Genomic DNA, 144,179 nt, shown 5'->3' on the forward strand with positions numbered 1-144,179 from the left:
ATTAATTTCTGCCAAATCCCTCTTAGCCAATCAGTGCCCAGCTGACCTTCATCTCCTTGAGTCTTCGGATCTCCTGATTCTCGTCAAACTCCCTCTTGATTTGAGCCCTCTGCTCTGCCAGCCTCCTCTCCTCCTTCACCTCCTCCAGGCGTAGCTTCTCCCTCTCCTCTGCCTGCTTAAGGTGCTTCTCCTCAATCTGGGCAGGGCCCGAGAGGTAAACAGTTTGTTATACAACATCATGTACCTGTGTGTGTGTGTGTTTGTGTACAGTACACAACATCCTTCAAATCAATGGCTTGTTGAAGCTACAAGACCCTACAGCCACAAGAGGCCAGGGTCTTGAAATGTAAACATAACACATCCCAAACCATATCACACTGTACCTGTTGTTTTAGGCAAAGCTTATACTTATCCAGTTCAGTGAGTTGATGAAGCGTTGGCTGGTTAGGAAACACATTTCCTCTGGCATACATGGAGGTCTGGACAGGGGCAAAACCTGCAAAGATAAAATAGAACAGCCATATGCATTGTGTGTACGTGTGTATGACATTCACGTGAAATTATTGGTTGTCTGCAATGTGCCAGCTGGTGCAGTGACTGGCTACCTGAGACTGTGTTGATGGGAGGCAGTCTGTCCTCTCTCTGGGTGGGCCTGGTGACTGTGGCTTTATTTTGAGAGGTCTCGGGGTTGAGCCAAGCTTCCTCATTCTGCCTGTGCATCTGCTTCAGGTCAGCTAGTGAGAAAAAACATTTTTATTTACAAGACCCTTGAAGTAAAACTTTTAACCACAGTAAAACCAGACCAGCAACCTTTTTACCCCACATGGTAGACATGTTAAAAATGTGGCCTTTTGCAGTGTGAAAATATCAAATCTTATTTGTATATCCCTCTTTACAAACAATGTCACAGAGGGCTTCACAGATCAGATGAGCACCTATATATAGTGGGCATAAGCCTGTAGCGTGAGCTACTTCATGGCAGTTAAAGCTACTCTAGTCCACCTTGTCCCAGAAACACTTCAGACAGAACTGTCTGATATCAATCTAACACAATCCACGTATAATATCCTGTAAGGTGAGCTAAAAGGGGATGCAAATGAAACATGCTACAACGTACTAATGAGGTCCCCTCGAGTGTCTCTAAGGGGTGCGCCGCACCCTCCCCGGCCCCATGGGTTATAGGTTCTTATTTCGGCCTCCAGCTTGGCCTCAGCCCGGTCCCTCTCCACCTTCTCCAGCCTCCGACACTCATGCTTCTCCTGGATCTGCAGGGATTCAAGGTTATGAAGGAATATGGTGAGGAATACTGACACCCCTGGAATCACATGTACCAGAGGTTTGAGGATAGACTCAGCGTACACATTGACATCATCATGAACATGAGACTGACTTTCAACTTGTGGCGCAAATTGAATAATTCATCTTATCTGAATAAAGATTGTCAGAATTAATACACTCATTGCATTTGGTGTATTTTGGTGCTGTATCCCAACAGATAGAGGTGGTGGTGGTGGGGGGGGTCACCTGCTGTTCCAGTTCCTCCTGGTAAGTTGGTCCCCTCCTCTCCACAGGCTCCAGCCTGCTCTCTCTAAAGGGAGGTCCACCCTCCTCAGCCCAAGGACCCCTATCCTCGACCAGGTGGTGCCCCCAGTGCGCCCCTGTCTGCTGGTTAGCAAACATACTCCTGGATTTCTCAGTGGTCTGGACATGATCAAAACCTGCAAAGATCAAATATATTATAACCATGTGTATTCCATGCACGTTAATGTATGTTGTCTGCAATGTGCCAGCTGGTGCAGTGACTGTCTACCTGAGACTGTGTTAATGGGCGGCAGTCTGTCCTCTCTGAGGATGGGCCTGGTGACTGTGGCTTTTTTCTGAGACGTCTCAGGGTTCAGCCAAGCTTCCTCATTCTGCTTGTGCATCTGCTTCAGGTCAGCTAGTCAGACAAAGTACAGTCAGACACTTCACACAGAAATATCTGCCATCAATTGAAATCCAATCAACTTATGCAATCCTGTAGGGTGAGCCAACATGGAATGTAAGTGTAACATGCTACAACGTACTAATGAGGTCCCCTCGAGTGTCTCTAAGGGGTGCGCCGCACCCTCCCCGGCCCCATGGGTTATAGGTTCTTATTTCGGCCTCCAGCTTGGCCTCAGCCCGGTCCCTCTCCACCTTCTCCAGCCTCCGGCACTCCTGCTTCTCCTGGATCTGCAGGGATTCAAGGTTATGAAGGAATATGGTGAGGAATACTGACTCCTCTGGAACCACATGTACCAGAGGTTTGAGGATAGACTCAGTCAGCGTACACATTGACATCATCATGAACGTGAGACTTTCAACTTGCGCAACTAGAATAATTCATCCTTTGGGAATAAAGATAGTCTTGTATTTACCTTTATCAGGTTATAAAAGCATAATGATTATTTCATAATGAAACAGAGACGCTAAAGTGTCGAAATGGGAAGGATCCACTTTGTGAATTAAAGTAACGTATAAAAAACACAAATCTACTTTGATGTACAACTGCTCTATTTCATCTGACCAAAAGGTCACCTCCTTCCTTTTCTCTACCCTTCCTGTCAAAACCTTACATATCCACCATCCTAAGGTCCACCTTGGAATCTCAGTCACCACATCTCAATTTCAACCACAACATCTCAAAGTTGATAAAGAACATTCCATGTTCGTGACTTAAATTTGTTCAAGAACAACAATGTTTAATATGCATATTTAATAGGAAACCTAACTCATTTTCCAGAGGGAATCAAAAAACCAGTTAACCCATTTTAGCCAATATGGGATACTGGAAAATTATTCCCCGACCCCTAGCAAAAAGGCGATCGAGCAAGCTCCTGGAAAATGTGTAGCTAATTGAAGGCACGTTCATCTGAAAAAGAGAGAGAAAAAAGTGCACATTTGTAACAAATACTTATTGACAATAAGTTACTTATAAACATATTTATGAAAACTTCATTTTACTATACAACCTCACTGCAAACGGAATGTGCTGCTGCTGTTTCATTTTCTCTTCATACCTGAAATTAGAAATACATAAATTATTAAATATCAATATCAAACCTGATCAACAGCCTTACTAGAGTAAAACTGCCAATATTTAGCTATATAAACATCCTATATGAGATAAGAATATATGCAGAGGGAACTATTTACATCAGAAATCTTACATGAAAGAAAAAGATTATATTAGATACACAATAGTTACAAATAATTATACAGCTATCTTCAACCTAAAAGAAAAGATTAATATTAGAAGATACACAATAACTACAAATTATAGCCAATGCCCTACTCTATACTGTTGGCTTTTAAAGCCCGCTCAACAGTCTAACTGCCAATGCCCTACTCTATACTGTTGGCTTTTACATTTACATTTACATTTAGTCATGTAGGGAATGACATTTAGTCATTCAGGGACGCTTTTAAATCCCGCTCAACAGTCTGCCAATGCCGTACTCTATATTGTTGGCTTTTAAATCCCGCTCAACAGTCTGCCAATGCCCTGCTCTATACTGTTGGCTTTTAAATCCCGCTCAACAGCCTTGCTTTACAACCTATGTAAATCTGACTTCATGATTTAAATAATCATCAGAGGACATTCGTAAACCCCCTCCTCTTCGTCCTCACCCTCGTACTCTACAACAAGTAAACTACCTGTGCTACAGCCCACTACTCTACCTGGATACCAGCACTCCAACCCATCATCACTATCTATGTACATGTGCTTTATTGTCCTGCCTATCATGTCTGCAGCACTGACAGACAACAACTCCACATACCCCTCCTGAAAATCGGACCATAAATCAAACCACCACAGTCTCTTTTCCCCATCGTATCTTACATGGGAAATGGTCTTACCATTGACCTCCTTTTCCCCTATAACTGTGGCTCTGTACCAGACTTTAGTCCCATCTTCATCAAACCCATGTCTGATGATTTTACCAAGGAGCTGGTCTGCCGACTGCACATCAGGTACTATGACCTTTGAGAGCCCCCCCCTCTTCCTACCTGAATCCCAAACAAGTGCCTGCTGCTTCTCAGCAAGGCGTATAAATTCAGCCTTTGCCTCTGCAAAAACATGTGCTGATGCACACCCATACTGCCTATCCTCAGTGTCCTCCAACTCTAGAGGTGCCTGAACTACACTCCTAAGATTCCTAGTGAGAGTCTCTAAAGGCAATCTTCTCCTGTCCTTACTTAGATTGAAGACACCATTCTCATTTTTCATCCCTAGTACCACCCGTCTAAACCTCAACTGTGCTGATACAGCTAACAGTTTGGATCTCTCACCTAAACTCTCTAGTTGCTCATCTATTTCATCTAAAGTTGTCCACAAGCCCCCATACTTACCGATCTCCAATGTCAGCTTTTGCTTTGTGGCAACATCCCTAACTTCCCTCTCTCTCTCTTTGACCCTAGACGCCTGCAAAATTCTAAGTCTCTCATCCCTAATGGCTTGAGCACGCTCACAGAAAACGTCTCTCTGTTCTTGCACTGATGCTCTAGCTACAGACAACACCTGTGCTTTCCTGTCTCTATCTAACCCTGACAGCCATTCCCAAGACCGATTCTGCTTGAAAAGCATCATGCCCTCTAGTGTGTTGACCTTTGCCCTAGCTTTCTCTCGAAGAAGCCTATCAAAAACCCCAAAGTCGCGCTCACAACTGACATTGGTTTTAGGTGCTGAGGCAAGTTGGGCCACCAATTCCTCAGACACATCTGCATAGCGTCCATGCACTAAGTGGTCCGCTAGCATGCTGCTACACACCTTAACCAGGCTGGCTAAAACTCGACAGCCTGCACTGTCAAACCATCAAAATCTATGTCAGTCTTTCTAGTCAAACACTTTAAAACAGGACTATCATGAACAGCTATGTCCTCAAAGAGAGTCACTTCCCCTGTAAGAAGTGAAGCTCCATCCACCTGCCACTCTCTAAGCTTTCTGACAAGCTCCTGATACCTGCCATTCATTACCAGCACATTTTCCTTCCTAGAAAGTGCCTCCCACACAGGATCAACAACTAACTTCCCTACAAGCCCCAAGGCCCGACAACCTGCAAGGAAATGAGGAACATTAAGATCCTCATACACAGCCTCTACTAACCTATTGTCACTTCTATTGGCACAAGAGAAATCCAAAATATCCCTACTCAAAAAATACAAACCTGCTGAGTTGTAAAAGGTGACATTTGCCCTGTTTCCCTTAAAAGGAGCTCCGCTTTCACCACAACTCTTCTGGAAACCGGGGTGCCTAGAGCTTCCAATCTCTGCACTGCCAAGAACCATGTCTTCCCAGGTAGACAAGGCAGTGTTTGCTTGATGGGCCAGACCATCAATGAGATGCAAACCACAGAACAGCTCATTCACCACACAGAGTCTTGCTTTCTCTACCTCACTGCACTGATCAAAGTCCTCAACTATGTCAGGCAGGATACTGGCTCTGTACTGAGCTAGTATTTCATTGAACCTCTTCTCTGTGCTAGCCCTGTCACTCATCAGGTTCTTAATTTTGGAGAAAATGTCTTTCTCACAAAAATCACTAACTTCTTCACCACCACTGCTAACAACATCATGAATCATCTCCCGCACAGTATCAAACGTGCACTGGGCCGAACCGGATGCCTGTTCTCTCACACCTAAATGGAGTCTGGTACCATCCTTTAAAAAGATGCCTGCAGTGCCATATTTGTGTCCAAACTTACTTGTTGCATCTGTGCAAAGGGTCAAGTTATTCTCTGACAACAGAGTACTTTGCAGATGCTGTAACGACACCTGTCTTGCTTCCAACACCATATATTTACAAAAAGACTGGCTAGGAAGCCTTCCTATCTTGGACCTGCCAAGCTTCTGCAACACAACTTTCACAACTTCAGATGCTTTGGTGGAACTCACCCCCATAGTTGTGATCAAATCCATGTACACCTCCCTAACAACATCTGAATACCTACCATGCTCAAAAGTGGGGACCTGCCCTTGTATAAACCTGTCTAGTTCCTCCTGTGCGGCAGCATGTTCCCCTTTCCAAAACTGCACTTGCTCATTTAAACACTGAACCTGCTCTACTAAACTAGACGCTCTACCACTTACCTGATCGGTCTTTCTTTTTAAATAATTAGAACGCAGAGTCTCCCTCCTTTTCTCAATTTTCATTTGTGATAGTCCCTGACTCAGACCTACTAACCTTTCTTCTAACTCTTCCTTGGCCACTTCCAACACACTGTTCTGAAGCCTAAGGCTCTCAGCCTCCTGCTCTTTCAGTGCTAGCCTATCTTCCCTCCTCTTCAACTTCTTCTTAACCAGGGATCTGGAGCTATGGTTATCTGAGAACCTCTGACTACACTTGTCTAGCTTACACTGCAAGCTGCTGATCTTAACCTCAGCCTCATACAGCTTCAAACCTCTCTCTTTCCTATCATTGTCTATCCTATCTTTCTCTTTAAGCAGAACCTCAAAGTCCTGCACTAATTGATCCCTTTCCTTCAGTTCCCTTTCTAAATCCACAACAACCTTGTCTACGTCCCTGACACATTCCAGTTCGATACTAGCTACTAGCTCCCAGCCTGTGTACTAAAGAATATATTGTGCTTATTAAAGTTATGCATTGTGCTTATTAAAGTTATGAAACTTAGAAGTGTGCTCAGGCTTAAACATAGGGTCTCACACTGAGTGTGGGAAGCAGGCTGTTCTTTGTGTCTCTATCTTTTCATTTTCAGAAACAACCTTGAATCTGGGTGGAGATGGCACCCGAGCAGGTGGGACGCGGAGGCAAGAACAACTCCCTGATGCACGAGAGAACAAGCTCAACCCTCTTTTCATCTTTCTGTTTTAATTGCACTGTATATTATATGCTGGGGCAGGGAAAGATAGCCAGTTGGACTTCGTGAACCAGCCCAAACTCTGTTGCGGGTAGGGAAACGTAGACAACCCCAGAGCTCTGTACTTGTTGATTTCCAACTGCTGCATTAAAGCTGATATTATCGGACCTCTGCGACTCCAGACCACTCTTTCTAGAACACAGATTTGTGTCATAGAATACCATCATTACATATTGGAATAGACACATAGATTTTGAATCCTTCAGTACATTGACCAAAATTAACGGATTTCTCTTCAAAAGCGACCCTTTCTCTATGTACAAATCTACGATTCCTTGACAACGCTCTCTTGATATATGTACTTACCCACCTCTCAAGGGCCCTGCGATCATCTACATTTAAAACAAAGTTGTAACACAAAATGTCAACTACACTTTGAATCACTGTACCTACATCCATCAAAGATACAAACCTGTGAATCTCAAACAAGACCCTATTGGTCAACAACTTGATATCGATCTTATCTTTCTCTCCTGATAAATTATGCAACTCTACACCTAATCTCTCACATTCCCTGAACACCATACTACCTTCACTCTTTGTCTCTTTGCTGCAGCTCATGTTGTCTTGCTTGTCGTCTGTCAGTAATGAATTATTAGATTTGAACTAGTAACTCCTCACTGACAGGGGGGGAGGGGTGGACAGTAACAATTGATTGGCTTAATCTTTGTATGAGTTACAATGTGTTGCTGGGGTGTTTGTGTGTGTTGCTGGGGGGGAGGGTGCTTAGCTGGAAATAATTGGTTTGTTTACTCTGATTAATACCCAATAAGATCATATCCCCTGTCACTCACTTGTGCCCTTCCCCCCTGTCACTGTGGTAAATTGTAACATGTTCCCGCCCTTTTATGATAGACCAATAGTAAGCAGTTTAAAAAAAATAGAAGGGGGTTTAAATATAAGTGCATTTGTCTTTAGACTTTACTTACCAACAATTATGGAAAACAAACTCCAACTCCTTCGAAAGCCACGCGTGTGGATAATCGGCAGCTCGCTGATTTACTGGCTTGAACGCCACCTGACCGCCACACGGCCACGGGACACAGCCACCCTCGGCTTGATGTGCCAGATTGAGTGGATGGGGAAGAGGGGTATGAGATGGGAGCAGCTCCTGCCTCTTCTCCAGAGAACACCGGGTCCAGGTCCCGACATAATGATCGTACATCTAGGCGGAAACAACCTGGCCTCTCAAACGTCGTGTTCTCTGATGATCCAAATGAGGAACGATCTTGGATGGTTACTGCAAAAGTACCCCAGTACCAAGATCATATTTTCAGATATTATCCAGCGACGGGTCTATCGGAACCATGTACCTGGCACCAGTGTGTATGGGATTGAACGGGCCCGAAGGCGTGTGAATGCCGGCATAGCCGCCTTTCTGGCTGATAGGGGCATGTCTGGCATCCGAAACAGCAACATCCATCATAAGGATGATTGTTATTTTAGGGACGGCGTTCACCTAAATTTCAGGGGAAACGAAATGTTTCTTTTGAATGTCCACTCAGGTCTGAGCAAGATATTGTGAAGACTCCCGCCTAAAAGCAACAAAGGCTCTTTTAAGAGCCACCTAAATAACCCCAAAATAAACTTTCACTAATGCACTCAGTGAAAGTCACATTGAGCTGATCACTGTCACTCATTCAAATCCAAATGTCCTCCACCACCTTTCACACAATAGCCTACTTAAATTAGGGATTGGCTAAATTTGTTGTTTAATCTATGTGATATATAATTGTCTCATTATGTGCTGGTGATTGAAGATAATGCAGATCAGTTCACAAAAAAAGTCACTAGATGGCGGAGTTTACATTTACATGTACATTTAGTCATTTAGCAGACGCTCTTATCCAGAGCGACTTACAGTGAGTACAGGGACATTCCCCCGAGGCAAGTAGGGTGAAGTGCCTTGCCCAAGGACACAACGTCATTTGGCACAGCCGGGAATCGAACTGGCAACCTTCTGATTACTAGCCCGACTCCCTCACCGCTCAGCCATCTGACTGTGAGTTGAGGGGAATATAAAAACGCGCCCTTTTCCGGGTATGAACATACTTTTTTTTTATTTTTTATAGTAAACCTTGCAAGATACAAGTATACTCAAAATACAAATGTTATATGAAGCCCAAAGTACCAAAAACGTCAAACCGCAACCATGTCATGCCACTTAGGCACTGTAAAACTAAAACAAAGCCAGTATAACATCAGTCTGTCGTGGGCATTTCAAGCTAGGTAGCTAGCTACTGTCAGAATTCAGTAAATCACAGGCACTCCTCGGACTTAATCTCGATTATTTAAAAAACCCCAGCTGGGAAATGTTAGAGGTTTTCACAGTCCTGTAGAGGAGACCTTCATGAACAGAATGACATCAAATTGAGGCTGTGGCATTGAAGTTCAGGTTAGTAGCCAATGGCTCAAAGTACTCTCAGCCCATTACAGACGTCTAAAAATGGGAAAACCTCTGTGCCACATACGGGATGGTATTGGCACAGGGATTGGCTCTAATTTGAGTGACAGGTTGATTCACCAATTGAAAAACTCATCTGGGAATTTTGATTTTTGTAAGGGGAGGGCCGAGATTTTACTGTCGCCGTTTGGCTTCCTAAACTAAGTTCCTAAGTTTCTCTAAACCGCGTCGCGTACAGCCTAACAGTCAGCTACACTGGCTTAAAACTACAGGTATATAATGATAATTGTACCCATTAACTGTTTACTAGTAATATTATCTCATAATAAATCATAAAACGTTCATTGATATGTGAGCCATGTTTATTATTTTAACGATTGAAAACAGATGTATCACAGACCGCTATCGTATATGTCGTCCAACAGAGGCTAATTATGCTAACGTCTCAGTCAACAAGCCAAAATTGACTACTGTTTTCGAAAGTAAATGTACTAATAATATCATCGTACATCGTCCACTAAATAAATGTCAAGCTTATTTACGTTTTGGGGGGCATATTTTCAGTTAGCAGATGGTACTGTTTGATGCGCGATTCCATCTTCTACTGCCGGGTAACGTCGTAGAATAATCTTCAAAGGGGGTTCTTTATTCATGAATGAATGCAATATGAGTAGGCTAAATGCCAGAAAATATCACTAGAAGGGAAAAACTTAAAATGACGTTTAAGTCATAGAGATTAGGTAAATTTTTACACCGGTCTGCCAAATGTATTCGTTTTGATTCAACGATGAGTCTGCCTCTTGCAGGGGAAATGAGAAGACATCTATTTCATTCTACACTTCACTCGTATTTTCAGTTGTAAATGAGCAGCAAAAAAAAAAAGATTTTAAATCTATGTAATCTTTATAAATAATAAGTATGCATTTTTATATAAAATATACAGAAATATCAGTTGTAAAAATGTCATTCAAAAACGGACCCCTGTGCAACCGACGCAAGCAAGCACACCCTACAATTTCCCCAGAAATGTTACCCTCTCTAGTCTTATTTAGATCTTATTTACAGAGAATGGATAACTTCCCTAAACGCCGAGATGTTTTCCCATGTCACATTCTGTCCACTAGTCTGAGTTCGGTTGCACACAAAAAACATTGTACAGTGATCGGAACACGGAGTGATCGGAGTATCGTCAGTCAGCAATAGTCCCAGCTTTGTCACCACGGCCTCAATGTTGCTTCAGAGCCGGAAGTCTCCTGGAGCCGAGTGCACCAGCTGGGCGTAAAAAAGTTGGTCTTAACTCCTACGTCGGTCTTAGTTACGTCCGACTTTGTGATTTGAACTTACACCCAGTGCACCAAGCTTGACACGCCACGGTCGTAGCTACGCCTGGTTTTAAGATGCGCGTCCTTGTGAAAATGCGAAAGCGTCGATCGTTGCCAAGCAACACATTTAAGATCCAAAGCGCACTTAGCTAGCCTATCTCCCTTCAAAACAAGCCATGGATTTAAAAAAGAAAGAAAAGGAAAATACATTTTACTGATAGAGAAATTAGAAAACTTCTAGAGTTGTTTACTCAGAATAGAAGCGTGCTCACAGGGAAATGTAATAATATCAACACAAACAAACAGAAACAATCAGCTTGGAAATCGATCACCAATAAAATTAACAGTGGATTTGTGCGATCACGGACAACTTTTTCTCGCCTTAATGTCCTTTCCATATGTTGCCTATAAACAAGACGCGCTGCATCAAACGCGATCAAACTGTTGTACATTATAATTACCATGGATATTAGTCCGATTTTCCAATTTACGCCTGCTCCCCACTAGGCGTAAAATGTACACCCAGGTGCCGCACATAAAGGGCTTAAGTCTAACTGGTGCACTAGTCGTAACTTTAAGTTAGTCGTAACTTTCAGTTCTACGTCGGACGTAGCGTTACACCCAGGCGTAAGCCCAGCTGGTGCACTCGGCTCCTGGTCCAGTTGTGGCGTTCACGGTCCCGCTCTGCTGACTCTGACTGGAGGATGTGTCACGGCCACGGTCTTGCACCAGGTCTTCCCTCGTGTGTTTTCCATGCTCCCTAGTGTTTCCAGTCTTCCTGGAGGTCAGATTTTCTGTGTCTGTGCCTTGTCAAGTGTGAGGTTTTCAGCTTTCTCATTTGTTGTAGTCAGTTCTCTCGTTGTCGTAGTTTCCCCTGTCTAGTTTGGTCCTTCTGTGTGTGTATATAGTTGCTTTTTGTAAGGATAGGCGCGCTCTACTTCCAAAATAAAGGCGATTTAGGGTGCGAGTGAAAAAACCGCACTCTCAGGCTTGTCTCATTGCTTTTTTTGTGAGCAGTTTATTTAACAGACGCGTTTCGGCCTTAGCCATCGTCAGTGTGTGTGATATAGTTGCTCCCTTTGACAGTCCTTGTCACGTTCTTGTGTCTTCATGTTTGTGTGTCAGTATTTCCCCATGTTCTTTGGGTCCACCCTCTTCGACCACACTTTGACAGGATGTAGTCATCTGGAAGTCTGATAGGCTCCCCGGAAGCCTCCATCCTAAGCCACATAGAGAGATTTAGCGTCTCCTACTTAATGACCAAACTCTGTTCTACTCTCCCCTAAACTTTGCAGTAGTGCCCCAGTAGTGGAGGGTGTTAACTGTCAAGTGAGTCCAGCTCCTCTCACTCTGAGCGCATCATCTGGCCCTTCACCCGTTTCTGCTCTCTGAGCAGCTTTTTACGGATTGCAGTCAACTTACAGAGCACTTCCCTGTTGTACTCTGGTAGGCAGCCTGACACACATACACACACAATCATCACATACCAGTTACAAATAATCTACAATGTGTTGGTTCCAGCTATATGGAACATTTCGTGTTTTTGTGTGTGAGTTACCTGCAGCTCCCAGCTCCTTCCTAACAGCTGGGACAGAGGGTGTCTGGGACTGGGGCACTGAAAGAGAGCCCTTCTAAAAGGTGTTTGTGGGGGGGAGAGAGACATCAGTTTACACCCGTTTTCAGATGACGCTCTCCATAGTACGTTTATGGTTTATACAAGCGGTAACTTACAGACAGGGGGGTGGTGGGGCGTTTGCTGTCCATGCTGGGGGGACTAGGGGTGGACTGGGGGGTCCTGTGTCTCTTCTGGAGGGTGGGGATGGGGGGCGAGATCTCCCTTCGCACCTGCAGATAGACAGTAAGATGGGGATCATACTGATATTTATGTTTGTTCAAATCTTTCTAATATAGTTTTGTTGTCCTCTCACCTCTTGAATGCGCGCCTGTCTCTCTTTCTCATAGCGCATCCTCCCAGCAGCAATCTCCTCCTCCTCCAGCTCTGTCTTCTTCTTCTTCTTCTCTACAAGACGGACCAGCTCCTTGTTTTTGGCCGTTTGCTGTTGCAGAAGAAGACCAAACTGTATTCTGCTGATAACAGCTGAGTCACAAATAACACTCCTGAAAGAGAACACTCCTAAAAGGTGTCTGTGGGGGACAGAGACATCTGTTTCTACCTGTTTTCAGATGATGTTCTCCATAGTACGTTTATGGTTTATGCAAGCGGGTAACTTACAGACAGGGGGGTGGTGGGGCGTTTACTGTCCATGCTGGGGGGACTGGGGGTGGACTGGGGGGTCCTGTGTCTCTTCTGGAGGGTGGGGATGGGGGGCGAGATCTCCCTTTGCACCTGCAGATAGACAGTAAGATGGGGATCATACTGATTTTTCTGTTTGTTCAAATCTTTCTAATAAAGTTTTGTGGTCCTCTCACCTCAATGCGCGCCTGTCTCTCTTTCTCATAGCGCATCCTCCCAGCAGCAATCTCCTCCTCCTCCAGCTCTTTCTTCTTCTCCACCGCTTTCTTCTTCTGCTCCTCTGCAAGATGGACCAGCTCCTTGTTTTTGTCCGTTTTCTGTTGCAAGAAGACCAAACTTTACTTAGCTAATAACAGCTGAGTCATAAGAATATGTTACACTCGCTTAAAATCTACCCTTACGTCAAGTGTTTCCACACCATAAAAATCCAATTCTACTATCGAGATTGTTTAGCATTGTTATTCAAGAGTGTGTCGTCCAAATAAGATAAGTTGTATACTGTATATTGCAAACGCATAAAAATTAATTTCTGCCAAATCCCTCTTAGCCAATCAGTGCCCAGCTGACCTTCATCTCCTTGAGTCTTCGGATCTCCTGATTCTCGTCAAACTCCCTCTTGATTTGAGCCCTCTGCTCTGCCAGCCTCCTCTCCTCCTTCACCTCCTCCAGGCGTAGCTTCTCCCTCTCCTCTGCCTGCTTAAGGTGCTTCTCCTCAATCTGGGCAGGGCCCGAGAGGTAAACAGTTTGTTATACAACATCATGTACCTGTGTGTGTGTTTGTGTACAGTACACAACATCCTTCAAATCAATGGCTTGTTGAAGCTACAAGACCCTACAGCCACAAGAGGCCAGGGTCTTGAAATGTAAACATAACACATCCCAAACCATATCACACTGTACCTGTTGTTTTAGGCAAAGCTTATACTTATCCAGTTCAGTGAGTTGATGAAGCGTTGGCTGGTTAGGAAACACATTTCCTCTGGCATACATGGAGGTCTGGACAGGGGCAAAACCTGCAAAGATAAAATAGAACAGCCATATGCATTGTGTGTACGTGTGTATGACATTCACGTGAAATTATTGGTTGTCTGCAATGTGCCAGCTGGTGCAGTGACTGGCTACCTGAGACTGTGTTGATGGGAGGCAGTCTGTCCTCTCTCTGGGTGGGCCTGGTGACTGTGGCTTTATTTTGAGAGGTCTCGGGGTTAAGCCAAGCTTCCTCATTCTGCCTGTGCATCTGCTTCAGGTCAGCTAGTGAGAAAAAACATTTTTATTTACAAGACCCTTGAAGTAAAACTTTTAACCACAGTAAAACCAGACCAGCAACCTTTTTACCCCACATGGTAGACATGTTAAAAATGTGGCCTTTTGCAGTGTGAAAATATCAAATCTTATTTGTATATCCCTCTTTACAAACAATGTCACAGAGGGCTTCACAGATCAGATGAGCACCTATATATAGTGGGCATAAGCCTGTAGCGTGAGCTACTTCATGGCAGTTAAAGCTACTCTAGTCCACCTTGTCCCAGAAACACTTCAGACAGAACTGACTGATATCAATCTAACACAATCCACGTATAATATCCTGTAAGGTGAGCTAAAAGGGGATGCAAATGAAACATGCTACAACGTACTAATGAGGTCCCCTCGAGTGTCTCTAAGGGGTGCGCCGCACCCTCCCCGGCCCCATGGGTTATAGGTTCTTATTTCGGCCTCCAGCTTGGCCTCAGCCCGGTCCCTCTCCACCTTCTCCAGCCTCCGACACTCATGCTTCTCCTGGATCTGCAGGGATTCAAGGTTATGAAGGAATATGGTGAGGAATACTGACACCCCTGGAACCACATGTACCAGAGGTTTGAGGATAGACTCAGCGTACACATTGACATCATCATGAACATGAGACTGACTTTCAACTTGTGGCGCAAATTGAATAATTCATCTTATCTGAATAAAGATTGTCAGAATTAATACACTCATTGCATTTGGTGTATTTTGGTGCTGTATCCCAACAGATAGAGGTGGTGGTGGTGGGGGGGGTCACCTGCTGTTCCAGTTCCTCCTGGTAAGTTGGTCCCCTCCTCTCCACAGGCTCCAGCCTGCTCTCTCTAAAGGGAGGTCCACCCTCCTCAGCCCAAGGACCCCTATCCTCGACCAGGTGGTGCCCCCAGTGCGCCCCTGTCTGCTGGTTAGCAAACATACTCCTGGATTTCTCAGTGGTCTGGACATGATCAAAACCTGCAAAGATCAAATATATTATAACCATGTGTATTCCATGCACGTTAATGTATGTTGTCTGCAATGTGCCAGCTGGTGCAGTGACTGTCTACCTGAGACTGTGTTAATGGGCGGCAGTCTGTCCTCTCTGAGGATGGGCCTGGTGACTGTGGCTTTTTTCTGAGACGTCTCAGGGTTCAGCCAAGCTTCCTCATTCTGCTTGTGCATCTGCTTCAGGTCAGCTAGTCAGACAAAGTACAGTCAGACACTTCACACAGAAATATCTGCCATCAATTGAAATCCAATCAACTTATGCAATCCTGTAGGGTGAGCCAACATGGAATGTAAGTGTAACATGCTACAACGTACTAATGAGGTCCCCTCGAGTGTCTCTAAGGGGTGCGCCGCACCCTCCCCGGCCCCATGGGTTATAGGTTCTTATTTCGGCCTCCAGCTTGGCCTCAGCCCGGTCCCTCTCCACCTTCTCCAGCCTCCGGCACTCCTGCTTCTCCTGGATCTGCAGGGATTCAAGGTTATGAAGGAATATGGTGAGGAATACTGACTCCTCTGGAACCACATGTACCAGAGGTTTGAGGATAGACTCAGTCAGCGTACACATTGACATCATCATGAACGTGAGACTTTCAACTTGCGCAACTAGAATAATTCATCCTTTGGGAATAAAGATAGTCTTGTATTTACCTTTATCAGGTTATAAAAGCATAATGATTATTTCATAATGAAACAGAGACGCTAAAGTGTCGAAATGGGAAGGATCCACTTTGTGAATTAAAGTAACGTATAAAAAACACAAATCTACTTTGATGTACAACTGCTCTATTTCATCTGACCAAAAGGTCACCTCCTTCCTTTTCTCTACCCTTCCTGTCAAAACCTTACATATCCACCATCCTAAGGTCCACCTTGGAATCTCAGTCACCACATCTCAATTTCAACCACAACATCTCAAAGTTGATAAAGAACATTCCATGTTCTACAGTTCAGTCCACATTTTGGTGAGTTTGTTCTTTCAATCCCGAAACATTATCTATGAGCAGAATTAATTGCATTTGGTGTATTTTGGTGCTGTATCCCAACAGATAGAGGTGCGGGGGGGGGGGGGGGGGGGGGGGGTCACCTGCTGTTCCAGTTCCTCTTGGTAAGTTGGTGCCCTCCTCTCCACAGGCTCCACCCTTCCCAGTCTGGTGGTCCTGCTCTCTCTAAAGGGAGGTCCATTCTCCTCAGCCCAGGGACCCCTGCTCTCGGCCATGTGGTGCCCCCAGTGCGACCCTGTCTGCTGGTTAGCAAACATACTCCTGGATTTCTCAGTGGTCTGGACATGATCAAAACCTGCAAAGAATAAGTATATTATAACCATGTGTATTCCATGCACGTTAATGTATTTGTTATCTGCAATGTGCCAGCTGGTGCAGTGACTGTCTACCTGAGACTGCGTTGATGGGCGGCAGTCTGTCCTCTCTCAGGATGGGCCTGGTGACTATGGCTTTTTTCTGAGAGGTCTCAGGGTTCAGCCAAGCTTCCTCATTCTGCTTGTGCATCTGCTTCAGGTCAGCTAGACAGGCAAATCATAAGAAGTGTTTTAAAAACAAGATTCAAAAGTAAAAATCACCAGACCAGCAAACATGTTTACCCCTGACGGTAGAACAGTTTAAAATGTGGCCCTCTACAAAGTGACTATATCAAATCATGTTATTTGTATAGCCCTTCTTACAAACAATGTCACAGAGGGTTACACAGATCAGATGAGCACCTATATATATGTGGGGATAAGCCTGTATCTCTCATCAATTTAACACAGATCCACTTATGCGATCCTGAAAGGTGACCCAACAATGAAGGTAAGTGAAACATGCTACAACGTACTAATGAGGTTCCCTCGGGTGTCTCTGAGGGGTGCGCCGCACCCTCCCCGGCCCCATGGGTTATAGTTTCTTATTTCGGCCTCCATCTTGGCCTCAGCCCGGTCCCTCTCCACCTTCTCCAGCCTCCGGAGCTCCTGCTTCTCCTGGATCTGCAGGGATTCAAGGTTATGAAGGAATATGGTGAGGAATACTGACTCCCCTGGAACCACATGTACCAGAGGTTTGAGGATAGACTCAGCGTACACATTGACATCATCATGAACATGAGACTGACTTTCACTGGGTGAGACGGTCTAAATGGGATGAATTAAACTAACTTACAAATGATGTTAAAAGTCAATATAGATCTACAACTTTTATCATTTATCTGACCAAAACGTTCACTCCTCCATTCTCTGTACCCTTCATGTCAAAACATGACATGCCCACCATCATTGCTCTACTTGTTTCAAACATAGACTAAGGTAAAACACAGAATCTCAACTCAAAGTTGATAAAGAAAATTCCATGTATCACAGTTCAGTCCATGTTTTGGTGAGTTTATACCTTCAATACCAATCACTTATCTATGAGCAGAATCAATCATATTTATAGTATTTTGTGTATTTTAGTACAGTATCCCAACTCATAGGGGGGGGGGGGGGGGGGGGGGGGTCACCTGCTGTTCCAGTTCCTCTTTGTACGTTGGTGCCCTCCTCTCCACAGGCTCCACCCTTCCCAGTCTGGTGGTCCTGCTCTCTCGAAAGGGAGGTCCACCCTCCTCAGCCCAGGGACCCCTGCCCTCGGCCGGGTGGTGGCCCATGTACACCCCTCTCCAGCCCTCAGTCAAGGTGCAGGGATCTCTTCTGAGGGAGGCACCGTACTCCTAGGGAAGAGAGAAAAGGCTTCATGCTATGAGCAGTGATCCATTTAAAAATACATTTACTCGCGACACAAGAGGTGCAATTCACAACAATTTTTAAAATAAAAGCCAGTCAGCTGTCTATACTCTACTGAATAAATAGAAACTCACCCTTGTTTCCATGTAAGGACCATCTTGTTTGAAGTTAGGGTTAAGCTTCATCTTCTGACACTTTGGCCCTCTGTTGCTTGAGGAAGTTCTCAAGTTCAGTTTTCTCAATTTTGAAGATGGAAAATTGTGAACACTTCTGTGAACACAAGACAGTGTTTACCTACTAATATTAGTGGTACGCATTAAGACGTTATCTCTGTACTGAGTTTCTGTTTGTGTCAGTCTTAGCTAATATCGGCTACCAAAAAGGGTCATGCGTGACATCATAATGCTTTGGAATGCCACGATGTGTCCGTTGCTATGTCAACTTCTGATTATGATGTCACGCCAGATGCTTCTTTGCATGGCAGTTCCCTAGTGTATTAACATAGGGTGACCAGATTCGAGTTTGTGGGATGGGGGGGGGGGGGGGGGGGAGAGAACTCTACAGTCAGAGCTCGCGCAAGAAGGTGGAACGTATTTTTGAGGTCTCGAAAAGAGGACATGTCTGGGTAAAAGAGGACGTCTGGTCACATTAATTAACAGAATAATATCATCACAATGTCGGCTAAGGGATAATATAATTAGGCTACAAAATAACAGACAGTGTGTGAATCGCGCATGGTCATTAACTTTTGTTCGTATGTTTAGTAAACATTTGTATCCCGCCTACACAATTCATAAATTATTTTTAAAAGTTACATCGGAAAGTGATCAATACTAAGTAATATGATTAGATCAGTAACACTCCTGTAGCTGTCATTTATTTTGATGGTTATTATGAAGAATTTGATCCCAGTACATCTTACAATTCTTTGTCAAGAATGGTCTGAAATAAAAGCCTGTATATAACCTCAGTGTATTCCCTAAATGCTTTGAGCTGTGTGTGTCATCCAAAAATACTACAGTGGAACTATTTCTGTTGTCATGCCGTATTAATATTACAAGGGGAAATCTGTCAATGGTTTAAGCAAAAGAATGACTTTGCTGGAAGGGAAATAATGGTAGAAATAAAAGTTATGTCCAGTCAATCTTGAGTCTTATGTAATGAGTTTGTGTGACAAAGACAAGGTTCAGTTAGGCTACACCAACTAATAAGTACCCACAGTGGACCTTTTTTTATTCAGTCCACTACGTTTTCAACTGAAACAAACAAACGCAATTCACGTAAAATGGACATTCAAATGTAAATAATAGACGTCAAATTATGCAGGTCTAATGATGATGCTATACAGGCTAGTTTTAATTCCCTCAACAAGCAATTCATTTCCAGATGTGATAAGAGTTGCCATTTATTCTCCACTTGGTAATTTTTTATAATGATCTAATGGATTCGTAGAGGGTAAAGAAGGTTGCAGTCTAGAAGACACTACTCTCAGAAAGCCAACGAGAAAGAGAGAGGGGGGCGGGGTATTTGGGTATGCTTTGCCTTCGGCAAGGGCACAACCTTTGTTCTCTCACATATATATTATTATTGGGTGTGCTTTGCCTTCGGCAAGGGCCCAACCTTTGTTCTCTCACATATATATCTTTATTATAATTTTTTTTATTTCTTTTTGTCCCCCTAAAACTCAGTCAATATTTGGCCTACATAGACAACCTAGGTGTCAAAAGTTTCGTCTTGGTAGCGATTGAGTTGCTTCTATTGGGATTTACGTTCCGTTGCATGGTTTAGGCTCAAGTTAAGTTTTTGTGGCGAACAGTGAAGCTAACGGTGGCTAATTTCTTAGCCACAGTCACTGACGTTACTAACGTCACTAACGTCACGAAAACACGCGTGACTACCTTTGGCAGAACATTCGTTTCGCATCTGTTAACTTGGGGGATAGAGAGGCTAACTATAGCTTTACTGCAAGGCAGCTGCAGAAATGCCACAAGCAAAGAGGCCAGGGTGATAACTATTTACTCATTTTACTTTGTGATATGACACACAATTGTGATGTGTAATGTACAATATAAGCTGATATTATTAAGGAAGTACATCTACTTTCGGAAACAGTAGTCTACTATTTCGCTGAAGTATCAGAATCAGAATCAGAATCAGAAAGGGATTTATTCGCCATGAAAGTTTGCACAGACACGGAATTTGCTTTGGCAGGAAGGTGCATACAATAAACATATACCTAAAATTTAAATATGTGGACTAACTATACTAAGGGTACATAAACTAGCAGTACTAAGTGGGATAAATATAAGTTGCCGTAAATTACAATATAAAAATACAAAAATACAGATATTACAAAAAATACAAATGTACAAGATACCATGTTGTGGTGCAGTGCAAAAGCAGTGTGTTTTAAGCAATAAGTCATTTGAGTCAGTGTGGTCCCTTGGCCTTGTTGAAGAGGCCAACAGCGGAAGGGAAGAAACTGTTTTTGTGGCGTGAGGTATTGGTCCTGATAGACCGCAGCCTTCTGCCGGAGGGGAGTGACTGAAACAGGGAGTGTCCAGGGTGGGAGGAGTCGGCCACAATCTTCCTCGCTCGCCTCAGGGTCCTCGAGGTGTGCAGGTCCTCGAGAGTAGGCAGATTGCAGCCAATCACCTTCTCAGCAGTACGGATGATACGCTGCAGTCTGCTCTTGTCCTTGGCAGTGGCAGCAGCGTACCAGACGGTGATGGAGGAGGTGAGGATGGACTCAATGATGGCTGAGTAGAAGTGCACCATCATTGTCTTTGGCAGGTTGAACTTCTTCAGCTGCCGAAGGAAGTACATCCTCTGTTGTGCTTTCTTGATGAGGGAGCTGATGTTCAGTTCCCACTTGAGGTCCTGGGAGAGGATAGTACCCAGGAAGCGGAAGGACTCCACAGTGTTGACTGGGGAGTCACACAGGGTGATGGGGGTGAGTGGGGCTGTGTTCCTCCTGAAGTCCACAACCATCTCCACTGTCTTAAGAGCATTGAGCTCTAAGTTGTTCTGGCTGCACCAGGTCACCAGGTTGGCCGCTTCCCACCTATAATCAGACTCGTCTCCACCAGAGATGAGCCCAATAAGGGTGGTGTCGTCCGCAAACTTCAGGAGTTTGACGGACGGATGACTGGAGGTGCAACTGTTGGTGTACAGGGAGAAGAGCAGAGGAGAAAGGACGCAGCCCTGAGGTGATCCGGTGCTGATGGACCGGGAGTCAGAGACTTGTGTTCCCAGCTTAACGCACTGCTTCCTGTCAGACAGGAAGTCTGTGATCCACCTGCAGGTGGAATCAGGCACGTTCAGCTGGGAGAGCTTGTCCTGAAGCAGGGCGGGGATGATGGTGTTGAAGGCAGAGCTGAAGTCCACAAACAGGATCCTGGCATAGGATGCTGGGGAGTCCAGGTGCTGTAGGGTGAAGTGGAGGGCCATGTTAACTGCATCGTCCACAGACCTGTTGGCTCTGTAGGCAAACTGCAGGGGGTCCAGTAGAGGGTCAGTGATGGATTTAAGGTGTGCCAGCACCAGGCGCTCGAAAGACTTCATTACCACAGAGGTCAGGGCGACGGGTCTGTAGTCATTATGTCCTGTTGGCCTTGGCTTTTTGGGCACAGGGATGATGGTGGAGGACTTGAGACAGGCTGGCACATGGCATGTCTCAAGGGAGGTGTTAAAGATGTGGGTAAACACCGGAGCATCATGACATTGGCCTGTGTTGCCCGGGCAACACATACTAGTGGTCTATGATGTATCTGTTTTCAATCGTTAAAATAAACATTCCTCACATATACATTTTCGTTGTATGATTTATTCTGACATTAGTAAACGATTTGTTGGTGAAATTACAATTACCTGTGGTTTCAAACCAGTGTAGCTCACTGCAACGCTGTAGCTTACGCGAGACACACTACAAAAACATCTAGTACAGTACACAGCTGTTTAGGAAGTCAAACGGCGACAGAACATGTTCGGCACTCACCTATTCAGAGGTGGTGGTTCTCTGCTGTGTATCTGTCCCTAAACAGCTGGTTGAGGGTGGTTGATCAGGGCTTGGCAGGGACGGACTGGGAGTAAAAATAGGCCCTGGACTTTGATCCAGACCGGCACACCAGAACCGGCCCCCGTATACGCCACCACAGCTGCCCTGCCAATGCATCCACATTCTGTGTTTGATGCGATGCTAGTTACGGAGTTCCCAACGTAATGCGAGCGCGCAACACGCACGAGCGAGCGAAAAATGTTGGCCTTTATTTGAGCGCAAAATAGTTTTTGAGCTTCATGTAAAATAAACAGCCGTTTTTCAATTGGTAAAACCTTGTCTAGTGAAGGTGATGTATTTTTGTCTCTTAATTCTTCAGCCCCACCCTTACTTTCTTAGCCTGGTTTTACAAATGATAAACATTTAAAACTGAAAGCATGCAGCCAAGGAGCTCTCCACCTTTATTACTAATTAAAAAATTATTTGATAAATCGAATATAAAAGCATCATAGAATGTAAAGTAACAGCTAGCTGGCGTCAGTTACTTGTAAAATGCATAGATAATGTTTAACAGTAAAATCTCAATTTAGCTTGCACTTAACATATTTGAATGTGCTAACATTGGCAATAACGTCAGCTAGTTCGAGGTGTATGCATAGGCTAACCATTAAATTAGCAGCACATTTCCCGTATTTAACAATGATTAAACATGGACTTACCTGAAAGTGATGCACGGGCATCATTTCGCAGTTTCTTTCTCTTTCTTATTTCTGCCCCTGACTCCTGTTGTCTTTTTGAGGCCATTTTCGAAAAGTTGACCCTACTGTCCAAGTTCGTCAGGCCACTGAGATAGTACAGGGCACCCACGGCGAGCTTGGGAAGTTGAGTGTGTATTTGTTTTGGGGTGGGGGGGGGCACCATCGTAACTTTTTTTGAGCAGTTAAATATATCTCTTGTTCTGCCTGTTTTGTGATATACATTCCTAAAAGGTGGCTAATATTTATATACTGATATAATATCGGCATTATAATTATTAGTACTATGATAATTTTTGAGTAGGCAATTTTTTGGTGCCCCCTCAGGACTTGGTGCCCTACACACAGCGCGTAGTGCGTGTTATGGGAGCGGCGGTACTGAGTATGCATTTTAATATAAAATATACCGAAATCAGTTGTAAAAATGTCATTCAAAAACTGACCCTTGTGCAACTGACGCAAGCAAGCACACCCTACAATTTCCCCAGAAATTGTACCCTCTCTAGTTGGGTGTGCTTTGCCTTCGGCAAGGGCACAACCTTTGTTCTCTCACATATATATTATTGGGTGTGCTCAAGCCTTCTCTTGGTAGCGATTGAGTTGCTTGTATTTTTATTTACGTTCCGTTGCATGGTTTAGGCTCAAGTTAAGTTTTTGTGGCGAAAAGTGAAGCTAACGGTGGCTAATTTGCTAGCCACAGTCACAGACGTTACTAACGTCACGAAAACACGCCTGACTACCTGTAGCAGAACATTCGTTTCGCATCTGTTAACTTGGGGGATAGCTAGGCTAACTATAGCTTTACTGCAAGGCAGCTGCAGAAACAAGCAAAGAGGCCAGGGTGATAACTATTTACTCATTTTACTTTGTGATGTGAAACACAATTGTGAAATGTAATGTACAATATAAGCTGATATTATTAAGGAAGTAGGCCCACATCTACTTTCGGAAACGGTAGTCTACTATTTCACTGAAGCATTAGCATGACATTAGCCTCTGTTTCCCGGGCAACACATAGCTACTACAGTGGTCTATGATGAATCTGTTTTCAATCGTTAAAATAAACATTCCTCACAAATACATTTTCGTTGTAGGATTTATTATGACATTACATTACAAGTAAACGATTTGTTGGTGAAATTATCATTACCTGTGGTTTCAAACCAGTGTTGCTCACTGCAACGCTGTAGCTTACGCGAGACACACTACAAAACATCTACAGTACACAGCTGTTTAGGAAGTCAAACGGCGACAGAACATGTTCGGCACTCCCCTTACTTAAATCAAAAGTCTATCTCACTACTAACCTGAACTTCATTGCCACAGCCTAAACGTTGTCAATCTGTTCATGAAAATAATTAATTTCAGCCTAAACCGTACAACGGAACGTTAAATCCAATTCAACCAACGCAATCGCTACCAAGACGAACACAGCAGTAGTCTAGTACTGTACCGTAGTAGTAGGGAGGACAAACCCGTTTGAGCGTTTTTCCTGAAATACGTTTTAATAGTTATTCCTGGGGAAATTATGGAATTAAATTACATATTAACTATACTGAAATACGTGTGCACAATAATATCAACAATATTTGCTCAATTTAGACGTTTTTAAAGGTTTTTAATTTTACCTCGAAGCTACTTCCGTTAATCAGTTTGTGAAAAAGAGGCTAGTTTTACGACAGTGACTTTGGATGTAGCCTACTTTAACATGCTAGCTGATTAGCCAGTACGAGTGAGATATGTAAACAGCTACGTTAACAAACATCTTGTTTGTAAAATATGTAGTCTTAAATACGATGGGAACACATCACATAAACAACTCTAAAACGTCCGACACGCCAAATGTTGTCATTTTTTGTCAAGCGTCCCTGAAGCTCAAATTCCGAGTCAGAGTTCCATGAAGCTTTTCATTGCAGTGAATGGGGTGGAGAAGCGTTTCTTCTCTCATCTGTACTCTTATATTGTCCAGTCGATTTATAATAACATGTTATCAAAAGTGGACCTCTAAATCACTTTTTGTTGTCTTTATTCAAATTAATGTAATTTTTATTAAGTTATTCCATTGAAACATAATACATGTAATATAATAATGACACGACTTAAATTTGTTCAAGAACAACAATGTTTAATATGCATATTTAATAGGAAACCTAACTCATTTTCCAGAGGGAATCAAAAAACCAGTTAACCCATTTTAGCCAATATGGGATACTGGAAAATTATTCCCCGACCCCTAGCAAAAAGGCGATCGAGCAAGCTCCTGGAAAATGTGTAGCTAATTGAAGGCACGTTCATCTGAAAAAGAGAGAGAAAAAAGTGCACATTTGTAACAAATACTTATTGACAATAAGTTACTTATAAACATATTTATGAAAACTTCATTTTACTATACAACCTCACTGCAAACGGAATGTGCTGCTGCTGTTTCATTTTCTCTTCATACCTGAAATTAGAAATACATAAATTATTAAATATCAATATCAAACCTGATCAACAGCCTTACTAGAGTAAAACTGCCAATATTTAGCTATATAAACATCCTATAAGAGATAAGAATATATGCAGAGGGAACTATTTACATCAGAAATCTTACATGAAAGAAAAAGATTATATTAGATACACAATAGTTACAAATAATTATACAGCTATCTTCAACCTAAAAGAAAAGATTAATATTAGAAGATACACAATAACTACAAATTATAGCCAATGCCCTACTCTATACTGTTGGCTTTTAAAGCCCGCTCAACAGTCTAACTGCCAATGCCCTACTCTATACTGTTGGCTTTTACATTTACATTTACATTTAGTCATGTAGGGAATGACATTTAGTCATTCAGGGACGCTTTTAAATCCCGCTCAACAGTCTGCCAATGCCGTACTCTATATTGTTGGCTTTTAAATCCCGCTCAACAGTCTGCCAATGCCCTGCTCTATACTGTTGGCTTTTAAATCCCGCTCAACAGCCTTGCTTTACAACCTATGTAAATCTGACTTCATGATTTAAATAATCATCAGAGGACATTCGTAAACCCCCTCCTCTTCGTCCTCACCCTCGTACTCTACAACAAGTAAACTACCTGTGCTACAGCCCACTACTCTACCTGGATACCAGCACTCCAACCCATCATCACTATCTATGTACATGTGCTTTATTGTCCTGCCTATCATGTCTGCAGCACTGACAGACAACAACTCCACATACCCCTCCTGAAAATCGGACCATAAATCAAACCACCACAGTCTCTTTTCCCCATCGTATCTTACATGGGAAATGGTCTTACCATTGACCTCCTTTTCCCCTATAACTGTGGCTCTGTACCAGACTTTAGTCCCATCTTCATCAAACCCATGTCTGATGATTTTACCAAGGAGCTGGTCTGCCGACTGCACATCAGGTACTATGACCTTTGAGAGCCCCCCCCTCTTCCTACCTGAATCCCAAACAAGTGCCTGCTGCTTCTCAGCAAGGCGTATAAATTCAGCCTTTGCCTCTGCAAAAACATGTGCTGATGCACACCCATACTGCCTATCCTCAGTGTCCTCCAACTCTAGAGGTGCCTGAACTACACTCCTAAGATTCCTAGTGAGAGTCTCTAAAGGCAATCTTCTCCTGTCCTTACTTAGATTGAAGACACCATTCTCATTTTTCATCCCTAGTACCACCCGTCTAAACCTCAACTGTGCTGATACAGCTAACAGTTTGGATCTCTCACCTAAACTCTCTAGTTGCTCATCTATTTCATCTAAAGTTGTCCACAAGCCCCCATACTTACCGATCTCCAATGTCAGCTTTTGCTTTGTGGCAACATCCCTAACTTCCCTCTCTCTCTCTTTGACCCTAGACGCCTGCAAAATTCTAAGTCTCTCATCCCTAATGGCTTGAGCACGCTCACAGAAAACGTCTCTCTGTTCTTGCACTGATGCTCTAGCTACAGACAACACCTGTGCTTTCCTGTCTCTATCTAACCCTGACAGCCATTCCCAAGACCGATTCTGCTTGAAAAGCATCATGCCCTCTAGTGTGTTGACCTTTGCCCTAGCTTTCTCTCGAAGAAGCCTATCAAAAACCCCAAAGTCGCGCTCACAACTGACATTGGTTTTAGGTGCTGAGGCAAGTTGGGCCACCAATTCCTCAGACACATCTGCATAGCGTCCATGCACTAAGTGGTCTGCTAGCATGCTGCTACACACCTTAACCAGGCTGGCTAAAACTCGACAGCCTGCACTGTCAAACCATCAAAATCTATGTCAGTCTTTCTAGTCAAACACTTTAAAACAGGACTATCATGAACAGCTATGTCCTCAAAGAGAGTCACTTCCCCTGTAAGAAGTGAAGCTCCATCCACCTGCCACTCTCTAAGCTTTCTGACAAGCTCCTGATACCTGCCATTCATTACCAGCACATTTTCCTTCCTAGAAAGTGCCTCCCACACAGGATCAACAACTAACTTCCCTACAAGCCCCAAGGCCCGACAACCTGCAAGGAAATGAGGAACATTAAGATCCTCATACACAGCCTCTACTAACCTATTGGCACTTCTATTGGCACAAGAGAAATCCAAAATATCCCTACTCAAAAAATACAAACCTGCTGAGTTGTAAAAGGTGACATTTGCCCTGTTTCCCTTAAAAGGAGCAAGGGGAACGAAATCCGTTCCGTTCCTGTCCATCAAAAATGTTCGAAATTGAACCGGCTTGCCACTCTTTTCACAGCCACGCTCTTGAATGAGCTTACACACTATTCTCAAAAGGTGTACAGCTCCGCTTTCACCACAACTCTTCTGGAAACCGGGGTGCCTAGAGCTTCCAATCTCTGCACTGCCAAAAACCATGTCTTCCCAGGTAGACAAGGCAGTGTTTGCTTGATGGGCCAGACCATCAATGAGATGCAAACCACAGAACAGCTCATTCACCACACAGAGTCTTGCTTTCTCTACCTCACTGCACTGATCAAAGTCCTCAACTATGTCAGGCAGGATACTGGCTCTGTACTGAGCTAGTATTTCATTGAACCTCTTCCCTGTGCTAGCCCTGTCACTCATCAGGTTCTTAATTTTGGAGAAAATGTCTTTCTCACAAAAATCACTAACTTCTTCACCACCACTGCTAACAACATCATGAATCATCTCCCGCACAGTATCAAACGTGCACTGGGCCGAACCGGATGCCTGTTCTCTCACACCTAAATGGAGTCTGGTACCATCCTTTAAAAAGATGCCTGCAGTGCCATATTTGTGTCCAAACTTACTTGTTGCATCTGTGCAAAGGGTCAAGTTATTCTCTGACAACAGAGTACTTTGCAGATGCTGTAACGACACCTGTCTTGCTTCCAACACCATATATTTACAAAAAGACTGGCTAGGAAGCCTTCCTATCTTGGACCTGCCAAGCTTCTGCAACACAACTTTCACAACTTCAGATGCTTTGGTGGAACTCACCCCCATAGTTGTGATCAAATCCATGTACACCTCCCTAACAACATCTGAATACCTACCATGCTCAAAAGTGGGGACCTGCCCTTGTATAAACCTGTCTAGTTCCTCCTGTGCGGCAGCATGTTCCCCTTTCCAAAACTGCACTTGCTCATTTAAACACTGAACCTGCTCTACTAAACTAGACGCTCTACCACTTACCTGATCGGTCTTTCTTTTTAAATAATTAGAACGCAGAGTCTCCCTCCTTTTCTCAATTTTCATTTGTGATAGTCCCTGACTCAGACCTACTAACCTTTCTTCTAACTCTTCCTTGGCCACTTCCAACACACTGTTCTGAAGCCTAAGGCTCTCAGCCTCCTGCTCTTTCAGTGCTAGCCTATCTTCCCTCCTCTTCAACTTCTTCTTAACCAGGGATCTGGAGCTATGGTTATCTGAGAACCTCTGACTACACTTGTCTAGCTTACACTGCAAGCTGCTGATCTTAACCTCAGCCTCATACAGCTTCAAACCTCTCTCTTTCCTATCATTGTCTATCCTATCTTTCTCTTTAAGCAGAACCTCAAAGTCCTGCACTAATTGATCCCTTTCCTTCAGTTCCCTTTCTAAATCCACAACAACCTTGTCTACGTCCCTGACACATTCCAGTTCGATACTAGCTACTAGCTCCCAGCCTGTGTACTAAAGAATATATTGTGCTTATTAAAGTTATGCATTGTGCTTATTAAAGTTATGAAACTTAGAAGTGTGCTCAGGCTTAAACATAGGGTCTCACACTGAGTGTGGGAAGCAGGCTGTTCTTTGTGTCTCTATCTTTTCATTTTCAGAAACAACCTTGAATCTGGGTGGAGATGGCACCCGAGCAGGTGGGACGCGGAGGCAAGAACAACTCCCTGATGCACGAGAGAACAAGCTCAACCCTCTTTTCATCTTTCTGTTTTAATTGCACTGTATATTATATGCTGGGGCAGGGAAAGATAGCCAGTTGGACTTCGTGAACCAGCCCAAACTCTGTTGCGGGTAGGGAAACGTAGACAACCCCAGAGCTCTGTACTTGTTGATTTCCAACTGCTGCATTAAAGCTGATATTATCGGACCTCTGCGACTCCAGACCACTCTTTCTAGAACACAGATTTGTGTCATAGAATACCATCATTACATATTGGAATAGACACATAGATTTTGAATCCTTCAGTACATTGACCAAAATTAACGGATTTCTCTTCAAAAGCGACCCTTTCTCTATGTACAAATCTACGATTCCTTGACAACGCTCTCTTGATATATGTACTTACCCACCTCTCAAGGGCCCTGCGATCATCTACATTTAAAACAAAGTTGTAACACAAAATGTCAACTACACTTTGAATCACTGTACCTACATCCATCAAAGATACAAACCTGTGAATCTCAAACAAGACCCTATTGGTCAACAACTTGATATCGATCTTATCTTTCTCTCCTGATAAATTATGCAACTCTACACCTAATCTCTCACATTCCCTGAACACCATACTACCTTCACTCTTTGTCTCTTTGCTGCAGCTCATGTTGTCTTGCTTGTCGTCTGTCAGTAATGAATTATTAGATTTGAACTAGTAACTCCTCACTGACAGGGGGGGAGGGGTGGACAGTAACAATTGATTGGCTTAATCTTTGTATGAGTTACAATGTGTTGCTGGGGTGTTTGTGTGTGTTGCTGGGGGGGAGGGTGCTTAGCTGGAAATAATTGGTTTGTTTACTCTGATTAATACCCAATAAGATCATATCCCCTGTCACTCACTTGTGCCCTTCCCCCCTGTCACTGTGGTAAATTGTAACATGTTCCCGCCCTTTTATGATAGACCAATAGTAAGCAGTTTAAAAAAAATAGAAGGGGGTTTAAATATAAGTGCATTTGTCTTTAGACTTTACTTACCAACAATTATGGAAAACAAACTCCAACTCCTTCGAAAGCCACGCGTGTGGATAATCGGCAGCTCGCTGATTTACTGGCTTGAACGCCACCTGACCGCCACGCGGCCACGGGACACAGCCACCCTCGGCTTGATGTGCCAGATTGAGTGGATGGGGAAGAGGGGTATGAGATGGGAGCAGCTCCTGCCTCTTCTCCAGAGAACACCGGGTCCAGGTCCCGACATAATGATCGTACATCTAGGCGGAAACAACCTGGCCTCTCAAACGTCGTGTTCTCTGATGATCCAAATGAGGAACGATCTTGGATGGTTACTGCAAAAGTACCCCAGTACCAAGATCATATTTTCAGATATTATCCAGCGACGGGTCTATCGGAACCATGTACCTGGCACCAGTGTGTATGGGATTGAACGGGCCCGAAGGCGTGTGAATGCCGGCATAGCCGCCTTTCTGGCTGATAGGGGCATGTCTGGCATCCGAAACAGCAACATCCATCATAAGGATGATTGTTATTTTAGGGACGGCGTTCACCTAAATTTCAGGGGAAACGAAATGTTTCTTTTGAATGTCCACTCAGGTCTGAGCAAGATATTGTGAAGACTCCCGCCTAAAAGCAACAAAGGCTCTTTTAAGAGCCACCTAAATAACCCCAAAATAAACTTTCACTAATGCACTCAGTGAAAGTCACATTGAGCTGATCACTGTCACTCATTCAAATCCAAATGTCCTCCACCACCTTTCACACAATAGCCTACTTAAATTAGGGATTGGCTAAATTTGTTGTTTAATCTATGTGATATATAATTGTCTCATTATGTGCTGGTGATTGAAGATAATGCAGATCAGTTCACAAAAAAAGTCACTAGATGGAGGAGTTTACATTTACATGTACATTTAGTCATTTAGCAGACGCTCTTATCCAGAGCGACTTACAGTGAGTACAGGGACATTCCCCCGAGGCAAGTAGGGTGAAGTGCCTTGCCCAAGGACACAACGTCATTTGGCACAGCCGGGAATCGAACTGGCAACCTTCTGATTACTAGCCCGACTCCCTCACCGCTCAGCCATCTGACTGTGAGTTGAGGGGCATATAAAAACGCGCCCTTTTCCGGGTATGAACATACTTTTTTTTTTTTATAGTAAACCTTGCAAGATACAAGTATACTCAAAATACAAATGTTATATGAAGCCCAAAGTACCAAAAACGTCAAACCGCAACCATGTCATGCCACTTAGGCACTGTAAAACTAAAACAAAGCCAGTATAACATCAGTCTGTCGTGGGCATTTCAAGCTAGGTAGCTAGCTACTGTCAGAATTCAGTAAATCACAGGCACTCCTCGGACTTAATCTCGATTATTTAAAAAACCCCAGCTGGGAAATGTTAGAGGTTTTCACAGTCCTGTAGAGGAGACCTTCATGAACAGAATGACATCAAATTGAGGCTGTGGCATTGAAGTTCAGGTTAGTAGCCAATGGCTCAAAGTACTCTCAGCCCATTACAGACGTCTAAAAATGGGAAAACCTCTGTGCCACATACGGGATGGTATTGGCACAGGGATTGGCTCTAATTTGAGTGACAGGTTGATTCACCAATTGAAAAATTCATCTGGGAATTTTGATTTTTGTAAGGGGAGGGCCGAGATTTTACTGTCGCCGTTTGGCTTCCTAAACTAAGTTCCTAAGTTTCTCTAAACCGCGTCGCGTACAGCCTAACAGTGAGCTACACTGGCTTAAAACTAAGCCATTATTATATAATGATAATTGTACCCATTAACTGTTTACTAGTAATATTATCTCATAATAAATCATAAAACGTTCATTGATATGTGAGCCATGTTTATTATTTTAACGATTGAAAACAGATGTATCACAGACCGCTATCGTATATGTCGTCCAACAGAGGCTAATTATGCTAACGTCTCAGTCAACAAGCCAAAATTGACTACTGTTTTCGAAAGTAAATGTACTAATAATATCATCGTACATCGTCCACTAAATAAATGTCAAGCTTATTTACGTTTTGGGGGGCATATTTTCAGTTAGCAGATGGTACTGTTTGATGCGCGATTCCATCTTCTACTGCCGGGTAACGTCGTAGAATAATCTTCAAAGGGGGTTCTTTATTCATGAATGAATGCAATATGAGTAGGCTAAATGCCAGAAAATATCACTAGAAGGGAAAAACTTAAAATGACGTTTAAGTCATAGAGATTAGGTAAATTTTTACACCGGTCTGCCAAATGTATTCGTTTTGATTCAACGATGAGTCTGCCTCTTGCAGGGGAAATGAGAAGACATCTATTTCATTCTACACTTCACTCGTATTTTCAGTTGTAAATGAGCAGCAAAAAAAATAAGATTTTAAATCTATGTAATCTTTATAAATAATAAGTATGCATTTTTATATAAAATATACAGAAATATCAGTTGTAAAAATGTCATTCAAAAACGGACCCCTGTGCAACCGACGCAAGCAAGCACACCCTACAATTTCCCCAGAAATGTTACCCTCTCTAGTCTTATTTAGATCTTATTTACAGAGAATGGATAACTTCCCTAAACGCCGAGATGTTTTCCCATGTCACATTCTGTCCACTAGTCTGAGTTCGGTAGCACACAAAAAACATTGTACAGTGATCGGAACACGGAGTGATCGGAGTATCGTCAGTCAGCAATAGTCCCAGCTTTGTCACCACGGCCTCAATGTTGCTTCAGAGCCGGAAGTCTCCTGGAGCCGAGTGCACCAGCTGGGCGTAAAAAAGTTGGTCTTAACTCCTACGTCGGTCTTAGTTACGTCCGACTTTGTGATTTGAATTTACACTCAGTGCACCAAGCTTGACACGCCACGGTCGTAGCTACGCCTGGTTTTAAGATGCGCGTCCTTGTGAAAATGCGAAAGCGTCGATCGTTGCCAAGCAACACATTTAAGATCCAAAGCGCACTTAGCTAGCCTATCTCCCTTCAAAACAAGCCATGGATTTAAAAAAGAAAGAAAAGGAAAATACATTTTACTGATAGAGAAATTAGAAAACTTCTAGAGTTGTTTACTCAGAATAGAAGCGTGCTCACGGGGAAATGTAATAATATCAACACAAACAAACAGAAACAATCAGCTTGGAAATCGATCACCAATAAAATTAACAGTGGATTTGTGCGATCACGGACAACTTTTTCTCGCCTTAATGTCCTTTCCATATGTTGCCTATAAACAAGACGCGCTGCATCAAACGCGATCAAACTGTTGTACATTATAATTACCATGGATATTAGTCCGATTTTCCAATTTACGCCTACTCCCCACTAGGCGTAAAATGTACACCCAGGTGCCGCACATAAAGGGCTTAAGTCTAACTGGTGCACTAGTCGTAACTTTAAGTTAGTCGTAACTTTCAGTTCTACGTCGGACGTAGCGTTACACCCAGGCGTAAGCACAGCTGGTGCACTCGGCTCCTGGTCCAGTTGTGGCGTTCACGGTCCCGCTCTGCTGACTCTGACTGGAGGATGTGTCACGGCCACGGTCTTGCACCAGGTCTTCCCTCGTGTGTTTTCCATGCTCCCTAGTGTTTCCAGTCTTCCTGGAGGTCAGATTTTCTGTGTCTGTGCCTTGTCAAGTGTGAGGTTTTCAGCTTTCTCATTTGTTGTAGTCAGTTCTCTCGTTGTCGTAGTTTCCCCTGTCTAGTTTGGTCCTTCTGTGTGTGTATATAGTTGCTTTTTGTAAGGATAGGCACGCTCTACTTCCAAAATAAAGGCGATTTAGGGTGCGAGTGAAAAAACCGCACTCTCAGGCTTGTCTCATTGCTTTTTTTGTGAGCAGTTTATTTAACAGACGCGTTTCGGCCTTAGCCATCGTCAGTGTGTGTGATATAGTTGCTCCCTTTGACAGTCCTTGTCACGTTCTTGTGTCTTCATGTTTGTGTGTCAGTATTTCCCCATGTTCTTTGGGTCCACCCTCTTCGACCACACTTTGACAGGATGTAGTCATCTGGAAGTCTGATAGGCTCCCCGGAAGCCTCCATCCTAAGCCACATAGAGAGATTTAGCGTCTCCTACTTAATGACCATACTCTGTTCTACTCTCCCCTAAACTTTGCAGTAGTGCCCCAGTAGAGGAGGGTGTTACCTGTCAAGTGAGTCCAGCTCCTCTAACTCTGAGCGCATCATCTGGCCCGTTTCTGCTCTCTGAGCAGCTTTTTACGGATTGCAGTCAACTTACAGAGCACTTCCCTGTTGTACTCTGGTAGGCAGCCTGACACACATACACACACAATCATCACATACCAGTTACAAATAATCTACAATGTGTTGGTTCCAGCTATATGGAACATTTCGTGTTTTTGTGTGTGAGTTACCTGCAGCTCCCAGCTCCTTCCTAACAGCTGGGACAGAGGGTGTCTGGGACTGGGGCACTGAAAGAGAGCCCTTCTAAAAGGTGTTTGTGGGGGGGAGAGAGACATCAGTTTACACCCGTTTTCAGATGACGCTCTCCATAGTACGTTTATGGTTTATACAAGCGGTAACTTACAGACAGGGGGGTGGTGGGGCGTTTGCTGTCCATGCTGGGGGGACTAGGGGTGGACTGGGGGGTCCTGTGTCTCTTCTGGAGGGTGGGGATGGGGGGCGAGATCTCCCTTCGCACCTGCAGATAGACAGTAAGATGGGGATCATACTGATATTTATGTTTGTTCAAATCTTTCTAATATAGTTTTGTTGTCCTCTCACCTCTTGAATGCGCGCCTGTCTCTCTTTCTCATAGCGCATCCTCCCAGCAGCAATCTCCTCCTCCTCCAGCTCTGTCTTCTTCTTCTTCTTCTCTACAAGACGGACCAGCTCCTTGTTTTTGGCCGTTTGCTGTTGCAGAAGAAGACATGGATCCGCCCTGAGAACACTGCAACTCCAGCTGCTCTCTCCGTCAACCACTCCTTCACTCACTCACCCCGCTCAACCGGGCGGGGTGGTGGGACAGGGTTGCTTCTTTCCCCACATATTAAATACACATCCACACCACTCCCTGTTACTGCCAAATCATTTGAACACCATTATACGATGCTAACTGATCCTATCAAAGCATGCTTAATTGTTCTTTATCGCCCACCAGGCCCGCTAGCCGACTTTGTGGAGGAGCTGGACATGCTCCTCAGCGTCCTCCCGGATGATGGAACCCCCCTGATAGTCCTTGGGGACTTCAACATCCACCTCCAAGGAACTCAGGCCGTCGACTTCTTGTCTCTCCTGACCTCCTTCGACCTGACGCTGCTGAGCACACCGGCGACCCACAAGGCAGGCAAACAGCTAGACCTCATCCTGACACGTAACTGTATCACTGACTTAACCTCTGTAACCCCACTGCATATTTCTGATCACTACTTTATCCAATTCTCTATCTCTCTCCCTCCAACTCCTTCTACCTCCCCTCCCCTTGTAACTTTCCGGCGCAACCTCCGCTCCCTATCCCCCTCCCATTTCTCCTCTATTGTAACATCCTCCCTCCCCCCCATTGACGAGTTCTCGTCCCACCCCACTAACACTGCCACCGACACCTTGTTAACCACTTTAACTGCATCACTTGACTCTCTCTGTCCCCTGTCAACCAGGCCTGCACGATCTTCTCCCTCCTGCCCGTGGCTTACGGATGTTATTCGTGAAGAACGGTCCACCCTTCGGGCAGCCGAGAGGAGATGGCGCAAGTCCAAAGGCGGTCTGGACCTTGATAAGTATCACTCCCTCCTCAAATCCTTCTCTTCTCACATAACTGGTGCTAAAACCCTCTACTTTCTGAACAAAATTAACTCTGCTTCAAACCCCCACAAACTTTTCTCTACCTTCTCCACCCTTCTTAACCCACCTCCCCCACCCCCTCCCTCCACCCTGACAGCAGACGACTTCTCCTCCTTCTTTGAGAAAAAAGTCGCCGACATTAGCAGTCGGTTCCCTAAACCCACCTTTCCTACCCTCTCACCCTCCATGACTGACCCAACTAAATGTCTAAACTCTTTTTCTCCCCTGTCTGAGGCAGAGATCTCTGACCTCATTCTCTCTCATCGCCCCACCTCCTGTCCCCTTGATCCTATACCCTCCCCTCTCTTTCAAACCATCTCCCTCTCCATCATAACTTTTCTTCTCCATGTCCTAAACTCCTCTCTCACCTCTGGCACCTTCCCCTCTGCCTTCAAACAGGCTAGAGTTACCCCTCTACTCAAAAAACCCTCCCTTAACCCTGCCATTCTCTAGAACTACAGACCGGTATCACTGTTACCCTTCCTTTCAAAAACAATTGAACGTGCTGTATCTAACCAACTGTCTAACTTTCTCTCTCAGAACAACCTGCTTGACCCCAACCAATCGGGCTTCAAGACTGGCCACTCCACAGAGACTGCCCTCCTTTCAGTCACCACTGCCCTCCAGTCTGCCAGAGCGGCTTCCAGGTCATCCGTTATCATTCTGCTGGACCTTTCTGCAGCGTTTGATACGGTTAACCACCAGATCCTGCTCGCCAGACTTTCTGAGATGGGCATCACTGGCACTGCACTCCAGTGGATCTCATCCTACCTGTCGGGAAGATCCTACCAGGTTTCCTGGGGAGGCAAACTGTCGAGCCCTCGCCAGCTCTCCACTGGTGTCCCACAGGGCTCCGTCCTTGGACCCCTCCTCTTCTCTCTGTACACCACCTCACTTGGACCAATCATCACCTCCCATGGCTTCTCCTACCACTGCTACGCTGACGACACGCAGCTGTACCTGTCGTTCCCCCCGACCGATCCGGGGATCTCAGCTAGGATTGAGGCCTGCCTCACAGACATCTCCGCCTGGATGACCGAGCACCACCTCCAGCTGAACCTCGCCAAAACAGAACTTCTCATCATCCCGGCTAAACCCTCCATCTCCCACGATCTCTCAATCACCCTGGGATCTGCGACAGTGACCCCTTCATCCTCTGCCAGGAACCTTGGGGTTACCATGGACGACGAGCTCTCCCTCACGGCCCACATTGCTGCGGTCTCCCGGTTGTGTAGATTCACCCTCTACAACATCCGGAAGATCAGGAGATACCTGTCTGAGCACTCCACCCAGCTGCTAGTCCAAGCACTCGTCCTCTCCAAGTTGGACTATTGCAACTCGCTGCTCGCTGGTCTCCCAGCATGTGCAACCCGCCCTCTTCAGAGGATTCAGAACGCGGCGGCCCGCCTGGTCTACAATCTACCCAGACGCTCCCATGTTACCCCGCTCCTCATCTCTCTCCACTGGCTACCTATCATGGCCCGTATCAGATTCAAGACCCTGGTATTGACCTTCCGAGCAGTGAACGGGACTGCACCCGTCTACATCAAGTCTCTCCTGCAGCCTTACACCCCCACCCGTCACCTAAGGTCTTCTTCAGACAACCGCCTGGTGGTCCCACCGCTCAAGACCGCCCGGTCCCAACACAAGCTCTTCTCCTGTCTGGCCCCCCAGTGGTGGAATCAACTCCCCACCTCCATCAGAGACACTGACTGTCTCTCCACCTTCAAGAAAAGGCTCAAGACGCACTTGTTCCGGGAGTACAACGGTACTTAGGAACGGTTCGCTTGACCCGATGTTAGTTTCCTCAAGGATCACAATGACTCTTGCTTAGAGACTTGTTGCTCTTGTGGTTAGTGGTAACTGATTAAAATTGTTGTTCTCGCTGTGATATATTGTTTTATTACTGTTGCTTGCTTTTTTTCCACAGGTACACTTGCACTTATAGCTGTTCATGTTGTTTAATTGTAACTTGTTTAACTACATGCTCTTATGGTTCTTCCCTTTGGCACTTACTTTGGTTGTTCACAATGTGTGCTTCATGTTTTGGCTACTCGCGATGTTTTTTGGCTATCTTGTTGTTATGATCAGTGACCTATGCACTTTGTAAAGCTCTCTCTTGGAAGTCGCTTTGGATAAAAGCGTCTGCTAAATGAATAAATGTAAATGTAAATGTAAGACCAAACTGTATTCTGCTGATAACAGCTGAGTCACAAAGAACACTCCTGAAAGAGAACACTCCTAAAAGGTGTCTGTGGGGGACAGAGACATCTGTTTCTACCTGTTTTCAGATGATGTTCTCCATAGTACGTTTATGGTTTATGCAAGCGGGTAACTTACAGACAGGGGGGTGGTGGCGCGTTTACTGTCCATGCTGGGGGGACTGGGGGTGGACTGGGGGGTCCTGTGTCTCTTCTGGAGGGTGGGGATGGGGGGCGAGATCTCCCTTTGCACCTGCAGATAGACAGTAAGATGGGGATCATACTGATTTTTCTGTTTGTTCAAATTTTTTTCTAATAAAGTTTTGTGGTCCTCTCACCTGAATGCGCGCCTGTCTCTCTTTCTCATAGCGCATCCTCCCAGCAGCAATCTCCTCCTCCTCCAGCTCTTTCTTCTTCTCCACCGCTTTCTTCTTCTGCTCCTCTGCAAGATGGACCAGCTCCTTGTTTTTGTCCGTTTTCTGTTGCAAGAAGACCAAACTTTACTTAGCTAATAACAGCTGAGTCATAAGAATATGTTACACTCGCTTAAAATCTACCCTTACGTCAAGTGTTTCCACACCATAAAAATCCAATTCTACTATCAAGATTGTTTAGCATTGTTATTCAAGAGTGTGTGGTCCAAATAAGATAAGTTGTATACTGTATATTGCAAACGCATAAAAATTAATTTCTGCCAAATCCCTCTTAGCCAATCAGTGCCCAGCTGACCTTCATCTCCTTGAGTCTTCGGATCTCCTGATTCTCGTCAAACTCCCTCTTGATTTGAGCCCTCTGCTCTGCCAGCCTCCTCTCCTCCTTCACCTCCTCCAGGCATAGCTTCTCCCTCTCCTCTGCCTGCTTAAGGTGCTTCTCCTCAATCTGGGCAGGGCCCGAGAGGTAAACAGTTTGTTATACAACATCATGTACCTGTGTGTGTGTGTGTTTGTGTACAGTACACAACATCCTTCAAATCAATGGCTTGTTGAAGCTACAAGACCCTACAGCCACAAGAGGCCAGGGTCTTGAAATGTAAACATAACACATCCCAAACCATATCACACTGTACCTGTTGTTTTAGGCAAAGCTTATACTTATCCAGTTCAGTGAGTTGATGAAGCGTTGGCTGGTTAGGAAACACATTTCCTCTGGCATACATGGAGGTCTGGACAGGGGCAAAACCTGCAAAGATAAAATAGAACAGCGATATGCATTGTGTGTACGTGTGTATGACATTCACGTGAAATTATTGGTTGTCTGCAATGTGCCAGCTGGTGCAGTGACTGGCTACCTGAGACTGTGTTGATGGGAGGCAGTCTGTCCTCTCTCTGGGTGGGCCTGGTGACTGTGGCTTTATTTTGAGAGGTCTCGGGGTTAAGCCAAGCTTCCTCATTCTGCCTGTGCATCTGCTTCAGGTCAGCTAGTGAGAAAAAACATTTTTATTTACAAGACCCTTGAAGTAAAACTTTTAACCACAGTAAAACCAGCAACCTTTTTACCCCACATGGTAGACATGTAAAAAATGTGGCCTTTTGCAGTGTGAAAATATCAAATCTTATTTGTATATCCCTCTTTACAAACAATGTCACAGAGGGCTTCACAGATCAGATGAGCACCTATATATAGTGGGCATAAGCCTGTAGCGTGAGCTACTTCATGGCAGTTAAAGCTACTCTAGTCCACCTTGTCCCAGAAACACTTCAGACAGAACTGTCTGATATCAATCTAACACAATCCACGTATAATATCCTGTAAGGTGAGCTAAAAGGGGATGCAAATGAAACATGCTACAACGTACTAATGAGGTCCCCTCGAGTGTCTCTAAGGGGTGCGCCGCACCCTCCCCGGCCCCATGGGTTATAGGTTCTTATTTCGGCCTCCAGCTTGGCCTCAACCCGGTCCCTCTCCACCTTCTCCAGCCTCCGACACTCATGCTTCTCCTGGATCTGCAGGGATTCAAGGTTATGAAGGAATATGGTGAGGAATACTGACACCCCTGGAACCACATGTACCAGAGGTTTGAGGATAGACTCAGCGTACACATTGACATCATCATGAACATGAGACTGACTTTCAACTTGTGGCGCAAATTGAATAATTCATCTTATCTGAATAAAGATTGTCAGAATTAATACATTCATTGCATTTGGTGTATTTTGGTGCTGTATCCCAACAGATAGAGGTGGTGGTGGGGGGGGGGGTCACCTGCTGTTCCAGTTCCTCCTGGTAAGTTGGTCCCCTCCTCTCCACAGGCTCCAGCCTGCTCTCTCTAAAGGGAGGTCCACCCTCCTCAGCCCAAGGACCCCTATCCTCGACCAGGTGGTGCCCCCAGTGCGCCCCTGTCTGCTGGTTAGCAAACATACTCCTGGATTTCTCAGTGGTCTGGACATGATCAAAACCTGCAAAGATCAAATATATTATAACCATGTGTATTCCATGCACGTTAATGTATGTTGTCTGCAATGTGCCAGCTGGTGCAGTGACTGTCTACCTGAGACTGTGTTAATGGGCGGCAGTCTGTCCTCTCTGAGGATGGGCCTGGTGACTGTGGCTTTTTTCTGAGACGTCTCAGGGTTCAGCCAAGCTTCCTCATTCTGCTTGTGCATCTGCTTCAGGTCAGCTAGTCAGACAAAGTACAGTCAGACACTTCACACAGAAATATCTGCCATCAATTGAAATCCAATCAACTTATGCAATCCTGTAGGGTGAGCCAACATGGAATGTAAGTGTAACATGCTACAACGTACTAATGAGGTCCCCTCGAGTGTCTCTAAGGGGTGCGCCGCACCCTCCCCGGCCCCATGGGTTATAGGTTCTTATTTCGGCCTCCAGCTTGGCCTCAGCCCGGTCCCTCTCCACCTTCTCCAGCCTCCGGCACTCCTGCTTCTCCTGGATCTGCAGGGATTCAAGGTTATGAAGGAATATGGTGAGGAATACTGACTCCCCTGGAACCACATGTACCAGAGGTTTGAGGATAGACTCAGTCAGCGTACACAATTACATCATCATGAACGTGAGACTTTCAACTTGCGCAACTAGAATAATTCATCCTTTGGGAATAAAGATAGTCTTGTATTTACCTTTATCAGGTTATAAAAGCATAATGATTATTTCATAATGAAACAGAGACGCTAAAGTGTCGAAATGGGAAGGATCCACTTTGTGAATTAAAGTAACGTATAAAAAACACAAATCTACTTTGATGTACAACTGCTCTATTTCATCTGACCAAAAGGTCACCTCCTTCCTTTTCTCTACCCTTCCTGTCAAAACCTTACATATCCACCATCCTAAGGTCCACCTTGGAATATCAGTCACCACATCTCAATTTCAACCACAACATCTCAAAGTTGATAAAGAACATTCCATGTTCTACAGTTCAGTCCACATTTTGGTGAGTTTGTTCTTTCAATCCCTTATCTATGAGCAGAATTAATTGCATTTGGTGTATTTTGGTGCTGTATCCCAACAGATAGAGGTGCGGGGGGGGGGGGGGGGGGGGGTCACCTGCTGTTCCAGTTCCTCTTGGTAAGTTGGTGCCCTCCTCTCCACAGGCTCCACCCTTCCCAGTCTGGTGGTCCTGCTCTCTCTAAAGGGAGGTCCATTCTCCTCAGCCCAGGGACCCCTGCTCTCGGCCATGTGGTGCCCCCAGTGCGACCCTGTCTGCTGGTTAGCAAACATACTCCTGGATTTCTCAGTGGTCTGGACATGATCAAAACCTGCAAAGAATAAGTATATTATAACCATGTGTATTCCATGCACGTTAATGTATTTGTTATCTGCAATGTGCCAGCTGGTGCAGTGAATGTCTACCTGAGACTGTGTTGATGGGCGGCAGTCTGTCCTCTCTCAGGATGGGCCTGGTGACTGTGGCTTTTTTCTGAGAGGTCTCAGGGTTCAGCCAAGCTTCCTCATTCTGCTTGTGCATCTGCTTCAGGTCACCTAGACAGGCAAATCATAAGAAGTGAAACAAGATTCAAAAGTAAAAATCACCAGACCAGCAAACATGTTTACCCCTGACGGTAGAACAGTTTAAAATGTGGCCCTCTACAAAGTGACTATATCAAATCATGTTATTTGTATAGCCCTTCTTACAAACAATGTCACAGAGGGTTGCACAGATCAGATGAGCACCTATATATATGTGGGGATACGCCTGTATCTCTCATCAATTTAACACAGATCCACTTATGCAATCCTGAAAGGTGACCCAACAATGAAGGTAAGTGAAACATGCTACAACGTACTAATGAGGTTCCCTCGGGTGTCTCTGAGGGGTGCGCCACACCCTCCCCGGCCCCATGGGTTATAGTTTCTTATTTCGGCCTCCATCTTGGCCTCAGCCCGGTCCCTCTCCACCTTCTCCAGCCTCCGGAGCTCCTGCTTCTCCTGGATCTGCAGGGATTCAAGGATATGAAGGAATATGGTGAGGAATACTGACTCCCCTGGAACCACATGTACCAGAGGTTTGAGGATAGACTCAGCGTACACATTGACATCATCATGAACATGAGACTGACTTTCACTGGGTGAGACAGTCTAAATGGGATGAATTAAACTAACTTACAAATGATGTTAAAAGTCAATATAGATCTACAACTTTTATCATTTATCTGACCAAAACGTTCACTCCTCCATTCTCTGTACCCTTCATGTCAAAACATGACATGCCCACCATCATTGCTCTACTTGTTGTTTCAAACATAGACTAAGGTAAAACACAGAATCTCAACTCAAAGTTGATAAAGAAAATTCCATGTATCACAGTTCAGTCCATGTTTTGGTGAGTTTATACCTTCAATACCAATCACTTATCTATGAGCAGAATCAATCATATTTATAGTATTCTGTGTATTTTAGTACAGTATCCCAACTCATAGGGGGGGGGGGGGGGGGGGGGTCACCTGCTGTTCCAGTTCCTCTTTGTACGTTGGTGCCCTCCTCTCCACAGGCTCCACCCTTCCCAGTCTGGTGGTCCTGCTCTCTCGAAAGGGAGGTCCACCCTCCTCAGCCCAGGGACCCCTGCCCTCGGCCGGGTGGTGGCCCATGTACACCCCTCTCCAGCCCTCAGTCAAGGTGGAGGGATCTCTTCTGAGGGAGGCACCGTACTCCTAGGGAAGAGAGAAAAGGCTTCATGCTATGAGCAGTGATCCATTTAAAAATACATTTACTCGCGACACATGAGGTGCAATTCACAAATCAGTATTCCTCTCACACCATTTTTAAAATAAAAGCCAGTCAGCTGTCTATACTCTACTGAATAAAGAGAAACTCACCCTTGTTTCCATGTAAGGACCATCTTGTTTGAAGTTAGGTTTAAGCTTCATCTTCAGACACTTTGGCCCTCTGTTGCTTGAGGAAGTTCTCAAGTTCAGTTTTCTCAATTTTGAAGATGGAAAATTGTGAACACTTCTGTGAACACAAGACAGTGTTTACCTACTAATATTAGTGGTACGCATTAAGACGTTATCTCTGTACTGAGTTTCTGTTTGTGTCAGTCTTAGCTAATATCGGCTACCAAAAAGGGTCATGCGTGACATCATAATGCTTTGGAATGCCACGATGTGTCCGTTGCTATGTCAACTTCAGATTATGATGTCACGCCAGATGCTTCTTTGCATGGCAGTTCCCTAGTGTATTAACATAGGGTGACCAGATTCGAGTTTGTGGGATGGGGGGGGGGGGAACTCTACAGTCAGAGCTCGCTCAAGAAGGTGGAACGTATTTTTGAGGTCTCGAAAAGAGGACATGTCTGGGTAAAAGAGGACGTCTGGTCACATTAATTAACAGAATAATATCATCACAATGTCTAATATGTCGGCTAAGGGATAATATTATTAGGCTACAAAATAACAGACAGTGTGTGAATCGCGCATGGTCATTAACTTTTGTTCGTATGTTTAGTAAACATTTGTATCCCGCCTACACAATTCATAAATTATTTTTAAAAGTTACATCGGAAAGTGATCAATACTAAGTAATATGATTAGATCAGTAACACTCCTGTAGCTGTCATTTATTTTGATGGTTATTATGAAGAATTTGATCCCAGTACATCTTACAATTCTTTGTCAAGAATGGTCTGAAATAAAAGCCTGTATATAACCTCAGTGTATTCCCTAAATGCTTTGAGCTGTGTGTGTCATCCAAAAATACTACAGTGGAACTATTTCCACTGTATTTTGTCATGCTGTATTAATATTACAAGGGGAAATCTGTCAATGGTTTAAGCAAAAGAATGACTTTGCTGGAAGGGAAATAATGGTAGAAATAAAAGATGTGTCCAGTCAATCTTGAGTCTTATGTAATGAGTTTGTGTGACAAAGACAAGGTTCAGTAAGGCTACACCAACTAAATAAGTACCCACAGTGGACCTTTTTTAATTCAGTCCACTACGTTTTCAACTGAAACATACAAACGCAATTCACGTAAAATGGACATTCAAATGTAAATAATAGACGTCAAATAATGCAGGTCTAATGATGATGCTATACAGGCTAGTTTTAATTCCCTCAACAAGCAATTCATTTCCAGATGTGATAAGAGTTGCCATTTATTCTCCACTTGGTAATTTTTTATAATGATCTAATGGATTCGTAGAGGGTAAAGAAGGTTGCAGTCTAGAAGACACTACTCTCAGAAAGCCAACGAGAAAGAGAGAGGGGGGCGGGGTATTTGGGTGTGCTTTGCCTTCGGCAAGGGCACAACCTTTGTTCTCTCACATATATATTATTATTGGGTGTGCTTTGCCTTCGGCAAGGGCACAACCTTTGTTCTCTCACATATATATCTTTATTATTATTTTTTTAATTTATTTTTGCCCCCCTAAAACTCAGTCAATATTTGGCCTACATAGACAACCTAGGTGTCAAAAGTTTCGTATTGGTAGCGATTGAGTTGCTTCTATTGGGATTTACGTTCCGTTTCATGGTTTAGGCTCAAGTTGTGTTTTTGTGGAGAAAAGTGAAGCTAACGGTGGCTAATTTGCTAGCCACAGTCACTGACGTTACTAACGTCACTAACGTCACGAAAACACGCGTGACTACCTTTGGCAGAACATTCGTTTCGCATCTGTTAACTTGGGGGATAGCAAGGCTAACTATAGCTTTACTGCAAGGCAGCTGCAGAAATGCCACAAGCAAAGAGGCCAGGGTGATAACTATTTACTCATTTTACTTTGTGATATGACACACAATTGTGATGTGTAATGTACAATATAAGCTGATATTATTAAGGAAGTACATCTACTTTCGGAAACAGTAGTCTACTATTTCACTGAAGTATTAGCATCATGACATTGGCCTGTGTTGCCCGGGCAACACATACTAGTGGTCTATGATGTATCTGTTTTCAATCGTTAAAATAAACATTCCTCACATATACATTTTCGTTGTATGATTTATTCTGACATTAGTAAACGATTTGTTGGTGAAATTACAATTACCTGTGGTTTCAAACCAGTGTAGCTCACTGCAACGCTGTAGCTTACGCGAGACACACTACAAAAACATCTAGTACAGTACACAGCTGTTTAGGAAGTCAAACGGCGACAGAACATGTTCGGCACTCCCCTTACTTAAATCAAAAGTCTATCTAACTACTAACCTGAATTTCATTGCCACAGCCTAAACGTTGTCAATCTGTTCATGAAAATAATTCATTTCAGCCTAAACCGTACAACGGAACGTTAAATCCAATTCAACCAACGCAATCGTTACCAAGACGAACACAGCAGTAGTCTAGTACTGTACCGTAGTAGTACAATTTACCGGGCAGCTTCTCCACACAGGGCTATATCGCATTTTGCGTTGTTATCGCGATTCCATCTTCTACTGCCGGGTAACGTCGTAGAATAATCTTCAAAGGGGGTTCTTTATTAATGAATGAATGCAATGAGTAGGCTACATGCCTGAAAATATCACGAGAAGGGAAAACTTAAAATGACGTTTAAGTCATAGAGATTAGGTCAATTTTTACACCGGTCTGCCAAATTTATTCGTTTTGATTCAACGATGGTTGAATCATTTCCCCTCATTTCCCCTGCAACGAGGCTGCCTCTTGCAGGGGAAATGAGAAGACATCTATTTCATTCTACACTTCACTCGTATTTTCAGTTGTAAATGAGCAGCAAAAAAAAAATGCTTTAAAATCTATTTAATCTTTATAAATAATAAGTATGCACAGTGCCGCTGCTAGCCATTTTGGTGCCCTAAGCATAATTCCTTTATGATGCCCCACCCCCCCACCCCCTAAAAAAATACCAATAGCCTAACACAACAGCAGCATCACAATGTAACACCTATTCAGAGGTGGTGGTTCTCTGCTGTGTATCTGTCCCTAAACAGCTGGTTGAGGGTGGTTGATCAGGGCTTGGCAAGGACGGACTGGGAGTAAAAATAGGCCCTGGACTTTGATCCAGATCGGCACACCAGAACCGGCCCCCGTATACGCCACCACAGCTGCCCTGCCAATGCATCCACATTCTGTGTTTGATGCGATGCTAGTTACAGAGTTCCCAACGTAATGCGAGCGCACAACACGCACGAGCGAAAAATGTTGGCCTTTATTTGAGCGCAAAATAGTTTTTGAGCTTCATGTAAAATAAACAGCCGTTTTTCAATTGGTAAAACCTTGTCTAGTGAAGGTGATGTATTTTTGTCTCTTAATTCTTCAGCCCCACCCTTACTTTCTTAGCCTGGTTTTACAAATGATAAACATTTAAAACTGAAAGCATGCAGCCAAGGAGCTCTCCACCTTTATTACTAATTAAAAAATTATTTGATAAATCGAATATAAAAGCATCATAGAATGTAAAGTAACAGCTAGCTGGCGTCAGTTACTTGTAAAATGCATAGATAATGTTTAACAGTAAAATCTCAATTTAGCTTGCACTTAACATATTTGAATGTGCTAACATTGGCAATAACGTCAGCTAGTTCGAGGTGTATGCATAGGCTAACCATTAAATTAGCAGCACATTTCCCGTATTTAACAATGATTAAACATGGACTTACCTGAAAGTGATGCACGGGCATCATTTCGCAGTTTCTTTCTCTTTCTTATTTCTGCCCCTGACTCCTGTTGTCTTTTTGAGGCCATTTTCGAAAAGTTGACCCTACTGTCCAAGTTCGTCAGGCCACTGAGATAGGACAGGGCACCCACGGCGAGCTTGGGAAGTTGAGTGTGTATTTGTTTTGGGGTGGGGGGGGGGCACCATCGTAACTTTTTTTGAGCAGTTAAATATATCTCTTGTTCTGCCTGTTTTGTGATATACATTCCTAAAAGGTGGCTAATATTTATATACTGATATAATATCGGCATTATAATTATTAGTACTATGATAATTTTTGAGTAGGCAATTTTTTGGTGCCCCCTCAGGACTTGGTGCCCTACACACAGCGCGTAGTGCGTGTTATGGGAGCGGCGGTACTGAGTATGCATTTTCATATAAAATATACAGAAATCAGTTGTAAAAATGTCATTCAAAAACTGACCCTTGTGCAACCGACGCAAGCAAGCACACCCTACAATTTCCCCAGAAACTGTACCCTCTCTAGTTGGGTGTGCTTTGCCTTCGGCAAGGGCACAACCTTTGTTCTCTCACATATATATTATTGGGTGTGCTCAAGCCTTTGGCGAGAGCACAACCTTTGTTCTCTCACATATATATTTATTATTATTATTATTTATTTTTGCCCCCCTAAATCTTTGTCAATATTTGGCCTACATAGACAACCTAGGTGTCAAAAGTTTCGTCTTGGTAGCGATTGAGTTGCTTGTATTTTTATTTACGTTCCGTTGCATGGTTTAGGCTCAAGTTAAGTTTTTGTGGCGAAAAGTGAAGCTAACGGTGGCTAATTTGCTAGCCACAGTCACAGACGTTACTAACGTCACTACGTCACGAAAACACGCGTGACTACCTGTAGCAGAACATTCGTTTCGCATCTGTTAACTTGGGGGATAGCTAGGCTAACTATAGCTTTACTGCAAGGCAGCTGCAGAAACAAGCAAAGAGGCCAGGGTGATAACTATTTACTCATTTTACTTTGTGATGTGAAACACAATTGTGAAATGTAATGTACAATATAAGCTGATATTATTAAGGAAGTAGGCCCACATCTACTTTCGGAAACGGTAGTCTACTATTTCACTGAAGCATTAGCATGACATTAGCCTCTGTTGCCCGGGCAACACATAGCTACTACAGTGGTCTATGATGAATCTGTTTTCAATCGTTAAAATAAACATTCCTCACAAATACATTTTCGTTGTAGGATTTATTATGACATTACATTACAAGTAAACGATTTGTGAGCTGTGAGTGAAATTATCATTACCTGTGGTTTCAAACCAGTGTTGCTCACTGCAACGCTGTAGCTTACGCGAGACACACTACAAAACATCTACAGTACACAGCTGTTTAGGAAGTCAAACGGCGACAGAACATGTTCGGCACTCCCCTTACTTAAATCAAAAGTCTATCTCACTACTAACCTGAACTTCATTGCCACAGCCTAAACGTTGTCAATCTGTTCATGAAAATAATTCATTTCAGCCTAAACCGTACAACGGAACGTAAAATCCAATTCAACCAACGCAATCGCTACCAAGACGAACACAGCAGTAGTCTAGTACTGTACCGTAGTAGTAGGGAGGACAAACCCGTTTGAGCGTTTTTCCTGAAATACGTTTTAATAGTTATTCCTGGGGAAATTATGGAATTAAATTACACATTAACTATACTGAAATACGTGTGCACAATAATATCAACAATATTTGCTCAATTTAGACGTTTTTAAAGGTTTTTAATTTTACCTCGAAGCTACTTCCGTTAATCAGTTTGTGAAAAAGAGGCTAGTTTTACGACAGTGACTTTGGATGTAGCCTACTTTAACATGCTAGCTGATTAGCCAGTACGAGTGAGATATGTAAACAGCTACGTTAACAAACATCTTGTTTGTAAAATATGTAGTCTTAAATACGATGGGAACACATCACATAAACAACTCTAAAACGTCCGACACGCCAAATGTTGTCATTTTTTGTCAAGCGTCCCTGAAGCTCAAATTCCGAGTCAGAGTTCCATGAAGCTTTTCATTGCAGTGAATGGGGTGGAGAAGCGTTTCTTCTCTCATCTGTACTCTTATATTGTCCAGTCGATTTATAATAACATGTTATCAAAAGTGGACCTCTAAATTACTTTTTGTTGTCTTTATTCAAATGAATGTAATTTTTATTAAGTTATTCCATTGAAACATAATACATGTAATATAATAATGACACGACTTAAATTTGTTCAAGAACAACAATGTTTAATATGCATATTTAATAGGAAACCTAACTCATTTTCCAGAGGGAATCAAAAAACCAGTTAACCCATTTTAGCCAATATGGGATACTGGAAAATTATTCCCCGACCCCTAGCAAAAAGGCGATCGAGCAAGCTCCTGGAAAATGTGTAGCTAATTGAAGGCACGTTCATCTGAAAAAGAGAGAGAAAAAAGTGCACATTTGTAACAAATACTTATTGACAATAAGTTACTTATAAACATATTTATGAAAACTTCATTTTACTATACAACCTCACTGCAAACGGAATGTGCTGCTGCTGTTTCATTTTCTCTTCATACCTGAAATTAGAAATACATAAATTATTAAATATCAATATCAAACCTGATCAACAGCCTTACTAGAGTAAAACTGCCAATATTTAGCTATATAAACATCCTATAAGAGATAAGAATATATGCAGAGGGAACTATTTACATCAGAAATCTTACATGAAAGAAAAAGATTATATTAGATACACAATAGTTACAAATAATTATACAGCTATCTTCAACCTAAAAGAAAAGATTAATATTAGAAGATACACAATAACTACAAATTATAGCCAATGCCCTACTCTATACTGTTGGCTTTTAAAGCCCGCTCAACAGTCTAACTGCCAATGCCCTACTCTATACTGTTGGCTTTTACATTTACATTTACATTTAGTCATGTAGGGAATGACATTTAGTCATTCAGGGACGCTTTTAAATCCCGCTCAACAGTCTGCCAATGCCGTACTCTATATTGTTGGCTTTTAAATCCCGCTCAACAGTCTGCCAATGCCCTGCTCTATACTGTTGGCTTTTAAATCCCGCTCAACAGCCTTGCTTTACAACCTATGTAAATCTGACTTCATGATTTAAATAATCATCAGAGGACATTCGTAAACCCCCTCCTCTTCGTCCTCACCCTCGTACTCTACAACAAGTAAACTACCTGTGCTACAGCCCACTACTCTACCTGGATACCAGCACTCCAACCCATCATCACTATCTATGTACATGTGCTTTATTGTCCTGCCTATCATGTCTGCAGCACTGACAGACAACAACTCCACATACCCCTCCTGTAAATCGGACCATAAATCAAACCACCACAGTCTCTTTTCCCCATCGTATCTTACATGGGAAATGGTCTTACCATTGACCTCCTTTTCCCCTATAACTGTGGCTCTGTACCAGACTTTAGTCCCATCTTCATCAAACCCATGTCTGATGATTTTACCAAGGAGCTGGTCTGCCGACTGCACATCAGGTACTATGACCTTTGAGAGCCCCCCCCTCTTCCTACCTGAATCCCAAACAAGTGCCTGCTGCTTCTGAGCAAGGCGTATAAATTCAGCCTTTGCCTCTGCAAAAACATGTGCTGATGCACACCCATACTGCCCATCCTCAGTGTCCTCCAACTCTAGAGGTGCCTGAACTACACTCCTAAGATTCCTAGTGAGAGTCTCTAAAGGCAATCTTCTCCTGTCCTTACTTAGATTGAAGACACCATTCTCATTTTTCATCCCTAGTACCACCCGTCTAAACCTCAACTGTGCTGATACAGCTAACAGTTTGGATCTCTCACCTAAACTCTCTAGTTGCTCATCTATTTCATCTAAAGTTGTCCACAAGCCCCCATACTTACCGATCTCCAATGTCAGCTTTTGCTTTGTGGCAACATCCCTAACTTCCCTCTCTCTCTCTTTGACCCTAGACGCCTGCAAAATTCTAAGTCTCTCATCCCTAATGGCTTGAGCACGCTCACAGAAAACGGCTCTCTGTTCATGCACTGATGCTCTAGCTACAGACAACACCTGTGCTTTCCTGTCTCTATCTAACCCTGACAGCCATTCCCAAGACCGATTCTGCTTGAAAAGCATCATGCCCTCTAGTGTGTTGACCTTTGCCCTAGCTTTCTCTCGAAGAAGCCTATCAAAAACCCCAAAGTCGCGCTCACAACTGACATTGGTTTTAGGTGCTGAGGCAAGTTGGGCAACCAATTCCTCAGACACATCTGCATAGCGTCCATGCACTAAGTGGTCCGCTAGCATGCTGCTACACACCTTAACCAGGCTGGCTAAAACTCGACAGCCTGCACTGTCAAACCATCTAAATCTATGTCAGTCTTTCTAGTCAAACACTTTAAAACAGGACTATCATGAACAGCTATGTCCTCAAAGAGAGTCACTTCCCCTGTAAGAAGTGAAGCTCCATCCACCTGCCACTCTCTAAGCTTTCTGACAAGCTCCTGATACCTGCCATTCATTACCAGCACATTTTCCTTCCTAGAAAGTGCCTCCCACACAGGATCAACAACTAACTTCCCTACAAGCCCCAAGGCCCGACAACCTGCAAGGAAATGAGGAACATTAAGATCCTCATACACAGCCTCTACTAACCTATTGTCACTTCTATTGGCACAAGAGAAATCCAAAATATCCCTACTCAAAAAATACAAACCTGCTGAGTTGTAAAAGGTGACATTTGCCCTGTTTCCCTTAAAAGGAGCAAGGGGAACGAAATCCGTTCCGTTCCTGTTCATCAAAAATGTTCGAAATTGAACCGGCTTGCCACTCTTTTCACAGCCACGCTCTTGAATGAGCTTACACACTATTCTCAAAAGGTGTACAGCTCCGCTTTCACCACAACTCTTCTGGAAACCGGGGTGCCTAGAGCTTCCAATCTCTGCACTGCCAAGAACCATGTCTTCCCAGGTAGACAAGGCAGTGTTTGCTTGATGGGCCAGAACATCAATGAGATGCAAACCACAGAACAGCTCATTCACCACACAGAGTCTTGCTTTCTCTACCTCACTGCACTGATCAAAGTCCTCAACTATGTCAGGCAGGATACTGGCTCTGTACTGAGCTAGTATTTCATTGAACCTCTTCTCTGTGCTAGCCCTGTCACTCATCAGGTTCTTAATTTTGGAGAAAATGTCTTTCTCACAAAAATCACTAACTTCTTCACCACCACTGCTAACAACATCATGAATCATCTCCCGCACAGTATCAAACGTGCACTGGGCCGAACCGGATGCCTGTTCTCTCACACCTAAATGGAGTCTGGTACCATCCTTTAAAAAGATGCCTGCAGTGCCATATTTGTGTCCAAACTTACTTGTTGCATCTGTGCAAAGGGTCAAGTTATTCTCTGACAACAGAGTACTTTGCAGATGCTGTAACGACACCTGTCTTGCTTCCAACACCATATATTTACAAAAAGACTGGCTAGGAAGCCTTCCTATCTTGGACCTGCCAAGCTTCTGCAACACAACTTTCACAACTTCAGATGCTTTGGTGGAACTCACCCCCATAGTTGTGATCAAATCCATGTACACCTCCCTAACAACATCTGAATACCTACCATGCTCAAAAGTGGGGACCTGCCCTTGTATAAACCTGTCTAGTTCCTCCTGTGCGGCAGCATGTTCCCCTTTCCAAAACTGCACTTGCTCATTTAAACACTGAACCTGCTCTACTAAACTAGACGCTCTACCACTTACCTGATCGGTCTTTCTTTTTAAATAATTAGAACGCAGAGTCTCCCTCCTTTTCTCAATTTTCATTTGTGATAGTCCCTGACTCAGACCTACTAACCTTTCTTCTAACTCTTCCTTGGCCACTTCCAACACACTGTTCTGAAGCCTAAGGCTCTCAGCCTCCTGCTCTTTCAGTGCTAGCCTATCTTCCCTCCTCTTCAACTTCTTCTTAACCAGGGATCTGGAGCTATGGTTATCTGAGAACCTCTGACTACACTTGTCTAGCTTACACTGCAAGCTGCTGATCTTAACCTCAGCCTCATACAGCTTCAAACCTCTCTCTTTCCTATCATTGTCTATCCTATCTTTCTCTTTAAGCAGAACCTCAAAGTCCTGCACTAATTGATCCCTTTTCTTCAGTTCCCTTTCTAAATCCACAACAACCTTGTCTACGTCCCTGACACATTCCAGTTCGATACTAGCTACTAGCTCCTGGCTCTCAGCCTGTGTACTAAAGAATATATTGTGCTTATTAAAGTTATGCATTGTGCTTATTAAAGTTATGCATTGTGCTTATTAAAGTTATGAAACTTAGAAGTGTGCTCAGGCTTAAACATAGGGTCTCACACTGAGTGTGGGAAGCAGGCTGTTCTTTGTGTCTCTATCTTTTCATTTTCAGAAACAACCTTGAATCTGGGTGGAGATGGCACCCGAGCAGGTGGGACGCGGAGGCAAGAACTACTCCCTGATGCACGAGAGAACAAGCTCAACCCTCTTTTCATCTTTCTGTTTTAATTGCACTGTATATTATATGCTGGGGCAGGGAAAGATAGCCAGTTGGACTTCGTGAACCAGCCCAAACTCTGTTGCGGGTAGGGAAACGTAGACAACCCCAGAGCTCTGTACTTGTTGATTTCCAACTGCTGCATTAAAGCTGATATTATCGGACCTCTGCGACTCCAGACCACTCTTTCTAGAACACAGATTTGTGTCATAGAATACCATCATTACATATTGGAATAGACACATAGATTTTGAATCCTTCAAATGGTGACCCCAACGCTGAAAAGAGGGAGTCCAGAGGGTTCCGGCCCGACCGACAGATCGGGAGAGACACCCATACACCGGTACGAGGAGGCAGACGTAATCGTCAGAGGCGCCTCAACATAAAAAAAAGGTAAGCAGACACCTGTTAATTCAAAGTACTGCTATTCCGAACTGAGAAACAAATTTAGACGATTACTATGTTTCATCGTACCTAGTCAAACCAACAGTGGTGGGAAATCAACCGATTTTGTGTTTTGTCCTTGTCCAAGGGGAGGTTAGAGTCCTCTCCAGGGGTTAGAGTCCCTAAATTCGTTGTCTTGTCCAAGGGGAGGTTAGAGCCCTCTCCAGGGGTTAGAGTCCCTAAACTCGTTGTCTTGTCCAAGGGGAGGTTAGAGTCCTCTCCAGGGGTTAGAGTCCCTAAACTCGTTGTCTTGTCCAAGGGGAGGTTAGAGTCCTCTCCAGGGGTTAGAGTCCCTAAACTCGTTGTCCTTGTCCAAGGGGAGGTTAGAGTACTCTCCAGGGGTTAGAGTCCCTAAATTCGTTGTCTTGTCCAAGGGGAGGTTAGAGTCCTCTCCAGGGGTTAGAGTCCCTAAACTCGTTGTCCTTGTCCAAGGGGAGGTTAGAGTCCTCTCCGGGGGTTAGAGTCCCTAAACTCGTTGTCCTTGTCCAAGGGGAGGTTAGAGTCCTCTCCAGGGGTTAGAGTCCCTAAACTCGTTGTCTTTGTCCAAGGGGAGGTTAGAGTCCTCTCCAGGGGTTAGAGTCCCTAAACTCGTTGTGCTTGTCCAAGGGGAGGTTAGAGTCCTCTCCAGGGGTTAGAGTCCCTAAACTCGTTGTCTTTGTCCAAGGGGAGGTTAGAGTCCTCTCCAGGGGTTAGAGTCCCTAAACTCGTTGTCCTTGTCCAAGGGGAGGTTAGAGTCCACTCCAGGGGTTAGAGTCCCTAAACTCGTTGTCTTTGTCCAAGGGGAGGTTAGAGTCCTCTCCAGGGGTTAGAGTCCCTAAACTCGTTGTCTTTGTCCAGAGGGAGGTTAGAGTCCTCTCCAAGGGTTAGAATCCCTGAACACTGTCTATTTGTGTGGAGTCAGATTGAGTTTAATAAAAATAGAGAGGAGTGTGGTGTGTTTTTTCCTTTGACCAAGAAGTTAAAGAAATCCCGAGGAGAGTTGGAGAAAGGTGGGGGCTAAAAGAGTCAGTTACGTTGAGATCTTACAAAGGTTATCCCAGAGGGTATACCCCTGGTTTATAAATAGGTTCTAATACAATTGGAAGAGTTATACTAGAGCAAAATTAAGTGAATAGACGGTAAACGCTAAACAGCTGTGTTGGTCAAAGAATGGTTTGAGGAAATGTATGTGAAAAATTATGAGGAAGTAATTGGAAAGTTACATAAAGGATTGGTTTAGAGAGGATCATGGAAGGTTATGAAATAAAACAAGAACGTTTTGTGGATGTGAAGAGATGATTGGTTTAAACACTGATGTTTTGAAGAGGAAACTATGAATATACTTTGAAGGTATATGGGATAACATTTTAAGTCAAAATAGTCAAATCTAGGGTTTTTAAGAGTTTTGATAAAGGTATTAGATATAATTTGGTTAAAAATGAGAAAGAGAAAATAACTACATGTACTTTTATTTGGAGTTTAATTGTAATTTGGTTTTAAGTTTTATTTGAGAGTTTTATCAGAGCCTGGCATACTGTTTGGGATAAACAGTTAGGCTGTGATAATGTTGTATTATGAAGAGGGTTATTATAACATTCAGTTCTGAAATAATTTGGGAAGACTCATCAAGTCTGATAAATTGTGGTTATGATGGTTTGAGCTAATTGGCTCGTTTTGAACTGCAGCAAAACGAGTTATGAAGTTCTACCTATCTGACCTTTATAGAAAATATAGTTGGGAAAATGTTTGGTTAATAGCTACATTAAGAACATGATTTGGTTTATATTTCATTTAACCTCTTAATATTCCTGTTAAATTTGCCTAAAAACGCCTAAACAGCATACCCAAAGTAAATTGGAAGCTGTTCTTGAACCATTTGGAGTACATGCATGTAAATGATCTCTTTTGAAAGCTGACACTGAAGTTATGTCCCCTGTTGTCAGGACCCCTGTCAGTCCTACTAGTGTTGAGTAATAGAAGCTTGAACACAAGGAAAGTGAAAATTTATATTTCCGCCTAGATTTTGTTTTGAAAACAGAGGCCTGAAGAGGCCTAGAGGTGGTAGGTCTGGACGAGTCAGACCGGCGGGTCTGACTACCTAACCCCTGTTCTAAGGCCCCATTCCCCTGGAGACCCTGTCCCCCCCCCTTCTCACTGGATGATCTACCCCTTCCCCTTGGAGACCCTGCCCCATCTGCCCCTATGCCTCATCAGACCTAGGAGTGGTCTGCCCCCTCCTTCCCCTTGAAGACCCTGTCCCACCTGCCCCAATACATCATCAGATGTTCGGGGAAGCCTGTTGTACATTTATGGACAGGACCATTCAAGGTCATCGAGAGAACCTCGCACGCCCTAAGGGTGCTGGGGAAAGGAAGTACGTGGTACCACTGGAGCATGTGTTCTGCTGCTCCAGAATCCAGTCATACGTTCCAGGAGTTGGTGGAGAAGGGCCATTGAACCTTTTGCTATTGCTACGAATGTGAGAGTCCGGAAAAGAGGGTTAAGACTAGGTCAAGAGTGATACTGCTTGACCACACTAGAATTGTACTGGACTAAGAAGGTTTCCGCTATTTTACTTAAGAGTGTGCTATATCAATATCAACATGATTGTTGCTCTATCCCGTGTATCAGGTCCCTGTGCAACCAGATCATTGGCTCAGCTGTGGAGAACCCAAAGACGGGGTTCCAAATGCCATTGCTGGGGCTGGCTGACCAGGACGAGGAGGCAGTGGTTGGTCCGGGCTATGTTGATTGATCTCTGGTGTTTTCAGAGATCAAAAGAGGGATTAAAGAATATATTGTGCTTATTAAAGTTATGCATTGTGCTTATTAAAGTTATGAAACTTAGAAGTGTGCTCAGGCTTAAACATAGGGTCTCACACTGAGTGTGGGAAGCAGGCTGTTCTTTGTGTCTCTATCTTTTCATTTTCAGAAACAACCTTGAATCTGGGTGGAGATGGCACCCGAGCAGGTGGGACGCGGAGGCAAGAACAACTCCCTGATGCACGAGAGAACAAGCTCAACCCTCTTTTCATCTTTCTGTTTTAATTGCACTGTATATTATATGCTGGGGCAGGGAAAGATAGCCAGTTGGACTTCGTGAACCAGCCCAAACTCTGTTGCGGGTAGGGAAACGTAGACAACCCCAGAGCTCTGTACTTGTTGATTTCCAACTGCTGCATTAAAGCTGATATTATCGGACCTCTGCGACTCCAGACCACTCTTTCTAGAACACAGATTTGTGTCATAGAATACCATCATTACATATTGGAATAGACACATAGATTTTGAATCCTTCAGCACATTGACCAAAATTAACGGATTTCTCTTCAAAAGCGACCCTTTCTCTATGTAAAAATCTACGATTCCTTGACAATGCTCTCTTGATATATGTACTTACCCACCTCTCAAGGGCCCTGCGATCATCTACATTTAAAACAAAGTTGTAACACAAAATGTCAACTACACTTTGAATCACTGTACCTACATCCATCAAAGATACAAACCTGTGAATCTCAAACAAGACCCTATTGGTCAACAACTTGATATCGATCTTATCTTTCTCTCCTGATAAATTATGAAACTCTACACCTAATCTCTCACATTCCCTGAACACCATACTACCTTCACTCTTTGTCTCTTTGCTGCAGCTCATGTTGTCTTGCTTGTCGTCTGTCAGTAATGAATTATTAGATTTGAACTAGTAACTCCTCACTGACAGGGGGGGAGGGGTGGACAGTAACAATTGATTGGCTTAATCTTTGTATGAGTTACAATGTGTTGCTGGGGTGTTTGTGTGTGTTGCTGGGGGGGAGGGTGCTTAGCTGGATATAATTGGTTTGTTTACTCTGATTAATACCCAATAAGATCATATCCCCTGTCACTCACTTGTGCCCTTCCCCCCTGTCACTGTGGTAAATTGTAACATGTTCCCGCCCTTTTATGATAGACCAATAGTAAGCAGTTTAAAAAAAATAGAAGGGGGTTTAAATATAAGTGCATTTGTCTTTAGACTTTACTTACCAACAACTATGGAAAACAAACTCCAACTCCTTCGAAAGCCACGCGTGTGGATAATCGGCAGCTCGCTGATTTACTGGCTTGAACGCCACCTGACCGCCACACGGCCACGGGACACAGCCACCCTCGGCTTGATGTGCCAGATTGAGTGGATGGGGAAGAGGGGTATGAGATGGGAGCAGCTCCTGCCTCTTCTCCAGAGAACACCGGGTCCAGGTCCCGACATAATGATCGTACATCTAGGCGGAAACAACCTGGCCTCTCAAACGTCGTGTTCTCTGATGATCCAAATGAGGAACGATCTTGGATGGTTACTGCAAAAGTACCCCAGTACCAAGATCATATTTTCAGATATTATCCAGCGACGGGTCTATCGGAACCATGTACCTGGCACCAGTGTGTATGGGATTGAACGGGCCCGAAGGCGTGTGAATGCCGGCATAGCCGCCTTTCTGGCTGATAGGGGCATGTCTGGCATCCGAAACAGCAACATCCATCATAAGGATGATTGTTATTTTAGGGACGGCGTTCACCTAAATTTCAGGGGAAACGAAATGTTTCTTTTGAATGTCCACTCAGGTCTGAGCAAGATATTGTGAAGACTCCCACCTAAAAGCAACAAAGGCTCTTTTAAGAGCCACCTAAATAACCCCAAAATAAACTTTCACTAATGCACTCAGTGAAAGTCACATTGAGCTGATCACTGTCACTCATTCAAATCCAAATGTCCTCCACCACCTTTCACACAATAGCCTACTTAAATTAGGGATTGGCTAAATTTGTTGTTTAATCTATGTGATATATAATTGTCTCATTTTGTGCTGGTGATTGAAGATAATGCAGATCAGTTCACAAAAAAAGTCACTAGATGGCGGAGTTTACATTTACATGTACATTTAGTCATTTAGCAGACGCTCTTATCCAGAGCGACTTACAGTGAGTACAGGGACATTCCCCCGAGGCAAGTAGGGTGAAGTGCCTTGCCCAAGGACACAACGTCATTTGGCACAGCCGGGAATCGAACTGGCAACCTTCTGATTACTGGCCCGACTCCCTCACCGCTCAGCCATCTGACTGTGAGTTGAGGGGAATATAAAAACGCGCCCTTTTCCGGGTATGAACATACTTTTTTTTTATTTTTTATAGTAAACCTTGCAAGATACAAGTATACTCAAAATACAAATGTTATATGAAGCCCAATGTACCAAAAACGTCAAACCGCAACCATGTCATGCCACTTAGGCACTGTAAAACTAAAACAAAGCCAGTATAACATCAGTCTGTCGTGGGCATTTCAAGCTAGGTAGCTAGCTACTGTCAGAATTCAGTAAATCACAGGCACTCCTCGGACTTAATCTCGATTATTTAAAAAACCCCAGCTGGGAAATGTTAGAGGTTTTCACAGTCCTGTAGAGGAGACCTTCATGAACAGAATGACATCAAATTGAGGCTGTGGCATTGAAGTTCAGGTTAGCAGCCAATGGCTCAAAGTACTCTCAGCCCATTACAGACGTCTAAAAATGGGAAAACCTCTGTGCCACATACGGGATGGTATTGGCACAGGGATTGGCTCTAATTTGAGTGACAGGTTGATTCACCAATTGAAAAACTCATCTGGGAATTTTGATTTTTGTAAGGGGAGGGCCGAGATTTTACTGTCGCCGTTTGGCTTCCTAAACTAAGTTCCTAAGTTTCTCTAAACCGCGTCGCGTACAGCCTAACAGTGAGCTACACTGGCTTAAAACTACAGGTATATAATGATAATTGTACCCATTAACTGTTTACTAGTAATATTATCTCATAATAAATCATAAAACGTTCATTGATATGTGAGCCATGTTTATTATTTTAACGATTGAAAACAGATGTATCACAGACCGCTATCGTATATGTCGTCCAACAGAGGCTAATTATGCTAACGTCTCAGTCAACAAGCCAAAATTGACTACTGTTTTCGAAAGTAAATGTACTAATAATATCATCGTACATCGTCCACTAAATAAATGTCAAGCTTATTTACGTTTTGGGGGGCATATTTTCAGTTAGCAGATGGTACTGTTTGATGCGCGATTCCATCTTCTACTGCCGGGTAACGTCGTAGAATAATCTTCAAAGGGGGTTCTTTATTCATGAATGAATGCAATATGAGTGGGCTAAATGCCTGAAAATATCACTAGAAGGGAAAAACTTAAAATGACGTTTAAGTCATAGAGATGAAGTAAATTTTTACACCGGTCTGCCAAATTTATTTGTTTTGATTCAACGATGAGTCTGCCTCTTGCAGGGGAAATGAGAAGACATCTATTTCATTCTAAACTTCACTCGTATTTTCAGTTGTAAATGAGCAGCAAAAAAAAAAAGATTTTAAATCTATGTAATCTTTATAAATAATAAGTATGCATTTTTATATAAAATATACAGAAATATCAGTTGTAAAAATGTCATTCAAAAACGGACCCCTGTGCAACCGACGCAAGCAAGCACACCCTACAATTTCCCCAGAAATGTTACCCTCTCTAGTCTTATTTAGATCTTATTTACAGAGAATGGATAACTTCCCTAAACGCCGAGATGTTTTCCCATGTCACATTCTGTCCACTAGTCTGAGTTCGGTTGTACACAAAAAACATTGTACAGTGATCGGAACACGGAGTGATCGGAGTATCGTCAGTCAGCAATAGTCCCAGCTTTGTCACCACGGCCTCAATGTTGCTTCAGAGCCGGAAGTCTCCTGGAGCCGAGTGCACCAGCTGGGCGTAAAAAAGTTGGTCTTAACTCCTACGTCGGTCTTAGTTACGTCCGACTTTGTGATTTGAATTTACACCCAGTGCACCAAGCTTGACACGCCACGGTCGTAGCTACGCCTGGTTTTAAGATGCGCGTCCTTGTGAAAATGCGAAAGCGTCGATCGTTGCCAAGCAACACATTTAAGATCCAAAGCGCACTTAGCTAGCCTATCTCCCTTCAAAACAAGCCATGGATTTAAAAAAGAAAGAAAAGGAAAATACATTTTACTGATAGAGAAATTAGAAAACTTCTAGAGTTGTTTACTCAGAATAGAAGCGTGCTCACGGGGAAATTTAATAATATCAACACAAACAAACAGAAACAATCAGCTTGGAAATCGATCACCAATAAAATTAACAGTGGATTTGTGCGATCACGGACAACTTTTTCTCGCCTTAATGTCCTTTCCATATGTTGCCTATAAACAAGACGCGCTGCATCAAACGCGATCAAACTGTTGTACATTATAATTACCATGGATATTAGTCCGATTTTCCAATTTACGCCTGCTCCCCACTAGGCGTAAAATGTACACCCAGGTGCCGCACATAAAGGGCTTAAGTCTAACTGGTGCACTAGTCGTAACTTTAAGTTAGTCGTAACTTTCAGTTCTACGTCGGACGTAGCGTTACACCCAGGCGTAAGCACAGCTGGTGCACTCGGCTCCTGGTCCAGTTGTGGCGTTCACGGTCCCGCTCTGCTGACTCTGACTGGAGGATGTGTCACGGCCACGGTCTTGCACCAGGTCTTCCCTCGTGTGTTTTCCATGCTCCCTAGTGTTTCCAGTCTTCCTGGAGGTCAGATTTTCTGTGTCTGTGCCTTGTCAAGTGTGAGGTTTTCAGCTTTCTCATTTGTTGTAGTCAGTTCTCTCGTTGTCGTAGTTTCCCCTGTCTAGTTTGGTCCTTCTGTGTGTGTATATAGTTGCTTTTTGTAAGGATAGGCACGCTCTACTTCCAAAATAAAGGCGATTTAGGGTGCGAGTGAAAAAACCGCACTCTCAGGCTTGTCTCATTGCTTTTTTTGTGAGCAGTTTATTTAACAGACGCGTTTCGGCCTTAGCCATCGTCAGTGTGTGTGATATAGTTGCTCCCTTTGACAGTCCTTGTCACGTTCTTGTGTCTTCATGTTTGTGTGTCAGTATTTCCCCATGTTCTTTGGGTCCACCCTCTTCGACCACACTTTGACAGGATGTAGTCATCTGGAAGTCTGATAGGCTCCCCGGAAGCCTCCATCCTAAGCCACATAGAGAGATTTAGCGTCTCCTACTTAATGACCAAACTCTGTTCTACTCTCCCCTAAACTTTGCAGTAGTGCCCCAGTAGTGGAGGGTGTTACCTGTCAAGTGAGTCCAGCTCCTCTCACTCTGAGCGCATCATCTGGCCCTTCACCCGTTTCTGCTCTCTGAGCAGCTTTTTACGGATTGCAGTCAACTTACAGAGCACTTCCCTGTTGTACTCTGGTAGGCAGCCTGACACACATACACACACAATCATCACATACCAGTTACAAATAATCTACAATGTGTTGGTTCCAGCTATATGGAACATTTCTTGTTTTTGTGTGTGAGTTACCTGCAGCTCCCAGCTCCTTCCTAACAGCTGGGACAGAGGGTGTCTGGGACTGGGGCACTGAAAGAGAGCCCTTCTAAAAGGTGTTTGTGGGGGGGAGAGAGACATCAGTTTACACCCGTTTTCAGATGACGCTCTCCATAGTACGTTTATGGTTTATACAAGCAGTAACTTACAGACAGGGGGGTGGTGGGGCGTTTGCTGTCCATGCTGGGGGGACTGGGGGTGGACTGGGGGGTCCTGTGTCTCTTCTGGAGGGTGGGGATGGGGGGCGAGATCTCCCTTCGCACCTGCAGATAGACAGTAAGATGGGGATCATACTGATATTTATGTTTGTTCAAATCTTTCTAATATAGTTTTGTTGTCCTCTCACCTCTTGAATGCGCGCCTGTCTCTCTTTCTCATAGCGCATCCTCCCAGCAGCAATCTCCTCCTCCTCCAGCTCTGTCTTCTTCTTCTCTACAAGACGGACCAGCTCCTTGTTTTTGGCCGTTTGCTGTTGCAGAAGAAGACCAAACTGTATTCTGCTGATAACAGCTGAGTCACAAAGAACACTCCTGAAAGAGAACACTCCTAAAAGGTGTCTGTGGGGGACAGAGACATCTGTTTCTACCTGTTTTCAGATGATGTTCTCCATAGTACGTTTATGGTTTATGCAAGCGGGTAACTTACAGACAGGGGGGTGGTGGGGCGTTTACTGTCCATGCTGGGGGGACTGGGGGTGGACTGGGGGGTCCTGTGTCTCTTCTGGAGGGTGGGGATGGGGGGCGAGATCTCCCTTTGCACCTGCAGATAGACAGTAAGATGGGGATCATACTGATTTTTCTGTTTGTTCAAATCTTTCTAATAAAGTTTTGTGGTCCTCTCACCTGAATGCGCGCCTGTCTCTCTTTCTCATAGCGCATCCTCCCAGCAGCAATCTCCTCCTCCTCCAGCTCTTTCTTCTTCTCCACCGCTTTCTTCTTCTGCTCCTCTGCAAGATGGACCAGCTCCTTGTTTTTGTCCGTTTTCTGTTGCAAGAAGACCAAACTTTACTTAGCTAATAACAGCTGAGTCATAAGAATATGTTACTCTCGCTTAAAATCTACCCTTACGTCAAGTGTTTCCACACCATAAAAATCCAATTCTACTATCAAGATTGTTTAGCATTGTTATTCAAGAGTGTGTGGTCCAAATAAGATAAGTTGTATACTGTATATTGCAAACGCATAAAAATTAATTTCTGCCAAATCCCTCTTAGCCAATCAGTGCCCAGCTGACCTTCATCTCCTTGAGTCTTCGGATCTCCTGATTCTCGTCAAACTCCCTCTTGATTTGAGCCCTCTGCTCTGCCAGCCTCCTCTCCTCCTTCACCTCCTCCAGGCGTAGCTTCTCCCTCTCCTCTGCCTGCTTAAGGTGCTTCTCCTCAATCTGGGCAGGGCCCGAGAGGTAAACAGTTTGTTATACAACATCATGTACCTGTGTGTGTGTGTGTTTGTGTACAGTACACAACATCCTTCAAATCAATGGCTTGTTGAAGCTACAAGACCCTACAGCCACAAGAGGCCAGGGTCTTGAAATGTAAACATAACACATCCCAAACCATATCACACTGTACCTGTTGTTTTAGGCAAAGCTTATACTTATCCAGTTCAGTGAGTTGATGAAGCGTTGGCTGGTTAGGAAACACATTTCCTCTGGCATACATGGAGGTCTGGACAGGGGCAAAACCTGCAAATATAAAATAGAACAGCCATATGCATTGTGTGTACGTGTGTATGACATTCACGTGAAATTATTGGTTGTCTGCAATGTGCCAGCTGGTGCAGTGACTGGCTACCTGAGACTGTGTTGATGGGAGGCAGTCTGTCCTCTCTCTGGGTGGGCCTGGTGACTGTGGCTTTATTTTGAGAGGTCTCGGGGTTAAGCCAAGCTTCCTCATTCTGCCTGTGCATCTGCTTCAGGTCAGCTAGTGAGAAAAAACATTTTTATTTACAAGACCCTTGAAGTAAAACTTTTAACCACAGTAAAACCAGACCAGCAACCTTTTTACCCCACATGGTAGACATGTTAAAAATGTGGCCTTTTGCAGTGTGAAAATATCAAATCTTATTTGTATATCCCTCTTTACAAACAATGTCACAGAGGGCTTCACAGATCAGATGAGCACCTATATATAGTGGGCATAAGCCTGTAGCGTGAGCTACTTCATGGCAGTTAAAGCTACTCTAGTCCACCTTGTCCCAGAAACACTTCAGACAGAACTGTCTGATATCAATCTAACACAATCCACGTATAATATCCTGTAAGGTGAGCTAAAAGGGGATGCAAATGAAACATGCTACAACGTACTAATGAGGTCCCCTCGAGTGTCTCTAAGGGGTGCGCCGCACCCTCCCCGGCCCCATGGGTTATAGGTTCTTATTTCGGCCTCCAGCTTGGCCTCAGCCCGGTCCCTCTCCACCTTCTCCAGCCTCCGACACTCATGCTTCTCCTGGATCTGCAGGGATTCAAGGTTATGAAGGAATATGGTGAGGAATACTGACACCCCTGGAACCACATGTACCAGAGGTTTGAGGATAGACTCAGCGTACACATTGACATCATCATGAACATGAGACTGACTTTCAACTTGTGGCGCAAATTGAATAATTCATCTTATCTGAATAAAGATTGTCAGAATTAATACACTCATTGCATTTGGTGTATTTTGGTGCTGTATCCCAACAGATAGAGGTGGTGGTGGTGGGGGGGTCACCTGCTGTTCCAGTTCCTCCTGGTAAGTTGGTCCCCTCCTCTCCTCTTGTGGACTTCAGGAGGAACACAGCCCCACTCACCCCCATCACCCTGTGTGACTCCCCAGTCAACACTGTGGAGTCCTTCCGCTTCCTGGGCACTATCCTCTCCCAGGACCTCAAGTGGGAACTGAACATCAGCTCCCTCATCAAGAAAGCACAACAGAGGATGTACTTCCTTCGGCAGCTGAAGAAGTTCAACCTGCCAAAGACAATGATGGTGCACTTCTACTCAGCCATCATTGAGTCCATCCTCACCTCCTCCATCACCGTCTGGTACGCTGCTGCCACTGCCAAGGACAAGAGCAGACTGCAGCGTATCATCCGTACTGCTGAGAAGGTGATTGGCTGCAATCTGCCTACCCTCGAGGACCTGCACACCTCGAGGACCCTGAGGCGTGCGAGGAAGATTGTGGCCGACTCCTCCCACCCTGGACACTCCCTGTTTCAGTCACTCCCCTCCGGCAGAAGGCTGCGGTCTATCAGGACCAATACCTCACGCCACAAAAACAGTTTCTTCCCTTCCGCTGTTGGCCTCTTCAACAAGGCCAAGGGACCACACTGACTCAAATGACTTATTGCTTAAAACACTCTGCTTTTGCACTGCACCACAACATGGTATCTTGTACATTTGTATTTTTTGTAATATTTGTATTTTTGTATTTTTATATTGTAATTTACGGCAACTTATATTTATCCCACTTAGTACTGCTAGTTTATGTACCCTTAGTATAGTTAGTCCACATATTTAAATTTTAGGTATATGTTTATTGTATGCACCTTCCTGCCAAAGCAAATTCCTTGTCTGTGCAAACTTTCATGGCGAATAAATCCCTTTCTGATTCTGATTCTGATTCTGATTCCACAGGCTCCAGCCTGCTCTCTCTAAAGGGAGGTCCACCCTCCTCAGCCCAAGGACCCCTATCCTCGACCAGGTGGTGCCCCCAGTGCGCCCCTGTCTGCTGGTTAGCAAACATACTCCTGGATTTCTCAGTGGTCTGGACATGATCAAAACCTGCAAAGATCAAATATATTATAACCATGTGTATTCCATGCACGTTAATGTATGTTGTCTGCAATGTGCCAGCTGGTGCAGTGACTGTCTACCTGAGACTGTGTTAATGGGCGGCAGTCTGTCCTCTCTGAGGATGGGCCTGGTGACTGTGGCTTTTTTCTGAGACGTCTCAGGGTTCAGCCAAGCTTCCTCATTCTGCTTGTGCATCTGCTTCAGGTCAGCTAGTCAGACAAAGTACAGTCAGACACTTCACACAGAAATATCTGCCATCAATTGAAATCCAATCAACTTATGCAATCCTGTAGGGTGAGCCAACATGGAATGTAAGTGTAACATGCTACAACGTACTAATGAGGTCCCCTCGAGTGTCTCTAAGGGGTGCGCCGCACCCTCCCCGGCCCCATGGGTTATAGGTTCTTATTTCGGCCTCCAGCTTGGCCTCAGCCCGGTCCCTCTCCACCTTCTCCAGCCTCCGGCACTCCTGCTTCTCCTGGATCTGCAGGGATTCAAGGTTATGAAGGAATATGGTGAGGAATACTGACTCCTCTGGAACCACATGTACCAGAGGTTTGAGGATAGACTCAGTCAGCGTACACATTGACATCATCATGAACGTGAGACTTTCAACTTGCGCAACTAGAATAATTCATCCTTTGGGAATAAAGATAGTGTTGTATTTACCTTTATCAGGTTATAAAAGCATAATGATTATTTCATAATGAAACAGAGACGCTAAAGTGTCGAAATGGGAAGGATCCACTTTGTGAATTAAAGTAACGTATAAAAAACACAAATCTACTTTGATGTACAACTGCTCTATTTCATCTGACCAAAAGGTCACCTTCCTTTTCTCTACCCTTCCTGTCAAAACCTTACATATCCACCATCCTTAGGTCCACCTTGGAATCTCAGTCACCACATCTCAATTTCAACCACAACATCTCAAAGTTGATAAAGAACATTCCATGTTCTACAGTTCAGTCCACATTTTGGTGAGTTTGTTCTTTCAATCCCGAAACATTATCTATGAGCAGAATTAATTGCATTTGGTGTATTTTGGTGCTGTATCCCACCAGATAGAGGTGCGGGGGGGGGGGGGGGGTCACCTGCTGTTCTAGTTCCTCTTTGTACGTTGGTGCCCTCCTCTCCACAGGCTCCACCCTTCCCAGTCTGGTGGTCCTGCTCTCTCGAAAGGGAGGTCCACCCTCCTCAGCCCAGGGACCCCTGCCCTCGGCCGGGTGGTGGCCCATGTACACCCCTCTCCAGCCCTCAGTCAAGGTGGAGGGATCTCTTCTGAGGGAGGCACCGTACTCCTAGGGAAGAGAGAAAAGGCTTCATGCTATGAGCAGTGATCCATTTAAAAATACATTTACTCGCGACACATGAGGTGCAATTCACAAATCAGTATTCCTCTCACACCATTTTTAAAATAAAAGCCAGTCAGCTGTCTATACTCTACTGAATAAAGAGAAACTCACCCTTGTTTCCATGTAAGGACCATCTTGTTTGAAGTTAGGTTTAAGCTTCATCTTCAGACACTTTGGCCCTCTGTTGCTTGAGGAAGTTCTCAAGTTCAGTTTTCTCAATTTTGAAGATGGAAAATTGTGAACACTTCTGTGAACACAAGACAGTGTTTACCTACTAATATTAGTGGTACGCATTAAGACGTTATCTCTGTACTGAGTTTCTGTTTGTGTCAGTCTTAGCTAATATCGGCTACCAAAAAGGGTCATGCGTGACATCATAATGCTTTGGAATGCCACGATGTGTCCGTTGCTATGTCAACTTCTGATTATGATGTCACGCCAGATGCTTCTTTGCATAGCAGTTCCCTAGTGTATTAACATAGGGTGACCAGATTCGAGTTTGTGGGATGGGGGGGGGGGGGGGGGGGGGGAACTCTACAGTCAGAGCTCGCGCAAGAAGGTGGAACGTATTTTTGAGGTCTCGAAAAGAGGACATGTCTGGGTAAAAGAGGACGTCTGGTCACATTAATTAACAGAATAATATCATCACAATGTCTAATATGTCGGCTAAGGGATAATATTATTAGGCTACAAAATAACAGACAGTGTGTGAATCGCGCATGGTCATTAACTTTTGTTCGTATGTTTAGTAAACATTTGTATCCCGCCTACACAATTCATAAATTATTTTTAAAAGTTACATCGGAAAGTGATCAATACTAAGTAATATGATTAGATCAGTAACACTCCTGTAGCTGTCATTTATTTTGATGGTTATTATGAAGAATTTGATCCCAGTACATCTTACAATTCTTTGTCAAGAATGGTCTGAAATAAAAGCCTGTATATAACCTCAGTGTATTCCCTAAATGCTTTGAGCTGTGTGTGTCATCCAAAAATACTACAGTGGAACTATTTCTGTTGTCATGCCGTATTAATATTACAAGGGGAAATCTGTCAATGGTTTAAGCAAAAGAATGACTTTGCTGGAAGGGAAATAATGGTAGAAATAAAAGTTATGTCCAGTCAATCTTGAGTCTTATGTAATGAGTTTGTGTGACAAAGACAAGGTTCAGTTAGGCTACACCAACTAATAAGTACCCACAGTGGACCTTTTTTTATTCAGTCCACTACGTTTTCAACTGAAACAAACAAACGCAATTCACGTAAAATGGACATTCAAATGTAAATAATAGACGTCAAATTATGCAGGTCTAATGATGATGCTATACAGGCTAGTTTTAATTCCCTCAACAAGCAATTCATTTCCAGATGTGATAAGAGTTGCCATTTATTCTCCACTTGGTAATTTTTTATAATGATCTAATGGATTCGTAGAGGGTAAAGAAGGTTGCAGTCTAGAAGACACTACTCTCAGAAAACCAACGAGAAAGAGAGAGGGGGGCGGGGTATTTGGGTATGCTTTGCCTTCGGCAAGGGCACAACCTTTGTTCTCTCACATATATATTATTATTGGGTGTGCTTTGCCTTCGGCAAGGGCACAACCTTTGTTCTCTCACATATATATCTTTATTATAATTTTTTTTATTTCTTTTTGCCCCCCTAAAACTCAGTCAATATTTGGCCTACATAGACAACCTAGGTGTCAAAAGTTTCGTCTTGGTAGCGATTGAGTTGCTTCTATTGGGATTTACGTTCCGTTGCATGGTTTAGGCTCAAGTTAAGTTTTTGTGGCGAAAAGTGAAGCTAACGGTGGCTAATTTCTTAGCCACAGTCACTGACGTTACTAACGTCACTAACGTCACGAAAACACGCGTGACTACCTTTGGCAGAACATTCGTTTCGCATCTGTTAACTTGGGGGATAGCAAGGCTAACTATAGCTTTACTGCAAGGCAGCTGCAGAAATGCCACAAGCAAAGAGGCCAGGGTGATAACTATTTACTCATTTTACTTTGTGATATGACACACAATTGTGATGTGTAATGTACAATATAAGCTGATATTATTAAGGAAGTACATCTACTTTCGGAAACAGTAGTCTACTATTTCACTGAAGTATTAGCATCATGACATTGGCCTGTGTTGCCCGGGCAACACATACTAGTGGTCTATGATGTATCTGTTTTCAATCGTTAAAATAAACATTCCTCACATATACATTTTCGTTGTATGATTTATTCTGACATTAGTAAACGATTTGTTGGTGAAATTACAATTACCTGTGGTTTCAAACCAGTGTAGCTCACTGCAACGCTGTAGCTTACGCGAGACACACTACAAAAACATCTAGTACAGTACACAGCTGTTTAGGAAGTCAAACGGCGACAGAACATGTTCGGCACTCCCCTTACTTAAATCAAAAGTCTATCTAACTACTAACCTGAATTTCATTGCCACAGCCTAAACGTTGTCAATCTGTTCATGAAAATAATTCATTTCAGCCTAAACCGTACAACGGAACGTTAAATCCAATTCAACCAACGCAATCGCTACCAAGACGAACACAGCAGTAGTCTAGTACTGTACCGTAGTAGTAGGGAGGACAAACCCGTTTGAGCGTTTTTCCTGAAATACGTTTTAATAGTTATTCCTGGGGAAATTATGGAATTAAATTACATATTAACTATACTGAAATACGTGTGCACAATAATATCAACAATATTTGCTCAATTTAGACGTTTTTAAAGGTTTTTAATTTTACCTCGAAGCTACTTCCGTTAATCAGTTTGTGAAAAAGAGGCTAGTTTTACGACAGTGACTTTGGATGTAGCCTACTTTAACATGCTAGCTGATTAGCCAGTACGAGTGAGATATGTAAACAGCTACGTTAACAAACATCTTGTTTGTAAAATATGTAGTCTTAAATACTATGGGAACACATCACATAAACAACTCTAAAACGTCCGACACGCCAAATGTTGTCATTTTTTGTCAAGCGTCCCTGAAGCTCAAATTCCGAGTCAGAGTTCCATGAAGCTTTTCATTGCAGTGAATGGGGTGGAGAAGCGTTTCTTCTCTCATCTGTACTCTTATATTGTCCAGTCGATTTATAATAACATGTTATCAAAAGTGGACCTCTAAATCACTTTTTGTTGTCTTTATTCAAATGAATGTAATTTTTATTAAGTTATTCCATTGAAACATAATACATGTAATATAATAATGACACGACTTAAATTTGTTCAAGAACAACAATGTTTAATATGCATATTTAATAGGAAACCTAACTCATTTTCCAGAGGGAATCAAAAAACCAGTTAACCCATTTTAGCCAATATGGGATACTGGAAAATTATTCCCCGACCCCTAGCAAAAAGGCGATCGAGCAAGCTCCTGGAAAATGTGTAGCTAATTGAAGGCACGTTCATCTGAAAAAGAGAGAGAAAAAAGTGCACATTTGTAACAAATACTTATTGACAATAAGTTACTTATAAACATATTTATGAAAACTTCATTTTACTATACAACCTCACTGCAAACGGAATGTGCTGCTGCTGTTTCATTTTCTCTTCATACCTGAAATTAGAAATACATAAATTATTAAATATCAATATCAAACCTGATCAACAGCCTTACTAGAGTAAAACTGCCAATATTTAGCTATATAAACATCCTATAAGAGATAAGAATATATGCAGAGGGAACTATTTACATCAGAAATCTTACATGAAAGAAAAAGATTATATTAGATACACAATAGTTACAAATAATTATACAGCTATCTTCAACCTAAAAGAAAAGATTAATATTAGAAGATACACAATAACTACAAATTATAGCCAATGCCCTACTCTATACTGTTGGCTTTTAAAGCCCGCTCAACAGTCTAACTGCCAATGCCCTACTCTATACTGTTGGCTTTTACATTTACATTTAGTCATGTAGGGAATGACATTTAGTCATTCAGGGACGCTTTTAAATCCCGCTCAACAGTCTGCCAATGCCGTACTCTATATTGTTGGCTTTTAAATCCCGCTCAACAGTCTGCCAATGCCCTGCTCTATACTGTTGGCTTTTAAATCCCGCTCAACAGCCTTGCTTTACAACCTATGTAAATCTGACTTCATGATTTAAATAATCATCAGAGGACATTCGTAAACCCCCTCCTCTTCGTCCTCACCCTCGTACTCTACAACAAGTAAACTACCTGTGCTACAGCCCACTACTCTACCTGGATACCAGCACTCCAACCCATCATCACTATCTATGTACATGTGCTTTATTGTCCTGCCTATCATGTCTGCAGCACTGACAGACAACAACTCCACATACCCCTCCTGAAAATCGGACCATAAATCAAACCACCACAGTCTCTTTTCCCCATCGTATCTTACATGGGAAATGGTCTTACCATTGACCTCCTTTTCCCCTATAACTGTGGCTCTGTACCAGACTTTAGTCCCATCTTCATCAAACCCATGTCTGATGATTTTACCAAGGAGCTGGTCTGCCGACTGCACATCAGGTACTATGACCTTTGAGAGCCCCCCCCTCTTCCTACCTGAATCCCAAACAAGTGCCTGCTGCTTCTCAGCAAGGCGTATAAATTCAGCCTTTGCCTCTGCAAAAACATGTGCTGATGCACACCCATACTGCCTATCCTCAGTGTCCTCCAACTCTAGAGGTGCCTGAACTACACTCCTAAGATTCCTAGTGAGAGTCTCTAAAGGCAATCTTCTCCTGTCCTTACTTAGATTGAAGACACCATTCTCATTTTTCATCCCTAGTACCACCCGTCTAAACCTCAACTGTGCTGATACAGCTAACAGTTTGGATCTCTCACCTAAACTCTCTAGTTGCTCATCTATTTCATCTAAAGTTGTCCACAAGCCCCCATACTTACCGATCTCCAATGCCAGCTTTTGCTTTGTGGCAACATCCCTAACTTCCCTCTCTCTCTCTTTGACCCTAGACGCCTGCAAAATTCTAAGTCTCTCATCCCTAATGGCTTGAGCACGCTCACAGAAAACGTCTCTCTGTTCTTGCACTGATGCTCTAGCTACAGACAACACCTGTGCTTTCCTGTCTCTATCTAACCCTGACAGCCATTCCCAAGACCGATTCTGCTTGAAAAGCATCATGCCCTCTAGTGTGTTGACCTTTGCCCTAGCTTTCTCTCGAAGAAGCCTATCAAAAACCCCAAAGTCGCGCTCACAACTGACATTGGTTTTAGGTGCTGAGGCAAGTTGGGCAACCAATTCCTCAGACACATCTGCATAGCGTCCATGCACTAAGTGGTCCGCTAGCATGCTGCTACACACCTTAACCAGGCTGGCTAAAACTCGACAGCCTGTACTGTCAAACCATCAAAATCTATGTCAGTCTTTCTAGTCAAACACTTTAAAACAGGACTATCATGAACAGCTATGTCCTCAAAGAGAGTCACTTCCCCTGTAAGAAGTGAAGCTCCATCCACCTGCCACTCTCTAAGCTTTCTGACAAGCTCCTGATACCTGCCATTCATTACCAGCACATTTTCCTTCCTAGAAAGTGCCTCCCACACAGGATCAACAACTAACTTCCCTACAAGCCCCAAGGCCCGACAACCTGCAAGGAAATGAGGAACATTAAGATCCTCATACACAGCCTCTACTAACCTATTGTCACTTCTATTGGCACAAGAGAAATCCAAAATATCCCTACTCAAAAAATACAAACCTGCTGAGTTGTAAAAGGTGACATTTGCCCTGTTTCCCTTAAAAGGAGCTCCGCTTTCACCACAACTCTTCTGGAAACCGGGGTGCCTAGAGCTTCCAATCTCTGCACTGCCAAAAACCATGTCTTCCCAGGTAGACAAGGCAGTGTTTGCTTGATGGGCCAGACCATCAATGAGATGCAAACCACAGAACAGCTCATTCACCACACAGAGTCTTGCTTTCTCTACCTCACTGCACTGATCAAAGTCCTCAACTATGTCAGGCAGGATACTGGCTCTGTACTGAGCTAGTATTTCATTGAACCTCTTCTCTGTGCTAGCCCTGTCACTCATCAGGTTCTTAATTTTGGAGAAAATGTCTTTCTCACAAAAATCACTAACTTCTTCACCACCACTGCTAACAACATCATGAATCATCTCCCGCACAGTATCAAACGTGCACTGGGCCGAACCGGATGCCTGTTCTCTCACACCTAAATGGAGTCTGGTACCATCCTTTAAAAAGATGCCTGCAGTGCCATATTTGTGTCCAAACTTACTTGTTGCATCTGTGCAAAGGGTCAAGTTATTCTCTGACAACAGAGTACTTTGCAGATGCTGTAACGACACCTGTCTTGCTTCCAACACCATATATTTACAAAAAGACTGGCTAGGAAGCCTTCCTATCTTGGACCTGCCAAGCTTCTGCAACACAACTTTCACAACTTCAGATGCTTTGGTGGAACTCACCCCCATAGTTGTGATCAAATCCATGTACACCTCCCTAACAACATCTGAATACCTACCATGCTCAAAAGTGGGGACCTGCCCTTGTATAAACCTGTCTAGTTCCTCCTGTGCGGCAGCATGTTCCCCTTTCCAAAACTGCACTTGCTCATTTAAACACTGAACCTGCTCTACTAAACTAGACGCTCTACCACTTACCTGATCGGTCTTTCTTTTTAAATAATTAGAACGCAGAGTCTCCCTCCTTTTCTCAATTTTCATTTGTGATAGTCCCTGACTCAGACCTACTAACCTTTCTTCTAACTCTTCCTTGGCCACTTCCAACACACTGTTCTGAAGCCTAAGGCTCTCAGCCTCCTGCTCTTTCAGTGCTAGCCTATCTTCCCTCCTCTTCAACTTCTTCTTAACCAGGGATCTGGAGCTATGGTTATCTGAGAACCTCTGACTACACTTGTCTAGCTTACACTGCAAGCTGCTGATCTTAACCTCAGCCTCATACAGCTTCAAACCTCTCTCTTTCCTATCATTGTCTATCCTATCTTTCTCTTTAAGCAGAACCTCAAAGTCCTGCACTAATTGATCCCTTTCCTTCAGTTCCCTTTCTAAATCCACAACAACCTTGTCTACGTCCCTGACACATTCCAGTTCGATACTAGCTACTAGCTCCCAGCCTGTGTACTAAAGAATATATTGTGCTTATTAAAGTTATGCATTGTGCTTATTAAAGTTATGAAACTTAGAAGTGTGCTCAGGCTTAAACATAGGGTCTCACACTGAGTGTGGGAAGCAGGCTGTTCTTTGTGTCTCTATCTTTTCATTTTCAGAAACAACCTTGAATCTGGGTGGAGATGGCACCCGAGCAGGTGGGACGCGGAGGCAAGAACAACTCCCTGATGCACGAGAGAACAAGCTCAACCCTCTTTTCATCTTTCTGTTTTAATTGCACTGTATATTATATGCTGGGGCAGGGAAAGATAGCCAGTTGGACTTCGTGAACCAGCCCAAACTCTGTTGCGGGTAGGGAAACGTAGACAACCCCAGAGCTCTGTACTTGTTGATTTCCAACTGCTGCATTAAAGCTGATATTATCGGACCTCTGCGACTCCAGACCACTCTTTCTAGAACACAGATTTGTGTCATAGAATACCATCATTACATATTGGAATAGACACATAGATTTTGAATCCTTCAGTACATTGACCAAAATTAACGGATTTCTCTTCAAAAGCGACCCTTTCTCTATGTACAAATCTACGATTCCTTGACAACGCTCTCTTGATATATGTACTTACCCACCTCTCAAGGGCCCTGCGATCATCTACATTTAAAACAAAGTTGTAACACAAAATGTCAACTACACTTTGAATCACTGTACCTACATCCATCAAAGATACAAACCTGTGAATCTCAAACAAGACCCTATTGGTCAACAACTTGATATCGATCTTATCTTTCTCTCCTGATAAATTATGCAACTCTACACCTAATCTCTCACATTCCCTGAACACCATACTACCTTCACTCTTTGTCTCTTTGCTGCAGCTCATGTTGTCTTGCTTGTCGTCTGTCAGTAATGAATTATTAGATTTGAACTAGTAACTCCTCACTGACAGGGGGGGAGGGGTGGACAGTAACAATTGATTGGCTTAATCTTTGTATGAGTTACAATGTGTTGCTGGGGTGTTTGTGTGTGTTGCTGGGGGGGAGGGTGCTTAGCTGGAAATAATTGGTTTGTTTACTCTGATTAATACCCAATAAGATCATATCCCCTGTCACTCACTTGTGCCCTTCCCCCCTGTCACTGTGGTAAATTGTAACATGTTCCCGCCCTTTTATGATAGACCAATAGTAAGCAGTTTAAAAAAAATAGAAGGGGGTTTAAATATAAGTGCATTTGTCTTTAGACTTTACTTACCAACAATTATGGAAAACAAACTCCAACTCCTTCGAAAGCCACGCGTGTGGATAATCGGCAGCTCGCTGATTTACTGGCTTGAACGCCACCTGACCGCCACACGGCCACGGGACACAGCCACCCTCGGCTTGATGTGCCAGATTGAGTGGATGGGGAAGAGGGGTATGAGATGGGAGCAGCTCCTGCCTCTTCTCCAGAGAACACCGGGTCCAGGTCCCGACATAATGATCGTACATCTAGGCGGAAACAACCTGGCCTCTCAAACGTCGTGTTCTCTGATGATCCAAATGAGGAACGATCTTGGATGGTTACTGCAAAAGTACCCCAGTACCAAGATCATATTTTCAGATATTATCCAGCGACGGGTCTATCGGAACCATGTACCTGGCACCAGTGTGTATGGGATTGAACGGGCCCGAAGGCGTGTGAATGCCGGCATAGCCGCCTTTCTGGCTGATAGGGGCATGTCTGGCATCCGAAACAGCAACATCCATCATAAGGATGATTGTTATTTTAGGGACGGCGTTCACCTAAATTTCAGGGGAAACGAAATGTTTCTTTTGAATGTCCACTCAGGTCTGAGCAAGATATTGTGAAGACTCCCGCCTAAAAGCAACAAAGGCTCTTTTAAGAGCCACCTAAATAACCCCAAAATAAACTTTCACTAATGCACTCAGTGAAAGTCACATTGAGCTGATCACTGTCACTCATTCAAATCCAAATGTCCTCCACCACCTTTCACACAATAGCCTACTTAAATTAGGGATTGGCTAAATTTGTTGTTTAATCTATGTGATATATAATTGTCTCATTATGTGCTGGTGATTGAAGATAATGCAGATCAGTTCACAAAAAAAGTCACTAGATGGCGGAGTTTACATTTACATGTACATTTAGTCATTTAGCAGACGCTCTTATCCAGAGCGACTTACAGTGAGTACAGGGACATTCCCCCGAGGCAAGTAGGGTGAAGTGCCTTGCCCAAGGACACAACGTCATTTGGCACAGCCGGGAATCGAACTGGCAACCTTCTGATTACTAGCCCGACTCCCTCACCGCTCAGCCATCTGACTGTGAGTTGAGGGGAATATAAAAACGCGCCCTTTTCCGGGTATGAACATACTTTTTTTTTTTTATAGTAAACCTTGCAAGATACAAGTATACTCAAAATACAAATGTTATATGAAGCCCAAAGTACCAAAAACGTCAAACCGCAACCATGTCATGCCACTTAGGCACTGTAAAACTAAAACAAAGCCAGTATAACATCAGTCTGTCGTGGGCATTTCAAGCTAGGTAGCTAGCTACTGTCAGAATTCAGTAAATCACAGGCACTCCTCGGACTTAATCTCGATTATTTAAAAAACCCCAGCTGGGAAATGTTAGAGGTTTTCACAGTCCTGTAGAGGAGACCTTCATGAACAGAATGACATCAAATTGAGGCTGTGGCATTGAAGTTCAGGTTAGTAGCCAATGGCTCAAAGTACTCTCAGCCCATTACAGACGTCTAAAAATGGGAAAACCTCTGTGCCACATACGGGATGGTATTGGCACAGGGATTGGCTCTAATTTGAGTGACAGGTTGATTCACCAATTGAAAAACTCATCTGGGAATTTTGATTTTTGTAAGGGGAGGGCCGAGATTTTACTGTCGCCGTTTGGCTTCCTAAACTAAGTTCCTAAGTTTCTCTAAACCGCGTCGCGTACAGCCTAACAGTGAGCTACACTGGCTTAAAACTACAGGTATATAATGATAATTGTACCCATTAACTGTTTACTAGTAATATTATCTCATAATAAATCATAAAACGTTCATTGATATGTGAGCCATGTTTATTATTTTAACGATTGAAAACAGATGTATCACAGACCGCTATCGTATATGTCGTCCAACAGAGGCTAATTATGCTAACGTCTCAGTCAACAAGCCAAAATTGACTACTGTTTTCGAAAGTAAATGTACTAATAATATCATCGTACATCGTCCACTAAATAAATGTCAAGCTTATTTACGTTTTGGGGGGCATATTTTCAGTTAGCAGATGGTACTGTTTGATGCGCGATTCCATCTTCTACTGCCGGGTAACGTCGTAGAATAATCTTCAAAGGGGGTTCTTTATTCATGAATGAATGCAATATGAGTAGGCTAAATGCCAGAAAATATCACTAGAAGGGAAAAACTTAAAATGACGTTTAAGTCATAGAGATTAGGTAAATTTTTACACCGGTCTGCCAAATGTATTCGTTTTGATTCAACGATGAGTCTGCCTCTTGCAGGGGAAATGAGAAGACATCTATTTCATTCTACACTTCACTCGTATTTTCAGTTGTAAATGAGCAGCAAAAAAAAAAAGATTTTAAATCTATGTAATCTTTATAAATAATAAGTATGCATTTTTATATAAAATATACAGAAATATCAGTTGTAAAAATGTCATTCAAAAACGGACCCCTGTGCAACCGACGCAAGCAAGCACACCCTACAATTTCCCCAGAAATGTTACCCTCTCTAGTCTTATTTAGATCTTATTTACAGAGAATGGATAACTTCCCTATCTAGCCGGCCCATTCAAATATGGGTCAAAAAAGACCCATAAGACCCGCCTTAATATCTTTGCCGTCCAATCACCGATTTTATTTCTGAAAACTGCCAGATACTCATGACAAGATAAGCTCAAAGTACATATCATTGGTTAAGGGGTTACTGGGAGGGGGAAATAAATGTATCGTCTGCAACGGCAGCCATTGTTTTTCGAGGCGGAGCCAGAGCGGAGACCATGGGAGATTGCCTACAGTGTTAGATTTACAGCTTCGAATTGAAATCTGAGACGATATTCTGAGTAAAGACAAGTTTATTAATATGTGTTGTCAATATTGTCAATTAAAAGTCTAAACTTTTTACATACGAAGAATTTGTTTGTGGGAGTGATGCGAGTAACTCGCGTTCTGCCGTGTCCGGCAGGACAGGCAGTAATGACGTTAGTAGCACTGTTTAGCCTCGATTTGAGCAGATTTCTAAAAAACTTAGAAAAACAACATTAACTAGCTAGATTATATACACTGTAAGCTAAATGTACATGCCTTGTTTGGCCAATTCGGTCGATTGTGGAAGAAACTCCAACGTTTTTTAGTTATCGAGAGGAGTATCCAGCCATAGCGCTAGCTACTTTTGGGGCAGAGAAATGTAGGTTTCCCCCATGTTTCCACGTGTTTCCATGTAGTCACTAGAATGGTCATAACTTTTAATCAAAATATGATATTTCTAATCTGTCTTCTGTTCCACATTGCCCACAGATGTGTGGATATTCCACCTGCTCAAAGTTTTCCTCCATCTTGTAATTAAAGTGGTTAAAAATGAAGTTGTCTGATGAGGTATGGTGGATGGAGAAGTTTTTGTAAAAAATGGCTGCCTGAAATCACCTTGATAAAATATGATTTGCCTTAAGTAATCATATATTTATTCACATCATAAAAATCCCCTAGTTCTGTTCTTCAATATGGTGTCAACAGTTAAGGTGTATGATTTAATATGAAAATTCATAAAATTTGCATATTAATATGAATATCATATTTCAACAGCATATGGAATGTTTGGAATGTTGGCTTAGGCAGCAAAAGGCTAAACGCCGAGATGTTTTCCCATGTCACATTCTGTCCACTAGTCTGAGTTCGGTTGCACACAAAAAACATTGTACAGTGATCGGAACACGGAGTGATCGGAGTATCGTCAGTCAGCAATAGTCCCAGCTTTGTCACCACGGCCTCAATGTTGCTTCAGAGCCGGAAGTCTCCTGGAGCCGAGTGCACCAGCTGGGCGTAAAAAAAGTTGGTCTTAACTCCTACGTCGGTCTTAGTTACGTCCGACTTTGTGATTTGAATTTACACCCAGTGCACCAAGCTTGACACGCCACGGTCGTAGCTACGCCTGGTTTTAAGATGCGCGTCCTTGTGAAAATGCGAAAGCGTCGATCGTTGCCAAGCAACACATTTAAGATCCAAAGCGCACTTAGCTAGCCTATCTCCCTTCAAAACAAGCCATGGATTTAAAAAAGAAAGAAAAGGAAAATACATTTTACTGATAGAGAAATTAGAAAACTTCTAGAGTTGTTTACTCAGAATAGAAGCGTGCTCACGGGGAAATGTAATAATATCAACACAAACAAACAGAAACAATCAGCTTGGAAATCGATCACCAATAAAATTAACAGTGGATTTGTGCGATCACGGACAACTTTTTCTCGCCTTAATGTCCTTTCCATATGTTGCCTATAAACAAGACGCGCTGCATCAAACGCGATCAAACTGTTGTACATTATAATTACCATGGATATTAGTCCGATTTTCCAATTTACTCCTGCTCCCCACTAGGCGTAAAATGTACACCCAGGTGCCGCACATAAAGGGCTTAAGTCTAACTGGTGCACTAGTCGTAACTTTAAGTTAGTCGTAACTTTCAGTTCTACGTCGGACGTAGCGTTACACCCAGGCGTAAGCCCAGCTGGTGCACTCGGCTCCTGGTCCAGTTGTGGCGTTCACGGTCCCGCTCTGCTGACTCTGACTGGAGGATGTGTCATGGCCACGGTCTTGCACCAGGTCTTCCCTCGTGTGTTTTCCATGCTCCCTAGTGTTTCCAGTCTTCCTGGAGGTCAGATTTTCGGTGTCTGTGCCTTGTCAAGTGTGAGGTTTTCAGCTTTCTCATTTGTTGTAGTCGGTTCTCTCGTTGTCGTAGTTTCCCCTGTCTAGTTTGGTCCTTCTGTGTGTGTATATAGTTGCTTTTTGTAAGGATAGGCGCGCTCTACTTCCAAAATAAAGGCGATTTAGGGTGCGAGTGAAAAAACCGCACTCTCAGGCTTGTCTCATTGCTTTTTTTGTGAGCAGTTTATTTAACAGACGCGTTTCGGCCTTAGCCATCGTCAGTGTGTGTGATATAGTTGCTCCCTTTGACAGTCCTTGTCACGTTCTTGTGTCTTCATGTTTGTGTGTCAGTATTTCCCCATGTTCTTTGGGTCCACCCTCTTCGACCACACTTTGACAGGATGTAGTCATCTGGAAGTCTGATAGGCTCCCCGGAAGCCTCCATCCTAAGCCACATAGAGAGATTTACGTCTCCTACTTAATGACCAAACTCTGTTCTACTCTCCCCTAAACTTTGCAGTAGTGCCCCAGTAGTGGAGGGTGTTACCTGTCAAGTGAGTCCAGCTCCTCTCAGTCTGAGCGCATCATCTGGCCCTTCACCCGTTTCTGCTCTCTGAGCAGCTTTTTACGGATTGCAGTCAACTTACAGAGCACTTCCCTGTTGTACTCTGGTAGGCAGCCTGACACACATACACACACAATCATCACATACCAGTTACAAATAATCTACAATGTGTTGGTTCCAGCTATATGGAACATTTCGTGTTTTTGTGTGTGAGTTACCTGCAGCTCCCAGCTCCTTCCTAACAGCTGGGACAGAGGGTGTCTGGGACTGGGGCACTGAAAGAGAGCCCTTCTAAAAGGTGTTTGTGGGGGGGAGAGAGACATCAGTTTACACCCGTTTTCAGATGACGCTCTCCATATTACGTTTATGGTTTATACAAGCGGTAACTTACAGACAGGGGGGTGGTGGGGCGTTTGCTGTCCATGCTGGGTGGACTGGGGGGTCCTGTGTCTCTTCTGGAGGGTGGGGATGGGGGGCGAGATCTCCCTTCGCACCTGCAGATAGACAGTAAGATGGGGATCATACTGATATTTATGTTTGTTCAAATCTTTCTAATATAGTTTTGTTGTCCTCTCACCTCTTGAATGCGCGCCTGTCTCTCTTTCTCATAGCGCATCCTCCCAGCAGCAATCTCCTCCTCCTCCAGCTCTGTCTTCTTCTTCTCTACAAGACGGACCAGCTCCTTGTTTTTGGCCGTTTGCTGTTGCAGAAGAAGACCAAACTGTATTCTGCTGATAACAGCTGAGTCACAAAGAACACTCCTGAAAGAGAACACTCCTAAAAGGTGTCTGTGGGGGACAGAGACATCTGTTTCTACCTGTTTTCAGATGATGTTCTCCATAGTACGTTTATGGTTTATGCAAGCGGGTAACTTACAGACAGGGGGGTGGTGGGGCGTTTACTGTCCATGCTGGGGGGACTGGGGGTGGACTGGGGGGTCCTGTGTCTCTTCTGGAGGGTGGGGATGGGGGGCGAGATCTCCCTTTGCACCTGCAGATAGACAGTAAGATGGGGATCATACTGATTTTTCTGTTTGTTCAAATCTTTCTAATAAAGTTTTGTGGTCCTCTCACCTGAATGCGCGCCTGTCTCTCTTTCTCATAGCGCATCCTCCCAGCAGCAATCTCCTCCTCCTCCAGCTCTTTCTTCTTCTCCACCGCTTTCTTCTTCTGCTCCTCTGCAAGATGGACCAGCTCCTTGTTTTTGTCCGTTTTCTGTTGCAAGAAGACCAAACTTTACTTAGCTAATAACAGCTGAGTCATAAGAATATGTTACTCTCGCTTAAAATCTACCCTTACGTCAAGTGTTTCCACACCATAAAAATCCAATTCTACTATCAAGATTGTTTAGCATTGTTATTCAAGAGTGTGTGGTCCAAATAAGATAAGTTGTATACTGTATATTGCAAACGCATAAAAATTAATTTCTGCCAAATCCCTCTTAGCCAATCAGTGCCCAGCTGACCTTCATCTCCTTGAGTCTTCGGATCTCCTGATTCTCGTCAAACTCCCTCTTGATTTGAGCCCTCTGCTCTGCCAGCCTCCTCTCCTCCTTCACCTCCTCCAGGCGTAGCTTCTCCCTCTCCTCTGCCTGCTTAAGGTGCTTCTCCTCAATCTGGGCAGGGCCCGAGAGGTAAACAGTTTGTTATACAACATCATGTACCTGTGTGTGTGTGTGTTTGTGTACAGTACACAACATCCTTCAAATCAATGGCTTGTTGAAGCTACAAGACCCTACAGCCACAAGAGGCCAGGGTCTTGAAATGTAAACATAACACATCCCAAACCATATCACACTGTACCTGTTGTTTTAGGCAAAGCTTATACTTATCCAGTTCAGTGAGTTGATGAAGCGTTGGCTGGTTAGGAAACACATTTCCTCTGGCATACATGGAGGTCTGGACAGGGGCAAAACCTGCAAATATAAAATAGAACAGCCATATGCATTGTGTGTACGTGTGTATGACATTCACGTGAAATTATTGGTTGTCTGCAATGTGCCAGCTGGTGCAGTGACTGGCTACCTGAGACTGTGTTGATGGGAGGCAGTCTGTCCTCTCTCTGGGTGGGCCTGGTGACTGTGGCTTTATTTTGAGAGGTCTCGGGGTTAAGCCAAGCTTCCTCATTCTGCCTGTGCATCTGCTTCAGGTCAGCTAGTGAGAAAAAACATTTTTATTTACAAGACCCTTGAAGTAAAACTTTTAACCACAGTAAAACCAGACCAGCAACCTTTTTACCCCACATGGTAGACATGTTAAAAATGTGGCCTTTTGCAGTGTGAAAATATCAAATCTTATTTGTATATCCCTCTTTACAAACAATGTCACAGAGGGCTTCACAGATCAGATGAGCACCTATATATAGTGGGCATAAGCCTGTAGCGTGAGCTACTTCATGGCAGTTAAAGCTACTCTAGTCCACCTTGTCCCAGAAACACTTCAGACAGAACTGTCTGATATCAATCTAACACAATCCACGTATAATATCCTGTAAGGTGAGCTAAAAGGGGATGCAAATGAAACATGCTACAACGTACTAATGAGGTCCCCTCGAGTGTCTCTAAGGGGTGCACCGCACCCTCCCCGGCCCCATGGGTTATAGGTTCTTATTTCGGCCTCCAGCTTGGCCTCAGCCCGGTCCCTCTCCACCTTCTCCAGCCTCCGACACTCATGCTTCTCCTGGATCTGCAGGGATTCAAGGTTATGAAGGAATATGGTGAGGAATACTGACACCCCTGGAACCACATGTACCAGAGGTTTGAGGATAGACTCAGCGTACACATTGACATCATCATGAACATGAGACTGACTTTCAACTTGTGGCGCAAATTGAATAATTCATCTTATCTGAATAAAGATTGTCAGAATTAATACACTCATTGCATTTGGTGTATTTTGGTGCTGTATCCCAACAGATAGAGGTGGTGGTGGTGGGGGGGTCACCTGCTGTTCCAGTTCCTCCTGGTAAGTTGGTCCCCTCCTCTCCTCTTGTGGACTTCAGGAGGAACACAGCCCCACTCACCCCCATCACCCTGTGTGACTCCCCAGTCAACACTGTGGAGTCCTTCCGCTTCCTGGGCACTATCCTCTCCCAGGACCTCAAGTGGGAACTGAACATCAGCTCCCTCATCAAGAAAGCACAACAGAGGATGTACTTCCTTCGGCAGCTGAAGAAGTTCAACCTGCCAAAGACAATGATGGTGCACTTCTACTCAGCCATCATTGAGTCCATCCTCACCTCCTCCATCACCGTCTGGTACGCTGCTGCCACTGCCAAGGACAAGAGCAGACTGCAGCGTATCATCCGTACTGCTGAGAAGGTGATTGGCTGCAATCTGCCTACCCTCGAGGACCTGCACACCTCGAGGACCCTGAGGCGTGCGAGGAAGATTGTGGCCGACTCCTCCCACCCTGGACACTCCCTGTTTCAGTCACTCCCCTCCGGCAGAAGGCTGCGGTCTATCAGGACCAATACCTCACGCCACAAAAACAGTTTCTTCCCTTCCGCTGTTGGCCTCTTCAACAAGGCCAAGGGACCACACTGACTCAAATGACTTATTGCTTAAAACACTCTGCTTTTGCACTGCACCACAACATGGTATCTTGTACATTTGTATTTTTTGTAATATTTGTATTTTTGTATTTTTATATTGTAATTTACGGCAACTTATATTTATCCCACTTAGTACTGCTAGTTTATGTACCCTTAGTATAGTTAGTCCACATATTTAAATTTTAGGTATATGTTTATTGTATGCACCTTCCTGCCAAAGCAAATTCCTTGTCTGTGCAAACTTTCATGGCGAATAAATCCCTTTCTGATTCTGATTCTGATTCTGATTCCACAGGCTCCAGCCTGCTCTCTCTAAAGGGAGGTCCACCCTCCTCAGCCCAAGGACCCCTATCCTCGACCAGGTGGTGCCCCCAGTGCGCCCCTGTCTGCTGGTTAGCAAACATACTCCTGGATTTCTCAGTGGTCTGGACATGATCAAAACCTGCAAAGATCAAATATATTATAACCATGTGTATTCCATGCACGTTAATGTATGTTGTCTGCAATGTGCCAGCTGGTGCAGTGACTGTCTACCTGAGACTGTGTTAATGGGCGGCAGTCTGTCCTCTCTGAGGATGGGCCTGGTGACTGTGGCTTTTTTCTGAGACGTCTCAGGGTTCAGCCAAGCTTCCTCATTCTGCTTGTGCATCTGCTTCAGGTCAGCTAGTCAGACAAAGTACAGTCAGACACTTCACACAGAAATATCTGCCATCAATTGAAATCCAATCAACTTATGCAATCCTGTAGGGTGAGCCAACATGGAATGTAAGTGTAACATGCTACAACGTACTAATGAGGTCCCCTCGAGTGTCTCTAAGGGGTGCGCCGCACCCTCCCCGGCCCCATGGGTTATAGGTTCTTATTTCGGCCTCCAGCTTGGCCTCAGCCCGGTCCCTCTCCACCTTCTCCAGCCTCCGGCACTCCTGCTTCTCCTGGATCTGCAGGGATTCAAGGTTATGAAGGAATATGGTGAGGAATACTGACTCCTCTGGAACCACATGTACCAGAGGTTTGAGGATAGACTCAGTCAGCGTACACATTGACATCATCATGAACGTGAGACTTTCAACTTGCGCAACTAGAATAATTCATCCTTTGGGAATAAAGATAGTGTTGTATTTACCTTTATCAGGTTATAAAAGCATAATGATTATTTCATAATGAAACAGAGACGCTAAAGTGTCGAAATGGGAAGGATCCACTTTGTGAATTAAAGTAACGTATAAAAAACACAAATCTACTTTGATGTACAACTGCTCTATTTCATCTGACCAAAAGGTCACCTTCCTTTTCTCTACCCTTCCTGTCAAAACCTTACATATCCACCATCCTTAGGTCCACCTTGGAATCTCAGTCACCACATCTCAATTTCAACCACAACATCTCAAAGTTGATAAAGAACATTCCATGTTCTACAGTTCAGTCCACATTTTGGTGAGTTTGTTCTTTCAATCCCGAAACATTATCTATGAGCAGAATTAATTGCATTTGGTGTATTTTGGTGCTGTATCCCAACAGATAGAGGTGCGGGGGGGGGGGGGGGGGGGGGTCACCTGCTGTTCCAGTTCCTCTTGGTAAGTTGGTGCCCTCCTCTCCACAGGCTCCACCCTTCCCAGTCTGGTGGTCCTGCTCTCTCTAAAGGGAGGTCCATTCTCCTCAGCCCAGGGACCCCTGCTCTCGGCCATGTGGTGCCCCCAGTGCGACCCTGTCTGCTGGTTAGCAAACATACTCCTGGATTTCTCAGTGGTCTGGACATGATCAAAACCTGCAAAGAATAAGTATATTATAACCATGTGTATTCCATGCACGTTAATGTATTTGTTATCTGCAATGTGCCAGCTGGTGCAGTGACTGTCTACCTGAGACTGTGTTGATGGGCGGCAGTCTGTCCTCTCTCAGGATGGGCCTGGTGACTGTGGCTTTTTTCTGAGAGGTCTCAGGGTTCAGCCAAGCTTCCTCATTCTGCTTGTGCATCTGCTTCAGGTCAGCTAGACAGGCAAATCATAAGAAGTGAAACAAGATTCAAAAGTAAAAATCACCAGACCAGCAAACATGTTTACCCCTGACGGTAGAACAGTTTAAAATGTGGCCCTCTACAAAGTGACTATATCAAATCATGTTATTTGTATAGCCCTTCTTACAAACAATGTCACAGAGGGTTGCACAGATCAGATGAGCACCTATATATATGTGGGGATAAGCCTGTATCTCTCATCAATTTAACACAGATCCACTTATGCAATCCTGAAAGGTGACCCAACAATGAAGGTAAGTGAAACATGCTACAACGTACTAATGAGGTTCCCTCGGGTGTCTCTGAGGGGTGCGCCGCACCCTCCCCGGCCCCATGGGTTATAGTTTCTTATTTCGGCCTCCATCTTGGCCTCAGCCCGGTCCCTCTCCACCTTCTCCAGCCTCCGGAGCTCCTGCTTCTCCTGGATCTGCAGGGATTCAAGGATATGAAGGAATATGGTGAGGAATACTGACTCCCCTGGAACCACATGTACCAGAGGTTTGAGGATAGACTCAGCGTACACATTGACATCATCATGAACATGAGACTGACTTTCACTGGGTGAGACGGTCTAAATGGGATGAATTAAACTAACTTACAAATGATGTTAAAAGTCAATATAGATCTACAACTTTTATCATTTATCTGACCAAAACGTTCACTTCTCCATTCTCTGTACCCTTCATGTCAAAACATGACATGCCCACCATCATTGCTCTACTTGTTTCAAACATAGACTAAGGTAAAACACAGAATCTCAACTCAAAGTTGATAAAGAAAATTCCATGTATCACAGTTCAGTCCATGTTTTGGTGAGTTTATACCTTCAATACCAATCACTTATCTATGAGCAGAATCAATCATATTTATAGTATTCTGTGTATTTTAGTACAGTATCCCAACTCATAGGGGGGGGGGGGGGGGTCACCTGCTGTTCTAGTTCCTCTTTGTACGTTGGTGCCCTCCTCTCCACAGGCTCCACCCTTCCCAGTCTGGTGGTCCTGCTCTCTCGAAAGGGAGGTCCACCCTCCTCAGCCCAGGGACCCCTGCCCTCGGCCGGGTGGTGGCCCATGTACACCCCTCTCCAGCCCTCAGTCAAGGTGGAGGGATCTCTTCTGAGGGAGGCACCGTACTCCTAGGGAAGAGAGAAAAGGCTTCATGCTATGAGCAGTGATCCATTTAAAAATACATTTACTCGCGACACATGAGGTGCAATTCACAAATCAGTATTCCTCTCACACCATTTTTAAAATAAAAGCCAGTCAGCTGTCTATACTCTACTGAATAAAGAGAAACTCACCCTTGTTTCCATGTAAGGACCATCTTGTTTGAAGTTAGGTTTAAGCTTCATCTTCAGACACTTTGGCCCTCTGTTGCTTGAGGAAGTTCTCAAGTTCAGTTTTCTCAATTTTGAAGATGGAAAATTGTGAACACTTCTGTGAACACAAGACAGTGTTTACCTACTAATATTAGTGGTACGCATTAAGACGTTATCTCTGTACTGAGTTTCTGTTTGTGTCAGTCTTAGCTAATATCGGCTACCAAAAAGGGTCATGCGTGACATCATAATGCTTTGGAATGCCACGATGTGTCCGTTGCTATGTCAACTTCTGATTATGATGTCACGCCAGATGCTTCTTTGCATAGCAGTTCCCTAGTGTATTAACATAGGGTGACCAGATTCGAGTTTGTGGGATGGGGGGGGGGGGGGGGGGGGGGAACTCTACAGTCAGAGCTCGCGCAAGAAGGTGGAACGTATTTTTGAGGTCTCGAAAAGAGGACATGTCTGGGTAAAAGAGGACGTCTGGTCACATTAATTAACAGAATAATATCATCACAATGTCTAATATGTCGGCTAAGGGATAATATTATTAGGCTACAAAATAACAGACAGTGTGTGAATCGCGCATGGTCATTAACTTTTGTTCGTATGTTTAGTAAACATTTGTATCCCGCCTACACAATTCATAAATTATTTTTAAAAGTTACATCGGAAAGTGATCAATACTAAGTAATATGATTAGATCAGTAACACTCCTGTAGCTGTCATTTATTTTGATGGTTATTATGAAGAATTTGATCCCAGTACATCTTACAATTCTTTGTCAAGAATGGTCTGAAATAAAAGCCTGTATATAACCTCAGTGTATTCCCTAAATGCTTTGAGCTGTGTGTGTCATCCAAAAATACTACAGTGGAACTATTTCTGTTGTCATGCCGTATTAATATTACAAGGGGAAATCTGTCAATGGTTTAAGCAAAAGAATGACTTTGCTGGAAGGGAAATAATGGTAGAAATAAAAGTTATGTCCAGTCAATCTTGAGTCTTATGTAATGAGTTTGTGTGACAAAGACAAGGTTCAGTTAGGCTACACCAACTAATAAGTACCCACAGTGGACCTTTTTTTATTCAGTCCACTACGTTTTCAACTGAAACAAACAAACGCAATTCACGTAAAATGGACATTCAAATGTAAATAATAGACGTCAAATTATGCAGGTCTAATGATGATGCTATACAGGCTAGTTTTAATTCCCTCAACAAGCAATTCATTTCCAGATGTGATAAGAGTTGCCATTTATTCTCCACTTGGTAATTTTTTATAATGATCTAATGGATTCGTAGAGGGTAAAGAAGGTTGCAGTCTAGAAGACACTACTCTCAGAAAACCAACGAGAAAGAGAGAGGGGGGCGGGGTATTTGGGTATGCTTTGCCTTCGGCAAGGGCACAACCTTTGTTCTCTCACATATATATTATTATTGGGTGTGCTTTGCCTTCGGCAAGGGCACAACCTTTGTTCTCTCACATATATATCTTTATTATAATTTTTTTTATTTCTTTTTGCCCCCCTAAAACTCAGTCAATATTTGGCCTACATAGACAACCTAGGTGTCAAAAGTTTCGTCTTGGTAGCGATTGAGTTGCTTCTATTGGGATTTACGTTCCGTTGCATGGTTTAGGCTCAAGTTAAGTTTTTGTGGCGAAAAGTGAAGCTAACGGTGGCTAATTTCTTAGCCACAGTCACTGACGTTACTAACGTCACTAACGTCACGAAAACACGCGTGACTACCTTTGGCAGAACATTCGTTTCGCATCTGTTAACTTGGGGGATAGCAAGGCTAACTATAGCTTTACTGCAAGGCAGCTGCAGAAATGCCACAAGCAAAGAGGCCAGGGTGATAACTATTTACTCATTTTACTTTGTGATATGACACACAATTGTGATGTGTAATGTACAATATAAGCTGATATTATTAAGGAAGTACATCTACTTTCGGAAACAGTAGTCTACTATTTCACTGAAGTATTAGCATCATGACATTGGCCTGTGTTGCCCGGGCAACACATACTAGTGGTCTATGATGTATCTGTTTTCAATCGTTAAAATAAACATTCCTCACATATACATTTTCGTTGTATGATTTATTCTGACATTAGTAAACGATTTGTTGGTGAAATTACAATTACCTGTGGTTTCAAACCAGTGTAGCTCACTGCAACGCTGTAGCTTACGCGAGACACACTACAAAAACATCTAGTACAGTACACAGCTGTTTAGGAAGTCAAACGGCGACAGAACATGTTCGGCACTCCCCTTACTTAAATCAAAAGTCTATCTAACTACTAACCTGAATTTCATTGCCACAGCCTAAACGTTGTCAATCTGTTCATGAAAATAATTCATTTCAGCCTAAACCGTACAACGGAACGTTAAATCCAATTCAACCAACGCAATCGCTACCAAGACGAACACAGCAGTAGTCTAGTACTGTACCGTAGTAGTAGGGAGGACAAACCCGTTTGAGCGTTTTTCCTGAAATACGTTTTAATAGTTATTCCTGGGGAAATTATGGAATTAAATTACATATTAACTATACTGAAATACGTGTGCACAATAATATCAACAATATTTGCTCAATTTAGACGTTTTTAAAGGTTTTTAATTTTACCTCGAAGCTACTTCCGTTAATCAGTTTGTGAAAAAGAGGCTAGTTTTACGACAGTGACTTTGGATGTAGCCTACTTTAACATGCTAGCTGATTAGCCAGTACGAGTGAGATATGTAAACAGCTACGTTAACAAACATCTTGTTTGTAAAATATGTAGTCTTAAATACTATGGGAACACATCACATAAACAACTCTAAAACGTCCGACACGCCAAATGTTGTCATTTTTTGTCAAGCGTCCCTGAAGCTCAAATTCCGAGTCAGAGTTCCATGAAGCTTTTCATTGCAGTGAATGGGGTGGAGAAGCGTTTCTTCTCTCATCTGTACTCTTATATTGTCCAGTCGATTTATAATAACATGTTATCAAAAGTGGACCTCTAAATCACTTTTTGTTGTCTTTATTCAAATGAATGTAATTTTTATTAAGTTATTCCATTGAAACATAATACATGTAATATAATAATGACACGACTTAAATTTGTTCAAGAACAACAATGTTTAATATGCATATTTAATAGGAAACCTAACTCATTTTCCAGAGGGAATCAAAAAACCAGTTAACCCATTTTAGCCAATATGGGATACTGGAAAATTATTCCCCGACCCCTAGCAAAAAGGCGATCGAGCAAGCTCCTGGAAAATGTGTAGCTAATTGAAGGCACGTTCATCTGAAAAAGAGAGAGAAAAAAGTGCACATTTGTAACAAATACTTATTGACAATAAGTTACTTATAAACATATTTATGAAAACTTCATTTTACTATACAACCTCACTGCAAACGGAATGTGCTGCTGCTGTTTCATTTTCTCTTCATACCTGAAATTAGAAATACATAAATTATTAAATATCAATATCAAACCTGATCAACAGCCTTACTAGAGTAAAACTGCCAATATTTAGCTATATAAACATCCTATAAGAGATAAGAATATATGCAGAGGGAACTATTTACATCAGAAATCTTACATGAAAGAAAAAGATTATATTAGATACACAATAGTTACAAATAATTATACAGCTATCTTCAACCTAAAAGAAAAGATTAATATTAGAAGATACACAATAACTACAAATTATAGCCAATGCCCTACTCTATACTGTTGGCTTTTAAAGCCCGCTCAACAGTCTAACTGCCAATGCCCTACTCTATACTGTTGGCTTTTACATTTACATTTACATTTAGTCATGTAGGGAATGACATTTAGTCATTCAGGGACGCTTTTAAATCCCGCTCAACAGTCTGCCAATGCCGTACTCTATATTGTTGGCTTTTAAATCCCGCTCAACAGTCTGCCAATGCCCTGCTCTATACTGTTGGCTTTTAAATCCCGCTCAACAGCCTTGCTTTACAACCTATGTAAATCTGACTTCATGATTTAAATAATCATCAGAGGACATTCGTAAACCCCCTCCTCTTCGTCCTCACCCTCGTACTCTACAACAAGTAAACTACCTGTGCTACAGCCCACTACTCTACCTGGATACCAGCACTCCAACCCATCATCACTATCTATGTACATGTGCTTTATTGTCCTGCCTATCATGTCTGCAGCACTGACAGACAACAACTCCACATACCCCTCCTGAAAATCGGACCATAAATCAAACCACCACAGTCTCTTTTCCCCATCGTATCTTACATGGGAAATGGTCTTACCATTGACCTCCTTTTCCCCTATAACTGTGGCTCTGTACCAGACTTTAGTCCCATCTTCATCAAACCCATGTCTGATGATTTTACCAAGGAGCTGGTCTGCCGACTGCACATCAGGTACTATGACCTTTGAGAGCCCCCCCCTCTTCCTACCTGAATCCCAAACAAGTGCCTGCTGCTTCTCAGCAAGGCGTATAAATTCAGCCTTTGCCTCTGCAAAAACATGTGCTGATGCACACCCATACTGCCTATCCTCAGTGTCCTCCAACTCTAGAGGTGCCTGAACTACACTCCTAAGATTCCTAGTGAGAGTCTCTAAAGGCAATCTTCTCCTGTCCTTACTTAGATTGAAGACACCATTCTCATTTTTCATCCCTAGTACCACCCGTCTAAACCTCAACTGTGCTGATACAGCTAACAGTTTGGATCTCTCACCTAAACTCTCTAGTTGCTCATCTATTTCATCTAAAGTTGTCCACAAGCCCCCATACTTACCGATCTCCAATGCCAGCTTTTGCTTTGTGGCAACATCCCTAACTTCCCTCTCTCTCTCTTTGACCCTAGACGCCTGCAAAATTCTAAGTCTCTCATCCCTAATGGCTTGAGCACGCTCACAGAAAACGTCTCTCTGTTCTTGCACTGATGCTCTAGCTACAGACAACACCTGTGCTTTCCTGTCTCTATCTAACCCTGACAGCCATTCCCAAGACCGATTCTGCTTGAAAAGCATCATGCCCTCTAGTGTGTTGACCTTTGCCCTAGCTTTCTCTCGAAGAAGCCTATCAAAAACCCCAAAGTCGCGCTCACAACTGACATTGGTTTTAGGTGCTGAGGCAAGTTGGGCAACCAATTCCTCAGACACATCTGCATAGCGTCCATGCACTAAGTGGTCCGCTAGCATGCTGCTACACACCTTAACCAGGCTGGCTAAAACTCGACAGCCTGTACTGTCAAACCATCAAAATCTATGTCAGTCTTTCTAGTCAAACACTTTAAAACAGGACTATCATGAACAGCTATGTCCTCAAAGAGAGTCACTTCCCCTGTAAGAAGTGAAGCTCCATCCACCTGCCACTCTCTAAGCTTTCTGACAAGCTCCTGATACCTGCCATTCATTACCAGCACATTTTCCTTCCTAGAAAGTGCCTCCCACACAGGATCAACAACTAACTTCCCTACAAGCCCCAAGGCCCGACAACCTGCAAGGAAATGAGGAACATTAAGATCCTCATACACAGCCTCTACTAACCTATTGTCACTTCTATTGGCACAAGAGAAATCCAAAATATCCCTACTCAAAAAATACAAACCTGCTGAGTTGTAAAAGGTGACATTTGCCCTGTTTCCCTTAAAAGGAGCTCCGCTTTCACCACAACTCTTCTGGAAACCGGGGTGCCTAGAGCTTCCAATCTCTGCACTGCCAAAAACCATGTCTTCCCAGGTAGACAAGGCAGTGTTTGCTTGATGGGCCAGACCATCAATGAGATGCAAACCACAGAACAGCTCATTCACCACACAGAGTCTTGCTTTCTCTACCTCACTGCACTGATCAAAGTCCTCAACTATGTCAGGCAGGATACTGGCTCTGTACTGAGCTAGTATTTCATTGAACCTCTTCTCTGTGCTAGCCCTGTCACTCATCAGGTTCTTAATTTTGGAGAAAATGTCTTTCTCACAAAAATCACTAACTTCTTCACCACCACTGCTAACAACATCATGAATCATCTCCCGCACAGTATCAAACGTGCACTGGGCCGAACCGGATGCCTGTTCTCTCACACCTAAATGGAGTCTGGTACCATCCTTTAAAAAGATGCCTGCAGTGCCATATTTGTGTCCAAACTTACTTGTTGCATCTGTGCAAAGGGTCAAGTTATTCTCTGACAACAGAGTACTTTGCAGATGCTGTAACGACACCTGTCTTGCTTCCAACACCATATATTTACAAAAAGACTGGCTAGGAAGCCTTCCTATCTTGGACCTGCCAAGCTTCTGCAACACAACTTTCACAACTTCAGATGCTTTGGTGGAACTCACCCCCATAGTTGTGATCAAATCCATGTACACCTCCCTAACAACATCTGAATACCTACCATGCTCAAAAGTGGGGACCTGCCCTTGTATAAACCTGTCTAGTTCCTCCTGTGCGGCAGCATGTTCCCCTTTCCAAAACTGCACTTGCTCATTTAAACACTGAACCTGCTCTACTAAACTAGACGCTCTACCACTTACCTGATCGGTCTTTCTTTTTAAATAATTAGAACGCAGAGTCTCCCTCCTTTTCTCAATTTTCATTTGTGATAGTCCCTGACTCAGACCTACTAACCTTTCTTCTAACTCTTCCTTGGCCACTTCCAACACACTGTTCTGAAGCCTAAGGCTCTCAGCCTCCTGCTCTTTCAGTGCTAGCCTATCTTCCCTCCTCTTCAACTTCTTCTTAACCAGGGATCTGGAGCTATGGTTATCTGAGAACCTCTGACTACACTTGTCTAGCTTACACTGCAAGCTGCTGATCTTAACCTCAGCCTCATACAGCTTCAAACCTCTCTCTTTCCTATCATTGTCTATCCTATCTTTCTCTTTAAGCAGAACCTCAAAGTCCTGCACTAATTGATCCCTTTCCTTCAGTTCCCTTTCTAAATCCACAACAACCTTGTCTACGTCCCTGACACATTCCAGTTCGATACTAGCTACTAGCTCCCAGCCTGTGTACTAAAGAATATATTGTGCTTATTAAAGTTATGCATTGTGCTTATTAAAGTTATGAAACTTAGAAGTGTGCTCAGGCTTAAACATAGGGTCTCACACTGAGTGTGGGAAGCAGGCTGTTCTTTGTGTCTCTATCTTTTCATTTTCAGAAACAACCTTGAATCTGGGTGGAGATGGCACCCGAGCAGGTGGGACGCGGAGGCAAGAACAACTCCCTGATGCACGAGAGAACAAGCTCAACCCTCTTTTCATCTTTCTGTTTTAATTGCACTGTATATTATATGCTGGGGCAGGGAAAGATAGCCAGTTGGACTTCGTGAACCAGCCCAAACTCTGTTGCGGGTAGGGAAACGTAGACAACCCCAGAGCTCTGTACTTGTTGATTTCCAACTGCTGCATTAAAGCTGATATTATCGGACCTCTGCGACTCCAGACCACTCTTTCTAGAACACAGATTTGTGTCATAGAATACCATCATTACATATTGGAATAGACACATAGATTTTGAATCCTTCAGTACATTGACCAAAATTAACGGATTTCTCTTCAAAAGCGACCCTTTCTCTATGTACAAATCTACGATTCCTTGACAACGCTCTCTTGATATATGTACTTACCCACCTCTCAAGGGCCCTGCGATCATCTACATTTAAAACAAAGTTGTAACACAAAATGTCAACTACACTTTGAATCACTGTACCTACATCCATCAAAGATACAAACCTGTGAATCTCAAACAAGACCCTATTGGTCAACAACTTGATATCGATCTTATCTTTCTCTCCTGATAAATTATGCAACTCTACACCTAATCTCTCACATTCCCTGAACACCATACTACCTTCACTCTTTGTCTCTTTGCTGCAGCTCATGTTGTCTTGCTTGTCGTCTGTCAGTAATGAATTATTAGATTTGAACTAGTAACTCCTCACTGACAGGGGGGGAGGGGTGGACAGTAACAATTGATTGGCTTAATCTTTGTATGAGTTACAATGTGTTGCTGGGGTGTTTGTGTGTGTTGCTGGGGGGGAGGGTGCTTAGCTGGAAATAATTGGTTTGTTTACTCTGATTAATACCCAATAAGATCATATCCCCTGTCACTCACTTGTGCCCTTCCCCCCTGTCACTGTGGTAAATTGTAACATGTTCCCGCCCTTTTATGATAGACCAATAGTAAGCAGTTTAAAAAAAATAGAAGGGGGTTTAAATATAAGTGCATTTGTCTTTAGACTTTACTTACCAACAATTATGGAAAACAAACTCCAACTCCTTCGAAAGCCACGCGTGTGGATAATCGGCAGCTCGCTGATTTACTGGCTTGAACGCCACCTGACCGCCACACGGCCACGGGACACAGCCACCCTCGGCTTGATGTGCCAGATTGAGTGGATGGGGAAGAGGGGTATGAGATGGGAGCAGCTCCTGCCTCTTCTCCAGAGAACACCGGGTCCAGGTCCCGACATAATGATCGTACATCTAGGCGGAAACAACCTGGCCTCTCAAACGTCGTGTTCTCTGATGATCCAAATGAGGAACGATCTTGGATGGTTACTGCAAAAGTACCCCAGTACCAAGATCATATTTTCAGATATTATCCAGCGACGGGTCTATCGGAACCATGTACCTGGCACCAGTGTGTATGGGATTGAACGGGCCCGAAGGCGTGTGAATGCCGGCATAGCCGCCTTTCTGGCTGATAGGGGCATGTCTGGCATCCGAAACAGCAACATCCATCATAAGGATGATTGTTATTTTAGGGACGGCGTTCACCTAAATTTCAGGGGAAACGAAATGTTTCTTTTGAATGTCCACTCAGGTCTGAGCAAGATATTGTGAAGACTCCCGCCTAAAAGCAACAAAGGCTCTTTTAAGAGCCACCTAAATAACCCCAAAATAAACTTTCACTAATGCACTCAGTGAAAGTCACATTGAGCTGATCACTGTCACTCATTCAAATCCAAATGTCCTCCACCACCTTTCACACAATAGCCTACTTAAATTAGGGATTGGCTAAATTTGTTGTTTAATCTATGTGATATATAATTGTCTCATTATGTGCTGGTGATTGAAGATAATGCAGATCAGTTCACAAAAAAAGTCACTAGATGGCGGAGTTTACATTTACATGTACATTTAGTCATTTAGCAGACGCTCTTATCCAGAGCGACTTACAGTGAGTACAGGGACATTCCCCCGAGGCAAGTAGGGTGAAGTGCCTTGCCCAAGGACACAACGTCATTTGGCACAGCCGGGAATCGAACTGGCAACCTTCTGATTACTAGCCCGACTCCCTCACCGCTCAGCCATCTGACTGTGAGTTGAGGGGAATATAAAAACGCGCCCTTTTCCGGGTATGAACATACTTTTTTTTTTTTATAGTAAACCTTGCAAGATACAAGTATACTCAAAATACAAATGTTATATGAAGCCCAAAGTACCAAAAACGTCAAACCGCAACCATGTCATGCCACTTAGGCACTGTAAAACTAAAACAAAGCCAGTATAACATCAGTCTGTCGTGGGCATTTCAAGCTAGGTAGCTAGCTACTGTCAGAATTCAGTAAATCACAGGCACTCCTCGGACTTAATCTCGATTATTTAAAAAACCCCAGCTGGGAAATGTTAGAGGTTTTCACAGTCCTGTAGAGGAGACCTTCATGAACAGAATGACATCAAATTGAGGCTGTGGCATTGAAGTTCAGGTTAGTAGCCAATGGCTCAAAGTACTCTCAGCCCATTACAGACGTCTAAAAATGGGAAAACCTCTGTGCCACATACGGGATGGTATTGGCACAGGGATTGGCTCTAATTTGAGTGACAGGTTGATTCACCAATTGAAAAACTCATCTGGGAATTTTGATTTTTGTAAGGGGAGGGCCGAGATTTTACTGTCGCCGTTTGGCTTCCTAAACTAAGTTTCTCTAAACCGCGTCGCGTACAGCCTAACAGTGAGCTACACTGGCTTAAAACTACAGGTATATAATGATAATTGTACCCATTAACTGTTTACTAGTAATATTATCTCATAATAAATCATAAAACGTTCATTGATATGTGAGCCATGTTTATTATTTTAACGATTGAAAACAGATGTATCACAGACCGCTATCGTATATGTCGTCCAACAGAGGCTAATTATGCTAACGTCTCAGTCAACAAGCCAAAATTGACTACTGTTTTCGAAAGTAAATGTACTAATAATATCATCGTACATCGTCCACTAAATAAATGTCAAGCTTATTTACGTTTTGGGGGGCATATTTTCAGTTAGCAGATGGTACTGTTTGATGCGCGATTCCATCTTCTACTGCCGGGTAACGTCGTAGAATAATCTTCAAAGGGGGTTCTTTATTCATGAATGAATGCAATATGAGTAGGCTAAATGCCAGAAAATATCACTAGAAGGGAAAAACTTAAAATGACGTTTAAGTCATAGAGATTAGGTAAATTTTTACACCGGTCTGCCAAATGTATTCGTTTTGATTCAACGATGAGTCTGCCTCTTGCAGGGGAAATGAGAAGACATCTATTTCATTCTACACTTCACTCGTATTTTCAGTTGTAAATGAGCAGCAAAAAAAAAAAGATTTTAAATCTATGTAATCTTTATAAATAATAAGTATGCATTTTTATATAAAATATACAGAAATATCAGTTGTAAAAATGTCATTCAAAAACGGACCCCTGTGCAACCGACGCAAGCAAGCACACCCTACAATTTCCCCAGAAATGTTACCCTCTCTAGTCTTATTTAGATCTTATTTACAGAGAATGGATAACTTCCCTAAACGCCGAGATGTTTTCCCATGTCACATTCTGTCCACTAGTCTGAGTTCGGTTGCACACAAAAAACATTGTACAGTGATCGGAACACGGAGTGATCGGAGTATCGTCAGTCAGCAATAGTCCCAGCTTTGTCACCACGGCCTCAATGTTGCTTCAGAGCCGGAAGTCTCCTGGAGCCGAGTGCACCAGCTGGGCGTAAAAAAAGTTGGTCTTAACTCCTACGTCGGTCTTAGTTACGTCCGACTTTGTGATTTGAATTTACACCCAGTGCACCAAGCTTGACACGCCACGGTCGTAGCTACGCCTGGTTTTAAGATGCGCGTCCTTGTGAAAATGCGAAAGCGTCGATCGTTGCCAAGCAACACATTTAAGATCCAAAGCGCACTTAGCTAGCCTATCTCCCTTCAAAACAAGCCATGGATTTAAAAAAGAAAGAAAAGGAAAATACATTTTACTGATAGAGAAATTAGAAAACTTCTAGAGTTGTTTACTCAGAATAGAAGCGTGCTCACGGGGAAATGTAATAATATCAACACAAACAAACAGAAACAATCAGCTTGGAAATCGATCACCAATAAAATTAACAGTGGATTTGTGCGATCACGGACAACTTTTTCTCGCCTTAATGTCCTTTCCATATGTTGCCTATAAACAAGACGCGCTGCATCAAACGCGATCAAACTGTTGTACATTATAATTACCATGGATATTAGTCCGATTTTCCAATTTACGCCTGCTCCCCACTAGGCGTAAAATGTACACCCAGGTGCCGCACATAAAGGGCTTAAGTCTAACTGGTGCACTAGTCGTAACTTTAAGTTAGTCGTAACTTTCAGTTCTACGTCGGACGTAGCGTTACACCCAGGCGTAAGCCCAGCTGGTGCACTCGGCTCCTGGTCCAGTTGTGGCGTTCACGGTCCCGCTCTGCTGACTCTGACTGGAGGATGTGTCACGGCCACGGTCTTGCACCAGGTCTTCCCTCGTGTGTTTTCCATGCTCCCTAGTGTTTCCAGTCTTCCTGGAGGTCAGATTTTCTGTGTCTGTGCCTTGTCAAGTGTGAGGTTTTCAGCTTTCTCATTTGTTGTAGTCGGTTCTCTCGTTGTCGTAGTTTCCCCTGTCTAGTTTGGTCCTTCTGTGTGTGTATATAGTTGCTTTTTGTAAGGATAGGCACGCTCTACTTCCAAAATAAAGGCGATTTAGGGTGCGAGTGAAAAAACCGCACTCTCAGGCTTGTCTCATTGCTTTTTTTGTGAGCAGTTTATTTAACAGACGCGTTTCGGCCTTAGCCATCGTCAGTGTGTGTGATATAGTTGCTCCCTTTGACAGTCCTTGTCACGTTCTTGTGTCTTCATGTTTGTGTGTCAGTATTTCCCCATGTTCTTTGGGTCCACCCTCTTCGACCACACTTTGACAGGATGTAGTCATCTGGAAGTCTGATAGGCTCCCCGGAAGCCTCCATCCTAAGCCACATAGAGAGATTTACGTCTCCTACTTAATGACCAAACTCTGTTCTACTCTCCCCTAAACTTTGCAGTAGTGCCCCAGTAGTGGAGGGTGTTACCTGTCAAGTGAGTCCAGCTCCTCTCAGTCTGAGCGCATCATCTGGCCCTTCACCCGTTTCTGCTCTCTGAGCAGCTTTTTACGGATTGCAGTCAACTTACAGAGCACTTCCCTGTTGTACTCTGGTAGGCAGCCTGACACACATACACACACAATCATCACATACCAGTTACAAATAATCTACAATGTGTTGGTTCCAGCTATATGGAACATTTCGTGTTTTTGTGTGTGAGTTACCTGCAGCTCCCAGCTCCTTCCTAACAGCTGGGACAGAGGGTGTCTGGGACTGGGGCACTGAAAGAGAGCCCTTCTAAAAGGTGTTTGTGGGGGGGAGAGAGACATCAGTTTACACCCGTTTTCAGATGACGCTCTCCATATTACGTTTATGGTTTATACAAGCGGTAACTTACAGACAGGGGGGTGGTGGGGCGTTTGCTGTCCATGCTGGGTGGACTGGGGGGTCCTGTGTCTCTTCTGGAGGGTGGGGATGGGGGGCGAGATCTCCCTTCGCACCTGCAGATAGACAGTAAGATGGGGATCATACTGATATTTATGTTTGTTCAAATCTTTCTAATATAGTTTTGTTGTCCTCTCACCTCTTGAATGCGCGCCTGTCTCTCTTTCTCATAGCGCATCCTCCCAGCAGCAATCTCCTCCTCCTCCAGCTCTGTCTTCTTCTTCTCTACAAGACGGACCAGCTCCTTGTTTTTGGCCGTTTGCTGTTGCAGAAGAAGACCAAACTGTATTCTGCTGATAACAGCTGAGTCACAAAGAACACTCCTGAAAGAGAACACTCCTAAAAGGTGTCTGTGGGGGACAGAGACATCTGTTTCTACCTGTTTTCAGATGATGTTCTCCATAGTACGTTTATGGTTTATGCAAGCGGGTAACTTACAGACAGGGGGGTGGTGGGGCGTTTACTGTCCATGCTGGGGGGACTGGGGGTGGACTGGGGGGTCCTGTGTCTCTTCTGGAGGGTGGGGATGGGGGGCGAGATCTCCCTTTGCACCTGCAGATAGACAGTAAGATGGGGATCATACTGATTTTTCTGTTTGTTCAAATCTTTCTAATAAAGTTTTGTGGTCCTCTCACCTGAATGCGCGCCTGTCTCTCTTTCTCATAGCGCATCCTCCCAGCAGCAATCTCCTCCTCCTCCAGCTCTTTCTTCTTCTCCACCGCTTTCTTCTTCTGCTCCTCTGCAAGATGGACCAGCTCCTTGTTTTTGTCCGTTTTCTGTTGCAAGAAGACCAAACTTTACTTAGCTAATAACAGCTGAGTCATAAGAATATGTTACACTCGCTTAAAATCTACCCTTACGTCAAGTGTTTCCACACCATAAAAATCCAATTCTACTATCGAGATTGTTTAGCATTGTTATTCAAGAGTGTGTCGTCCAAATAAGATAAGTTGTATACTGTATATTGCAAACGCATAAAAATGTATTTCTGCCAAATCCCTCTTAGCCAATCAGTGCCCAGCTGACCTTCATCTCCTTGAGTCTTCGGATCTCCTGATTCTCGTCAAACTCCCTCTTGATTTGAGCCCTCTGCTCTGCCAGCCTCCTCTCCTCCTTCACCTCCTCCAGGCGTAGCTTCTCCCTCTCCTCTGCCTGCTTAAGGTGCTTCTCCTCAATCTGGGCAGGGCCCGAGAGGTAAACAGTTTGTTATACAACATCATGTACCTGTGTGTGTGTGTGTTTGTGTACAGTACACAACATCCTTCAAATCAATGGCTTGTTGAAGCTACAAGACCCTACAGCCACAAGAGGCCAGGGTCTTGAAATGTAAACATAACACATCCCAAACCATATCACACTGTACCTGTTGTTTTAGGCAAAGCTTATACTTATCCAGTTCAGTGAGTTGATGAAGCGTTGGCTGGTTAGGAAACACATTTCCTCTGGCATACATGGAGGTCTGGACAGGGGCAAAACCTGCAAAGATAAAATAGAACAGCCATATGCATTGTGTGTACGTGTGTATGACATTCACGTGAAATTATTGGTTGTCTGCAATGTGCCAGCTGGTGCAGTGACTGGCTACCTGAGACTGTGTTGATGGGAGGCAGTCTGTCCTCTCTCTGGGTGGGCCTGGTGACTGTGGCTTTATTTTGAGAGGTCTCGGGGTTAAGCCAAGCTTCCTCATTCTGCCTGTGCATCTGCTTCAGGTCAGCTAGTGAGAAAAAACATTTTTATTTACAAGACCCTTGAAGTAAAACTTTTAACCACAGTAAAACCAGACCAGCAACCTTTTTACCCCACATGGTAGACATGTTAAAAATGTGGCCTTTTGCAGTGTGAAAATATCAAATCTTATTTGTATATCCCTCTTTACAAACAATGTCACAGAGGGCTTCACAGATCAGATGAGCACCTATATATAGTGGGCATAAGCCTGTAGCGTGAGCTACTTCATGGCAGTTAAAGCTACTCTAGTCCACCTTGTCCCAGAAACACTTCAGACAGAACTGTCTGATATCAATCTAACACAATCCACGTATAATATCCTGTAAGGTGAGCTAAAAGGGGATGCAAATGAAACATGCTACAACGTACTAATGAGGTCCCCTCGAGTGTCTCTAAGGGGTGCGCCGCACCCTCCCCGGCCCCATGGGTTATAGGTTCTTATTTCGGCCTCCAGCTTGGCCTCAGCCCGGTCCCTCTCCACCTTCTCCAGCCTCCGACACTCATGCTTCTCCTGGATCTGAAGGGATTCAAGGTTATGAAGGAATATGGTGAGGAATACTGACACCCCTGGAACCACATGTACCAGAGGTTTGAGGATAGACTCAGCGTACACATTGACATCATCATGAACATGAGACTGACTTTCAACTTGTGGCGCAAATTGAATAATTCATCTTATCTGAATAAAGATTGTCAGAATTAATACACTCATTGCATTTGGTGTATTTTGGTGCTGTATCCCAACAGATAGAGGTGGTGGTGGTGGGGGGGTCACCTGCTGTTCCAGTTCCTCCTGGTAAGTTGGTCCCCTCCTCTCCACAGGCTCCAGCCTGCTCTCTCTAAAGGGAGGTCCACCCTCCTCAGCCCAAGGACCCCTATCCTCGACCAGGTGGTGCCCCCAGTGCGCCCCTGTCTGCTGGTTAGCAAACATACTCCTGGATTTCTCAGTGGTCTGGACATGATCAAAACCTGCAAAGATCAAATATATTATAACCATGTGTATTCCATGCACGTTAATGTATGTTGTCTGCAATGTGCCAGCTGGTGCAGTGACTGTCTACCTGAGACTGTGTTAATGGGCGGCAGTCTGTCCTCTCTGAGGATGGGCCTGGTGACTGTGGCTTTTTTCTGAGACGTCTCAGGGTTCAGCCAAGCTTCCTCATTCTGCTTGTGCATCTGCTTCAGGTCAGCTAGTCAGACAAAGTACAGTCAGACACTTCACACAGAAATATCTGCCATCAATTGAAATCCAATCAACTTATGCAATCCTGTAGGGTGAGCCAACATGGAATGTAAGTGTAACATGCTACAACGTACTAATGAGGTCCCCTCGAGTGTCTCTAAGGGGTGCGCCGCACCCTCCCCGGCCCCATGGGTTATAGGTTCTTATTTCGGCCTCCAGCTTGGCCTCAGCCCGGTCCCTCTCCACCTTCTCCAGCCTCCGGCACTCCTGCTTCTCCTGGATCTGCAGGGATTCAAGGTTATGAAGGAATATGGTGAGGAATACTGACTCCTCTGGAACCACATGTACCAGAGGTTTGAGGATAGACTCAGTCAGCGTACACATTGACATCATCATGAACGTGAGACTTTCAACTTGCGCAACTAGAATAATTCATCCTTTGGGAATAAAGATAGTCTTGTATTTACCTTTATCAGGTTATAAAAGCATAATGATTATTTCATAATGAAACAGAGTCGCTAAAGTGTCTAAATGGGAAGGATCCACTTTGTGAATTAAAGTAACGTATAAAAAACACAAATCTACTTTGATGTACAACTGCTCTATTTCATCTGACCAAAAGGTCACCTCCTTCCTTTTCTCTACCCTTCCTGTCAAAACCTTACATATCCACCATCCTAAGGTCCACCTTGGAATCTCAGTCACCACATCTCAATTTCAACCACAACATCTCAAAGTTGATAAAGAACATTCCATGTTCTACAGTTCAGTCCACATTTTGGTGAGTTTGTTCTTTCAATCCCGAAACATTATCTATGAGCAGAATTAATTGCATTTGGTGTATTTTGGTGCTGTATCCCAACAGATAGAGGTGCGGGGGGGGGGGGGGGGGGGGTCACCTGCTGTTCCAGTTCCTCTTGGTAAGTTGGTGCCCTCCTCTCCACAGGCTCCACCCTTCCCAGTCTGGTGGTCCTGCTCTCTCTAAAGGGAGGTCCATTCTCCTCAGCCCAGGGACCCCTGCTCTCGGCCATGTGGTGCCCCCAGTGCGACCCTGTCTGCTGGTTAGCAAACATACTCCTGGATTTCTCAGTGGTCTGGACATGATCAAAACCTGCAAAGAATAAGTATATTATAACCATGTGTATTCCATGCACGTTAATGTATTTGTTATCTGCAATGTGCCAGCTGGTGCAGTGACTGTCTACCTGAGACTGCGTTGATGGGCGGCAGTCTGTCCTCTCTCAGGATGGGCCTGGTGACTATGGCTTTTTTCTGAGAGGTCTCAGGGTTCAGCCAAGCTTCCTCATTCTGCTTGTGCATCTGCTTCAGGTCAGCTAGACAGGCAAATCATAAGAAGTGTTTTAAAAACAAGATTCAAAAGTAAAAATCACCAGACCAGCAAACATGTTTACCCCTGACAGTAGAACAGTTTAAAATGTGGCCCTCTACAAAGTGACTATATCAAATCATGTTATTTGTATAGCCCTTCTTACAAACAATGTCACAGAGGGTTACACAGATCAGATGAGCACCTATATATATGTGGGGATAAGCCTGTATCTCTCATCAATTTAACACAGATCCACTTATGCGATCCTGAAAGGTGACCCAACAATGAAGGTAAGTGAAACATGCTACAACGTACTAATGAGGTTCCCTCGGGTGTCTCTGAGGGGTGCGCCGCACCCTCCCCGGCCCCATGGGTTTCTTATTTCGGCCTCCATCTTGGCCTCAGCCCGGTCCCTCTCCACCTTCTCCAGCCTCCGGAGCTCCTGCTTCTCCTGGATCTGCAGGGATTCAAGGATATGAAGGAATATGGTGAGGAATACTGACTCCCCTGGAACCACATGTACCAGAGGTTTGAGGATAGACTCAGCGTACACATTGACATCATCATGAACATGAGACTGACTTTCACTGGGTCAGACGGTCTAAATGGGATGAATTAAACTAACTTACAAATGATGTTAAAAGTCAATATAGATCTACAACTTTTATCATTTATCTGACCAAAACGTTCACTCCTCCATTCTCTGTACCCTTCATGTCAAAACATGACATGCCCACCATCATTGCTCTACTTGTTTCAAACATAGACTAAGGTAAAACACAGAATCTCAACTCAAAGTTGATAAAGAAAATTCCATGTATCACAGTTCAGTCCATGTTTTGGTGAGTTTATACCTTCAATACCAATCACTTATCTATGAGCAGAATCAATCATATTTATAGTATTCTGTGTATTTTAGTACAGTATCCCAACTCATAGGGGGGGGGGGGGGGTCACCTGCTGTTCTAGTTCCTCTTTGTACGTTGGTGCCCTCCTCTCCACAGGCTCCACCCTTCCCAGTCTGGTGGTCCTGCTCTCTCGAAAGGGAGGTCCACCCTCCTCAGCCCAGGGACCCCTGCCCTCGGCCGGGTGGTGGCCCATGTACACCCCTCTCCAGCCCTCAGTCAAGGTGGAGGGATCTCTTCTGAGGGAGGCACCGTACTCCTAGGGAAGAGAGAAAAGGCTTCATGCTATGAGCAGTGATCCATTTAAAAATACATTTACTCGCGACACATGAGGTGCAATTCACAAATCAGTATTCCTCTCACACCATTTTTAAAATAAAAGCCAGTCAGCTGTCTATACTCTACTGAATAAAGAGAAACTCACCCTTGTTTCCATGTAAGGACCATCTTGTTTGAAGTTAGGTTTAAGCTTCATCTTCAGACACTTTGGCCCTCTGTTGCTTGAGGAAGTTCTCAAGTTCAGTTTTCTCAATTTTGAAGATGGAAAATTGTGAACACTTCTGTGAACACAAGACAGTGTTTACCTACTAATATTAGTGGTACGCATTAAGACGTTATCTCTGTACTGAGTTTCTGTTTGTGTCAGTCTTAGCTAATATCGGCTACCAAAAAGGGTCATGCGTGACATCATAATGCTTTGGAATGCCACGATGTGTCCGTTGCTATGTCAACTTCTGATTATGATGTCACGCCAGATGCTTCTTTGCATGGCAGTTCCCTAGTGTATTAACATAGGGTGACCAGATTCGAGTTTGTGGGATGGGGGGGGGGGGGGGGGGGGGGGGGAACTCTACAGTCAGAGCTCGCGCAAGAAGGTTGGAACGTATTTTTGAGGTCTCGAAAAGAGGACATGTCTGGGTAAAAGAGGACGTCTGGTCACATTAATTAACAGAATAATATCATCACAATGTCTAATATGTCGGCTAAGGGATAATATTATTAGGCTACAAAATAACAGTGTGTGAATCGCGCATGGTCATTAACTTTTGTTCGTATGTTTAGTAAACATTTGTATCCCGCCTACACAATTCATAAATTATTTTTAAAAGTTACATCGGAAAGTGATCAATACTAAGTAATATGATTAGATCAGTAACACTCCTGTAGCTGTCATTTATTTTGATGGTTATTATGAAGAATTTGATCCCAGTACATCTTACAATTCTTTGTCAAGAATGGTCTGAAATAAAAGCCTGTATATAACCTCAGTGTATTCCCTAAATGCTTTGAGCTGTGTGTGTCATCCAAAAATACTACAGTGGAACTATTTCTGTTGTCATGCCGTATTAATATTACAAGGGGAAATCTGTCAATGGTTTAAGCAAAAGAATGACTTTGCTGGAAGGGAAATAATGGTAGAAATAAAAGTTATGTCCAGTCAATCTTGAGTCTTATGTAATGAGTTTGTGTGACAAAGACAAGGTTCAGTTAGGCTACACCAACTAATAAGTACCCACAGTGGACCTTTTTTTATTCAGTCCACTACGTTTTCAACTGAAACAAACAAACGCAATTCACGTAAAATGGACATTCAAATGTAAATAATAGACGTCAAATTATGCAGGTCTAATGATGATGCTATACAGGCTAGTTTTAATTCCCTCAACAAGCAATTCATTTCCAGATGTGATAAGAGTTGCCATTTATTCTCCACTTGGTAATTTTTTATAATGATCTAATGGATTCGTAGAGGGTAAAGAAGGTTGCAGTCTAGAAGACACTACTCTCAGAAAACCAACGAGAAAGAGAGAGGGGGGCGGGGTATTTGGGTATGCTTTGCCTTCGGCAAGGGCACAACCTTTGTTCTCTCACATATATATTATTATTGGGTGTGCTTTGCCTTCGGCAAGGGCACAACCTTTGTTCTCTCACATATATATCTTTATTATAATTTTTTTAATTTCTTTTTGCCCCCCTAAAACTCAGTCAATATTTGGCCTACATAGACAACCTAGGTGTCAAAAGTTTCGTCTTGGTAGCGATTGAGTTGCTTCTATTGGGATTTACGTTCCGTTGCATGGTTTAGGCTCAAGTTAAGTTTTTGTGGCGAAAAGTGAAGCTAACGGTGGCTAATTTCTTAGCCACAGTCACTGACGTTACTAACGTCACTAACGTCACGAAAACACGCGTGACTACCTTTGGCAGAACATTCGTTTCGCATCTGTTAACTTGGGGGATAGAGAGGCTAACTATAGCTTTACTGCAAGGCAGCTGCAGAAATGCCACAAGCAAAGAGGCCAGGGTGATAACTATTTACTCATTTTACTTTGTGATATGACACACTATTGTGATGTGTAATGTACAATATAAGCTGATATTATTAAGGAAGTACATCTACTTTCAGAAACAGTAGTCTACTATTTCGCTGAAGTATCAGAATCAGAATCAGAATCAGAAAGGGATTTATTCGCCATGAAAGTTTGCACAGACAAGGAATTTGCTTTGGCAGGAAGGTGCATACAATAAACATATACCTAAAATTTAAATATGTGGACTAACTATACTAAGGGTACATAAACTAGCAGTACTAAGTGGGATAAATATAAGTTGCCGTAAATTACAATATAAAAATACAAAAATACAGATATTACAAAAAATACAAATGTACAAGATACCATGTTGTGGTGCAGTGCAAAAGCAGTGTGTTTTAAGCAATAAGTCATTTGAGTCAGTGTGGTCCCTTGGCCTTGTTGAAGAGGCCAACAGCGGAAGGGAAGAAACTGTTTTTGTGGCGTGAGGTATTGGTCCTGATAGACCGCAGCCTTCTGCCGGAGGGGAGTGACTGAAACAGGGAGTGTCCAGGGTGGGAGGAGTCGGCCACAATCTTCCTCGCTCGCCTCAGGGTCCTCGAGGTGTGCAGGTCCTCGAGGGTAGGCAGATTGCAGCCAATCACCTTCTCAGCAGTACGGATGATACGCTGCAGTCTGCTCTTGTCCTTGGCAGTGGCAGCAGCGTACCAGACGGTGATGGAGGAGGTGAGGATGGACTCAATGATGGCTGAGTAGAAGTGCACCATCATTGTCTTTGGCAGGTTGAACTTCTTCAGCTGCCGAAGGAAGTACATCCTCTGTTGTGCTTTCTTGATGAGGGAGCTGATGTTCAGTTCCCACTTGAGGTCCTGGGAGAGGATAGTACCCAGGAAGCGGAAGGACTCCACAGTGTTGACTGGGGAGTCACACAGGGTGATGGGGGTGAGTGGGGCTGTGTTCCTCCTGAAGTCCACAACCATCTCCACTGTCTTAAGAGCATTGAGCTCTAAGTTGTTCTGGCTGCACCAGGTCACCAGGTTGGCCGCTTCCCACCTCTAATCAGACTCGTCTCCACCAGAGATGAGCCCAATAAGGGTGGTGTCGTCCGCAAACTTCAGGAGTTTGACGGACGGATGACTGGAGGTGCAACTGTTGGTGTACAGGGAGAAGAGCAGAGGAGAAAGGACGCAGCCCTGAGGTGATCCGGTGCTGATGGACCGGGAGTCAGAGACTTGTGTTCCCAGCTTAACGCACTGCTTCCTGTCAGACAGGAAGTCTGTGATCCACCTGCAGGTGGAATCAGGCACGTTCAGCTGGGAGAGCTTGTCCTGAAGCAGGGCGGGGATGATGGTGTTGAAGGCAGAGCTGAAGTCCACAAACAGGATCCTGGCATAGGATGCTGGGGAGTCCAGGTGCTGTAGGGTGAAGTGGAGGGCCATGTTAACTGCATCGTCCACAGACCTGTTGGCTCTGTAGGCAAACTGCAGGGGGTCCAGTAGAGGGTCAGTGATGGATTTAAGGTGTGCCAGCACCAGGCGCTCGAAAGACTTCATTACCACAGAGGTCAGGGCGACGGGTCTGTAGTCATTATGTCCTGTTGGCCTTGGCTTTTTGGGCACAGGGATGATGGTGGAGGACTTGAGACAGGCTGGCACATGGCATGTCTCAAGGGAGGTGTTAAAGATGTGGGTAAACACCGGAGCATCATGACATTGGCCTGTGTTGCCCGGGCAACACATACTAGTGGTCTATGATGTATCTGTTTTCAATCGTTAAAATAAACATTCCTCACATATACATTTTCGTTGTATGATTTATTCTGACATTAGTAAACGATTTGTTGGTGAAATTACAATTACCTGTGGTTTCAAACCAGTGTAGCTCACTGCAACGCTGTAGCTTACGCGAGACACACTACAAAAACATCTAGTACAGTACACAGCTGTTTAGGAAGTCAAACGGCGACAGAACATGTTCGGCACTCACCTATTCAGAGGTGGTGGTTCTCTGCTGTGTATCTGTCCCTAAACAGCTGGTTGAGGGTGGTTGATCAGGGCTTGGCAGGGACGGACTGGGAGTAAAAATAGGCCCTGGACTTTGATCCAGACCGGCACACCAGAACCGGCCCCCGTATACGCCACCACAGCTGCCCTGCCAATGCATCCACATTCTGTGTTTGATGCGATGCTAGTTACGGAGTTCCCAACGTAATGCGAGCGCGCAACACGCACGAGCGAGCGAAAAATGTTGGCCTTTATTTGAGCGCAAAATAGTTTTTGAGCTTCATGTAAAATAAACAGCCGTTTTTCAATTGGTAAAACCTTGTCTAGTGAAGGTGATGTATTTTTGTCTCTTAATTCTTCAGCCCCACCCTTACTTTCTTAGCCTGGTTTTACAAATGATAAACATTTAAAACTGAAAGCATGCAGCCAAGGAGCTCTCCACCTTTATTACTAATTAAAAAATTATTTGATAAATCGAATATAAAAGCATCATAGAATGTAAAGTAACAGCTAGCTGGCGTCAGTTACTTGTAAAATGCATAGATAATGTTTAACAGTAAAATCTCAATTTAGCTTGCACTTAACATATTTGAATGTGCTAACATTGGCAATAACGTCAGCTAGTTCGAGGTGTATGCATAGGCTAACCATTAAATTAGCAGCACATTTCCCATATTTAACAATGATTAAACATGGACTTACCTGAAAGTGATGCACGGGCATCATTTCGCAGTTTCTTTCTCTTTCTTATTTCTGCCCCTGACTCCTGTTGTCTTTTTGAGGCCATTTTCGAAAAGTTGACCCTACTGTCCAAGTTCGTCAGGCCACTGAGATAGGACAGGGCACCCACGGCGAGCTTGGGAAGTTGAGTGTGTATTTGTTTTGGGGTGGGGGGGGGGGCACCATCGTAACTTTTTTTGAGCAGTTAAATATATCTCTTGTTCTGCCTGTTTTGTGATATACATTCCTAAAAGGTGGCTAATATTTATATACTGATATAATATCAGCATTATAATTATTAGTACTATGATAATTTTTGAGTAGGCAATTTTTTGGTGCCCCCTCAGGACTTGGTGCCCTACACACAGCGCGTAGTGCGTGTTATGGGAGCGGCGGTACTGAGTATGCATTTTCATATAAAATATACCGAAATCAGTTGTAAAAATGTCATTCAAAAACTGACCCTTGTGCAACTGACGCAAGCAAGCACACCCTACAATTTCCCCAGAAATTGTACCCTCTCTAGTTGGGTGTGCTTTGCCTTCGGCAAGGGCACAACCTTTGTTCTCTCACATATATATTATTGGGTGTGCTCAAGCCTTCTCTTGGTAGCGATTGAGTTGCTTGTATTTTTATTTACGTTCCGTTGCATGGTTTAGGCTCAAGTTAAGTTTTTGTGGCGAAAAGTGAAGCTAACGGTGGCTAATTTGCTAGCCACAGTCACAGACGTTACTAACGTCACGAAAACACGCCTGACTACCTGTAGCAGAACATTCGTTTCGCATCTGTTAACTTGGGGGATAGCTAGGCTAACTATAGCTTTACTGCAAGGCAGCTGCAGAAACAAGCAAAGAGGCCAGGGTGATAACTATTTACTCATTTTACTTTGTGATGTGAAACACAATTGTGAAATGTAATGTACAATATAAGCTGATATTATTAAGGAAGTAGGCCCACATCTACTTTCGGAAACGGTAGTCTACTATTTCACTGAAGCATTAGCATGACATTAGCCTCTGTTGCCCGGGCAACACATAGCTACTACAGTGGTCTATGATGAATCTGTTTTCAATCGTTAAAATAAACATTCCTCACAAATACATTTTCGTTGTAGGATTTATTATGACATTACATTACAAGTAAACGATTTGTTGGTGAAATTATCATTACCTGTGGTTTCAAACCAGTGTTGCTCACTGCAACGCTGTAGCTTACGCGAGACACACTACAAAACATCTACAGTACACAGCTGTTTAGGAAGTCAAACGGCGACAGAACATGTTCGGCACTCCCCTTACTTAAATCAAAAGTCTATCTCACTACTAACCTGAACTTCATTGCCACAGCCTAAACGTTGTCAATCTGTTCATGAAAATAATTAATTTCAGCCTAAACCGTACAACGGAACGTTAAATCCAATTCAACCAACGCAATCGCTACCAAGACGAACACAGCAGTAGTCTAGTACTGTACCGTAGTAGTAGGGAGGACAAACCCGTTTGAGCGTTTTTCCTGAAATACGTTTTAATAGTTATTCCTGGGGAAATTATGGAATTAAATTACATATTAACTATACTGAAATACGTGTGCACAATAATATCAACAATATTTGCTCAATTTAGACGTTTTTAAAGGTTTTTAATTTTACCTCGAAGCTACTTCCGTTAATCAGTTTGTGAAAAAGAGGCTAGTTTTACGACAGTGACTTTGGATGTAGCCTACTTTAACATGCTAGCTGATTAGCCAGTACGAGTGAGATATGTAAACAGCTACGTTAACAAACATCTTGTTTGTAAAATATGTAGTCTTAAATACGATGGGAACACATCACATAAACAACTCTAAAACGTCCGACACGCCAAATGTTGTCATTTCTTGTCAAGCGTCCCTGAAGCTCAAATTCCGAGTCAGAGTTCCATGAAGCTTTTCATTGCAGTGAATGGGGTGGAGAAGCGTTTCTTCTCTCATCTGTACTCTTATATTGTCCAGTCGATTTATAATAACATGTTATCAAAAGTGGACCTCTAAATTACTTTTTGTTGTCTTTATTCAAATGAATGTAATTTTTATTAAGTTATTCCATTGAAACATAATACATGTAATATAATAATGACACGACTTAAATTTGTTCAAGAACAACAATGTTTAATATGCATATTTAATAGGAAACCTAACTCATTTTCCAGAGGGAATCAAAAAACCAGTTAACCCATTTTAGCCAATATGGGATACTGGAAAATTATTCCCCGACCCCTAGCAAAAAGGCGATCGAGCAAGCTCCTGGAAAATGTGTAGCTAATTGAAGGCACGTTCATCTGAAAAAGAGAGAGAAAAAAGTGCACATTTGTAACAAATACTTATTGACAATAAGTTACTTATAAACATATTTATGAAAACTTCATTTTACTATACAACCTCACTGCAAACGGAATGTGCTGCTGCTGTTTCATTTTCTCTTCATACCTGAAATTAGAAATACATAAATTATTAAATATCAATATCAAACCTGATCAACAGCCTTACTAGAGTAAAACTGCCAATATTTAGCTATATAAACATCCTATAAGAGATAAGAATATATGCAGAGGGAACTATTTACATCAGAAATCTTACATGAAAGAAAAAGATTATATTAGATACACAATAGTTACAAATAATTATACAGCTATCTTCAACCTAAAAGAAAAGATTAATATTAGAAGATACACAATAACTACAAATTATAGCCAATGCCCTACTCTATACTGTTGGCTTTTAAAGCCCGCTCAACAGTCTAACTGCCAATGCCCTACTCTATACTGTTGGCTTTTACATTTACATTTAGTCATGTAGGGAATGACATTTAGTCATTCAGGGACGCTTTTAAATCCCGCTCAACAGTCTGCCACTGCCGTACTCTATATTGTTGGCTTTTAAATCCCGCTCAACAGTCTGCCAATGCCCTGCTCTATACTGTTGGCTTTTAAATCCCGCTCAACAGCCTTGCTTTACAACCTATGTAAATCTGACTTCATGATTTAAATAATCATCAGAGGACATTCGTAAACCCCCTCCTCTTCGTCCTCACCCTCGTACTCTACAACAAGTAAACTACCTGTGCTACAGCCCACTACTCTACCTGGATACCAGCACTCCAACCCATCATCACTATCTATGTACATGTGCTTTATTGTCCTGCCTATCATGTCTGCAGCACTGACAGACAACAACTCCACATACCCCTCCTGAAAATCGGACCATAAATCAAACCACCACAGTCTCTTTTCCCCATCGTATCTTACATGGGAAATGGTCTTACCATTGACCTCCTTTTCCCCTATAACTGTGGCTCTGTACCAGACTTTAGTCCCATCTTCATCAAACCCATGTCTGATGATTTTACCAAGGAGCTGGTCTGCCGACTGCACATCAGGTACTATGACCTTTGAGAGCCCCCCCCTCTTCCTACCTGAATCCCAAACAAGTGCCTGCTGCTTCTCAGCAAGGCGTATAAATTCAGCCTTTGCCTCTGCAAAAACATGTGCTGATGCACACCCATACTGCCTATCCTCAGTGTCCTCCAACTCTAGAGGTGCCTGAACTACACTCCTAAGATTCCTAGTGAGAGTCTCTAAAGGCAATCTTCTCCTGTCCTTACTTAGATTGAAGACACCATTCTCATTTTTCATCCCTAGTACCACCCGTCTAAACCTCAACTGTGCTGATACAGCTAACAGTTTGGATCTCTCACCTAAACTCTCTAGTTGCTCATCTATTTCATCTAAAGTTGTCCACAAGCCCCCATACTTACCGATCTCCAATGTCAGCTTTTGCTTTGTGGCAACATCCCTAACTTCCCTCTCTCTCTCTTTGACCCTAGACGCCTGCAAAATTCTAAGTCTCTCATCCCTAATGGCTTGAGCACGCTCACAGAAAACGTCTCTCTGTTCTTGCACTGATGCTCTAGCTACAGACAACACCTGTGCTTTCCTGTCTCTATCTAACCCTGACAGCCATTCCCAAGACCGATTCTGCTTGAAAAGCATCATGCCCTCTAGTGTGTTGACCTTTGCCCTAGCTTTCTCTCGAAGAAGCCTATCAAAAACCCCAAAGTCGCGCTCACAACTGACATTGGTTTTAGGTGCTGAGGCAAGTTGGGCAACCAATTCCTCAGACACATCTGCATAGCGTCCATGCACTAAGTGGTCCGCTAGCATGCTGCTACACACCTTAACCAGGCTGGCTAAAACTCGACAGCCTGCACTGTCAAACCATCTAAATCTATGTCAGTCTTTCTAGTCAAACACTTTAAAACAGGACTATCATGAACAGCTATGTCCTCAAAGAGAGTCACTTCCCCTGTAAGAAGTGAAGCTCCATCCACCTGCCACTCTCTAAGCTTTCTGACAAGCTCCTGATACCTGCCATTCATTACCAGCACATTTTCCTTCCTAGAAAGTGCCTCCCACACAGGATCAACAACTAACTTCCCTACAAGCCCCAAGGCCCGACAACCTGCAAGGAAATGAGGAACATTAAGATCCTCATACACAGCCTCTACTAACCTATTGTCACTTCTATTGGCACAAGAGAAATCCAAAATATCCCTACTCAAAAAATACAAACCTGCTGAGTTGTAAAAGGTGACATTTGCCCTGTTTCCCTTAAAAGGAGCAAGGGGAACGAAATCCGTTCCGTTCCTGTTCATCAAAAATGTTCGAAATTGAACCGGCTTGCCACTCTTTTCACAGCCAGGCTCTTGAATGAGCTTACACACTATTCTCAAAAGGTGTACAGCTCCGCTTTCACCACAACTCTTCTGGAAACCGGGGTGCCTAGAGCTTCCAATCTCTGCACTGCCAAGAACCATGTCTTCCCAGGTAGACAAGGCAGTGTTTGCTTGATGGGCCAGACCATCAATGAGATGCAAACCACAGAACAGCTCATTCACCACACAGAGTCTTGCTTTCTCTACCTCACTGCACTGATCAAAGTCCTCAACTATGTCAGGCAGGATACTGGCTCTGTACTGAGCTAGTATTTCATTGAACCTCTTCTCTGTGCTAGCCCTGTCACTCATCAGGTTCTTAATTTTGGAGAAAATGTCTTTCTCACATAAATCACTAACTTCTTCACCACCACTGCTAACAACATCATGAATCATCTCCCGCACAGTATCAAACGTGCACTGGGCCGAACCGGATGCCTGTTCTCTCACACCTAAATGGAGTCTGGTACCATCCTTTAAAAAGATGCCTGCAGTGCCATATTTGTGTCCAAACTTACTTGTTGCATCTGTGCAAAGGGTCAAGTTATTCTCTGACAACAGAGTACTTTGCAGATGCTGTAACGACACCTGTCTTGCTTCCAACACCATATATTTACAAAAAGACTGGCTAGGAAGCCTTCCTATCTTGGACCTGCCAAGCTTCTGCAACACAACTTTCACAACTTCAGATGCTTTGGTGGAACTCACCCCCATAGTTGTGATCAAATCCATGTACACCTCCCTAACAACATCTGAATACCTACCATGCTCAAAAGTGGGGACCTGCCCTTGTATAAACCTGTCTAGTTCCTCCTGTGCGGCAGCATGTTCCCCTTTCCAAAACTGCACTTGCTCATTTAAACACTGAACCTGCTCTACTAAACTAGACGCTCTACCACTTACCTGATCGGTCTTTCTTTTTAAATAATTAGAACGCAGAGTCTCCCTCCTTTTCTCAATTTTCATTTGTGATAGTCCCTGACTCAGACCTACTAACCTTTCTTCTAACTCTTCCTTGGCCACTTCCAACACACTGTTCTGAAGCCTAAGGCTCTCAGCCTCCTGCTCTTTCAGTGCTAGCCTATCTTCCCTCCTCTTCAACTTCTTCTTAACCAGGGATCTGGAGCTATGGTTATCTGAGAACCTCTGACTACACTTGTCTAGCTTACACTGCAAGCTGCTGATCTTAACCTCAGCCTCATACAGCTTCAAACCTCTCTCTTTCCTATCATTGTCTATCCTATCTTTCTCTTTAAGCAGAACCTCAAAGTCCTGCACTAATTGATCCCTTTTCTTCAGTTCCCTTTCTAAATCCACAACAACCTTGTCTACGTCCCTGACACATTCCAGTTCGATACTAGCTACTAGCTCCTGGCTCTCAGCCTGTGTACTAAAGAATATGTTGTGCTTATTAAAGTTATGCATTGTGCTTATTAAAGTTATGCATTGTGCTTATTAAAGTTATGAAACTTAGAAGTGTGCTCAGGCTTAAACATAGGGTCTCACACTGAGTGTGGGAAGCAGGCTGTTCTTTGTGTCTCTATCTTTTCATTTTCAGAAACAACCTTGAATCTGGGTGGAGATGGCAGGTGGGACGCGGAGGCAAGAACTACTCCCTGATGCACGAGAGAACAAGCTCAACCCTCTTTTCATCTTTCTGTTTTAATTGCACTGTATATTATATGCTGGGGCAGGGAAAGATAGCCAGTTGGACTTCGTGAACCAGCCCAAACTCTGTTGCGGGTAGGGAAACGTAGACAACCCCAGAGCTCTGTACTTGTTGATTTCCAACTGCTGCATTAAAGCTGATATTATCGGACCTCTGCGACTCCAGACCACTCTTTCTAGAACACAGATTTGTGTCATAGAATACCATCATTACATATTGGAATAGACACATAGATTTTGAATCCTTCAAATGGTGACCCCAACGCTGAAAAGAGGGAGTCCAGAGGGTTCCGGCCCGACCGACAGATCGGGAGAGAGACCCATACACCGGTACGAGGAGGCAGACGTAATCGTCAGAGGCGCCTCAACATAAAAAAAAGGTAAGCAGACACCTGTTAATTCAAAGTACTGCTATTCCGAACTGAGAAACAAATTTAGACGATTACTATGTTTCATCGTACCTAGTCAAACCAACAGTGGTGGGAAATCAACCGATTTTGTGTTTTGTCCTTGTCCAAGGGGAGGTTAGAATCCTCTCCAGGGGTTAGAGTCCCTAAATTCGTTGTCTTGTCCAAGGGGAGGTTAGAGCCCTCTCCAGGGGTTAGAGTCCCTAAACTCGTTGTCTTGTCCAAGGGGAGGTTAGAGTCCTCTCCAGGGGTTAGAGTCCCTAAACTCGTTGTCTTGTCCAAGGGGAGGTTAGAGTCCTCTCCAGGGGTTAGAGTCCCTAAACTCGTTGTCCTTGTCCAAGGGGAGGTTAGAGTACTCTCCAGGGGTTAGAGTCCCTAAATTCGTTGTCTTGTCCAAGGGGAGGTTAGAGTCCTCTCCAGGGGTTAGAGTCCCTAATCTCGTTGTTCTTGTCCAAGGGGAGGTTAGAGTCCTCTCCGGGGGTTAGAGTCCCTAAACTCGTTGTCCTTGTCCAAGGGGAGGTTAGAGTCCTCTCCGGGGGTTAGAGTCCCTAAACTCGTTGTCTTTGTCCAAGGGGAGGTTAGAGTCCTCTCCAGGGGTTAGAGTCCCTAAACTCGTTGTCTTTGTCCAAGGGGAGGTTAGAGTCCTCTCCAGGGGTTAGAGTCCCTAAACTCGTTGTCCTTGTCCAAGGGGAGGTTAGAGTCCTCTCCAGGGGTTAGAGTCCCTAAACTCGTTGTCTTTGTCCAAGGGGAGGTTAGAGTCCTCTCCAGGGGTTAGAGTCCCTAAACTCGTTGTGCTTGTCCAAGGGGAGGTTAGAGTCCTCTCCAGGGGTTAGAGTCCCTAAACTCGTTGTCTTTGTCCAAGGGGAGGTTAGAGTCCTCTCCAGGGGTTAGAGTCCCTAAACTCGTTGTCTTTGTCCAGAGGGAGGTTAGAGTCCTCTCCAAGGGTTAGAATCCCTGAACACTGTCTATTTGTGTGGAGTCAGATTGAGTTTAATAAAAATAGAGAGGAGTGTGGTGTGTTTTTTCCTTTGACCAAGAAGTTAAAGAAATCCCGAGGAGAGTTGGAGAAAGGTGGGGGCTAAAAGAGTCAGTTACGTTGAGATCTTACAAAGGTTATCCCAGAGGGTATACCCCTGGTTTATAAATAGGTTCTAATACAATTGGAAGAGTTATACTAGAGCAAAATTAAGTGAATAGACGGTAAACGCTAAACAGCTGTGTTGGTCAAAGAATGGTTTGAGGAAATGTATGTGAAAAATTATGAGGAAGTAATTGGAAAGTTACATAAAGGATTGGTTTAGAGAGGATCATGGAAGGTTATGAAATAAAACAAGAACGTTTTGTGGATGTGAAGAGATGATTGGTTTAAACACTGATGTTTTGAAGAGGAAACTATGAATATACTTTGAAGGTATATGGGATAACATTTTAAGTCAAAATAGTCAAATCTAGGGTTTTTAAGAGTTTTGATAAAGGTATTAGATATAATTTGGTTAAAAATGAGAAAGAGAAAATAACTACATGTACTTTTATTTGGAGTTTAATTGTAATTTGGTTTTAAGTTTTATTTGAGAGTTTTATCAGAGCCTGGCATACTGTTTGGGATAAACAGTTAGGCTGTGATAATGTTGTATTATGAAGAGGGTTATTATAACATTCAGTTCTGAAATAATTTGGGAAGACTCATCAAGTCTGATAAATTGTGGTTATGATGGTTTGAGCTAATTGGCTCGTTTTGAACTGCAGCAAAACGAGTTATGAAGTTCTACCTATCTGACCTTTATAGAAAATATAGTTGGGAAAATGTTTGGTTAATAGCTACATTAAGAACATGATTTGGTTTATATTTCATTTAACCTCTTAATATTCCTGTTAAATGTGCCTAAAAACGCCTAAACAGCATACCCAAAGTAAATTGTAAGCTGTTCTTGAACCATTTGGAGTACATGCATGTAAATGATCTCTTTTGAAAGCTGACACTGAAGTTATGTCCCCTGTTGTCAGGACCCCTGTCAGTCCTACTAGTGTTGAGTAATAGAAGCTTGAACACAAGGAAAGTGAAAATTTATATTTCCGCCTAGATTTTGTTTTGAAAACAGAGGCCTGAAGAGGCCTAGAGGTGGTAGGTCTGGACGAGTCAGACCGGCGGGTCTGACTACCTAACCCCTGTTCTAAGGCCCCATTCCCCTGGAGACCCTGTCCCCCCCCCCCTTCTCACTGGATGATCTACCCCTTCCCCTTGGAGACCCTGCCCCATCTGCCCCTATGCCTCATCAGACCTAGGAGTGGTCTGCCCCCTCCTTCCCCTTGAAGACCCTGTCCCACCTGCCCCAATACATCATCAGATGTTCGGGGAAGCCTGTTGTACATTTATGGACAGGACCATTCAAGGTCATCGAGAGAACCTCGCACGCCCTAAGGGTGCTGGGGAAAGGAAGTACGTGGTACCACTGGAGCATGTGTTCTGCTGCTCCAGAATCCAGTCATACGTTCCAGGAGTTGGTGGAGAAGGGCCATTGAACCTTTTGCTATTGCTACGAATGTGAGAGTCCGGAAAAGAGGGTTAAGACTAGGTCAAGAGTGATACTGCTTGACCACACTAGAATTGTACTGGACTAAGAAGGTTTCCGCTATTTTACTTAAGAGTGTGCTATATCAATATCAACATGATTGTTGCTCTATCCCGTGTATCAGGTCCCTGTGCAACCAGATCATTGGCTCAGCTGTGGAGAACCCAAAGACGGGGTTCCAAATGCCATTGCTGGGGCTGGCTGACCAGGACGAGGAGGCAGTGGTTGGTCCGGGCTATGTTGATTGATCTCTGGTGTTTTCAGAGATCAAAAGAGGGATTAAAGAATATATTGTGCTTATTAAAGTTATGCATTGTGCTTATTAAAGTTATGAAACTTAGAAGTGTGCTCAGGCTTAAACATAGGGTCTCACACTGAGTGTGGGAAGCAGGCTGTTCTTTGTGTCTCTATCTTTTCATTTTCAGAAACAACCTTGAATCTGGGTGGAGATGGCACCCGAGCAGGTGGGACGCGGAGGCAAGAACAACTCCCTGATGCACGAGAGAACAAGCTCAACCCTCTTTTCATCTTTCTGTTTTAATTGCACTGTATATTATATGCTGGGGCAGGGAAAGATAGCCAGTTGGACTTCGTGAACCAGCCCAAACTCTGTTGCGGGTAGGGAAACGTAGACAACCCCAGAGCTCTGTACTTGTTGATTTCCAACTGCTGCATTAAAGCTGATATTATCGGACCTCTGCGACTCCAGACCACTCTTTCTAGAACACAGATTTGTGTCATAGAATACCATCATTACATATTGGAATAGACACATAGATTTTGAATCCTTCAGCACATTGACCAAAATTAACGGATTTCTCTTCAAAAGCGACCCTTTCTCTATGTACAAATCTACGATTCCTTGACAACGCTCTCTTGATATATGTACTTACCCACCTCTCAAGGGCCCTGCGATCATCTACATTTAAAACAAAGTTGTAACACAAAATGTCAACTACACTTTGAATCACTGTACCTACATCCATCAAAGATACAAACCTGTGAATCTCAAACAAGACCCTATTGGTCAACAACTTGATATCGATCTTATCTTTCACTCCTGATAAATTATGCAACTCTACACCTAATCTCTCACATTCCCTGAACACCATACTACCTTCACTCTTTGTCTCTTTGCTGCAGCTCATGTTGTCTTGCTTGTCGTCTGTCAGTAATGAATTATTAGATTTGAACTAGTAACTCCTCACTGACAGGGGGGGAGGGGTGGACAGTAACAATTGATTGGCTTAATCTTTGTATGAGTTACAATGTGTTGCTGGGGTGTTTGTGTGTGTTGCTGGGGGGGAGGGTGCTTAGCTGGATATAATTGGTTTGTTTACTCTGATTAATACCCAATAAGATCATATCCCCTGTCACTCACTTGTGCCCTTCCCCCCTGTCACTGTGGTAAATTGTAACATGTTCCCGCCCTTTTATGATAGACCAATAGTAAGCAGTTTAAAAAAAATAGAAGGGGGTTTAAATATAAGTGCATTTGTCTTTAGACTTTACTTACCAACAACTATGGAAAACAAACTCCAACTCCTTCGAAAGCCACGCGTGTGGATAATCGGCAGCTCGCTGATTTACTGGCTTGAACGCCACCTGACCGCCACACGGCCACGGGACACAGCCACCCTCGGCTTGATGTGCCAGATTGAGTGGATGGGGAAGAGGGGTATGAGATGGGAGCAGCTCCTGCCTCTTCTCCAGAGAACACCGGGTCCAGGTCCCGACATAATGATCGTACATCTAGGCGGAAACAACCTGGCCTCTCAAACGTCGTGTTCTCTGATGATCCAAATGAGGAACGATCTTGGATGGTTACTGCAAAAGTACCCCAGTACCAAGATCATATTTTCAGATATTATCCAGCGACGGGTCTATCGGAACCATGTACCTGGCACCAGTGTGTATGGGATTGAACGGGCCCGAAGGCGTGTGAATGCCGGCATAGCCGCCTTTCTGGCTGATAGGGGCATGTCTGGCATCCGAAACAGCAACATCCATCATAAGGATGATTGTTATTTTAGGGACGGCGTTCACCTAAATTTCAGGGGAAACGAAATGTTTCTTTTGAATGTCCACTCAGGTCTGAGCAAGATATTGTGAAGACTCCCGCCTAAAAGCAACAAAGGCTCTTTTAAGAGCCACCTAAATAACCCCAAAATAAACTTTCACTAATGCACTCAGTGAAAGTCACATTGAGCTGATCACTGTCACTCATTCAAATCCAAATGTCCTCCACCACCTTTCACACAATAGCCTACTTAAATTAGGGATTGGCTAAATTTGTTGTTTAATCTATGTGATATATAATTGTCTCATTATGTGCTGGTGATTGAAGATAATGCAGATCAGTTCACAAAAAAAGTCACTAGATGGCGGAGTTTACATTTACATGTACATTTAGTCATTTAGCAGACGCTCTTATCCAGAGCGACTTACAGTGAGTACAGGGACATTCCCCCGAGGCAAGTAGGGTGAAGTGCCTTGCCCAAGGACACAACGTCATTTGGCACAGCCGGGAATCGAACTGGCAACCTTCTGATTACTAGCCCGACTCCCTCACCGCTCAGCCATCTGACTGTGAGTTGAGGGGAATATAAAAACGCGCCCTTTTCCGGGTATGAACATACTTTTTTTTTTTTTATAGTAAACCTTGCAAGATACAAGTATACTCAAAATACAAATGTTATATGAAGCCCAATGTACCAAAAACGTCAAACCGCAACCATGTCATGCCACTTAGGCACTGTAAAACTAAAACAAAGCCAGTATAACATCAGTCTGTCGTGGGCATTTCAAGCTAGGTAGCTAGCTACTGTCAGAATTCAGTAAATCACAGGCACTCCTCGGACTTAATCTTGATTATTAAAAAAAAAACCCAGCTGGGAAATGTTAGAGGTTTTCACAGTCCTGTAGAGGAGACCTTCATGAACAGAATGACATCAAATTGAGGCTGTGGCATTGAAGTTCAGGTTAGTAGCCAATGGCTCAAAGTACTCTCAGCCCATTACAGACGTCTAAAAATGGGAAAACCTCTGTGCCACATACGGGATGGTATTGGCACAGGGATTGGCTCTAATTTGAGTGACAGGTTGATTCACCAATTGAAAAACTCATCTGGGAATTTTGATTTTTGTAAGGGGAGGGCCGAGATTTTACTGTCGCCGTTTGGCTTCCTAAACTAAGTTCCTAAGTTTCTCTAAACCGCGTCGGGTACAGCCTAACAGTGAGCTACACTGGCTTAAAACTACAGGTATATAATGATAATTGTACCCATTAACTGTTTACTAGTAATATTATCTCATAATAAATCATAAAACGTTCATTGATATGTGAGCCATGTTTATTATTTTAAGGATTGAAAACAGATGTATCACAGACCGCTATCGTATATGTCGTCCAACAGAGGCTAATTATGCTAACGTCTCAGTCAACAAGCCAAAATTGACTACTGTTTTCGAAAGTAAATGTACTAATAATATCATCGTACATCGTCCACTAAATAAATGTCAAGCTTATTTACGTTTTGGGGGGCATATTTTCAGTTAGCAGATGGTACTGTTTGATGCGCGATTCCATCTTCTACTGCCGGGTAACGTCGTAGAATAATCTTCAAAGGGGGTTCTTTATTCATGAATGAATGCAATATGAGTAGGCTAAATGCCTGAAAATATCACTAGAAGGGAAAAACTTAAAATGACGTTTAAGTCATAGAGATTAGGTAAATTTTTACACCGGTCTGCCAAATGTATTCGTTTTGATTCAACGATGAGTCTGCCTCTTGCAGGGGAAATGAGAAGACATCTATTTCATTCTACACTTCACTCGTATTTTCAGTTGTAAATGAGCAGCAAAAAAAAAAAGATTTTAAATCTATGTAATCTTTATAAATAATAAGTATGCATTTTTATATAAAATATACAGAAATATCAGTTGTAAAAATGTCATTCAAAAACGGACCCCTGTGCAACCGACGCAAGCAAGCACACCCTACAATTTCCCCAGAAATGTTACCCTCTCTAGTCTTATTTAGATCTTATTTACAGAGAATGGATAACTTCCCTAAACGCCGAGATGTTTTCCCATGTCACATTCTGTCCACTAGTCTGAGTTCGGTTGCACACAAAAAACATTGTACAGTGATCGGAACACGGAGTGATCGGAGTATCGTCAGTCAGCAATAGTCCCAGCTTTGTCACCACGGCCTCAATGTTGCTTCAGAGCCGGAAGTCTCCTGGAGCCGAGTGCACCAGCTGGGCGTAAAAAAGTTGGTCTTAACTCCTACGTCGGTCTTAGTTACGTCCGACTTTGTGATTTGAATTTACACCCAGTGCACCAAGCTTGACACGCCACGGTCGTAGCTACGCCTGGTTTTAAGATGCGCGTCCTTGTGAAAATGCGAAAGCGTCGATCGTTGCCAAGCAACACATTTAAGATCCAAAGCGCACTTAGCTAGCCTATCTCCCTTCAAAACAAGCCATGGATTTAAAAAAGAAAGAAAAGGAAAATACATTTTACTGATAGAGAAATTAGAAAACTTCTAGAGTTGTTTACTCAGAATAGAAGCGTGCTCACGGGGAAATGTAATAATATCAACACAAACAAACAGAAACAATCAGCTTGGAAATCGATCACCAATAAAATTAACAGTGGATTTGTGCGATCACGGACAACTTTTTCTCGCCTTAATGTCCTTTCCATATGTTGCCTATAAACAAGACGCGCTGCATCAAACGCGATCAAACTGTTGTACATTATAATTACCATGGATATTAGTCCGATTTTCCAATTTACTCCTGCTCCCCACTAGGCGTAAAATGTACACCCAGGTGCCGCACATAAAGGGCTTAAGTCTAACTGGTGCACTAGTCGTAACTTTAAGTTAGTCGTAACTTTCAGTTCTACGTCGGACGTAGCGTTACACCCAGGCGTAAGCCCAGCTGGTGCACTCGGCTCCTGGTCCAGTTGTGGCGTTCACGGTCCCGCTCTGCTGACTCTGACTGGAGGATGTGTCACGGCCACGGTCTTGCACCAGGTCTTCCCTCGTGTGTTTTCCATGCTCCCTAGTGTTTCCAGTCTTCCTGGAGGTCAGATTTTCGGTGTCTGTGCCTTGTCAAGTGTGAGGTTTTCAGCTTTCTCATTTGTTGTAGTCAGTTCTCTCGTTGTCGTAGTTTCCCCTGTCTAGTTTGGTCCTTCTGTGTGTGTATATAGTTGCTTTTTGTAAGGATAGGCGCGCTCTACTTCCAAAATAAAGGCGATTTAGGGTGCGAGTGAAAAAACCGCACTCTCAGGCTTGTCTCATTGCTTTTTTTGTGAGCAGTTTATTTAACAGACGCGTTTCGGCCTTAGCCATCGTCAGTGTGTGTGATATAGTTGCTCCCTTTGACAGTCCTTGTCACGTTCTTGTGTCTTCATGTTTGTGTGTCAGTATTTCCCCATGTTCTTTGGGTCCACCCTCTTCGACCACACTTTGACAGGATGTAGTCATCTGGAAGTCTGATAGGCTCCCCGGAAGCCTCCATCCTAAGCCACATAGAGAGATTTAGCGTCTCCTACTTAATGACCAAACTCTGTTCTACTCTCCCCTAAACTTTGCAGTAGTGCCCCAGTAGTGGAGGGTGTTACCTGTCAAGTGAGTCCAGCTCCTCTCACTCTGAGCGCATCATCTGGCCCTTCACCCGTTTCTGCTCTCTGAGCAGCTTTTTACGGATTGCAGTCAACTTACAGAGCACTTCCCTGTTGTACTCTGGTAGGCAGCCTGACACACATACACACACAATCATCACATACCAGTTACAAATAATCTACAATGTGTTGGTTCCAGCTATATGGAACATTTCGTGTTTTTGTGTGTGAGTTACCTGCAGCTCCCAGCTCCTTCCTAACAGCTGGGACAGAGGGTGTCTGGGACTGGGGCACTGAAAGAGAGCCCTTCTAAAAGGTGTTTGTGGGGGGGAGAGAGACATCAGTTTACACCCGTTTTCAGATGACGCTCTCCATAGTACGTTTATGGTTTATACAAGCGGTAACTTACAGACAGGGGGGTGGTGGGGCGTTTGCTGTCCATGCTGGGGGGACTAGGGGTGGACTGGGGGGTCCTGTGTCTCTTCTGGAGGGTGGGGATGGGGGGCGAGATCTCCCTTCGCACCTGCAGATAGACAGTAAGATGGGGATCATACTGATATTTATGTTTGTTCAAATCTTTCTAATATAGTTTTGTTGTCCTCTCACCTCTTGAATGCGCGCCTGTCTCTCTTTCTCATAGCGCATCCTCCCAGCAGCAATCTCCTCCTCCTCCAGCTCTGTCTTCTTCTTCTTCTTCTCTACAAGACGGACCAGCTCCTTGTTTTTGGCCGTTTGCTGTTGCAGAAGAAGACATGGATCCGCCCTGAGAACACTGCAACTCCAGCTGCTCTCTCCGTCAACCACTCCTTCACTCACTCACCCCGCTCAACCGGGCGGGGTGGTGGGACAGGGTTGCTTCTTTCCCCACATATTAAATACACATCCACACCACTCCCTGTTACTGCCAAATCATTTGAACACCATTATACGATGCTAACTGATCCTATCAAAGCATGCTTAATTGTTCTTTATCGCCCACCAGGCCCGCTAGCCGACTTTGTGGAGGAGCTGGACATGCTCCTCAGCGTCCTCCCGGATGATGGAACCCCCCTGATAGTCCTTGGGGACTTCAACATCCACCTCCAAGGAACTCAGGCCGTCGACTTCTTGTCTCTCCTGACCTCCTTCGACCTGACGCTGCTGAGCACACCGGCGACCCACAAGGCAGGCAAACAGCTAGACCTCATCCTGACACGTAACTGTATCACTGACTTAACCTCTGTAACCCCACTGCATATTTCTGATCACTACTTTATCCAATTCTCTATCTCTCTCCCTCCAACTCCTTCTACCTCCCCTCCCCTTGTAACTCTCCGGCGCAACCTCCGCTCCCTATCCCCCTCCCATTTCTCCTCTATTGTAACATCCTCCCTCCCCCCCATTGACGAGTTCTCGTCCCACCCCACTAACACTGCCACCGACACCTTGTTAACCACTTTAACTGCATCACTTGACTCTCTCTGTCCCCTGTCAACCAGGCCTGCACGATCTTCTCCCTCCTGCCCGTGGCTTACGGATGTTATTCGTGAAGAACGGTCCACCCTTCGGGCAGCCGAGAGGAGATGGCGCAAGTCCAAAGGCGGTCTGGACCTTGATAAGTATCACTCCCTCCTCAAATCCTTCTCTTCTCACATAACTGGTGCTAAAACCCTCTACTTTCTGAACAAAATTAACTCTGCTTCAAACCCCCACAAACTTTTCTCTACCTTCTCCACCCTTCTTAACCCACCTCCCCCACCCCCTCCCTCCACCCTGACAGCAGACGACTTCTCCTCCTTCTTTGAGAAAAAAGTCGCCGACATTAGCAGTCGGTTCCCTAAACCCACCTTTCCTACCCTCTCACCCTCCATGACTGACCCAACTAAATGTCTAAACTCTTTTTCTCCCCTGTCTGAGGCAGAGATCTCTGACCTCATTCTCTCTCATCGCCCCACCTCCTGTCCCCTTGATCCTATACCCTCCCCTCTCTTTCAAACCATCTCCCTCTCCATCATAACTTTTCTTCTCCATGTCCTAAACTCCTCTCTCACCTCTGGCACCTTCCCCTCTGCCTTCAAACAGGCTAGAGTTACCCCTCTACTCAAAAAACCCTCCCTTAACCCTGCCATTCTCCAGAACTACAGACCGGTATCACTGTTACCCTTCCTTTCAAAAACAATTGAACGTGCTGTATCTAACCAACTGTCTAACTTTCTCTCTCAGAACAACCTGCTTGACCCCAACCAATCGGGCTTCAAGACTGGCCACTCCACAGAGACTGCCCTCCTTTCAGTCACCACTGCCCTCCAGTCTGCCAGAGCGGCTTCCAGGTCATCCGTTATCATTCTGCTGGACCTTTCTGCAGCGTTTGATACGGTTAACCACCAGATCCTGCTCGCCAGACTTTCTGAGATGGGCATCACTGGCACTGCACTCCAGTGGATCTCATCCTACCTGTCGGGAAGATCCTACCAGGTTTCCTGGGGAGGCAAACTGTCGGGCCCTCGCCAGCTCTCCACTGGTGTCCCACAGGGCTCCGTCCTTGGACCCCTCCTCTTCTCTCTGTACACCACCTCACTTGGACCAATCATCACCTCCCATGGCTTCTCCTACCACTGCTACGCTGACGACACGCAGCTGTACCTGTCGTTCCCCCCGACCGATCCGGGGATCTCAGCTAGGATTGAGGCCTGCCTCACAGACATCTCCGCCTGGATGACCGAGCACCACCTCCAGCTGAACCTCGCCAAAACAGAACTTCTCATCATCCCGGCTAAACCCTCCATCTCCCACGATCTCTCAATCACCCTGGGATCTGCGACGGTGACCCCTTCATCCTCTGCCAGGAACCTTGGGGTTACCATGGACGACGAGCTCTCCCTCACGGCCCACATTGCTGCGGTCTCCCGGTCGTGTAGATTCACCCTCTACAACATCCGGAAGATCAGGAGATACCTGTCTGAGCACTCCACCCAGCTGCTAGTCCAAGCACTCGTCCTCTCCAAGTTGGACTATTGCAACTCGCTGCTCGCTGGTCTCCCAGCATGTGCAACCCGCCCTCTTCAGAGGATTCAGAACGCGGCGGCCCGCCTGGTCTACAATCTACCCAGACGCTCCCATGTTACCCCGCTCCTCATCTCTCTCCACTGGCTACCTATCATGGCCCGTATCAGATTCAAGACCCTGGTATTGACCTTCCGAGCAGTGAACGGGACTGCACCCGTCTACATCAAGTCTCTCCTGCAGCCTTACACCCCCACCCGTCACCTAAGGTCTTCTTCAGACAACCGCCTGGTGGTCCCACCGCTCAAGACCGCCCGGTCCCAACACAAGCTCTTCTCCTGTCTGGCCCCCCAGTGGTGGAATCAACTCCCCACCTCCATCAGAGACACTGACTGTCTCTCCACCTTCAAGAAAAGGCTCAAGACGCACTTGTTCCGGGAGTACAACGGTACTTAGGAACGGTTCGCTTGACCCGATGTTAGTTTCCTCAAGGATCACAATGACTCTTGCTTAGAGACTTGTTGCTCTTGTGGTTAGTGGTAACTGATTAAAATTGTTGTTCTCGCTGTGATATATTGTTTTATTACTGTTGCTTGCTTTTTTTCCACAGGTACACTTGCACTTATAGCTGTTCATGTTGTTTAATTGTAACTTGTTTAACTACATGCTCTTATGGTTCTTCCATTTGGCACTTACTTTGGTTGTTCACAATGTGTGCTTCATGTTTTGGCTACTCGCAATGTTTTTTGGCTATCTTGTTGTTATGATCAGTGACCTATGCACTTTGTAAAGCTCTCTCTTGGAAGTCGCTTTGGATAAAAGCGTCTGCTAAATGAATAAATGTAAATGTAAATGTAAGACCAAACTGTATTCTGCTGATAACAGCTGAGTCACAAAGAACACTCCTGAAAGAGAACACTCCTAAAAGGTGTCTGTGGGGGACAGAGACATCTGTTTCTACCTGTTTTCAGATGATGTTCTCCATAGTACGTTTATGGTTTATGCAAGCGGGTAACTTACAGACAGGGGGGTGGTGGCGCGTTTACTGTCCATGCTGGGGGGACTGGGGGTGGACTGGGGGGTCCTGTGTCTCTTCTGGAGGGTGGGGATGGGGGGCGAGATCTCCCTTTGCACCTGCAGATAGACAGTAAGATGGGGATCATACTGATTTTTCTGTTTGTTCAAATTGTTTTCTAATAAAGTTTTGTGGTCCTCTCACCTGAATGCGCGCCTGTCTCTCTTTCTCATAGCGCATCCTCCCAGCAGCAATCTCCTCCTCCTCCAGCTCTTTCTTCTTCTCCACCGCTTTCTTCTTCTGCTCCTCTGCAAGATGGACCAGCTCCTTGTTTTTGTCCGTTTTCTGTTGCAAGAAGACCAAACTTTACTTAGCTAATAACAGCTGAGTCATAAGAATATGTTACACTCGCTTAAAATCTACCCTTACGTCAAGTGTTTCCACACCATAAAAATCCAATTCTACTATCAAGATTGTTTAGCATTGTTATTCAAGAGTGTGTGGTCCAAATAAGATAAGTTGTATACTGTATATTGCAAACGCATAAAAATTAATTTCTGCCAAATCCCTCTTAGCCAATCAGTGCCCAGCTGACCTTCATCTCCTTGAGTCTTCGGATCTCCTGATTCTCGTCAAACTCCCTCTTGATTTGAGCCCTCTGCTCTGCCAGCCTCCTCTCCTCCTTCACCTCCTCCAGGCGTAGCTTCTCCCTCTCCTCTGCCTGCTTAAGGTGCTTCTCCTCAATCTGGGCAGGGCCCGAGAGGTAAACAGTTTGTTATACAACATCATGTACCTGTGTGTGTGTGTGTTTGTGTACAGTACACAACATCCTTCAAATCAATGGCTTGTTGAAGCTACAAGACCCTACAGCCACAAGAGGCCAGGGTCTTGAAATGTAAACATAACACATCCCAAACCATATCACACTGTACCTGTTGTTTTAGGCAAAGCTTATACTTATCCAGTTCAGTGAGTTGATGAAGCGTTGGCTGGTTAGGAAACACATTTCCTCTGGCATACATGGAGGTCTGGACAGGGGCAAAACCTGCAAAGATAAAATAGAACAGCCATATGCATTGTGTGTACGTGTGTATGACATTCACGTGAAATTATTGGTTGTCTGCAATGTGCCAGCTGGTGCAGTGACTGGCTACCTGAGACTGTGTTGATGGGAGGCAGTCTGTCCTCTCTCTGGGTGGGCCTGGTGACTGTGGCTTTCTTTTGAGAGGTCTCGGGGTTAAGCCAAGCTTCCTCATTCTGCCTGTGCATCTGCTTCAGGTCAGCTAGTGAGAAAAAAACATTTTTATTTACAAGACCCTTGAAGTAAAACTTTTAACCACAGTAAAACCAGACCAGCAACCTTTTTACCCCACATGGTAGACATGTTAAAAATGTGGCCTTTTGCAGTGTGAAAATATCAAATCTTATTTGTATATCCCTCTTTACAAACAATGTCACAGAGGGCTTCACAGATCAGATGAGCACCTATATATAGTGGGCATAAGCCTGTAGCGTGAGCTACTTCATGGCAGTTAAAGCTACTCTAGTCCACCTTGTCCCAGAAACACTTCAGACAGAACTGTCTGATATCAATCTAACACAATCCACGTATAATATCCTGTAAGGTGAGCTAAAAGGGGATGCAAATGAAACATGCTACAACGTACTAATGAGGTCCCCTCGAGTGTCTCTAAGGGGTGCGCCGCACCCTCCCCGGCCCCATGGGTTATAGGTTCTTATTTCGGCCTCCAGCTTGGCCTCAGCCCGGTCCCTCTCCACCTTCTCCAGCCTCCGACACTCATGCTTCTCCTGGATCTGCAGGGATTCAAGGTTATGAAGGAATATGGTGAGGAATACTGACACCCCTGGAACCACATGTACCAGAGGTTTGAGGATAGACTCAGCTCTCTCTAAAGGGAGGTCCACCCTCCTCAGCCCAAGGACCCCTATCCTCGACCAGGTGGTGCCCCCAGTGCGCCCCTGTCTGCTGGTTAGCAAACATACTCCTGGATTTCTCAGTGGTCTGGACATGATCAAAACCTGCAAAGATCAAATATATTATAACCATGTGTATTCCATGCACGTTAATGTATGTTGTCTGCAATGTGCCAGCTGGTGCAGTGACTGTCTACCTGAGACTGTGTTAATGGGCGGCAGTCTGTCCTCTCTGAGGATGGGCCTGGTGACTGTGGCTTTTTTCTGAGACGTCTCAGGGTTCAGCCAAGCTTCCTCATTCTGCTTGTGCATCTGCTTCAGGTCAGCTAGTCAGACAAAGTACAGTCAGACACTTCACACAGAAATATCTGCCATCAATTGAAATCCAATCAACTTATGCAATCCTGTAGGGTGAGCCAACATGGAATGTAAGTGTAACATGCTACAACGTACTAATGAGGTCCCCTCGAGTGTCTCTAAGGGGTGCGCCGCACCCTCCCCGGCCCCATGGGTTATAGGTTCTTATTTCGGCCTCCAGCTTGGCCTCAGCCCGGTCCCTCTCCACCTTCTCCAGCCTCCGGCACTCCTGCTTCTCCTGGATCTGCAGGGATTCAAGGTTATGAAGGAATATGGTGAGGAATACTGACTCCTCTGGAACCACATGTACCAGAGGTTTGAGGATAGACTCAGTCAGCGTACACATTGACATCATCATGAACGTGAGACTTTCAACTTGCGCAACTAGAATAATTCATCCTTTGGGAATAAAGATAGTCTTGTATTTACCTTTATCAGGTTATAAAAGCATAATGATTATTTCATAATGAAACAGAGACGCTAAAGTGTCGAAATGGGAAGGATCCACTTTGTGAATTAAAGTAACGTATAAAAAACACAAATCTACTTTGATGTACAACTGCTCTATTTCATCTGACCAAAAGGTCACCTCCTTCCTTTTCTCTACCCTTCCTGTCAAAACCTTACATATCCACCATCCTAAGGTCCACCTTGGAATCTCAGTCACCACATCTCAATTTCAACCACAACATCTCAAAGTTGATAAAGAACATTCCATGTTCTACAGTTCAGTCCACATTTTGGTGAGTTTGTTCTTTCAATCCCGAAACATTATCTATGAGCAGAATTAATTGCATTTGGTGTATTTTGGTGCTGTATCCCAACAGATAGAGGTGCGGGGGGGGGGGGGGGGGGGGGGGGTCACCTGCTGTTCCAGTTCCTCTTGGTAAGTTGGTGCCCTCCTCTCCACAGGCTCCACCCTTCCCAGTCTGGTGGTCCTGCTCTCTCTAAAGGGAGGTCCATTCTCCTCAGCCCAGGGACCCCTGCTCTCGGCCATGTGGTGCCCCCAGTGCGACCCTGTCTGCTGGTTAGCAAACATACTCCTGGATTTCTCAGTGGTCTGGACATGATCAAAACCTGCAAAGAATAAGTATATTATAACCATGTGTATTCCATGCACGTTAATGTATTTGTTATCTGCAATGTGCCAGCTGGTGCAGTGACTGTCTACCTGAGACTGTGTTGATGGGCGGCAGTCTGTCCTCTCTCAGGATGGGCCTGGTGACTGTGGCTTTTTTCTGAGAGGTCTCAGGGTTCAGCCAAGCTTCCTCATTCTGCTTGTGCATCTGCTTCAGGTCAGCTAGACAGGCAAATCATAAGAAGTGAAACAAGATTCAAAAGTAAAAATCACCAGACCAGCAAACATGTTTACCCCTGACGGTAGAACAGTTTAAAATGTGGCCCTCTACAAAGTGACTATATCAAATCATGTTATTTGTATAGCCCTTCTTACAAACAATGTCACAGAGGGTTACACAGATCAGATGAGCACCTATATATATGTGGGGATAAGCCTGTATCTCTCATCAATTTAACACAGATCCACTTATGCGATCCTGAAAGGTGACCCAACAATGAAGGTAAGTGAAACATGCTACAACGTACTAATGAGGTTCCCTCGGGTGTCTCTGAGGGGTGCGCCGCACCCTCCCCGGCCCCATGGGTTATAGTTTCTTATTTCGGCCTCCATCTTGGCCTCAGCCCGGTCCCTCTCCACCTTCTCCAGCCTCCGGAGCTCCTGCTTCTCCTGGATCTGCAGGGATTCAAGGATATGAAGGAATATGGTGAGGAATACTGACTCCCCTGGAACCACATGTACCAGAGGTTTGAGGATAGACTCAGCGTACACATTGACATCATCATGAACATGAGACTGACTTTCACTGGGTGAGACGGTCTAAATGGGATGAATTAAACTAACTTACAAATGAAGTTAAAAGTCAATATAGATCTACAACTTTTATCATTTATCTGACCAAAACGTTCACTCCTCCATTCTCTGTACCCTTCATGTCAAAACATGACATGCCCACCATCATTGCTCTACTTGTTTCAAACATAGACTAAGGTAAAACACAGAATCTCAACTCAAAGTTGATAAAGAAAATTCCATGTATCACAGTTCAGTCCATGTTTTGGTGAGTTTATACCTTCAATACCAATCACTTATCTATGAGCAGAATCAATCATATTTATAGTATTCTGTGTATTTTAGTACAGTATCCCAACTCATAGGGGGGGGGGGGGGTCACCTGCTGTTCTAGTTCCTCTTTGTACGTTGGTGCCCTCCTCTCCACAGGCTCCACCCTTCCCAGTCTGGTGGTCCTGCTCTCTCGAAAGGGAGGTCCACCCTCCTCAGCCCAGGGACCCCTGCCCTCGGCCGGGTGGTGGCCCATGTACACCCCTCTCCAGCCCTCAGTCAAGGTGGAGGGATCTCTTCTGAGGGAGGCACCGTACTCCTAGGGAAGAGAGAAAAGGCTTCATGCTATGAGCAGTGATCCATTTAAAAATACATTTACTCGCGACACATGAGGTGCAATTCACAAATCAGTATTCCTCTCACACCATTTTTAAAATAAAAGCCAGTCAGCTGTCTATACTCTACTGAATAAAGAGAAACTCACCCTTGTTTCCATGTAAGGACCATCTTGTTTGAAGTTAGGTTTAAGCTTCATCTTCAGACACTTTGGCCCTCTGTTGCTTGAGGAAGTTCTCAAGTTCAGTTTTCTCAATTTTGAAGATGGAAAATTGTGAACACTTCTGTGAACACAAGACAGTGTTTACCTACTAATATTAGTGGTACGCATTAAGACGTTATCTCTGTACTGAGTTTCTGTTTGTGTCAGTCTTAGCTAATATCGGCTACCAAAAAGGGTCATGCGTGACATCATAATGCTTTGGAATGCCACGATGTGTCCGTTGCTATGTCAACTTCTGATTATGATGTCACGCCAGATGCTTCTTTGCATGGCAGTTCCCTAGTGTATTAACATAGGGTGACCAGATTCGAGTTTGTGGGATGGGGGGGGGGGGGGGGGGGGGGGAACTCTACAGTCAGAGCTCGCGCAAGAAGGTTGGAACGTATTTTTGAGGTCTCGAAAAGAGGACATGTCTGGGTAAAAGAGGACGTCTGGTCACATTAATTAACAGAATAATATCATCACAATGTCTAATATGTCGGCTAAGGGATAATATTATTAGGCTACAAAATAACAGACAGTGTGTGAATCGCGCATGGTCATTAACTTTTGTTCGTATGTTTAGTAAACATTTGTATCCCGCCTACACAATTCATAAATTATTTTTAAAAGTTACATCGGAAAGTGATCAATACTAAGTAATATGATTAGATCAGTAACACTCCTGTAGCTGTCATTTATTTTGATGGTTATTATGAAGAATTTGATCCCAGTACATCTTACAATTCTTTGTCAAGAATGGTCTGAAATAAAAGCCTGTATATAACCTCAGTGTATTCCCTAAATGCTTTGAGCTGTGTGTGTCATCCAAAAATACTACAGTGGAACTATTTCTGTTGTCATGCCGTATTAATATTACAAGGGGAAATCTGTCAATGGTTTAAGCAAAAGAATGACTTTGCTGGAAGGGAAATAATGGTAGAAATAAAAGTTATGTCCAGTCAATCTTGAGTCTTATGTAATGAGTTTGTGTGACAAAGACAAGGTTCAGTTAGGCTACACCAACTAATAAGTACCCACAGTGGACCTTTTTTTATTCAGTCCACTACGTTTTCAACTGAAACAAACAAACGCAATTCACGTAAAATGGACATTCAAATGTAAATAATAGACGTCAAATTATGCAGGTCTAATGATGATGCTATACAGGCTAGTTTTAATTCCCTCAACAAGCAATTCATTTCCAGATGTGATAAGAGTTGCCATTTATTCTCCACTTGGTAATTTTTTATAATGATCTAATGGATTCGTAGAGGGTAAAGAAGGTTGCAGTCTAGAAGACACTACTCTCAGAAAACCAACGAGAAAGAGAGAGGGGGGCGGGGTATTTGGGTATGCTTTGCCTTCGGCAAGGGCACAACCTTTGTTCTCTCACATATATATTATTATTGGGTGTGCTTTGCCTTCGGCAAGGGCACAACCTTTGTTCTCTCACATATATATCTTTATTATAATTTTTTTTATTTCTTTTTGCCCCCCTAAAACTCAGTCAATATTTGGCCTACATAGACAACCTAGGTGTCAAAAGTTTCGTCTTGGTAGCGATTGAGTTGCTTCTATTGGGATTTACGTTCCGTTGCATGGTTTAGGCTCAAGTTAAGTTTTTGTGGCGAAAAGTGAAGCTAACGGTGGCTAATTTCTTAGCCACAGTCACTGACGTTACTAACGTCACTAACGTCACGAAAACACGCGTGACTACCTTTGGCAGAACATTCGTTTCGCATCTGTTAACTTGGGGGATAGAGAGGCTAACTATAGCTTTACTGCAAGGCAGCTGCAGAAATGCCACAAGCAAAGAGGCCAGGGTGATAACTATTTACTCATTTTACTTTGTGATATGACACACAATTGTGATGTGTAATGTACAATATAAGCTGATATTATTAAGGAAGTACATCTACTTTCGGAAACAGTAGTCTACTATTTCACTGAAGTATTAGCATCATGACATTGGCCTGTGTTGCCCGGGCAACACATACTAGTGGTCTATGATGTATCTGTTTTCAATCGTTAAAATAAACATTCCTCACATATACATTTTCGTTGTATGATTTATTCTGACATTAGTAAACGATTTGTTGGTGAAATTACAATTACCTGTGGTTTCAAACCAGTGTAGCTCACTGCAACGCTGTAGCTTACGCGAGACACACTACAAAAACATCTAGTACAGTACACAGCTGTTTAGGAAGTCAAACGGCGACAGAACATGTTCGGCACTCCCCTTACTTAAATCAAAAGTCTATCTAACTACTAACCTGAATTTCATTGCCACAGCCTAAACGTTGTCAATCTGTTCATGAAAATAATTCATTTCAGCCTAAACCGTACAACGGAACGTTAAATCCAATTCAACCAACGCAATCGCTACCAAGACGAACACAGCAGTAGTCTAGTACTGTACCGTAGTAGTAGGGAGGACAAACCCGTTTGAGCGTTTTTCCTGAAATACGTTTTAATAGTTATTCCTGGGGAAATTATGGAATTAAATTACACATTAACTATACTGAAATACGTGTGCACAATAATATCAACAATATTTGCTCAATTTAGACGTTTTTAAAGGTTTTTAATTTTACCTCGAAGCTACTTCCGTTAATCAGTTTGTGAAAAAGAGGCTAGTTTTACGACAGTGACTTTGGATGTAGCCTACTTTAACATGCTAGCTGATTAGCCAGTACGAGTGAGATATGTAAACAGCTACGTTAACAAACATCTTGTTTGTAAAATATGTAGTCTTAAATACGATGGGAACACATCACATAAACAACTCTAAAACGTCCGACACGCCAAATGTTGTCATTTTTTGTCAAGCGTCCCTGAAGCTCAAATTCCGAGTCAGAGTTCCATGAAGCTTTTCATTGCAGTGAATGGGGTGGAGAAGCGTTTCTTCTCTCATCTGTACTCTTATATTGTCCAGTCGATTTATAATAACATGTTATCAAAAGTGGACCTCTAAATTACTTTTTGTTGTCTTTATTCAAATGAATGTAATTTTTATTAAGTTATTCCATTGAAACATAATACATGTAATATAATAATGACACGACTTAAATTTGTTCAAGAACAACAATGTTTAATATGCATATTTAATAGGAAACCTAACTCATTTTCCAGAGGGAATCAAAAAACCAGTTAACCCATTTTAGCCAATATGGGATACTGGAAAATTATTCCCCGACCCCTATCAAAAAGGCGATCGAGCAAGCTCCTGGAAAATGTGTAGCTAATTGAAGGCACGTTCATCTGAAAAAGAGAGAGAAAAAAGTGCACATTTGTAACAAATACTTATTGACAATAAGTTACTTATAAACATATTTATGAAAACTTCATTTTACTATACAACCTCACTGCAAACGGAATGTGCTGCTGCTGTTTCATTTTCTCTTCATACCTGAAATTAGAAATACATAAATTATTAAATATCAATATCAAACCTGATCAACAGCCTTACTAGAGTAAAACTGCCAATATTTAGCTATATAAACATCCTATAAGAGATAAGAATATATGCAGAGGGAACTATTTACATCAGAAATCTTACATGAAAGAAAAAGATTATATTAGATACACAATAGTTACAAATAATTATACAGCTATCTTCAACCTAAAAGAAAAGATTAATATTAGAAGATACACAATAACTACAAATTATAGCCAATGCCCTACTCTATACTGTTGGCTTTTAAAGCCCGCTCAACAGTCTAACTGCCAATGCCCTACTCTATACTGTTGGCTTTTACATTTACATTTACATTTAGTCATGTAGGGAATGACATTTAGTCATTTAGGGACGCTTTTAAATCCCGCTCAACAGTCTGCCAATGCCGTACTCTATACTGTTGGCTTTTAAATCCCGCTCAACAGCCTTGCTTTACAACCTATGTAAATCTGACTTCATGATTTAAATAATCATCAGAGGACATTCGTAAACCCCCTCCTCTTCGTCCTCACCCTCGTACTCTACAACAAGTAAACTACCTGTGCTACAGCCCACTACTCTACCTGGATACCAGCACTTCAACCCATCATCACTATCTATGTACATGTGCTTTATTGTCCTGCCTATCATGTCTGCAGCACTGACAGACAACAACTCCACATACCCCTCCTCTAAATCGGACCATAAATCAAACCACCACAGTCTCTTTTCCCCATCGTATCTTACATGGGAAATGGTCTTACCATTGACCTCCTTTTCCCCTATAACTGTGGCTCTGTACCAGACTTTAGTCCCATCTTCATCAAACCCATGTCTGATGATTTTACCAAGGAGCTGGTCTGCCGACTGCACATCAGGTACTATGACCTTTGAGAGCCCCCCCCTCTTCCTACCTGAATCCCAAACAAGTGCCTGCTGCTTCTGAGCAAGGCGTATAAATTCAGCCTTTGCCTCTGCAAAAACATGTGCTGATGCACACCCATACTGCCTATCCTCAGTGTCCTCCAACTCTAGAGGTGCCTGAACTACACTCCTAAGATTCCTAGTGAGAGTCTCTAAAGGCAATCTTCTCCTGTCCCTACTTAGATTGAAGACACCATTCTCATTTTTCATCCCTAGTACCACCCGTCTAAACCTCAACTGTGCTGATACAGCTAACAGTTTGGATCTCTCACCTAAACTCTCTAGTTGCTCATCTATTTCATCTAAAGTTGTCCACAAGCCCCCATACTTACCGATCTCCAATGTCAGCTTTTGCTTTGTGGCAACATCCCTAACTTCCCTCTCTCTCTCTTTGACCCTAGACGCCTGCAAAATTCTAAGTCTCTCATCCCTAATGGCTTGAGCACGCTCACAGAAAACGGCTCTCTGTTCATGCACTGATGCTCTAGCTACAGACAACACCTGTGCTTTCCTGTCTCTATCTAACCCTGACAGCCATTCCCAAGACCGATTCTGCTTGAAAAGCATCATGCCCTCTAGTGTGTTGACCTTTGCCCTAGCTTTCTCTCGAAGAAGCCTATCAAAAACCCCAAAGTCGCGCTCACAACTGACATTGGTTTTAGGTGCTGAGGCAAGTTGGGCAACCAATTCCTCAGACACATCTGCATAGCGTCCATGCACTAAGTGGTCCGCTAGCATGCTGCTACACACCTTAACCAGGCTGGCTAAAACTCGACAGCCTGCACTGTCAAACCATCAAAATCTATGTCAGTCTTTCTAGTCAAACACTTTAAAACAGGACTATCATGAACAGCTATGTCCTCAAAGAGAGTCACTTCCCCTGTAAGAAGTGAAGCTCCATCCACCTGCCACTCTCTAAGCTTTCTGACAAGCTCCTGATACCTGCCATTCATTACCAGCACATTTTCCTTCCTAGAAAGTGCCTCCCACACAGGATCAACAACTAACTTCCCTACAAGCCCCAAGGCCCGACAACCTGCAAGGAAATGAGGAACATTAAGATCCTGATACACAGCCTCTACTAACCTATTGTCACTTCTATTGGCACAAGAGAAATCCAAAATATCCCTACTCAAAAAATACAAACCTGCTGAGTTGTAAAAGGTGACATTTGCCCTGTTTCCCTTAAAAGGAGCAAGGGGAACGAAATCCGTTCCGTTCCTGTTCATCAAAAATGTTCGAAATTGAACCGGCTTGCCACTCTTTTCACAGCCACGCTCTTGAATGAGCTTACACACTATTCTCAAAAGGTGTACAGCTCCGCTTTCACCACAACTCTTCTGGAAACCGGGGTGCCTAGAGCTTCCAATCTCTGCACTGCCAAGAACCATGTCTTCCCAGGTAGACAAGGCAGTGTTTGCTTGATGGGCCAGAACATCAATGAGATGCAAACCACAGAACAGCTCATTCACCACACAGAGTCTTGCTTTCTCTACCTCACTGCACTGATCAAAGTCCTCAACTATGTCAGGCAGGATACTGGCTCTGTACTGAGCTAGTATTTCATTGAACCTCTTCTCTGTGCTAGCCCTGTCACTCATCAGGTTCTTAATTTTGGAGAAAATGTCTTTCTCACAAAAATCACTAACTTCTTCACCACCACTGCTAACAACATCATGAATCATCTCCCGCACAGTATCAAACGTGCACTGGGCCGAACCGGATGCCTGTTCTCTCACACCTAAATGGAGTCTGGTACCATCCTTTAAAAAGATGCCTGCAGTGCCATATTTGTGTCCAAACTTACTTGTTGCATCTGTGCAAAGGGTCAAGTTATTCTCTGACAACAGAGTACTTTGCAGATGCTGTAACGACACCTGTCTTGCTTCCAACACCATATATTTACAAAAAGACTGGCTAGGAAGCCTTCCTATCTTGGACCTGCCAAGCTTCTGCAACACAACTTTCACAACTTCAGATGCTTTGGTGGAACTCACCCCCATAGTTGTGATCAAATCCATGTACACCTCCCTAACAACATCTGAATACCTACCATGCTCAAAAGTGGGGACCTGCCCTTGTATAAACCTGTCTAGTTCCTCCTGTGCGGCAGCATGTTCCCCTTTCCAAAACTGCACTTGCTCATTTAAACACTGAACCTGCTCTACTAAACTAGACGCTCTACCACTTACCTGATCGGTCTTTCTTTTTAAATAATTAGAACGCAGAGTCTCCCTCCTTTTCTCAATTTTCATTTGTGATAGTCCCTGACTCAGACCTACTAACCTTTCTTCTAACTCTTCCTTGGCCACTTCCAACACACTGTTCTGAAGCCTAAGGCTCTCAGCCTCCTGCTCTTTCAGTGCTAGCCTATCTTCCCTCCTCTTCAACTTCTTCTTAACCAGGGATCTGGAGCTATGGTTATCTGAGAACCTCTGACTACACTTGTCTAGCTTACACTGCAAGCTGCTGATCTTAACCTCAGCCTCATACAGCTTCAAACCTCTCTCTTTCCTATCATTGTCTATCCTATCTTTCTCTTTAAGCAGAACCTCAAAGTCCTGCACTAATTGATCCCTTTTCTTCAGTTCCCTTTCTAAATCCACAACAACCTTGTCTACGTCCCTGACACATTCCAGTTCGATACTAGCTACTAGCTCCTGGCTCTCAGCCTGTGTACTAAAGAATATATTGTGCTTATTAAAGTTATGCATTGTGCTTATTAAAGTTATGCATTGTGCTTATTAAAGTTATGAAACTTAGAAGTGTGCTCAGGCTTAAACATAGGGTCTCACACTGAGTGTGGGAAGCAGGCTGTTCTTTGTGTCTCTATCTTTTCATTTTCAGAAACAACCTTGAATCTGGGTGGAGATGGCACCCGAGCAGGTGGGACGCGGAGGCAAGAACTACTCCCTGATGCACGAGAGAACAAGCTCAACCCTCTTTTCATCTTTCTGTTTTAATTGCACTGTATATTATATGCTGGGGCAGGGAAAGATAGCCAGTTGGACTTCGTGAACCAGCCCAAACTCTGTTGCGGGTAGGGAAACGTAGACAACCCCAGAGCTCTGTACTTGTTGATTTCCAACTGCTGCATTAAAGCTGATATTATCGGACCTCTGCGACTCCAGACCACTCTTTCTAGAACACAGATTTGTGTCATAGAATACCATCATTACATATTGGAATAGACACATAGATTTTGAATCCTTCAAATGGTGACCCCAACGCTGAAAAGAGGGAGTCCAGAGGGTTCCGGCCCGACCGACAGATCGGGAGAGAGACCCATACACCGGTACGAGGAGGCAGACGTAATCGTCAGAGGCGCCTCAACATAAAAAAAAGGTAAGCAGACACCTGTTAATTCAAAGTACTGCTATTCCGAACTGAGAAACAAATTTAGACGATTACTATGTTTCATCGTACCTAGTCAAACCAACAGTGGTGGGAAATCAACCGATTTTGTGTTTTGTCCTTGTCCAAGGGGAGGTTAGAGTCCTCTCCAGGGGTTAGAGTCCCTAAATTCGTTGTCTTGTCCAAGGGGAGGTTAGAGCCCTCTCCAGGGGTTAGAGTCCCTAAACTCGTTGTCTTGTCCAAGGGGAGGTTAGAGTCCTCTCCAGGGGTTAGAGTCCCTAAACTCGTTGTCTTGTCCAAGGGGAGGTTAGAGTCCTCTCCAGGGGTTAGAGTCCCTAAACTCGTTGTCCTTGTCCAAGGGGAGGTTAGAGTCCTCTCCAGGGGTTAGAGTCCCTAAATTCGTTGTCTTGTCCAAGGGGAGGTTAGAGTCCTCTCCAGGGGTTAGAGTCCCTAAACTCGTTGTCCTTGTCCAAGGGGAGGTTAGAGTCCTCTCCAGGGGTTAGAGTCCCTAAACTCGTTGTCCTTGTCCAAGGGGAGGTTAGAGTCCTCTCCGGGGGTTAGAGTCCCTAAACTCGTTGTCTTTGTCCAAGGGGAGGTTAGAGTCCTCTCCAGGGGTTAGAGTCCCTAAACTCGTTGTCTTTGTCCAAGGGGAGGTTAGAGTCCTCTCCAGGGGTTAGAGTCCCTAAACTCGTTGTCCTTGTCCAAGGGGAGGTTAGAGTCCTCTCCAGGGGTTAGAGTCCCTAAACTCGTTGTCTTTGTCCAAGGGGAGGTTAGAGTCCTCTCCAGGGGTTAGAGTCCCTAAACTCGTTGTGCTTGTCCAAGGGGAGGTTAGAGTCCTCTCCAGGGGTTAGAGTCCCTAAACTCGTTGTCTTTGTCCAAGGGGAGGTTAGAGTCCTCTCCAGGGGTTAGAGTCCCTAAACTCGTTGTCTTTGTCCAGAGGGAGGTTAGAGTCCTCTCCAAGGGTTAGAATCCCTGAACACTGTCTATTTGTGTGGAGTCAGATTGAGTTTAATAAAAATAGAGAGGAGTGTGGTGTGTTTTTTCCTTTGACCAAGAAGTTAAAGAAATCCCGAGGAGAGTTGGAGAAAGGTGGGGGCTAAAAGAGTCAGTTACGTTGAGATCTTACAAAGGTTATCCCAGAGGGTATACCCCTGGTTTATAAATAGGTTCTAATACAATTGGAAGAGTTATACTAGAGCAAAATTAAGTGAATAGACGGTAAACGCTAAACAGCTGTGTTGGTCAAAGAATGGTTTGAGGAAATGTATGTGAAAAATTATGAGGAAGTAATTGGAAAGTTACATAAAGGATTGGTTTAGAGAGGATCATGGAAGGTTATGAAATAAAACAAGAACGTTTTGTGGATGTGAAGAGATGATTGGTTTAAACACTGATGTTTTGAAGAGGAAACTATGAATATACTTTGAAGGTATATGGGATAACATTTTAAGTCAAAATAGTCAAATCTAGGGTTTTTAAGAGTTTTGATAAAGGTATTAGATATAATTTGGTTAAAAATGAGAAAGAGAAAATAACTACATGTACTTTTATTTGGAGTTTAATTGTAATTTGGTTTTA

This window comes from Osmerus mordax, chromosome 28, assembly GCF_038355195.1.
Source record: "Osmerus mordax isolate fOsmMor3 chromosome 28, fOsmMor3.pri, whole genome shotgun sequence".
NCBI classification, from domain to species: Eukaryota; Metazoa; Chordata; class Actinopteri; order Osmeriformes; family Osmeridae; genus Osmerus; species Osmerus mordax.